At 33.4% G+C, this 113497-nt stretch overlaps 1 protein-coding gene and 2 long non-coding RNA genes across 5 annotated transcripts; all 3 read right to left on the bottom strand.

The window, feature by feature from the left end:
• Nucleotides 1-21745: 21745 nt before the first annotated feature.
• LOC123270415 lies at nucleotides 21746-31269 on the bottom strand. Its single transcript, XR_006510595.1, has 3 exons — nucleotides 30254-31269; nucleotides 29247-29251; nucleotides 21746-21756 (listed from the first exon to the last, which is right to left on the bottom strand). It is a non-coding gene; the product is annotated as an uncharacterized LOC123270415 (long non-coding RNA).
• A 1816-nt stretch (nucleotides 31270-33085) lies between these two features.
• Nucleotides 33086-36054, bottom strand: LOC123270335. Its single transcript, XR_006510573.1, has 3 exons — nucleotides 35472-36054; nucleotides 35141-35376; nucleotides 33086-35046 (listed from the first exon to the last, which is right to left on the bottom strand). It is a non-coding gene; the product is annotated as an uncharacterized LOC123270335 (long non-coding RNA).
• Nucleotides 36055-39988: 3934 nt separating this feature from the next.
• LOC123270261 lies at nucleotides 39989-101986 on the bottom strand. 3 transcript variants are annotated; one of them, XM_044736239.1, is made up of 4 exons: nucleotides 101586-101986; nucleotides 49942-50212; nucleotides 40929-41141; nucleotides 39989-40543 (listed from the first exon to the last, which is right to left on the bottom strand). In XM_044736239.1, the coding sequence occupies exons 2-4, from the start codon at nucleotides 50200-50202 to the stop codon at nucleotides 40199-40201; spliced, it is 819 nt and encodes a 272-aa protein (XP_044592174.1). In that variant the 5' UTR covers nucleotides 50203-50212; nucleotides 101586-101986; the 3' UTR covers nucleotides 39989-40198. The 3 variants fall into 3 exon arrangements, with proteins under 3 accessions (XP_044592174.1, XP_044592176.1, XP_044592175.1); XM_044736241.1 differs by having other exon boundaries at nucleotides 101873-101958; XM_044736240.1 differs by lacking the exon at nucleotides 101586-101986 and adding an exon at nucleotides 86742-86764.
• Nucleotides 101987-113497: the final 11511 nt, after the last annotated feature.

Below are 113497 nucleotides of genomic sequence, written 5' to 3'. Positions count from 1 at the left end.
GTTTTATCCTAACTAATTCTTTTTAATTCTTAAATAATATTGAGATTCTGTTCTCGCGGAGAATTCAAAAGAATAAAAAAGAATTCAAAAAAGTTTTATGCTAACTAATTCTTTTTAATTCTTAAATATTATTAAGATTCTGTTCTCGTAGAGAATTAAAAAGAACAAAGGAGAATTCAAAAAAGTTCAAAATGCAAGCATCTTTTCCAATCCAATCTCTATTAATTTAGCATTATATTACATTTTATGTCTATTGAACTTCGAAGATATTAGGTTGCAGACATACATAATCCACAGATTCGGTAGAATCTGGCGCCAAGTTCCGTTCAAATCTGCTGTAAACGGAGCGCCAGACTACCGACTGTGTTTACTGTAAGCAGAACGGTATTTTGAGGTTGCAAAATTTTATTTAATTCTACGGTACGTTTTTTTCCTAAATTGTATATTATAACAGTAATTCATACTTTATTTGACTGTTATTAATTAATTATCTTCACTTATAACAATTAATCTACTTGAAATTATTAAATTTAATCAGCACAAACTATAGCAACGCAAAAATTTCGATCCTGACTTTTTTTCGATGGGCAAAGTGATCTGCCACAGACTAAATAATTCGAGAATGCATAGTAATCCTCCATTAGATGGGAAACTACAGTTAAAAAAAGATATTTCACAGCTTGCATCTACACCCGCCAGGGTGCGCTGGAATTATTTTTACATAAACTGTAGTTTCAAGGGGATAGTTTGCTATAAAAAAATGCAGCCAACGCGAGATTTAAGTTGGTAACAATTGTAAATTTTTATTATAATTACAAAAAATACTAAAATCCGAACAAAAACAGTTTCACTGTAAAAAAATCGCGCCAAGTCCACGTTCATAAGACTATTAAGAAAAAATTTGTTTTTCTTTACAAAAATATATAAAATAAAAAATAAAAATCCAAGTAACCGATATGATTGTTTATGATTTTGGAAATTAAAAAAATTGTGTTATAAATTTAAAAATTAAGAAAAAAATTTTGGAACGTACTTGGTGTGCGTCATTGTGTATTTAAATTTTTTTAAAGTCCTAGTAAATAGATTTTACGAATTTCATTAAAAGTAAAATATTTTGCAACCGCGCACACTAAATACGTTCCAAAATTTTTTTTCTTAATTTTTAAATTTATAACACAATTTTTTTTAATTTCCAAAAATCATAAACAATCATATCGGTTACTTGGATTTTTTTATTTTTTTATTTTATATATTTTTGTAAAGAAAAAAACAAATTTTTTTTTCTTAATAGTCTTATGAACGTGGACTTGGCGCGATTTTTTACAGTGAAACTGTTTTTGTTCGGATTCTTATCTACACTGTCACAATTCGATTCTTTTGGTTTTATGTTTATATATACATGTCAATCGGTTTATTGGTATTATTTCGAACTATTCTTTCCATTCTATTAGTTTCATCATGTGTGTTAAAACATTTAACGGTGCTACAACAGCCATATTAGCTACGATATATGCTAAATCTTGATGTGTGTAGAAGTGGTCGATTCTTGCTATTTGATTATCTTCCAAATAAACTACTGTATTATCAATCTTCTTACTTCTTGTATATTTTCTACCGTAATATATTATTACTTTAAAAATGCAGCGATTGAACTCTTCTTTTTCTCTATGCACGAAATTTATTTTTTTATCTTTTATCAATACCGCACCATCAGCTGTCCTCGTAAAATTAGTTGTAACTTCTTTTCGTTTATCCAATATGCTCTCACAGAATTGCCAGCACGTACTATCTGGAACTGTGCAAAGTTTAGATTTAAACATATTATTCCGCAATGATCGATTACAAATTTGATTCATAACGCTTCTCGGACTAGTTACAGTTTTTTTTTTAATTGTAGATATTACTTTCGAATGTAAACGCTGAATTGTTAGACAATGGCCCGTTTTTTCGAACACTTTCGACTAAGTGCCTTAAGCTATGGACATTAAACGTCATGAACGAATCACCGTAAATTTTTTGACAGTCGCATAAAAAGTACAAAATATCTATCTCGCAAGCCAATAATATTTCATCGGTTAACTTCTTGGAAAGTAATTGGTAAATCCTTTTCACTAAAAGTTTATAGGAATCCAGTAGTTCGTTATGTAATATATCAGTTAATACAGGAATACTGTAGAACATCAACCAAGATCGCCATTCCGTGGCTTTCCAAGCCTCTTGATTCTTTATCGTTCGCAGAACTCGATGAATTTCAGTAGGTGGTCTTATATTCAATAAACGATTATCGACCAGTTTTTTGTCATTTACCGATAAGTACGTATTTTTCCAAAACTTCCATAGCTGCTTACTTACTCCCATTAGTACACCATGCATGTAGTCTGGAGGAAAACCCCAAACACAATCAAAACCAGGTAAATAAGATAATACTGACTTTCCTTTGACACCTTTTACAACACAAGTTTTATCATTTTTACTTTTGGGAAGTTTTTTAAATTTTTTTTTTGCTGTTCCACATCTCGCAAGAATTTTTGATGAGTCCGTTCTTCTGGAGTGTTGTTGATAAAAATATATCTCATAGAACCGTTTTTGTATATTGATTGCTGATAACACCAACTGCAGCCATTAATGACATTGAATTGTTGACGATTCTGTAGTATAAGTCTAGCGACAGAATCTACAGGAAAAGCAAAAATTTTAACGAAATAGTGTTTTATATTACCATCCTCAGTTTTAATTTCAATACCGTTCTCCATCAAGTTAGTGATTTGTTTCAAAAGAATATTTAAGTATAAATTCATAAATGATGGTTTTGGCTCACAAGAGGTATACCAGAGAGCAGCAAGCAAAACTATTTTATGTCTGAAATAACTTGGAATTTCATTAATAATGCATTGGATGGGCCAAAAGCTATTGCGGCTGCTTTTAAACAGTGGTGCACCATCTGCATTTACATTTAATGTTAAAACAATTTCGTTTGGATTTTCTCTTGATAAATCCTCATCTGCTAAATACCTACTACTATCGCTGATGTCGTTAATTTCATTGCCACATTTTTCTTTTTGTTTTTGTAATTCATCATTAATAAGATTTCTTACTGATTCATTTTTTAATATTGTTATCAATTGGTACTCCAAATTTAATGAAACAAAAAAGTTTTTCTCACTTGCAGATATTTTGTAACGTTCTTTACATTTTTGGTACTTTTTATTTTTAATTTTTTGCATTTCATATTTCGTCAACGGGTCCATTAATGGTACACTACATGACGTGCAATAATATACAAACAACACAGCATTAGGTGGTGGATGAAACAACTTATTTATCATATACTTTGAAAAATTTAATGTCTGAAATTCCGGACCCGCAAGAATTTTTAACAGTTTCAAAATTGCTTGCTGAGTTTCGTCACTTAAATTAAAGCGAACCACAATAGCGGTAACCATATTAAGTACTTCTAACACTGATATATTCGATGATTTAAACATAATCCACTCAGCAAACACTTTTAGATCATCTGTATTAGTCGGTAAATCTCGCCATCGTGGGTAATTGTAATTCATATCAATGGAATCATTTTCACTATCATTTTCTTCAGATGTAGATTCAGAATCATCATTGTCGTCACTTTCATCCAAGTGATCATTTGTTTGAATTACATTTGTTCTTACGATTTGCCGTTTGACCGATCTATTGCGAATGTTTCTCGCAACATATCGATATCGAAATTTTTTCTTTACAGTTTCTCTCACTTCTTCATCAATGTAACTCGGTTCCTCGGAAGATGGAGAATCATATTCACTTGAAGTACCTTCGACAGCTGAAAAAAATAATATTCCGAATATGAGAGTAAGATTAAAATGTTTAGGTTTCAGAAGAATACAGATTTTAAAAATTTCTATTCATGTTACTGTTTTTTCATAAATATCAGATTTTAAAAGATGATGTCATTTGAATTAAAATAATTGAAATTTGATGTATTTTAAATCATTTGAAATACTGATAATTTTTTTTAATACTTTCGAATACTTCTCAGTCCATAAAGAAAAATTGGATTTCGGATTCTTAGCTAAGATTAAAAAGAATCCGGAAGTGTTAGAAGTTATTAGTACTTTTGAATACATCACAATCCTGAAGCAATGATCGAGTTTCAGTTCCCTTAAAAGTATTAGAAATTTTGAATACTTTATAATATTTATTAGTACTATCTTATACTTTTTAATTCTAAAATAATATTGAGATTTTGTTCTCACTGAGAATTCCAAAGAATACAGGTGAATTCAAAAAAGTTTTATACTAACTAATTCTTTTTAGATCTTAAATAATATTGTAATTTTTGTTTTCGCGGGAAACTCAAAAGAATAACGGAGGACTTAGAAAAGTTCAATATTTTTTGCTAGTAAAAATTTTTCATTATCTTGTGTTTTTAGGGTATAAGATAAATACCACAATTTTACCCTTTCCAACAGTTAACTCTAGAAATAGGTGGGAAGACACGACTTAGAAATTTGTATAAATGCAATATCAATTGAAAAGGTTGAAATGAATTTGACGGTTTACCTTTTTAATGCAGATATTTCAACGGAAAAATATAAACTTTTACTTGAAAAATGAAATGACTAACATTTAAATTTGTATGCCTTTAAATGTTATTAAGTGCTGTTATATCTTTTTGAAATGTAGTGTAACGGGGTGGTTAGCCCTGTCCAATTGGTCACCCCTTTCCTCTTTGAAAAGGGCGCCACTGGGATTTTATACTCGGTGTCCCAGAAACCGGGGAGCATGAGAAGGAAAGATCGGGTCGTGAGAAGTTGAGAAAGGCTGAAAAATTAATACTGAGAAACAATTATTAACAATTAACAATTCAATTATTTATTTAATATAAACAATTTAATTTTAACAAAATTCCTTAATAATATTACCCTTAAAATTAACTTATCAATTACTTAATTGTGAGGACCTCTCACCTACGCAGGCACTTGCCAAAACTTACAACTAAATATCCTCAAATTCTTTTAATCATAGACCATTACGCATCTAGATTCTTAATTCCTTAACCCTCGTCCAACTGACGGAATAACAAACAACATATTTTTCCCAATAAAAACTTCTTAATTATTCAATTATCTGAACTAATTTCACATAAACAACCTCGTCTACCTGACGGAATACCATATAATCTTACTAAATTCCATATAAAATCATCCACCGGACGTTAACTTCCTTTCTCAAATTTTCTTAAATAAAATTTTAACCAATTATCCTTAAATAAATTTAATCTCCAGATTAACTAAATTTACCAAATTCACCAAATTTTCTTATCAAATTTATCTAATAAATTATCCTTAAATTCAATCAATTATTTAATAATTGATTTAGCACTTTTCTAACTTAAACAATTCAATTACATTTATCCACCGGCCTAAATTTAATTTTCCAAAACTTTACAATACTATCATAATCTACTAAATTTTACGCCAACACTTGTTTACTGCAAATAAATTTTACTACATTACATAATCACTAAATTTCTGTACTAGTTCACTAACTAAATTTTCTACTAATATCTTCAATTAATAAATTCTACTGAACTCATTACAGGATTTACTAATTTTAATCTTCCTAAACAAAATTCTAAACATCAACTATTCGAATCCTAAGCGTCTCAATACAACTCTTAACTACATACATTCTAGAATGACCTTCACTGACTTAATTACGCATTTTCATTTCTTATTTAAATTTACTTTTCTTTATATCTCGAAAATTATTAACTAAATTAATTTATTATAGCCAGCAGGCCTATAATAAATTACTGATTAATTTATCTACAGTAAATTCACAAATAAACTATTAATCTCATTCTTTTAAAATAAATATCCAATAACAAAACTAGCTAAATGACCTTGGCGCATGAATTTCTAAAGTACAAAACTTGCTAATATAAAAATGACCGCTCGAGAAATTAATTTTAATTATTTCAGCCTCTTAATTAAATTAATAATCAATTTTGGCCTAAATTAATCGAAAATACCTGGAGACTCAATTATTGTTTTATCCAACGACGACTGATACTCCGGTCCAACTTGGCTGGCTCCGCCGCTTGGCATCTTGTCGTCTCAAACCACTATGTTAGCTTCCGGTCAGGGCTTGTCCAATTCCAAATACCGTAATAAACTCCTCAGTAGTTGCTTTCTATCGTCGGCGTTCAAAACTGCACTCTCTTGACTTATCTAATCTCAACAAGGTCACTGATTCACAAAAGGCAAAAGGCCACTGGCTTCCAGAAGGGAAAAATCCTCGATGTTTTTCGTGCTCGCTCTTTTATAACCCTCAGCTCAGGCTCTCGAACTTTCCTATTGTTATGCCCCGCTTCATTTTCCGGGAACAGTAGTGGGGACTCTTGATTAGCACGCCCGGTGACGAGTCGAAACTACTTGTCAAAAATCGAAAGGTAAGGGAAAGCCCTGACCTATCGTGCGTTAATTAAGTGGTCGATAATGACCCCGGGAAGTTCGATTTTCCCTGTTACAGTAGCAATGAACTCCTTAAAAAATTTTTTTATTCTACTCCTGTTTTAAAACGACTAAAGATGATAAAAATTTCGTTCCCCTGGCGGTTTTGTGGTCACGGTGAAAATACTATGGAAAGTCGGTAGTTCCCTCTATGGTCAACAGTGAGAACTTAGTATTACAGTAGTAATTTCACGGTGAAATATTGGTGACTTTGTTTCATTTCACTACTGTCAAAATATGGTATATATCAGATTATTAGACTCTGGTAAAATGGTTCAAATGACATTTTTATATGGCAACTATGGAGTGAAACCATAGTAAAAAGTTCATAAATGTATAGTTATTTGACAGTCAAAGCACTGTTGTTACACAGTAAAATAGGAGTGAATCCAAAGTCGATCCACCGTCGTTTTGTTGTCGTTTCATCGTCGTGTCACTGTCGATTTACCGTCGTTTCACGTCCCTTCTTTTGTCGAATAACGCTCCTTTGACCGCCTTTGAATAACCTACTCATAAAAAATCCCATTTGAAAATGCTAAAATTCTCCAAAATGAAAAATTTAGTATTTTTAGGGCAATAATAATTTTAAGTAGTATTTACGGATTTTATTTTTAACTTATTAATTACTAACTCATTGATACGCTACTAAGCCTGTACAGCCCGGCGTGAGTTATGAGCACACTGAAAAAAAAAATTCTTGACTGGAGTGTAAATTTTCTTGGCTCAAGAAAATATTAAGGAAGGTTGAAAATTTCTTGAATGAAGTCAAAGTTTCTTGGGCCAAGAAAATTTTCTTGAGTCAAGAAAATTTTTTCTTGCTCCAAAATAATTTTCGTTTTCCTTAAAATTTTCTTGGCGCAAGAAATTCGTTTTTTGTGTGCACTGATGATCACTGAAAATTAAATTTCAGCTTACATCGGGACTTGAACCCACGCCTCACCAGTCTCAAGCAAGCATGACAAGCGTTGTTTTTTTTTTTTTTTTTTATATAAAGTTTATTTGCATAAATGTACTACATGTTTCTTACAAGGTATATTTGGCTGCAAAAATACTTAAAAAAATGCCATATAATTCTTAGTTAATATTAATAGTTGATGTCCCTTATGGGCAGCTCACAACTGTTTCAGTCTTTAGTATATACAGCGATACTTATGTTAGTTATAGTCTAATTATCATTTAGTGAAATCACAAAAAAGAAAGAATTTAGGTGAATACAATGTTTCTGATATTAATTAAGATGTAAAAAATAAATAAAAACTTCATCTGCTTAATGTCTCTTCACTTAACAACTAAAATGTTATGTACACTATTTACAAGATGCCCTATTAAAATATGGACGTCCAACCCATATTTTGTCTGCGCTTGAGGGTCTTACGATGTGGCGATTCATCCGTTAGCCACCAATATTTGTCGCTTAGTCTGGAGAAGTCAAGTTGGTCTCTCGAAGGCAGTGCTGTTGAATGCGCGATATCAAATCTGTTTGTCGTGATGCAATCGGTAGTGTATAAAATTCTCTTGTCATTGATATTGCGTTTGTTGTGATAGATGATGGGAATATTGTTGTGATCTTGGATAAGATCAAGTCGGTCGTAGTAAATAAACATATGCGGGAAAATATAACCGGAGGCGTTATATTTTTCCCCTTTAGTAGCGTCCATGTCATTAATTTGATTCAAGTTGCTATTGTTAATGTTTTTGATCTTGCAAAAATAGTCTCTATTTAGTTTGATTATAAAGCTGTCTATTCTTGGAATGTTTGCTCTGTCGTACAGGTGTTTACAGCTGATGTACTTTTTATAATTGGAGTCTTTTGATCTATATAGACTATAACAAGCTCTGATGCATTTGCGCTCAAATATCCGTAACTTTTCCATCGTGGCCGCATTTATGTTCCACCACACTGGTGAGCCATATGTTATTATTGGTCTGACTAAAAGCTGGTAACATATAATTTTTGCCATTGGATAGAGGTTTCTGTTGTAGAAAATTCTTCTGTTTGCAAGGAATGCTTTTTTAGCTTTCTCTAACTGGATGTTGACATGAGAGTTGAGTTTCATTAGATGGTCTAAATGAAATCCAAGATATTTGACTGTATTTTTATGCGGGACATCTATTTGCTCCTTGGTATCTGGATGTTCAGTTCTGATTTGAAAATCGTTTATTTGGGCTCTTCTTTTAGAGTTTACATTTGTTAAGGGTCTTCTAAATAGAATTGTCTCACATTTATCTGGATTTATACGAAGATTCCACATCTGAAATGTTTTATTTAATGAATTTAGAAGTTCATTTAATTCATCTTTGAGCCATCTTGGGTTTGTTCCAGTTATATATACAATCAGATCATCTGCAAAAGCTTTTGCGTAACGGTTGCTTGAGTCAGCATTGAGACCAAACATTCTGAGAATTTTTGCTGTGAAGATATTAAAGAAGATGGGAGAGTTAACCCTTCCCTGTTGGACTCCTTCCTCAATAGGAAACACTTTAGTCGAGGTATTGACACCATCCCAAGTCTTGAAGGAGTTTCCGTGTACCATGTTGTGGAAAAGTAGTAGTAACCATTCACAGAAATTTGCTTTTTTTAGTACATAAATGAGTCCGGCCAGCCACACAGAATCAAATGCCTTTTCTTGATCAATAAGCACTGCAGCCACCAGCTCGTTGTGGTGTATGCTTTGGAGTATGTCCGTTATTACAACATGAGCAGCATGAGTCGTGGAGTGTTGCCTCCTAAAGCCAAACTGCTCATCTGGAATAATTTTATTTTCATCACATACTTTCATAATGATGTTGTTAATGTGAATCTCTAGTACTTTCCCAACGTTGCTGGTTAGACTGATTGGTCTGTAGCTCACTGGTTTTGATGGATCTTTGTTCTTCTTTAATATTGGGAGTACTTTAGCTACCTTCCAGGCTGATGGAAAATAGGCATTGTTTAAGGCGTTGTTGAAAATAATGGTCAGTGAATTCACTAACGGGTCTGGTAGGTGTTTTAGTACGATAGATGGAATTTCATCTGGTCCACTTGATGTTTTGTTGGGAAGTTTGTTAAGGATTTTTTTTAACGAGAATGAATTACAAAAGGTTAGTTGACTATTATCTTCATTTTTGGGAAATGTGGATCTGTTATCTGGACTGAAGGTTGTAAATGTGATGTTGTTTCGGTTGTTTTCTTCTAACTTATTTTTGATTTCGTCTGCTGCGCGATCAATAATACGCTTGAGTCCAGTTCCGTTGTTCAGGTAACGGGGTGAGTTTATTTTCTCATAGTGCTTTCCAATAATGTTTAGTTTGTCTATAGCATTAGTAATAGTCATTGTATTTTTATCAGAGTCTCTGTCCCAGTTGCTGGTTACTGTCTGATCAGATGGTATAAGATCAGAGTCAGTCTTCAGAGTCAAGCTAGCCACTTCAATGCTGTTTCTTGGTCTTAGCAACTTATTAATTTTTGGAAAGAATGCACTGGAGTCCCGGTGATTTATTTGTTGTATTTGTTTACTCCAATAACTGGTAAAAGCCTTGCTGAATTCTTTTTTGAGCTCATCTTTGATGAGGTTGATGTGGTATTTGATTTTTGGCACTTCTTCCTGAAAGTGAGGAGGTTGTAGTCTTTGGATCCTATGAAGCTTGGTGATGAGATTTGATTTATTTTTCTGGAGAGTTTTAATCCTGGAGTTTACGTATTTTAGTACACTGTTTTGTTTTTTGAAAAATGGTATTGTTGTGTTGATGGCCTCTGTTATAGATTCTGATATTTTTTGGATGTTCGTGTCAATTTCTTCGTTTGAGAGGTTTCTATCATCCGGAGGTGTTGATGAGTATTTTTTTTCAAGGCATTCAGCAAAGCGAGTCCAGTTAGTGGCTTTGTAGTTGAATTTTTTGACTTCTTGGTTGACTTGGATAGTTGATTTTAACATAATTGTGAAAACAAGCGCCCGGTGGTCACTATCATAGTCGACAGTATTAATTTTGTTGTCAGTGAGATCGGTGATATTTAGGTTAGTGATGCAGCAGTCCAGATATGAGTTATTTGACATGTGAGAGGGGCCATTAGTGGCAAATATTTTTGCTTGGTACTTCGGGGCAGATTCCTTTTCCCATTTAATTAGGTATTTACCTCGTCCATTTGTGGTTGAGTCCTCCCAGTCTCTTCTTCTAGAATTGAGATCACCTGCAATGACGAAGAATGTGTGAGGATTATCCAGTTTCAATTTGGAGCAAAGATCTTCTAGCTCAACTTGAAAGGCTTTTTTGTTATCCGGAGTTGCATATATGCTGACTAAGAAAGTTTTACAATTCCTATTGGCTGGGTCTTGGAGCTTGATAATCGTGAATTCGATTGTAGTATTTCTATCTGATGAAGGTTGTGAGACAGTTTCAAATTTTATTTCGTCTTTAATTATGATAGCTGTACCACCACCTTGTTTAATGCCTGGTCTATCAGTCCGGATTATTGTGTAATTTTTTAAAGATAGTTTGTGTTGTTTTTTTAATTTTGTTTCTGAAATGAGTATTACGTCTGGTTTGTGGTGGTTTATTCTGTCTGTAAGTTCAAGTCTTCTTTTATTTGTTTGGATGGAATTGACATTTATGGTCATTATCTTGAGTTTATTGTTAGGAGATGGTGAATCTTCCTGTATATTGGTCTCTTGGTTGATTTCTATGGGGTTAGAATGAGCCATTGGGGATGTTTAAGAAGTCAAATATGAAGTCTATCCTCTGGGAATTAAAATCTATGTTGTTTAATCTCTCATTGATGTTTCTGACCTCTTGAGCTAGATTTGCTACACAATTTCTAAGTTCAATTGCCCAGGCTGGGGGCTGAATGTTCATCTGGGGTGATGGTGGAGGTTGTTGTTGATGTTGGTTTGATATAATCGGTGTATGGAGTATTAGGCTTGGTTCCTGAGATCCTGAGATAGCTTGACTGTATTGTCTTCCTGGTTGGACGTAATTAAACTTGGGAGGACCGTTATTAAATCTCATTTGCCGTGAGTTATTCTGCTCGTGTCGTCTTTCATTATTTGCGAGTTTTAAATATGTGCAACCTTGGTAATTGGCTGGATGACCAAATTGCTTGCAGTTGGCGCATCTCAGCTTGCTTTTGTCGGCGGTATTTTGTATCTTGCATTCATCCTTAGGATGGCTTTCTCCGCACTTGACACATCTGTAATTCATCTCGCAAGTAGATGCAGTGTGCCCAACTCTTTGGCACCGTGTACATTGGATGATTTTAGGCTTTCGTAATCTTTCCCATCTGATGCCTTGACAGCATAGTCTGTTTACTTGGGTTAGATTTTTTAGTACACTTTCAGGCGTCAGTTGGACGATAAAGTGTTTCCGCTCTTGGGTCGACCTCATTGGTAATTGTTTTATTTTGATTAAACTCACTTGATTTAGTTGGAGGTCTGTGATTTCATCTGCTATGTATTTTTCTGTGAAGTTACCCGCGATATTTTTTAGTAAAATTGTGATTGGTTTGTTGTCTTTCTGTGTGTATGTATAAAACTCTGTTTTTCCTTTCAGAGTATTTTTTATCGTAGTATATGCGTTTATACATTTAGTAATGACTGTCAAGTTTGTTTTGTTTACATAGATGGTGAACAATTCTTTGTTGATCCCGTTGGCAGTGAGAATGTCAATGGTGCCTTTGATATCTGTACAATTTATAAAGATCGGAGGCGGTTTGAATTTTGACTTATTGTTTTGTGTGTTAACATTATGGCGGTCTTGTGTCTGGTCTGCGACGGTCTCCGGTGCGTTTAGCAGTGAATCGAATTGATTGTCCGTTTGCATGTCATCATCTGATTTTTTTTTATTTGCTTTGGCGGTCTTTTTTGGGTATTCCCATCCATCGTTGGTATTGTTTCCTGCATTACCATCAGTTGTTTCTTTGTTTACTTGACTGGTAGTCTCGTTTATAGATGGTGTTGCTGACGTCTGGGATGAGGATCTTGATCGAGAAATGTTAGGCCTCGTTGTCGTTTTTTCTAAATTTGATTCATTAAAAATTCTATCAATATCAAATGTAGTAAGTCGACCTCTTCTGTTAAATAAATTTTTTGTGGCTTTAGCCACTTTCACACTTTCTGCGGGTTCCTGACCTGCTTTTCTTTTCTTATTTAACGGGGGAGCCATTGTAGGCAATAACCCCAAAAAATTCACGGCGTGGTCAATACACTAAAGTTCAATAAATACCAATATAATCAAAATCAAAATTAAATCGAAAAAAGGAATTTATTGATCCACACTATCACTCTGATAAGCTTTTTGTAATTCACTTTCATAAAATTGCTGATATAGCACTAAACTAACCATCAAATACTATAGCACGATGCACTCAGTACGACGCTCATAGTCGCGCTAATCATGACAAGCGTTGTACCGCTTAGCCATGGGACTGTCTACTAAATGGTAGTGAGTTTGAATGAATATTTTTAGACAGGGGCAGGTAGTTTTTAATTAAAAGTTGATGAAATTTTCTTTTATATTTATACCATTATAATTAAGGACGTTTTTCACGGTATTTTGAAATATCCTGATTCTGTAAAAAAACATAATTAAAATTTTAATTTCATAAGCTTTCGTTCATTGGTGTTTGTCATATAAATATTGATGTAATTATTAAATTTATTAACTGTCGAATAGTGTTAAAAAATAAATATTTTTTTCCTTGGCCTTGCATTGATGATATACATGGATTATTTTGAATTTATTATCACCGTGAAAAGTGACGTGTTATTTTTTTTAATCGAGCGAAAAAATATTAATTTTTAAATGAAATTTTTTAAAACGTTTATTTAAAAAATTTTTTTATTCTGAAAATTAACTACAAACAACTAAATTTAATGTGAAATATCAATAGAGTTCAGCACTCTACACTGTTTATAAAATAATAATTGAACAGCATTTACATCATTTGTCCGGAAGAAAACGAACGAGTATATACGGTGAAAAGAAGGTGATTTTACCGTGAGTTGACGGTCGAACGATCGTCGAACCGTAGTAGGTCCACAGTGATATCACTATGAGTTTATGAGGTATTTACTTTGAAAAAATCATTTTTCTGCAGTAGAAGCATGCCATTCCGACAACAGAAATGCTAGTTTCACGAATTAGGAACGGTCTTTTCACCATAGAACTGCTGATAAGTCAAGCGGTAATTTGTGAATTTTAAAAAAGTAATACTTATTCCCACGCATAGATGTCAGTATCAATGATTACTCCGATAATTATTCCGACAAGATACTGGAGATTATTTTATTTAATTTATATGTTAGTTTATTTAATATTTGTATTCACTAACACCTGATAAATATTATTGTGATAAATAATCAACTTTATTTAATTATTTTGAATACCTGTGACTCCGTTTTCAAATTGAAGAAAAATATAAATTTTGTATTTTTAATTTTTTTTTTGTAATAGCTATAACTTTTTTAATATTCGACTTTACGGGACGTTTTTTTTTTTCAAATGTAATTTATTTACTACATTACATAAAAATTATTTAAATCTTTTTTCATTGTTTTTTATATTATTTATAAACAGTTCTGAATTAGAGAAAGTTACATAAGTATTTTAAAAAAATTTTTTTCTTATTATACATGAATAAATCCATAGAAATTCGGCCTACTTCATGCGGCATAAAAATAATTACAGAACAATCAATTTTTTGTTTAAATTTTTCAGGAAAAAAATTTTAAATGATGGATTTTCAGACAAAGACAATTTTCTTGTCAAACAACCAAAAAATTTCATCGAAACTGGCTTCTGAAATATTTTTTTCAGTCAAATGCATTTGAAAGCAAACAAAAAAAAGCAACTGCTATATAGGTAAATTTTTTGAATAATTAAGCCAAAAAAAAAGAGTGATTTTTAAATCGATTACCTCTCTTAGATTTGGTAGTAAAATTCGAATTAAAAAAAATTCGAAAAAACGCTTTTGGGAGGCTGAAAAAAATTGTAAACCGTCGGTGAAATTGAAAGAAGTCAGTTTCAAAAGTGGTTGATTCATCATGGAATGAGTCATCTATAAATTTGATTCTTGTTGATTTTTATAAATTTCTGTTTACTTAAAAAAAAATTAGGAAAACGGTTGACCCTAAAGGCCATCCCTGCAACTTCCCGCTGATTCCGTTAATACCTGGCCGCTTTTTTGAGCTCTTCGAGCTCAAAAGTACAATCTGTATGTTGTTTTAAGCTCTCCGAGCTCAAAAAGATACCTTTTCTATGCTTTTGAGCTCTTTGAGCTCAAAAGTCTGATAGAAGTTTCATGGAACACTATTTTTTGAATGTTCATACCGCAATAACTTTTGAATGAATGAACCGATTTTTACGCGGTTGGCGGCATTCTACGTAGTTTTTTAAGCCTTATAAATAATTTCTAAGTTTCAATTGGTCAAACTAGAAATTTCGGAGTAACTCTGAAAAAACACTTTTTTCGGTTTTCTTTCGTTCACGATATCTCTCGAACGAATCAACCGATTTTGACCAGCTTGGTGGCAATCGACGTGGTTTTATGATGTTAAGAGCTGATTAGTTTTTGGAATCGATCGGTAGAGCTGTTTGAAAGTTATTCCAAAAAATGTCGAAGTTATGTTGAAAAAATTCTTATTTCCAAATATTTCGTCGAGGATATCTCTCGAACTAATCAACCGATTTCCACATTTTCGGCGGCAATCGACGCGGTTTTTTAACCTCTGAAATTATTCTATATCATCAAAAACGATCCGAGAAGAAATGACGGTTATGTGAAAAAAACAGTTTTTTCGGTTTTTTTCGGTTTTATTTCGTTCACGCTATCTCTCGAACGAATCAACCGATTTTGACCGGATTAGCGCCGATCGGCGTGGTTTTTTGACGTTAAGAGCTGATTAGTTTTTGAAATTGATCGATCGAGCCGTTTAAAAGATATTCCAAAAATGATTTTTTTTGAGATTTTTCAAAATTTCTCAAAATCTATCGGTCCGAATCGGTTCAAATTCTCAGGAAATCTAAGTTTGGCGAAGCCCTTTCGAATGGCACCAACCGCGATGAAATCGGTTCAACCGTTCAAAAGTTATAAGTGATTCACATACTTACACACACACACACACACACACACTTGGGGTAGAGGAGAAACTGCTACCAGGTGCGTCTCCCCGTAGCGGATGGGAGAACGCTCGCTGTACCTGGTACAGAGGGTAGGAGCCAAATAAAATACGTTCCCGTGGACAAAACTCCCCTTTAATGGGTTGGTCACACTAACTGACCTAACAAGACGATCGTTCTCTGCTGTGACCCACTGGGAGTGACCGGAACCTCGTGTCGTAGTTTCCGACGATGCAGGCCACGGCTGATGTGAGCTTGCTCTGCCGAGGTGTAAGTTGCAGCAGTGGATCAGGAGCCAGCCACTTCGGGCCTTGATCAGGAAGTACGCAGTGAGTGTTAGAGATCGGAATCTTCACCGCTCCGAGCGAGTCTAGTCCGTCCGTGTATTCCGGGACTGGCCAAGTGTCGGCTAGGCCTCAGGGAACTGGGGTAGGAGTACTATCTCCGAGGGTACACCCGTTCCTAGTTATGACAACCCGCTCCGCTCCGTACGATGCGCTGGTAAATCACAAAAGAATGAGTAATTTAATGGAAACTAACATTAGTGAAAACGGGCCGCATGCCCAACAAGCAGCGATTGAAGCAAGCGCTGAAATGAAGAGAACGCAAGCGCTGGAACGCCTGGAAGAGTTGACAAATGAGTTAAATAATCTCGTCCAGTCAAAAGTCAATATCCACAAGGAGATCAAGACCAAGGCGACTAGTGTAACTAACGCCCTTCGAAGGTACAAAAAACTGGATGAAGAATGGCGATTAGCATCGCGACGCAGTCCTCGTGCTACACTGGGGCAAACCAAACAAGTTGTTGTTGTAACTGACGAGACAATGGATACCGGAGCCGAAGGTGACGGTGAGTCGGTCATTGAAGACGAACGAGAAACTGCCACGAAGACTGGAAAGAGGAAAGATCGGACCTCTCCAGACCCAACGTGCAGCCAAGCCACCAAGAGGAAGGACCTGAGAAAAGCCCTCCGCAAAGAGCAATAATGCAAAGTGACGAACGGACAAAAGCGTCTGCTTGGCAGAAAGTCCAGTCCAAGAGAGAGCAACGAAGGCAAAGGTCAGAGCAGCTCCCAAATCAACTGCCCAAGGAGCCCCGTCCTGAACCTAAACGGAAGAAACCGCGACAGTGGATCAGGCCAGACGCACTGATCATCCGCCCAGTTGAGCCGGCGAAGTACGCTGAGATTTTGCGTAAAATAAAGAAGGATGTCCCTGAAGAGCAGGTCCGTACTACGGTGGATAAGATCCACAAAACTAGGGCCGGAAACATGCTGATTACGCTCTCTAGGAAGAGCTCCGATAAAGGCCAAGCCCTACAGAAAACCATCGAGGGCATCCTACAAGAAGAGGCCAAAGTGATCTGCAAAGGTCCACAGGAAGACGTCGAAATCCGGGACCTTGATGATACTACAACCAGGGAGGACATTCAAGCCGCCTTGCATATGGCAACCGGAGAATCTTGCGAGGTATCGCTAGAGGCAATTAAGATCCGTAAGGCCTACAGAGGTACTCAGACTGCCGTAGTGACTCTACCAGCAGCTGCAGCGCGGAAGATATTGGAAGGAAGCGGTAAAATCCGGATCGGCTGGGTCAACTGCCGAATTAGAGCCACGAGAAGACCAACCCAATGTTTCAAGTGCTGGCACTTCGGGCATCATGGATCTCAGTGCAAAAGTAGCGTAGACCGATCCAAGCTTTGCATCAGGTGCGGACAAGAAGGGCACAAAATCGCGGACTGTAAGAACCCAGCCAAATGTGCACTATGCGCTGAAAATCCAAGTGCAAAGGACTCCGCCCACTGTGCCGGCAATCACAAATGCCCGGTATTCCAAGAGGCGCTTCAGAGGATGACAAACCAAAGAACATGAAGATACTACAGCTCAACCTCAACCATTGTGAGGATGCGCAAGACCTGCTCATGCAGACTGTGCGCGATCATGAGCTAGACTTAGTACTAATAGCAGAGCCATACAGGCACCTGAGTACCCAACCATGGGAAACCGACTGCACCACAAAAGCTGTCATATGGTCCTGCGGCAAGCTCCCCTTCCAGAGTATCGTTAACAATGGCAGCGCCGGCTTTGTAGCAGCATCGGTAGATGGCATCCGTTCTTACAGCTGCTACGCACCACCTAGCCTCACTATTGTTGAATTCATGGATTTTCTGGATCGACTGACGGAGGACGCGAAGCAGTACTACCCAGTGGCAATAGCTGGGGACTTCAACGCCTGGGCAGTGGATTGGGGCAGCAAACACACCAACGCTCGGGGTAAAGAACTACTAGAAGCTTTTTCTACGTTAGACGTAGTGTTGTTGAACAGTGGCGATGCGCCGACGTACACCAAAGGCGACGCAAGTTCTATTGTGGATCTTACTTTTGTCAGCAGCAGCCTCATCAGAGGAAACTACGACTGGAAAGTGATGGAGACCTACACGGCCAGCGATCACAACGCGATTCTCTGGGAAGTATCAAAGGACCCGAATCCTAGAAGACCGGCTAAGAAACTTGACATCGTTGGGTGGAAGCTGAAATCCTTTGACCCAAGTGCACCAGCAGCTGCCCTAAATAGTGAACCGCTTACTACTGGATCTGCAGAAGAAATGACCAAGGAGTTGATAAAGAGAGTGTCCCAGGCTTGTGACACCTGCATGCCCCGTAAACGGGGCATGAACCAAAGACCTTCGGTGCACTGGTGGAACGACCACATCAGCTTCCTACGGAAAGAGTGTTTCAAGAAAAGAAGAATATCTCAGCGTGGTTATCGGCGGCATGACTCAGCGGAACTAGTCGCAGAATACAAGAAAGCTCGTCGAGACTTAAACAAAGCCATCAAGGATAGCAAGAAGAACTGCTGGAAAGAGCTAATCAACGAGGTGGACAAAGACTTGTGGGGCAGACCTTACAAGGTAGTCATGGCAAACTTGAAATACCAGCCAATGCCGTCTCCTACGTGTCCTCAACTCCTACAGAAGATCGTGACTGCACTGTTTCCACGACAGCGCGTTTTCAACTACCTGTTGACACAAGACGAACTGAATGATATCCCACCTGTGACGAAAGAAGAACTGATGGAAGCTTGTAACCGCGTCGGGAATAATAAAGCGCCGGGATTGGACGGAATCCCTAATATTGCCTTGAAAACATCTATTAAAGCAGCGCCAGCGTTATTCCTCGATGTCTACAACATCTGCTTGAAGGAAGGGATTTTTCCTCGGAAGTGGAAACAACAACGGCTGGTACTACTTCCTAAAGGAAAAAAGCCACCGGAAGAACCGTCATCTTATCGTCCACTCTGCATGTTGGATACAGCCGGTAAGATACTCGAACGTATAATCCACCAAAGGATAGAAGCAGTTGTCGATCCACTATTAGCAGACAATCAGTACGGATTTCGAAAAGGACGATCAACCCTAGACGCAATCAACCTGGTTGTCGGTATAGCCAAAGACGCAATCGCCGGTACCAGATGGAAGGGTGGAACGAGGAAATATTGTCTGGTGGCAACCCTAGACATCAAAAATGCCTTCAACTCCGCCAACTGGGATCGCATCATGCAAGCTCTTCAAGAGATGAACGTACCAGGATATCTACGAAGGATAGTCGCTAGCTACTTCACGAATAGAGTCCTTAGATATGACACGAAGAATGGTCCAAAGGAGTATGATGTTACTGGAGGCGTCCCGCAGGGTTCTGTTCTCGGTCCACTTCTCTGGAATATCATGTACAACGGATTGCTGAGACTGAAACTACCAAGAAATGTCAAACTGGTAGCGTACGCGGACGACGTAGCCGTAGTAATCGTCGCCAAGCATATTGATGAGATAAATCATATGTTCACGATCACCTTTGAGCGAATTAACCAGTGGATGGACACAGTAAACCTACAACTGGCTAAACAGAAGACCGAGGCTGTACTTATCACTAGCAGAAAAGTGGTGGAAACGATCAATTTAAACGTCGGAGACCAAGAAATCACATCCCAACCATTCATTCGATATCTGGGAGTGATGCTCGATTCCCGACTTAACTTCAAACAACAAGTTGAACACGTGACCGCCAAAGCATCAGCAGTAGTGGCTAACCTAGTACGATTGATGCCCAACATCGGTGGCCCGAAGCAGACAAGGAGGTTATTGCTATCATCAGTAGTTACATCGGTCCTCACGTATGGTATATCCATTTGGTCCGACGCACTTGAGACCCAAGAATCATGGAGGAAAGCATGTCCGGTTTACCGACTGAGCGCGCTAAGAGTAGCCAGCGCCTTCCGAACAATATCAGAGGAAGCAGTGTGCGTCATTTCTGGAACTCTGCCGCTTAGAGTCTTAGCTAAAGAAAGACGGGCCCTTTACCATCGAAAGAGGTCAACTACACTGAGCGCTGAAGAACTAAGAACAGAAGAACGGCAGCACAGCATCTCGCGATGGCAACTTGAGTGGGACGCCGCAGCAAAAGGAAGATGGACACACCGCCTCATACCAAAGATCGACGTTTGGCTGAGCCGAAACCATGGTGAAGTCAACTATTACCTAACGCAGATGTTGTCAGGACATGGGTGCTTTCGAGAGTATCTGCACCGCTTTAAGCACGACGATTCTCCGGAGTGCCCGTCTTGTCCAGGGGTTATTGAGGACGCAAGGCACGTTTTCTTTGTGTGTCCACGTTTCGATCCTCAGCGTGAGGAGTTAGAGAGGATCCTGAACTGGAGAATCCAACCAGAGACAATAGTAGATGCAATGTTGTCGAATCAAACTGCTTGGAACGCTACAAGCACTTTTGCCACAGAAGTGCTTACAGAGCTGCGTTCCATTGAAAGAAAAAGAGCAAATGACAGAAACTAGAAGGAAGGAAAAATAACACCTTAGCCACCAGAAGGAATAGCGGTAGCTGGATCCTCCCCTCATGAAGTAATGCCTGACGGCGGTTTCCATGAGGGATTAGAGGAAAGAAGAAAAGGGGTTTAGGGTTTAGTGGGTAGGGGCGTTAGGGTCGAGTTTTAGTATGACACTGCGTCGAGTCGCCACATATCCAGGCCAAACAACTATGCCTGGAATCCGTAAAGGGATTCCCCCCCCCCCTAAGAGAGAAAAAAAAAAAAAACACACACACACACACACACACACATACATACAGACATAGTGACAACCTCGCGGGGATAGTCAGGGAAGCTTCCTGTGACCTTCAAACGTCGAGATCTGATGAAAACTCGATTTTTGCAAAACGGGGTGAAAACAATAACTTCCCGATTTTTGAAAATCTGAGATTTTTAGCGGGAAGTTAAAAATTTTTTTCACAGAACGGATGAAATTATTTTAAGAAATACTTCATGACGGATATTCTTCTTTGAAAATCGTATTGAGGTATTTGATATACAGCATTATTACATCTGGTAATAATCTTCTCAAGCAATCAGAGTGAAGATGAATGTTTCATCAATCAGGAAGAAAGAAAGCCAAATAAATTCTTCGAAGGATCAGCGATTTGATTGTACGTTTTTTGAAGAACAGCAAAGATTAAATTTTACGATTTATTTGAGGTCGGAGAGCTCAAACTTATACGAAAATTATATTTTTGACTTCGAAGAGCTTAAAAAATAAGTGAATTGTTGAGCACTTAGGTATGGAGGTAGCGGGAAGTTGCAGGGATGGCCTTTCGGGTCAACCGTTTTCCTAATTTTTTTATTCAGGGCCTACAGTTTTGGCTTTATTTATGGATATATAATTCACCATTGCAGTTTATTTAAATATTTGGTTCTCTGATGGGTGCCGAGTTAAAAATTTTATTCGATTTCTGGAGCTCCCATTCATTCCTTTTTCCGTTCGTAGGAAGCGTGAAAGTGAGTCTAGGGACAGCGTGTATGCGACAGAGATTTGATTCCTTGTATTGTGTTTCTGGCATAATTTTTAATTTAAAAAATATTTTTAAATTTTATTCCTCAAGGTGATAAATATATATCTTCAGTTGCTCGCGAAGAAATCAAATCTATCGGTACACATCTACGACACACAATTTTTCACCAAGTTGAGCATGGAGTCCTACAAAGGTGTAGCTCATTGGATCAAAAAGGTATTAATTATTTATGTACCTCGGATGAGCCACTTGCAAATACAGTCGAGGTGATAAATGTTTTCAGCAGGAATAGTATAAGGCTGAGACCTGATAGGTCGTTAGACCGAGGTTTCATATCCCTGCTGCAAATAATTATCATCTCGACCGTATTTGCGCGTGGCTTGTCCATTCCTTATTGAAAAAAAAGATTTGAAACGATTCAACCCATGCAAAATGTATTTCTATATGTTTGTCACGTTGAATCGTTTTTAATCGCTTCGAGGCATTTCGAATCGTTTTAAATCTTTTCTTTTAATCCGGGATGGCGCTTAAAAAATTTTTCGTTCTGCGGCGGACGTATGCGGGTTTTTACGTGCAGGGAATGCTCAATTTATGAATAAATATGTAGCGTACGATGTCATAACCTTCTACTCTTCTAAATAAAAATACATGAAAGACTTGAAGTTAGTCATAAGCGCGCTGTTTGATTAAAATGACAGTTAGAACGTAAGCTATCCCGCTGTTTAGAGATTGATGGCGTAAAGTAAAGGGCCCAGTTTTTTACACTCTAATAGTGACGGCAGAGGTTATAACACAATAATTATTACAATATTTAATTGGGGTATATAAATGATTTTTGCATCATAAAAAAATTTAGAATTTTTTGAAAAGATTATCGACGCGAAAGAATGATATGGGATCAGTTTATAATTTAAATTAATGTTTTAAACAGTAACGTTGTAAGACCTAGTTTCTGACACTCAAAATTTCTTGTGTTGTAGTTTCTGACACTGACGTCGGCCTAAATTCTGACACTCATTTATAAAAATAATTCATTATTGGTTAGGTTTACATTATTTAATTAAAATAAAATAAAATCATTCAATAAAAGATAAATTAAACTTGTATTATAATTAAAACAATTTTTTTATGTAAAAAAAAATGTTTAATGTTAATTTAACTCTACGATTATAAATAAAAGCATATTATCTATATATACAGAGTGTCCCAGAAGTAACCGGACGCCATTGTAGCATCTGGTAACCAAAATAATTCTGAGACGAAAAGTCATTAGCCATTTTTTAATCAGACGCATAGATAATCAATTATTCAACGAAGACGCTTGCACGTGTAAATGTGTAAGTAAATATGTGTGACTACGTTAGCTATAGAAACTAGTTAGTCATACAGTTAGTTGTGTCTTTGTTTGGCACATACTTTACTGGACATTGGCGCTCTCTTTCTCTAACAAATAAAGAGACGTTATTTTTAATTAATAATTAATTATCTATGCGATTAATTGAAAAATGGCTAAGGGCTTTTCGTCTCAGAATTATTTTTTTCATCAGATGCTACAATGGCGTCCGTGACTTTTGGGACACCCTGTATATATAAGAGATTTCCACCTATACATTGGCTCATCACGATATCTCCGGAACCATAAGGCGTAGAGACTTGAAATTTGGTAGGAATATTCCTTTCGCCGAGTAGAGGTTAGCTAAGAACGGATTTTACGAAATTCCACCCACAAGGGGTGTTGCAGGGGCGTCAACAATGAAAAATTCCCGTTGTTAAACTATAGCTCCTACACGCTCCAAATTTGGTAGGAATCTCCTATATGTGATGAAGAAATTATCTATGAGCGGATTTTATGATAACTCATCCCCAATAAGGATTGCGGCGGTGGGTGTTAACAATGAAAATTAAAAATTTCTAAACTGTAGCTACTATAGGTTCCAAATTTGGTTGGAATCATTTATATGTGATCCAGAAATGATCTAAGAGTGGATTTTATGACAACCTACTTCAAACATGGATTACGGGGATGGGTGTTAACGATGAAAATTTTAAATTTCTAAGCTTAAGCTCCCATAAGCTCCAAATTTAGTAAGTCTTCTATATATAATATAGAAATTATTTAAGAACGGACTTTACAAAGAATTACCTCCAATAAGGATCGCGGGGGTGGGTGTTAACAATAAAAAATTCCTGTTTGTAAACTACAGCTCCCATAGACTCCAAATTGGGTAAGAATTTTCTGAAAGAGATGTAGAAATAATATACGAACGAATTTTACGATGGCTTACCTCACAGGAGTTTGTGGAGGTGGGTGTTAACAAATAAAATTTTTATTTTCCAAGCTATAGCTCCTACAGACTCCAAATTTAGTAAGAGTCTTCTATATATAATATAGAAATTATTTAAGAACGGACTTTACAACGAGTTACCTCCAATAAGGATCGCGGGGGTGGGTGTTAACAATAAAAAATCTTAATTTCCAAAATATAGCTTCTACAGACTCTAAATTTGGTGAGAATCTTCGTGTATGATGTCAAGTTGAGCTAAAATGGATTTTCTCGAATTCTAACCCTAAAAGGGATTGCGGGGGTGTTAACAATGAAAATCTCTCATTACCAAATAAAAGTTTCTATGGACTCGAAGTTTTGTTGAAACCTATTGTTTATAATGTAGAAATTTTTTCGAATAGGATCTTACGAAATTCCTCCCCCATGTAGGAGTGGATTTGATCATGGAGATTGCTTTTCATTTCTTTTGTATTAATCACGGCGGATTTTTTTTCTTGCACAATAAAAAAATACATAGATAAACAAACAAAATATGTAAAAAAATTTTTTTTTAAGTAAACAGAAATTTATAAAAATCAACAAGAATCAAATTTATAGATGACTCATTCCATGATGAATCAACCACTTTTGAAACTGACTTCTTTCAATTTCACCGACGGTTTACAATTTTTTTCAGCCTCCCAAAAGCGTTTTTTCGAATTTTTTTTAATTCGAATTTTACTACCAAATCTAAGAGAGGTAATCGATTTAAAAATCACTCTTTTTTTTGGCTTAATTATTCAAAAAATTTACCTATATAGCAGTTGCTTTTTTTTGTTTGCTTTCAAATGCATTTGACTGAAAAAAATATTTCAGAAGCCAGTTTCGATGAAATTTTTTGGTTGTTTGACAAGAAAATTGTCTTTGTCTGAAAATCCATCATTTAAAATTTTTTTCCTGAAAAATTTAAACAAAAAATTGATTGTTCTGTAATTATTTTTATGCCGCATGAAGTAGGCCGAATTTCTATGGATTTATTCATGTATAATAAGAAAAAAATTTTTTTAAAATACTTATGTAACTTTCTCTAATTCAGAACTGTTTATAAATAATATAAAACAATGAAAAAAAGGTTTAAATAATTTTTATGTAATGTAGTAAATAAATTACATTTGAAAAAAAAAAAAACGTTCCGTAAAGTCGAATATTAAAAAAGTTATAGCTATTACAAAAAAAAAATTAAAAATACAAAATTTATATTTTTCTTCAATTTGAAAACGGAGTCACAGGTATTCAAAATAATTAAATAAAGTTGATTATTTATCACAATAATATTTATCAGGTGTTAGTGAATACAAATATTAAATAAACTAACATATAAATTAAATAAAATAATCTCCAGTATCTTGTCGGAATAATTATCGGAGTAATCATTGATACTGACATCTATGCGTGGGAATAAGTATTACTTTTTTAAAATTCACAAATTACCGACTGTTACATTGAATAATAACTGTCCCTGCTCTATATCATCAAATCCACCGTGACTGCAGACGGCGTTTCTAAAATCCCGCATGGTTAGCTAAGAGGGGGCAAAATTGAGGGAGTGGGGGAAAAAACCCGAAAGTACCCGACGGCGACTTACTGGACGGGACGACTTTATTGTTACGTGTGAGCCTACACCTGGTTATTTACCTGTCACGTAAACAGACCTCCGGACTAGCTCAGCGTCTCACTGAAAAATATTTAGATGTTGATAAGGGGGTGGGTCGCTCAGTGAATGAAGAATACTTGTGAATTACGGTACTAATTGTTTATTGGGCGTCCCCAAAGCATGGGAGTTGCCCGAAATGGCCCTGAGAGTCTCTTTTACAAATACAAACTAATTCTATTTATGAAAGCAAATCTAATCCGGTACAATAATCCATTTGATGCAATACTTTTGATTCTATAACTGAGAGAGAGAGCGATGGGACAGCAACGAGAATGAGAGTCTTAGGAGACAATTAATCACGATGCAAGACAGCTCGGACTCGACATAGATTCGGACAGACTAAACGACTGACTGATTACAAGTGGCCGCTCCTCCTGGAGGTCCCAGGTTTATGTAACCTCGGTCGCGGATGCCGCCAAATACCTGTATCACTGCGCGGAACTTGTATTATTCCGCGGTTGAATTCAGATTATTCCGCCCTTAGGAACTAGGTGGTTATTGTCAAGTTCCCTAGTCAGCAGAAAATGGTATCAAGGCGCCGAAAGCGGTTCCTTGTGCTAGAGTACCTGTTCGCTCGGTTCCCATGAGAAAGCATCTCCTCAGCAACACGTGCAAGCAGCGATTCTCGGTAACCAGAGTCAGGCTAGAAATACAACGGAAATTCGGTGTCCAATTCAGGTGGGCAAGTTGGCCCATCGATTTATAGAAAACATATATAGAATATCATAATATTGACGGGAGGGTAGGCCCACCCGTCACATTATATATTCTATTTTTTGTATAGTTATATATATAATTCTTACAACCTGTTTTCTTGTTATTTTTTAAATAAAAAAAAAAATAAATAAGGCTGTTTTTTTAAACTTTGAAATTAGCACAGGCTAAATTATTTTATGCGTATTTAGAAATAAAAAGTGCTTTAAATATAGCTTTATAATTTTTCAAAAGCAATCAACTTTTTAACAACCTATGTACTGCTAGAAAACCTGACAAGTTTTTCGATTTTTGATAACCTCCAATTTAACAGTATGATTATTGATAATTCTTATTTTGTATAATTACAGAAAATTACGATACTTCCTGGGCAGGTATTGTAATTGATAAAAATACTAAAGTTGCGGTGCCTGTAAAGGATATTCATAAGTTTCAGCCAAAAAGATATGATAAGATGAAATATTACCATTTTAATTATGAGGGTTTTCTTAAGAAAGGATTAGTCATTGGAATTGAAGGTAAATATTTTAATTACAAAATTTTAGGTTTGTAGAAAAAAAATTTTCTTTTTCCGTTATTTTTTATGAAAACTTATAGATAGTAAGAAAGCAGTCGAGACGACTTTATTTACAAAAAGAAGTAAAATACCTCCTAAAGATATCACTCGAAGTGCATCGGAGTTGAGTGATAACATCTGATACACCAGAAGTCGTAAAAAAAAGTAATAATGAAGTTCTAGCAAAATCCCTTGAAAAGCAAGTAAATCATCTCCTGGGTTCAACTAGAAAGGTTACTGTTTCATACATTACGTTTTTGTATGATTGAATTTTAGAAACTTTTATTAATTTTTTTCAATTTAAGAATTACTATGTTACAAATATATTGTTGATCTATTTCAGCGAGAATTGGAAAGAAAAGAAAAAGCAACTGCAGTTGAAACATTAAAACATGATGACAAGAATAAGCCTTCAAGTTCATCATTGGTAAGTTAAATTTACACTGCTATTAGTATTCAACCAAATAATCGATAAAAAAAACCTTAAAAAGCTTAGTCAAATTTTAAAATTTTGCATATTAAAAATAATTTTAATTTGTATCTCTTAATCCACAGATTCGGTAGAATCTGGCGCCAAGTTCCGTTCAAATCCGTTGTAAACGGAGCGCCAGACTACCGAGTGTGTTTACTGTAAGCAGAACGGTATTTCGAGGTTGCAAAATTTTATTTAATTCTACGGTACTTCTTGTTCTTAAATTTTATATTATAACAGTAATTCATACTTTATTTTACTGATACCAATTAATTATATTCAATTATAACAATTAATCTACTTGAAATTATTAAATTTTATCAGCACAAACTATAGCAAGCTCAAAAATTTCGATCCTGACTTTTTTTCGATGTAAAAAGTGACATGCCACAGACTAAGTAATTCGACAATGCATGGTAATCCTCCAATAGATGGGAAACTACAGTTAAAAAAATAAATTTCACAGCTTGCATCTACACCCGCCAGGGTGCGCTGCAATTATTTTTACATAAACTGTAGCTTCAAGGGGATAGTTTGCTATAAAAAATGCAGCTAACTTGAGATTTAAGTTGGTACCAATTGCAAATTTTTATTATAATTACAAAAAATACTGAAATCCGAACAAAAACAGTTTCACTGTAAAAAAATCGCGCCAAGTCCACGTTCATAAGACTATTAAGAAAAAAAAAAATTTTTTTTTCTTTACAAAAAGATATAAAATAGAAAAATTAAAAAATCCAAGTAACCGATATGATTGTATATGATTTTCGGAAATTAAAAAAAATTTTGTTGTAAATTTAAAAATTAAGAAATAAATTTTGGAATGTACTTGGTGTGCGTCATTGTGTATTTCAATTTTTTTAAAGTCCTAGTAAATAGATTTTACGAATTTCATGAAAAGTAAAATATTTTGCAACCACGCACACTAAGTACGTTCCAAAATTTTTTTCTTAATTTTTAAATTTACAACAAAATTTTTTTTAATTTCCAAAAATCATATACAATCATATCGGTTACTTGGATTTTTTAATTTTTCTATTTTATATCTTTTTGTAAAGAAAAAAAAAATTTTTTTTTTTCTTAATAGTCTTATGAACGTGGACTTGGCGCGATTTTTTTACAGTGAAACTGTTTTTGTTCGGTTCTTATTGTCACTTACTTTATGCACAGTAAAAAATTTTCCGTCATCGCGTCAAAAAAGTTTTGTGTTGAATATTTTTGGGTCAAATATTCGACACATCTTAGTGTCAATTTAACATATCTCACTTGTGACATTTATTTTTAACACAAAAAAGTGTTATTTCTCATAAAAGTAACATTTTAAATATATGTTACTACAATTATTTTAACATATATTTGTGTAACTTGTAACATAAAACTGTGTCATTTGTTTAACACAAAATTGTGTGTTAAAATGACTGAAAAATTTGTGTCAAATTGTTCTTTTACACAAAATTTGTGTTAAAAATTACACAAAGTTTTTAACTGTGTGGTTGAATATTGTTTTCAACGATTCTTAATGCTAGAAAAGAATTAATAAAAATATTTGACAGTTTTCTTAGTAGGAAAAAAATACTTATTTTTTTTTTTGACCGGAAATAAACATTACTAAGATATAGAGTTGATATTTCATTTTATGTCTTGAACTTTAAACAATTAATGAATCTCTCATAATCAAGTTATGAAAGTACTGTTGTTATTTAATTTTATATAATTTATCCGCCAATCAAAATAATAAAGTCTCAATAGAATTAGTTAAGTGACAAAAAGAAGGTATATCAATTTATTCGGTCTTTCGGCACATAACTATATGAAACAGCTGCAATATGCTCTTTTGGCGTTCGAAACCTAATATTTATTTCGCTTATCATTTACCACGTAATCAGATAATTTTTAGATATCTCTAATGGAGGAACTACAGTCAATAGATTTGACATTTTAATGCAATCAGTAAGTTTTTAATGAAGTTGACAAAATATTTATTACGCATCTTAGTGTTTAAGCCTTGGAGAATTGTGGCTTTACTTGCTAGTAATCTTTACTATCTAACAATACTTTCATCTTATAACGGAAACTATTCATTGATCAAATTGCAATATATATAAACAATGCAATTATTTCTTATTGAAAGCATGCTCTGACGTAAATATGAAATTTCGTACAATTTTTTTTCTCTAACAAATTTTATAAATCTAAGAAAGGTAAACGACACATTACCCGCTTGGTTTTCATGGGTGTCAAATTAAATCACTATAATTAAATGGAAGAAAAAAGTAGAAGAAATTCTTTCTTTCTTGTACAATAAATTATTTTAAGAAGGAATAAATATTTATTTAATACTAAAGAAGTAATCTCTCATAAATATGAATTTTTGTATTTATACAATTAAAATCATTGAAAGTGAGTAAAACGTCGTGAAAATTTTCTCATTATTTTGTGATTTTTTTGTGACACCATTAAGGCTAGGATAAAATAAATGAATAATAATCTGATAAATGTAGAAAAAATTCTTAATATTATGAAAAATGCTTTTAATAGCTTATAAATCGAATTGCTAACACTATCGTTGCACTATCATTGCTGTTATTAAGATCATTACTTAATTTATTGGTCAATGTTGAATAATATTTAAATTATTTAATGGTATTAAGAACCAAGTCGTTTTACTTAATTATTCGCACTTACTGAAAGAAACCGTCCTATCTTCGTTGAAGCACGCAAATAAATAGTCATTTTTTCTTTTAAATGGCGGGAATGATAACGATTTCTCATTTGAAATTATGAAAAATGCTACCTACAATCGACAAGCAAACAAACAGCTAGTTAATATAATAATTAAATTGTTTAGAGTGAAGCCTTTCAATCGGAAATTTTTATAAAAAAGCTAAAAATCAAAAACCAGGAATTAAAAGACCAGATTGCCATCAGTGAAAAAACCGTGAAAGATTTAAAAGCAAATCTCATAAGAAAAGAGAATAAAATAAAAAATATAGAACAGTTAAACTATAATCTTCAGCACAAAGTAATAGAGGGACAGAATGAAGTAAAAGGTATTTAAATATTTTTTTTTGATAACAATTTATCAACGTGGATATTGATAAATGGTTATCATACAGAATCACTTAAATAAACGGTTCATTCAAATAATGAGCCAACTGCAGTTTTACAATGTTTGATGATACTACGATATGAAAAAAAATTTTTTATTTAATAGACTTGTTGGAACATATCAACGTTTCCGGTACTTTGGAGGGTGAAAGAAGGGAGCGGGTTGGGGACGAAAACAGCGAAAAAAATGAAGTAAGTTATATTGTTTATTTAAGTAATGCTAGCTACTAACAAAATTAAACTTATTCAAAAATACCTTCAAATATGTACAACCACTTTCATTTGTCACGTCATTCGCCTACAAATCATTCTTGGAACCTCCCGCTATGTTTGAGCTAAAAAGGCTTGAAAAATTTTCAATTATCATCATGATTTCAGCTTGTCAAGCTAAGAGACGCTACTTTTATATATTTTCGAGGCCCGAAAATTGAGTAGTTGTTAAGAAGACACTTTAGAAAATATTGAACTGAAATATCCCCCGAACAAATGTACCATTTTTCATTTGGTTTGCGATGTTCATGGCAGTTTCTTGAGCACTGATAAATATTTCTTTAGTTGTGAGATTATTCGACAATAAATTTAATGGTTATGGAAGAAAAACACTCTTACACATTTTTTGATAACGATTACGCTTGAACAAATTGTTCAATTTTCATTCTGTTTATGGCAATCGACGCAGTTTTTCAAACTTAAGAATATTATTCCCTAGGTCCTGATAGACCTAATAAAGAGATTTGGAGGCATGTACGAATGACACTTTCCTTTCAAATTTTTTGACAATGGTTGTTCTGGTACAAATAAATCGATATACAACATTTTCAGATGTACGCTGGAAATAATCGGTTGATCCCAAAGATGGTTTTCACTCAATTAATGGGAGAAACGAAACCATCCTTGTTTATCAACCGGGCAGCTGATTTCTTTTTTCCACGCTTTATATTAGCTTCACTTGTATGTCAGTTTGTCAGTATGTCAGTAACTCTCCGTGGGTAATTTGCGCGCCTGAATATTTTTGATAATCAACAAATAATAGTTTAAAAAAACTAAAAAATCACGCTTTTATAAATAAACCAAACTAAAAAGTAAAAAATAAATAATAGTTTAAAAAAACTAAAAACACGCTTTTTATAGAAAACCAAACTAAAAAATAGAAAATAAATTTAAATTAAGAATAGTGTTAAAAATTTCAATAAATATAAATTAATAATAGTGTAAATAAAAAAAATGTATTTTATTTTAAAAAAAGCGTGGGGTGCTTTTTAAGATATTATCAAAATGATAATCACTCTACTCATATCTGTCAATAAAATATTTATGACTATTGACACCATGCACCTCACGCTTTTTTAAAATAAAATACATTTTTTTTATTTACACTATTATTAATTTATATTTATTGAAATTTTTAACACTATTCTTAATTTAAATTTATTTTCTATTTTTTAGTTTGGTTTTCTATAAAAAGCGTGTTTTTAGTTTTTTTAAACTATTATTTTTAGCAAAGAGACGCTTCTAGAAAGTTCTGTAACTGGCCAGTCATCCCACCGATCGAAAGATAAAAATGATGGAGCTCATAAACAATTAGATCAAAACACTCTACTTACTATGTCAGGTAAGCCAATACTTTGTACGTCTAAAACTGCAAAATAATAAAGGCCATGCTCTACTCTCGACACGTCATAGTTAAACAATTTTGCACGTTCTACAACGCGAAGCTTTTGAGGTAGTGCTTTATACTCGACATCTCAAAAGCAAACAATTTTTTACTCCTCCACTGTCTCTATGACAATAATTTTTCGACTTTTTTCATAATATGAGTTAATGTATATTAAAGTAACCTCTCAAATAATCTGTTTCACATTATCAAAAAACCCATTTTATTTTTCAACGAAATTAAAAACTCGTATGAAAAAAGATTTCACGTGAATTTCCAGGTATCTTTATTCTTTATGTCGATGTAACTACGATAACTCTCGAATAAACAAACATAATAAAATAAGATTTCGTTGTTTGTCTTCAGGATTTTATCAACTAGTAACCAATTTCGTATTAATAGAGTATTATCGGTAGTTGGTCAATCTAATAATTTTGAAAAGATAAAAATCTTTTTTTTTAATATTTTCGGTTGTATCTAAATATATTATAATTTATAACTCTTATTTTAAAAAAAAAAAAAATCTTCAATTTTTATTGCAGGTCTGTTTCAATATTACTTGTGTAACTCATTGTATACCAAATCATTAGGGCAGATCGACAGGAATCACGAAATGGGCAAATTAAAGCAGTACCTAACCAAGTATATTGGCAATTTGAAAGAAAAAAGCAAACCCAGAGCAGAGAAGCTAAATATAAAAGTTAATAATAGTAAAAAAAAAACTTGGATCATGATTTAGGAGAGAACGACAACGAAGGAGACAACAATTCAGAAACCGCCAGTCTCGAAGATCGGAGTGACGAAGAAGATAGGGAAAAAAATAAATTACAAAAAAATTATAAAAATATTTTGAACCGCGATAAAGAGACCGACAATGAAAGTGACGACGATTGATAATAAAAATAGAAGACTCAGAAGTTTAATTTGATAAGAAGATTTATAAAACTAATTAAAACATATTTAAATAAATAAATTTTGACATTGATTTTTTATTTTCAATGCTACCAGTCTTTTATTTTCTCGGGTATTATGGCTTATTAATTTTCCATGGTAAATACTATTAACTATCCCTGATTAAAAAAATTGATTGAAAAAAATTCACTTTTATGGGATTTGAATTTTTTTTAATAAATTTAATTTGTCTGTTTTCATATATAGATATACAATTTGCATGGAGCGAATTTTTTCAATTCTTTTCAATGAATATTTTTAATCTGGGGTGAGTCTTTTATTTCAAACGCTGTTTAAAACGACTTAATTCTCCCTGCAGTACAAAATAGAATGAAAAGCTTATGACCCTCAATTCTAATTAATTCTCTGTAAAAAAATCAAAAGTCTTGAATTTCTCTACTTTTAAATGCTATTAAATCCTTTTTAATTCTCCATGTAGGATTAAATAGGATAAAAAGCTTGTAATGGTGAATTCTATTGAATTCTCTGCAGAGAATTCAGAAGCATTAAAAATTTCATCATATGAATTCTTTCCAATACTATTCAATTCTCTACGGAGAATTCAAAAGTATTAAAAATTTCATCATGTAAATTCTTTTTACTACTATTTAATTCTCTAAGGAGAATTTAAAAGTATTAAAAATTTCAAAATGTAAATTCTTTTTGCTACTATTTAATTCTCTGCGGAGAAATCGAAAGTATTGAAAATTTGTGTAGGTGAATTCTTTCCAATACTATTTAATTCTCTGCGGAGAATTCAAAAGTATTAAAAATTTCATCATGTGAATTCTTTTTGATACTATTTAATTCTCCAAGGAGAATTCAAAAGTATTAAAAATTTTAAAATGTGAATTCTTTTTTCTACTATTTAATTCTCTAAGGAGAATTTAAAAGTATTAAGAATTTCAAAATGTGAATTCTTTTTGGTACTATTTAATTCTCTGCGGAGAAATCGAAAGTATTGGAAATTTGTGTAGGTGAATTCTTTCCAATACTATTTAATTCTCTGCGGAGAATTCAAAAGTATTAAAAATTTCATCGTGTGAATTCTTTTTGATACTATTTAATTCTCCAAGGAGAATTTAAAAGTATTAAAAATTTCAAAATGTGAATTCTTTTTACTACTATTTAATTCTCTGCGGAGAATTCAAAAGTATTAAAAATTTCAAAATGTGAATACTTTTTACTGCTATTTAATTCTCTAAGGAGAATTTAAAAGTATGAAGAATTTCAAAACGTGAATTCTTTTTGGTACTATTTAATTCTCTGCGGAGAAATCGAAAGTATTGGAAATTTGTGTAAGTGAATTCTTTCCAATACTATTTAATTCTCTGCGGAGAATTCAAAAGTATTAAAAATTTCATCATGTGAATTCTTTTTGATACTATTTAATTCTCCAAGGAGAATTCAAAAGTATTAAAAGTTTCAAAATGTGAATTCTTTTTACTACTATTTAATTCTCTGCGAGGAAATCGAAAGTATTGAAAATTTGTGTAGGTGAATTCTTTCCAATACTATTTAATTCTCTGCGGAGAATTTAAAAGTATTAAAAATTTCATCATGTGAATTCTTTTTGATACTATTTAATTCTCCAAGGAGAATTTAAAAGTATGAAAAATCTCAAAATGTGAATTCTTTTTGATTCTATTTAATTCTCTGCGGAGAGTTTGAAAGTATTGAATTTCTCTTATTTGACATGCTATTGAATTCTACTTAATTCTTCATGGAGGATTAAGTAGAATAAGAAACTTATAATTCTGAATTCTTTTTAATTCCATTTAATTCTCCACGGAGAATTAAAAAGGATGCATTCAATTTTTAATCCTTATTAATTTTCTTTTTTAACCAGGGAAAGGCGGAGATTCGATCAAAGGCTCTTCATCCGATGTAAGTATGGAACTCGTTTCGTTAGCTGGAGAAATGGAAGGAAGCTTTGGAAAGCTTTTTGTTATTTTGTCGGTCCAGCGCTTCTTTGAAGGACCAGCAGAATTATCTGGAGTAGTCGGTGGATGCTGCGATGAATTAGCTATAGCCAATAATGATGAAGACACATTTTCGCAATTGTGGTTGTCGTTCCATTTGTAGATTCATAATTTATCTTCATTGTAGATGTTCATACGGAAGAATATGCTTCACACTTAGTCTTGATGACAGGGCTATAAAAGTAACATGGTAATGAATATCCAAATTACTTGTTATAGAACGATATCCAACTTATTTTTAAACAAATAAAGATAATAAGATACTTACTTACGCACGCGTTTTTTTAGAACTTTAGGTTCGCGGTGATGAATGCATCTCGTCAAGCAGTGGTAGATTTCGAGGTTACGATTTTTTATGACTTTCTTTAAATTTCTCGTGTCAATGTAATTAGTCGAAAAAGTAAACTTTCTTCCAGTTTCTTGGTAATATTTATTACATGCATCGTCAAACTCTGCTTTAGAGTTGAATTCTCTACCAAGACATAAACTCATGTCTATAGATTTCTATAGAAAAAATAAAAATTTTAGTTTAGTGCTTGATATAATTGACAATTATTTAAAATTAGAGTTATTGGAATAATAAATAATACAATAATTACCTTGTTAGTGGTTATATGAATATTATTGCAGATTAATTAATACTATAATCTATTAACGGCACCCAACAAAGTACTCGAACAGTAGCAAGATTCAACAATACTTTAGAATACGCATTGGGGAAGAACGGACTAGTATGAATAAAGAGATTGGAAAAAGAGGGAGTATCATGTGTATGCTAGCTGAAAGTATTAAAGAGACGTATAAATGATATAAACCAGTCAGATATGAGTAAAATAACGGCAAGTAAAGAGTGCTTATCGATTATCCCTCTTCAAAGCCTTAAAAAATTTATTTAGTCGTATATGTACGGCTCAGTATGTGTACGACTCCGTACATGTGCAGCTCCGCAAACGTGCGACTTTTTCAAATTCAAAATATGAATTCCCCGCTACTTTCATTTAAGACCGTAAGTTTACGGATCCGTATGCTTACGACTCCGCATGTACACGGCTCCGTATACGTGTGACGATTTTTAAATAAAATTTGAATTTCCCGGCGGTCTGTGGCGCTCCGTACGCATACGGAGCCGTATGTGTACGGAGCCGTATGTGTACGGAGCCGTATGTGTACGGAGCCGTATCTATCTTTTTCCGTACCTTTAGCCACATCCATTAAAATTATAAATAATGGAGATAGAGTTCCGGGAGTAAGGAGTTTTTTATTGGAAATTTCCTCCTTCTTCAGAATCTTTTTTTGAAATTCCTTAAATATTAATAGTTTATGAAATATTGGCAAAAAACGAAATGCCATTTTTTTTTTCATCTTTAATTGTTTATAACTTTTGCGATTTTTTCATATGCTAATACACGCTTTTGGCACATTTTTCTAGGCGTCATTCCGGATCCATTGAGCTATCGCACATAATTTTAAGAGAAGTATCTCTATTTTAGACCATTTTCAAATAGTCGACTAGACTATTAGTAAAAATTCACTAGTGTTATTATTTCGAGTAGTGGTGCCACCATTGCCACTCAATATTTCTTTTTATTTTTAAGCTTTTTGTTGTGGTAGGCGTTTGGTATAAGTTGTCAATTAAGAAAGTGGAGGGGGTAAAGAGTGGCAAGCCGCTGGTCACAATGAATCTTCCAAATTTCGTCGGTGCGTTTCTTTCTTCCTCTGCTCTCCCCACTCTCACTACGCCAACACCTCCATCTTGGGGACTCACTTACTACTCTCAAACTATGACTACGAGGGCTTCAGATCACAGCGCTCTGTGATCCGTAGATAACTTAACCCTCTCACGGTCGATTCGGACTGTGTAGTACTTTTTCTCCCGGAGTAGGGATAGCCAGTCGCGTGAGCGGACTAACTCCCGCCAGTCCCGCCACCAGATTTTCATGCCCACCGCGTGTTCACTCAGGGCCGTATTTATTATTTTTATGGCTTAACCATGCAAAACTTTAACATGTAAACTTTTACTATACGTCCCTGCGCTCCGCTCACCGGATTACGTTCAGTCCCCTTGCCCCGCGAGTGGGAAAAGAGTGGGAGAAACGCCCAAAACCGTGAAAGGGTTAATGAGTGCGGGTAAAAGGGCTTTTAAAAGGTAACGATCACTCCGTTACAATGAATTAATTATTAAAACAAAAAAATTATTGGTAATAAATTTAATCATACAAAAATGATAATATCCGTATGAATATACTCATTTAAAAAAAAATCTTGGCAACAAATCGATTCTTGTAAACAAAATTATTAAAGCTCAAAAAACTACGTCGATCACTGCCAAGAACGTGGAAATCGGTTGATTGGTTTGTGAGTTATCGTTGTCGAAAAAATTCGGAAAAGTGAATTTTTCAAATTTTTCTAAACTTTTCGGTTTGATCAGTTTGTGTTCAAAAGTATATCATAGAATTTGAAAAACTAAGTGGAATGCTGCCTATCGCGTATAAATCGGTTCATTCATTCAGAAGTAATTGCGGTTTGAAAATTTAAATAATACTGTTATATTAAACTTCTATCAGACTTTTGAGCTCGAAGAGATCAAAAGCATAGAAAAGCTATCTTATGTCTTTGAGCTCAGAGAACTCAAAATAATACGTAAATTATATTTTTGAGCTCGAAAACTCAAAGTCATCATTGCAATTTTAAGCGCTTAGGTATGAAATTAACGGGATGTTGCAGGGATAGCCTTTAGGGTCAACCATTTTCCTAATTTTTTTTTTTTTACTAATATATTTATTGATTACATACTTCGAAAGATTAACAGTAAAGTTACATCGTAATAATTAAATTAATTCATCAAACAACTACAATCTACAGATAATAATACATCATTATTATTATCAATAATTTTATATTTCTAAGTATAACTTCATACAGAATATAAAGAAAAAAATATATTCATATCACAGTCATAGATGAACAAATTACTCAACAATAATCTACTATGAAGAAGAGAAACTTGTTAATCTTTAAAATTTTCATCATCAATCTAACATTTATTATTTATAATTCAATACTTTAATTTATGTATCATGTAAGTGTACATAATTACTAATAACATTCATTCATATCAAATGGATGGAAGATTTTATTTTGACACGATCAATTCTTGTGCATCGAAAAAAAATATACATGCAGCTTATTCTCCACATAAATCTTATTTCTTCTACGTAGATATAATTTTTTTAATGATCAACGGATTATAATGATTATCAATTATTATCATTAGTCATGATTCATTGTATTATAATTATACACTGATAAAAAATTTAACTTGGCTCAAGAGCAAGAATCTTGAACCAAGAACAGCAATTTGAAGAAAATAAATTTCTTGAGCCAAGAGGAAAAATTCTTGAGTCAAGATATATTTTCATGAACCAAGAATTATATCTTGACTCAAGAATTTTAGCCCTAGGCTCAAGAAATTCATTTTCTTCAAATTGGTGTTCTTGGTTCAAGATTCTTACTCTTGAGTCAAGTTAAATTTTTTATCAGTGTAATAATTAATTATATTCAAAATTTATTATAATTTATAATATAGACGTATCAGTCTGCTGTAATGAAATTGAACATTAAACAGCTCAAGTGTGTCTATACGGTAATAAATATGAGACCCAGATACGTTCAATTAGCTTATTGTAAAACGTATGGATAAACTTTAGTTATCTCAACACGTTCATATATTTTGCACCATATTTTTTGTAAGTAGTCTTCATTGTGTTGCGCATAATTATTATCATTATTCGTTAATTATAATTATTAGTTATAAGTATGTGTAATAACTACAAACAGTTGAGACTGCTAATATTTGTCGCAAAGCTTATATAAACGACTCATGCTAATATTGTAAATTCTAAGAGATAACACCGGAGCAAACGTAAAATACAAAGAATTTATTATTTATAGATTATATTAATTAAATTTAAATATCTATCTTTCATTCGTTGAAACCCTGATTTTGGGTTTGTTATTCTTTATGCTAAATTATTCTAAGTTTAAATATTAGAACGACAATATGTAAAATTTTGTTAGTAGTCTCGATTTTTATTAATGTTATTTGATTTTCGATTGACGGTCATAAATGTCCCTGTCAAGTTATACTTCCAGATTCAAATTTTACATCAGCAGAAATCATAAATTACAAGATTCAACATTTTTTATCAAATTTTATAGTGACTCGAAATTATTCTTTTTCGTGCTCAGTTTAAATTCAATTAACTGAAAGTACGAATCAGAAATTTTTTTATTATTTATTATTCTAATTAAAACTCGATCGAGTAAAAATTTCATGAAATTAAAAATTTTTTTTGTAGCGAAAAAAATAGTAAATTTCAAACATATTTATCGATTTTTTTTCTTTTTAATATTACGGGATTATGTTTAGTATACAATTTTATGAAAACAATTTTTCCTTTAGAAATGAAACTATATTAACGATATATTCCTTCATAATTCTTTTTTTTTTGAAAATTATATGTGACAATTTTGAACCAAGAAGAAATTTGGACAAGACTTCTTTTTTGAAAAAGATAAAAATGTAAAAAAAAATATCCTGGTACAAATTTATCCTGATGAATTAGCCCTTTAAAAAATATCTTAAGCTAAAAAAAAATTCAGCGGAGTATCTATTTTCTAATAAAAAAGTCATTAATAAATGAACCTTTCGTACATATATATTTTTCTAACAAGACATTTTGAAAAAACCTACACAATTATTATAAAAGTTTTTATTTTTACGTCTTAAAATTGATGATAGTCATGAACATCAACGTTATGAAAATAACAAAATTTCTCGGTGTTTTATAAATAACTTTTTTATAATTTTTATTTATCGCCGTTAGAAAATTAATTCCATAAAATGAACATAAATTTTGTCACTTTTTAGAAAATAATTGACATTTTCAAATATTTTGTTTGTTTTCTCTTTTGTGAAATATTTCACATATTTTGCGACTATCGATTTGTGGATCAAATTTAAAGTATAAATATTTTGATTTGAAACTAAAGTTTCTATATTTCTATTATTGCTATCAACAGAATGCTCAACAAAATTAAGTCCTTACAATGAAAATCTAAAAATTAAAGACTGTATTTCAAAATAAAGAACATAAAAAAAGAAAAATGATTTCTTAAAGCATAAAATCTGTTTATAATTTAGTGGTAGATAGTTAATTAACTTAATAGACTGTAAAGTAATTTTTCTTAGATTATGGAGCTTGGTATTAGAATTTGTCAGTGATTACGATCATTAATAATTAATAATAGATAAATAAAGAATAAATTAAATAGAAGGTTGAATAGAATGTTCGATATGATTCAACTTAGGAACGAGGGTCTGTAGAGAAAAATATCGCGATCGGTCGGTGGCGTCGACACTGGTAATATGTTGAAACTGACAAGGCTGACTGATGTTATTCTTCGTGGGTAAAACAAATTTCTTCTGCGGAGGCTGTTTCTTCTTTTTCTTCTTGCCGGGCACTGAGAGGCTTATGTTTTCCGGACAAGAAATGAGACGTTCAATATGCTGCCAGAGATCATTAGCGGCTTTTGAGTTGTCGAAACTTAATCCCGCTAAGCGTGTGTGATCGGATGATAAACACATTGTGTGGAAAGCTGGTCCAGATACCTGTCAAATAGCTTTATTTATTAAATATGCTAATGTAAACTATTGTTAACAATCGGTTTTTTATTTTATCCATTTATATGTTCTTGTATCGACATTACGTGACATTTGTTAGTTGTATACACTGATAAAAAAATTAACTTGACTCAAGAGCCAAACTCTTGAACCAAGAATACCATTTTGAAGAAAATGATTTTCTTGAGTCAAGAGAATAAATTCTTGAGCTAAGAAATTATTCTTGGTCTAAGAAAATTTTCTTGAGTCAAGAATTTATTCTCTTGATTCAAGAAAATCATTTTCTTCAAAATGGAATTCTTGGTTCAAGAGTTTGGCTCTTAAGTCAAGTCAATTTTTTTATCAGTGTAGAGAAGTTAAGAAAAGTATTTACCTTGTAAGACGATAAATTGTCGATAGTTTCACGCCATAAAGTGAAACAAGTACCCCTTTCAGCAAGTAAGATTTGTATACGTCGTTTCGATCGAGATCGTGTTTCACCTAGATCTAAAACCACCACTGGAATACCGGTAAATCGAAGATCCCAGTGTTCACTTTGCGCTGCATTACCCAGATATAAATTTGCCAGAGATTCACAAACGAATACCTACAAAATTTAATGTCTATGTTTAGTTTTTGTATACATACTTCTCCGTGCAAAAAAAAAATTATCTCATGATGAATTGAATTCTTTAATTTATATTTTGAAAATAATTAATTTATTAAAAAAATCAATTAAATTTTTTTATGATAATATATAAAATGTTCTTCGCAAGTAAACATTTTTTTGCAATAATAATATCACAAAGAAGAAATTTCGGCAAAAAAAAAATTGACTACTCGATGATTTTCGTATATATCATCGCTAGTTCAATAAAAGTTTATAAATTTTGCACTGTTTTGATAATAATCTCTATCAAACTTATTTTGCATTCCGTCTTTTCATTGTCTTAAGTCATATCGTATAGAAAAGCTAAAAATGATTTTCAGTATTTTTAACTTCCCGCTAAGAAAATTGAAAATTTTCAAAAATCGGGAAGTTATTGTTTTTACCCCGTTTTTCGAAAATCGAGTTTTCATCAGATCTCGACGTTTTGAGGTCCTAGGAAGCTTCCCTGACTATTCCGACGATGGTGTCTTGTCTGTATGTCTGTATGTGTGTGTGTGTGTGTGTGTGTGTGTGTGTGTGTGTGTGTGTGTGTGTGTGTGTGTAAGCCTCTCATAACTTTTGAACGGTTTGACCGATTTGATCGCAGTTAGTGCCATTTGAAAGGGTTCGACTCAACTTAGATTTTGAATACAAGTTGGACCGATTCGGACCGATAGATTTTGAGAAATCTTAAAAAAACTGCGAAAAAAAATTTTTTCAAATGTGGTTTTTTTCGAATAACTTTCAAACGGCTAGACCGATCAATTCCAAAAACTAATCAGCTTTTAACATCGGAAAACCACGTCGATCGCCACCAAGCTGGTCAAAATCGGTTGATTCTTTCGTGAGTTATCATTGACGAAAGAAATCGAAAAAAGTGTTTTTTTCGAATTACACCGAAATTTTAGGTCTGATCAATTTGGATTTGAAAATATATTATAGAATTTGAAAAATTGCGTCCATTGCCGCTAACCGCGTGAAAATCGGTACATTGATTCAAAAGTTATTGCGGTTTGAAAATTCAAAAAATAGTGTTTTATTAAACTTCTATCAGACTTTTGAGCTCAGAGAGCTCAAAACTACACGAAAATTATATTTTTGAGCTCTTTATTACGAAAGTAGCGGGAAGTTGCAGGGATGGCCTTCAGGGTAACCGTTTTACTAATTTTTTTTCCTCGAATCCATTTTTGTAAAAAAATTTTAATTTAGACCTTGAACTACTTAATGAGGATTTTGAGGACCAAAGTTAAATTTTTTTCTGTAAGGCAAATGAAAGATAAAAAAATTGAGGCTCTTGAAGCACAAAATAGAATTTGCATTTTTACTCGGGGAATTCATCATCCTTTATTAAAATGTTGATGTGACGTTTTCATTGTTGTCGCTTTTCGTTGCTATGGTAACCACTTTGGCAACGGTTATCATGGCACCAGTTACTATGGCAACGGTTAAATATTAATGAATATAATTTGTAAAAATAGTGATTAATAAAATTGACTACTACAATAAACATTTTAACAGAAGCGCGCAAAGCGCACTCGATTTTCTAGTGAGATAAATTTTTTTTTGCGCGGACGTAAACATAATTGCTAATAAACAATGTCATTAATCGACATTATTCTTTATTTATTAGGTTTGTGTTTTCGAAAAGAAAGAAAGTTTTTAAAGTTACTACCTTTATTTTTCTCAATCGATTGTAATTGACAGATCAATGTTAAGATAAAGTTGAAAATGATTAACCTCGTTATTTATATTGAATATGTCTTGTTTAATTATTCAATTAGAGAAGTTATTTCAATCATGCAATCAACGTTTGCAAGCTAACTAATTACATCAACCACAATTGATAGTCATACTTCTGTGGGAGTACTTTTCCACTCTCGAAAATTTTGCGTCAACCACCGTACTCTTTGGGCCATAAAATCCCTTTCCCGGCATTCAAGCGGCTCATGACGTCACGGGACCCCAAGAACAACGCTAACTCGACTAGAATTTTAGTGAGGCATGTCGAAAAATCAGTTCCGGGCGAAGTTGGCTTTCCGAACTTAGGCTAGCCCAATTCGGATCTTATTTGTTTTAAAATAGGCAAGCCGAACATTGGTATGCCAAAAGAATTCCACATTCGATGTAATCTCGTAATAGTTTGGCATTGCCTAAGTTCGGCATATCATGGATTGCCTAATTAGTACGAAATAACGGTAACCAAAGGTTTACCGAAGTTTGGTTCACCAAGCTCGGGCTCACTTACAAGGAAACTCTCTTCGGTGTCCCCCTCCGATTTTGATGTAACTGAGATATGTTATTCTCCGTCGAAATCTAAGAGACACATATTTTTTTTTATCTGTGGAAAAACATTTCTAGGGGGTGAAACTACCCCTCAAAAGTTAGCCTCCAAAGGGGTGTTTTTCAAGTTTCGCATACTTGCAGTTTAAATAATCGAATGGGACCAATTGCATGATTTTTAGGGTAGAAAATCATGAAAAATGCTTTTGGTTTTATGATAAAACTATGGATAGAACAAAAGTTATGAGGGTTGAAAATCACAAAACTTTTATAAAAAAAAAACTATTCGATGGATTTCAACGAAACCAACGGCAATCGGAAGAGGAAAAAAAAGTAGAGAATACGTCTTTCGGGGTTTTTCCGAAAAATTAAGTTTAGGGGGTGAACATCCCTTAAGCATATCTACAGTGACCACCAAGAAAATATCGTTTTTTATATTAATTTTGATATGAATTCATCAATAATAATTTTTTCGTACATTTCTAGCATTTAGAAAATAATAATAATATTATATCTTAATATTTTACTTACTTGTTTACTTCGCATCCCAAACTTTATTTTGTGTATCGGGACATCAAATATTACAAATGTCATTTAATGTGAATCTGCTTTGGAAAAAAAAAAAAAAAAGAAAAAATGCTTATAATGATTTATTATAATCATAATAATCATTCATCGTTATCTCATACAAAAAAAGAGATAATTATATTTTTAGTATATATGAGTCAGTATTGTGAAAAACAACATAGTATAAATAAATGTATCATTTCGAGATTAGTTTAGTTACTGCGATGTACTTCATCTTTTATAATTCAATATTATAATCGTGTTTTTTTTTTTTTTTTTTAATAAGTGAATAATTTAAAATTGTACGAAAATCTTTATTTTAGTACATAGAGCAAAATGAATGTCAATCCTATAAATATTATAAGACTACTCTTAACAACATTTCAAGTCATGAACATTCCAGAATCGCCAGTAAATGACGAAGAAATACAAATCAAAGAAAGTTTTGAAAATATTTTACTCAATGCTATGAACGAATACTCCGGAGTCGAAATGGTCGAAGAAAGTTCTTTGCATTTCCAAGAACCGTATAAAGATTGGACGATGGAAGTCGTGGAAGATAAAGAGTGGGCAAATGCACTAGTTGATCAAGAAACACCTATCGACGAATGCACTAAGGATGTTGAAGATTTATCTTATGAATATAAATTGAAAGCCGTCGAGTACTGGCGTAGTGGCAAAAAAAGAAATTTAAGTTTAGACAGTGTTAGACAAAAATTTAGAAAGGTACAATCTGTGCGACAGTTACGAAGATGGGCTCATACTTTAAATCAGGGAGGGACTTATAAGGAAAAATTAGCAAGAATTTGTGAATATACATTACAAAATTTCAAAGCAGCTATAGATGCAGGTTTAATCGTACATGATTGTGACATAAAGATAGGCCTTACAAGCTCAAAAAGAAATTGGTGCGGAAGATTTCCGTTTTAAAGCATCAACAAAGTGGATCGCGTCATTCAAAAGAGCACATCGCATCGTATCAAGAAAAATAAATAAGTTTATCACGTCCAAAACCATTGAAAATAGTAAATCATTAAAACAGCAAGCTGAGGAATTCGTCAATAATGTAAAACAAAAAATTAAAATTTATGAATTAGCAAACGTATATAATTCAGATCAAAGTGGTTTTCAGTTGGAAATGCATTCCGGTCGAACTTTAGCTGTTGAAGGAGAGAAGCAAGTAGAATGTCTTGTACAATCTGTTACTTCTACTACTCATAGTTACACAGTTAAACCAACTGTATCCGCTGATGGAAAGCTTTTATCCCCACTTTTTTTGGTTCTAAAAGAACCAAGTGGTAAATTTGGACCAATAGTTGAAACAACACTTTTTAGACCTCATAATGTATACATAGAAGCATCAAAATCAGGAAAACTTACATCAGGTACGAATTATTCTTAATTTTTTTTTCTGGTTTGCGCATAAGTTATTGTTGATACAAATAGTTCATATTCTTTAATTTTCAGATCATTTCAAAATTTGGTTGGAGAGGGTGTTTTTTCCAAATGTGGGCCCAAAATCTTTATTACTAATTGAATCATGGACTGGGCATTGTCCTCAAGTTGTACAAAGCGTTAAACCAACAAATAAAGATACTGAAGTAATGATCTTACCAAAAGGTACAACTGGGAAAATTCAACCGCTTGATGTTTTTGGATTCCGAGTATGGAAAAATTTTGTTCGATATTTTTCGGATCGTACAGTTTTGATGAATTTGGACATAAACTTGCATTTACGAAATAATATTATAAAATTACAATCACTTACACATATCCAGTTGTCATCTCCTCGGTACATAAATTTATTCAAGTACTCGTGGTACAAAAGTGGCTACACAGAAGTAAAACCAGATGAGTTTGAAAATCCTGTGGATTTTGCATTTCACGGATCATGCAATTCTCATTGTGAGGTTCCTGGTTGTCAAAATATAGCAATTATCCGCTGTTCATGGTGCAAAAAGTCGTTGTGTTTTCAACATTTTTTTCATGAACATCACGATTGCAAAACATATATTGAATAGATCTGCATATGACAAAATGATGAATTTAAGTATTAAATTTCATAAACATCAGAAATATTAAATATTTTTGTAAAAAATCATTTGTAAATTATTTTTAAATTTAATTTGATTATAGTAAAGCATATATTGTAAGCATTTTTTCTTTTTTCTTTTTTTTCCAAAACAGATTCACATTACATGACATTTATAATATTTGATGTCCCGATACACAAAATAAAGTTTGGGATGAGAAGTAAACAAGTAAGTAAAATATTAAGATATAATATTATTATTTTCTAAATGCTAGAAATGTACGAACAAATTATTATTGATGAATTCATATCGAAATTAATATAAAAAACGATATTTTCTTGGTGGTCAATGTAGATATGTTTAAGGGATGTTCACCCCCTAAACTTAATTTTTCGGAAAAACCACGAAAGACGTATTCTCTACTTTTTTTTCCTCTTCCGATTGCCGTTGGTTTCATTGAAATCCATCGAATAGTTTTTTTTTTATAAAAGTTTTGTGATTTTCAACCCTCATAACTTTTGTTCTATCCATTGTTTTATTATAAAACCAAAAGCATTTTTCATGATTTTCCACCCTGAAAATTATGCAATTGGTCCCATTCGATTATTTAAACTGCAAGTATGCGAAACTTGAAAAACACCCCTTTGGAGGCTAAACTTTGAGGGGTAGTTTCACCCCCTAGAAATGTTTTTCCGCAGATAAAAAAAAATACGTGTCTCTTAGATTTCGACGGAGAATAACATATCTCAGTTTCATCAAAATCGGAGGGGGACACCGGAGAGAGTTTCCTTGTTAGGCAAACCTGCGGCAATACCTAAGTTCGGTATAACATGGATTGCCAAACTGTTATGAAATAACAGTAACCAAAGGCTTACCGAAGTTTGGTTCACCAAGTTCGGGCTCACTTCCGAAAACCTATGGTAATGCCTAAGTTCGGCATTTCATGGGTTGCCAAACTGTTATGAAATAACGGTAACCAAAGGTTTACCGAAACTTGGCATACGACGATCGAGCTTCTTTAGGCAAAACTGTGGAAATGCCTAAGTTCGGTATGTTATGGATTGCCAAACTGTTATGAAATAACGGCAACCTGTATTCTGAAGCTTGGTCTATCAAAATGAAACTTGACTAGGTAAGTCTGTGGCAGGTCCTCACTTAGGTATAATATCGGAATTCCTAACTCGACCGTTGCAACGGTAACCGAATGTTTGCCGAAGTGTCGGGCTTATAAGTATCTTGAGGCAAGAGGTCGCTCATCATCGGCGTAGCGTCGCGGTATGGTATAGGGCTCTCGTGCGTCGGGTCCAGTGTTCGAGTCTCGCGTTCGACATGTAAAATTTTTAATAATTAATAATTATTAATTATAATTATTCTTAAGGCGAGTGTGAGGTAAATTTAAGTGTTGTGTGTGACTAATGTATCTAACTCCATCATCTCCTCCCCCCTTGACCCATAAAATCGACCAATCAAAAAAAACTTCTTCATAGTAAGAAAAACCCTAAAAGCGAAAAAATGACCGAAAATATAAAAAAAAATAATACTAAATAAAAAAAAAAAAATTTTTTTTGTTTACTTAATATTTAAAAAATTTTGTCCTAAAGTCGATATTTATATTTAAAATTTAAAAAGTAAATTAAAAAAAATAAGCATTAATTATTATTAATTTTTGCTTTATAATAAAAATAGCTAAAAACAAAAAAAGGATTCAATTTGGATTCTTCCGTGCGAATTTAGTTTCTGAATTGCTGCCTAGTTAGGTAGCCAAATTCGGACCGAATGAAGCTTAGATAGTCACCAGCAAGTGTGGTTTCCAAACCACCGCCTAAGTCGGAAGCCAAGTTAGGCCCAAACTCGCGACTGCGTTACTTCCGGGACGTGGGCCAACTTTGGCTTCCTGGTTCGGCGCGAACTTGGAATTCGGCATGCCTAATTCGAAACGAACCACCGCCGAACTTAAATTTCTGGTCGGGTAAGTGTTAGCAAAGGCTAACACCCTCAAGAGTCAAGGGGCACGAGGCAGACTTTCCTCAGCCTCTGAGATACACACATCTACGGGTTACTACACTTATCATATTTTCCTTTACTTAACGTATCGTATTATTGTAACCGCGGAGTACCATCTTGACATTAATACTTATACACGAACTTAATCTATTGTATCGTTTTACTGATAACTATATTCTACGGGATTGATTAATTATTGTGAAACTTTATTAACTTCATTCGAATATTGTAAATAGTATAGTTATAACTTGAATAAATTATTAAATTAAAGAAATAGATTACTACACTTCTTAATTTTTAAATGGAAAAATTTCATCAAAAACAATTTTGTTCTCCTGAATTTTTTTTTTGGTCCAAATATATTTTTTCCGTGCATATATGACAACAAAATTTTTTATTTTTTTTTTCTGTTCTGCATATCGTAAACGCACTAAAAATTATTTTTATTATTCTTATATATTCTCTCAGCGCTAATCCCGTGAAACATAAACACCAAGCATTTCTTGTTTTGAGTATTTATTTTATTACGTCTTTCTCAGTACTCATACTCTCAAAGTACTTATCATATGTATCTTTTTTTTTCAATTTCAAGTAATTTAATACTGCATGTAATATAAAGATGTTCGATAAGTACGACGTTGAAAAATATTAAATAGAAAAAACAATAATAAAAATGTTATCTCTGCGGGATAAATAAATGAATTTCGGACAGAAAAATCTTTCTAAGAATTAGAAAAAAAATCACTTTTAACTTCCCAGAAAGTTTAGAACATTAAATCGAAAGAGAAATTTTCGTAGTTTAATTTAAAAAACTCAAATTTTTAGTTGATCAATTTGAAATTCTAATAAATTTGTTTTATTTTGTAATTATGTGAAGGTGTGAAAATGTTTCAAAAGATTCGAACAAATCCATAAAAATAATTCTTGCATTACACATTAATTTTCACTGAATTTAAATATTTTTTGACCCTAATCATTCTGATAACATATACAAATTTTTCTTTACTTATTGAGATAAAAGATAATAACCTAAAAACTTTCGATCTTTTTCTTAAATAAATTTTAAAGTTCGAAATAGGTTGTGACAAATTCACTTTTTAAATCCCTTTTTATTCTTTGTTCACTGAAAGTTCTCAAGTCTTAAGTCTTCTTACTGTAGTTCTCTAAAACTAAGATTTATTAGCTAAGTATAATAACAATTATAATGAGATCACTATTATATATATATATATCGTATCCATTCTCAATTTAATGAAACAGAAAAATATTTACACTACATAGTAAATAATATATATTTGATAATGATATTAAGTGTTTTTTTAGTGTGATATTAATCTGGATTTTCCAAGTATAAAGCTTATAGCTTGAGTGATGAGTTTTTGATAAAAATCGTAACGCGTAATGAAAACTGATAGTGTATTTAACTTTAACAGATGAATAAATATTGATCGAACTATTTTAATAATGAATAAAAATTGATGATTTTTTTTAGAAATATTGAAGGTTACAAAGTTACCAAGTGACAATATATTAAATTATGTACTGAATAAATAAAATATAGTAATAATGTAGAACAAGATAAGATAGTGGACGTACCAGATTAGCAAAAAATGTAATTTATTTAATGAAAATGTAATTTAGTTTACTGGAATTACATGAATCATTCGTAAACTTTAATAAGTAAGCAAAAAATATTTCTGCTATGATTTATTAACCGTATAATTTTTGAATTGTTTTGAAAATCCTAGTCTGCAGAGAAAAAAAATTTTTTTTTGTGAACGTTACTTCTTTTCGGTAAAAAATATTTAGTAGAACGATTAATTCAACTCATCTCAAAAGAAGAATGATAAGCAAATAAAAAAGTAAATAATTACCTGTGATTTTAATCCACGAAAGAAAGTTTCGAGCTGTTCTCGTTCAAGCTGTGTGACTGGTTCCAACCGATTTTCATCGTTATTCTCTGAACTGCCTTCACTTCCTTCGTAACTCGACGTGGCTGACGTGTCTGCTTCACCTGTTGATGACAATCGTCTTCTTTGACTTGTATTACCGTACTCACTGTAGTAAGACGAACTGTGAAGGGACAGATTTGACTGTAATGTTGGACAGGAAGAAGCGTACGCTGCTCCGTTCATTGTATGTTAACTGGAAAAAGTAAACAAATAAATAAATGAACTATTTTCAATAAATTAATAGTTAAAAAAAATTATTAATTGTAGTAGTTTATTTCTTTAGTTCAACAATTTTTTTTAAGCTATAACTATACTCTTTACAGTATCCGAATGAAGTTAATTAAGTTTTAGAATAATTAATCAAGCCCGCAGAATATAGTTATCAGTAAAGTGATACAATCAATTAAATTTGTGCATAAATATAAATATCAAGATGGTATTCCGCGATTACAATCATGCGATAGTTAAGTAAAGAAAATAGGTTGAAAAAATTTTCTTGTAATAAAGTAAGAGTAATCATTTGGTAAATAAATTTTTATCTTTACAAGTCTTAATTTTTATGAACTAATTTATTGTATTATATTTACTCAATTTTTTGCTTGTATTAAGTATATTGATCTAATAAAGGAGATTAAATAAATTGACAGTCGGTCTGGTCTGTTGATATTTCAAATGATTTGTAAATATTTATTTAATTTTTTAGATTTAGTGTTTCCATATTATTATACGAATAATTTCATGAAAATTAATTTCATGGTCAAAGAATGATTCCATAGAATAGAAGTGAAGAAAACAAGAAATAATTGGCAAAAAATCCTAGTTGTCGCTTGTTCGGAATTTTAAAATCGCTTTTACTTGAACATTGATAGAAAAGTCTTGACTCAAGAATTTTTTTCCCTTGACTAAAGAAACATATTTTTTTTTAAAACGGTGTTCTTGGTTCAAGATTTTTTTTCTTAAATCGAGTTAACTTTTCTATCAGTGTAGTAAAAATCCATTATTCGAGTCAATTTTTAACTTCCCGCTAAGAAAATCGAAGATTTTCAAAAATCGGAAAGTTATTGTTTTCACCCCGTTTTACGAAAATCGTGTTTTCATCGAATCTCGACGTTTCAAGGTCCTAAGAAGCTTCCCTGACAATTCCCGCGGTGGTGTCAGTATGTCTGTATGTCTGTATGTATGTATGGGTATGTGTGTGTGTCTGTGTGTGTGTGTGTTCGTGTGTGTGTGTGTGTGTGTGTGTGTGTGTGTGTGTGTGTGTGTGTGTGTGTGTGTGTGTGTGTGTGTGTGTGTGTGTGTGTGTGTGTGTGTGTGTGTGTGTGTGTGTGTGTGTGTGTGTGTGTGTGTGTGTGTGTGTGTGTAAGTATGTAAACCTCTCATAACTTTTGAACGGCGCGACCGATTTGATCACGGTTGGTGCCATTCGAAAGGGCTTATTTTATTTTATTATTTTCCTTCTATACATCCCAGCAGCCTAAGGGCCATTAACAGGGTTACAAAAAGATACACAAGTCAATCTGAATGGTGCATGCAGCCAACAGTCTTGTAGACATCATATTTATCTAAACATCAAATCCTTACTTACAACTTATAACAATGTTATAACATTATTTAGGCGATAAATCAACTAGAAGATTAACTAAAAAATTCGGCAATATTACTAGGTGTTAGGCAGATTATACCCCACATAGATTCCACCAATTATTAGTTAGTTAATAATATATTTGTTTACCAATTAGTTAACAGGGTCATAAGCAATACAATATAATATCATATAAAGTTTGGTATATCGGAGTAGTTTACAGAAACCAATTGATACACTGTAAATCCAAGTGTTTTAAAAGTGACTACAAATGGGTACTTAACATAGGAAATTAAAACACGTGGAAGTGTTTTAAAAGTGACTACATGCTTCAAGATAGGAACAAAACACTTGATGTGTGTTTTGTTAAAACACTTGGATTTACAGTGTATGTGTCAACTAATATTACATACTTTAAATTTTAAAATATTACAAGTAATATAACACGCGTTAAATTTTTATACTACCAGTCCTGTACGAGTATCAAAATATATAAAGAGCAAAATAATTTCCAATCCGTGGTGGATACAAAGGCTGACCAGAGCACAATATTGTTAGAGGCAATAATACAAAACAAGGATCCGTGATAAAGATAGGGGACAATTCAATGCCACGACCGAAAACACCTGAAAACAGGTATACTAAGGCACAGATCATTCTCTTATTAACCAAGGACAACAAACCATCTATAGATTAGCATCAATGTCCTGTCCATCGGCAACAACAAAAGTCTTACTCGGTTACATAATTTTTATAGAAGATATTGCCTATTTTAGAGTATAAACATTAAACAGTTTGAAAATTCAACGTGAGAAGAGATGTGTTGGAGTTAAGCTTAAGAATCCATCGGAGTTAATGCTGTAATAGTCCGTTTATCTTTGACTATTATTGGTACTCCAGTTCGAGTAACGATCCTCAAGTTTGTCTCCCCAGATGCTATCCTTTCTTGAAGTTTCTGCCGTACTTTCTTCTGCTCCTTCCTCTGCAATTCAGTCTAATCGTGCACTATCGATAGGTTGTTAATAAGTAAGGGAAAATTTTTCTTCCGCTTCGCTTTTAATAGACCCGTGATTATTTGGTCAACAGAGAGATGGTCAGCAAAAGTAACCTTAATAGGTCTAGGATGGACCGACAAAGAAGAAAATTTGCCAATATGAGAGCAAGAAGATATCATTGTATTATTAGCAAGTGAGTCACAAATGCCTTAAACTATATTGAAGTCTTGTATATGACGTTCAGTGGAAAAGGCATTGGGAAGTTCATCTATGCCAAAAAATAGAGCATTGTTTCTTCTTGCAAGTCTATCCCCAACTTCACGCAATAATTCACTATTATCAGTTGTTACCTGGATATCAGAGATTTTGTCACTAAGATCCGTAATTTTTTCTACGTTTGATGTTATAGCATTATCATTCACAGCAATACAAGCTTCAATATGGGATATTTTATCTTCAACTGCGCTTATTCTAAAGTGAAACTGTTCTGTAAAAGCTTTAACAGTAGATTTAAGTTCGTTAACACTGGAAGAGACAGATGCAAGTTCATTCTTGATATCATTCTTAAAATCATTCCGTAATGATAGTATTTCTTGCTTAAACATATCACTTAATAAGAGTATTTCTTGTTTAAACGAATCCCGAATTTCATCAGCTAGTGTAGATCCACGACTGCCGCAACATCTTTGGAAAAGTCCACCAGGTAGTGGTACAGCAAGTTTGGCACAACTGAGATGGTAATATGCTAAACAGTTCGTACATTGTACTTGCTTTTTGGCTATAATTTTGGAGCACACATGACATTTGGTGCCTTGTGGAAAATTGGCGGTTTTTAGCACTTTCGTTGCTGACATTTATTGATTTGATAATTACGCCACTGAACCTTGTTTACAACGGTGAAAATTTTATGATACGTCACTGGCACTCAAAAAAAAGTCTATTATGTCAGGTAAATTTATATACCAGCAAGCGGCGAATGTATACGGCACTGGGTTTCTTTAATTGACTATTGCAACGTCACTAGTAAATATCACAGATGAGATATTAATACTTATGTTTAGATAGGTTTAATAGCTGCACTAATATATAATAATACTAAAAAAAGGGTATAAGTTCTAAATTATGTAGGTATTGTAAATAAATACCCTCATTGTACTAGTCAGAGCAAATTTGTGAGTAGAGCCACGTGCAGCAATGACTAAAGTAACTCACTACATGCGGTACTCAGAAATACTTTAATTTAGTCATATAAACCACTAAGATTGTTGACACTTATATTATCTTACAATATTAATAGAGTGCTTAAACACAATGGGTTCGTAATTGTAAAATTATTCAGAATTATTTACACTGATAACTGATAGATATTTACGGAGCACTTTTGGATAGCGTGTATGCAAGGTTGAAACATGCGCGGTTTTTCTGGGGCTTGACTAAACTTAGATTTTGAATATACTTTGGAACGATTCGGACCGGTAGATTTTGAAAAATCGCAAAAAAAGTACAAAAAAAAATTTTTTCAAGTAGGGTTTTTTAGGAATAACTTTTAAACGGCTTTACCGATCAATTTCAAAAACTAATCAGCTCTTAATATAAAAAAACCACGTCGATCGCCGCCAGTCTGGTCAAAATCGGTTGATTCGTTCGTAAGTTATCGTTGACGAAAAAAAAAACCGAAAAAAGTGTTTTTTCAGAATTACTCCGAAATTTTTCATTCTATCAATTAAAACTTGAAGATTCTCCATGAAGCTTAAAAAACTGCGTCGAATGCCATCAACCGCGTGAAAATCGGTTCATTTATTCAAAAGTTATTGCGATTTGAAAATTCAAAAAATAGTGTTTTATCAAACTTCTATCAAACTTTTGAGCTCAAAGAGCTCAAAAGCATACAAAAGCTATTTTTTTGAGTTCGGAGAGCTCAAAATAACAGACAAATTGTATTTATGAGCTTGAAGAGCTCAAAAACGTCATAAGTGCAATTTCAAGCGTTTAGGTATAAGATTGGCGGGAAGTTGCAAGGATGGCCTTCAGGGTCAACTGTTTTTCTATTTTTTTACTTTTTAAGATTTATTTCGTTAATATGACGATTTAGTGTCCCTTGATTGTAATTAATATCAAAAGAAGTATGAAAAAAAAAGTTTATCTGTAAAAGAAAAACTAGATTATCAGATTTTCAATCATAACAAAAAGCATATTACTTTTTAATAAAATACTCTAATTAAAATTTTAGTCTAGCAAAATAGAATTAAAATCACGACGACTAAAAACTTGAAAAATCGTATTGAATTTCAAAAATTAATCGTCGGTATTGCTTTTAATATCGATACCTGAGAGTGGGAAGGGGGGGAGGGCTTTGCCCGCCATCCCCTACTGAGGTTTCGTCCCTGGACCTAAACCAGGAATTCTTCCTTATAGGACCCTATATTTAGATGCTTATTTTTAACTTCCCGCTAAGAAAATCGAGGATTTTCAAAAATCGGGAAGTTATTGTTTTCACCCCGTTTTGCAAAAATCGAGTTTTCATCAGATCTCGACGTTTAAAGGTCACAGGAAGCTTCCCTGACTATCCCCGCGAGGTTATCACTATGTCTGTATGTGTGTGTGTGTGTGTGTGTGTGTGTGTGTGTGTATATATATGCGTGTGTGTATGTGTGTGTGTATGTGTGTGTGTATGTGTGTGTGTATCTATGCGTGTGTGTGTGTGTGTGTGTGTGTGTGTGTGTGTGTGTGTGTGTGTGTGTGTGTGTGTGTGTGTGTGCAAGTATGTGAATTGCTTATAACTTTTGAACGATTGAACCGATCGGAATCTACCAAACGGCGTTCTAAAGAGTTTCCTCAAACTTAGATTTCCTATGAACTTGAATCGATTCGGACCGATAGATTTTGAGAAATTTAAAAAAAAATCGGAAAACAATTTTTTTTGAAAGTGATTGTTTTGGAATAACTTTTAAACGGCTTTATCGATCAACTCCAAAAACTAATCCGCTCTTGAGCTTGAAAAACCACGTCGATCACCGCTAATCCGGTCAAAATCGGTTAATTCGTTCGAGAAATAGCGTGAACGAAAGAAAACCGAAAAAAGTGTTTTTTTCACATAACTTCGATACAGTAAAACCTCGTTAACACGAACCCTTATAACACAAATTTCGCTTTAGCACGAATAAAAGTTTTGGTCCCTTAAAAATAACATGGGCTTGTGTTAAAGGATAACACGAATTTCGTTATAACGAGAACAAATTCTCTAGTCCCGGCGAATTCGTGTTAACGAGGTTTTACTGTATTTCTTTTCGGATAGTTTTTGGTGAAATAGAATAATTTTTAGAGCTCAAAAAACCGCGTCGATCGCCACCAAGAACGTAATAATCGGGTGATTGGTTCGAGAGATATCCTCGACGAAATATTTGGAAACAAGGATTTTTTTAACATAACTCCGACATTTTTTGGAATAATTTTCAAACAGCTCTACCGATCGATTCCAAAAACTAATCAGCTCTTAACATAAAAAAACCACGTCAATCGCCGCCAGTCCGGTCGAAATCGGTTCATTCGTTCGTGAGTTATCGTTGACGAAAGAAAACCGAAAAAAGTGTTTTTTCAGAATTACTCCGAAATTTCTGGTTCTATCAAACTAAACTTACAGATTCTTCATGGGGCTTAAAAAATTGCGTCGAATGCTGCCAACCACGTAAAAATCGATTCATTTATTCAAAAGTTATTGCAGTTTGAAAATTTGAAAAATTGTGTTTTATCAAACTTCTATCAGACTTTTGAGCTCGAAGAGCTCAAAAGCATAGAAAAGCTATCCCTATAAGCTCAGAGAGCTCAAAACAACACATAAATTGTATTTTTGAGCTCGGAGAGCTCAAAAACATCATTAGTGCAATTTTAAGCATTCCCATACAGGAAGCCCCAAAGTTGAACGACGGGGCCATGCCTGGGACATTATTGGGAAGCCCATCTTGGCAAACCTATATTGTCCCATGTCCGGGTCATAACTGGGCAATCAGCCTTAGCCATTTCAATGATTACCCAGGCTTGGGCCAAGACTGAATAATCTAGCCTTGGCCAAGCCTAGAGTTACCCTAACTTGGGCCAAGTTTGTGTAACCTAACCTCGGCCGTTGGATGGTAACCCTAACATGGGCCAAGACTGGATAACCTAGCCTTGGTCAAGCCTAGAGTCACCCTAACTTGGGCCAAGTTTGTGTAATCTAACCTCGGCCGTTGGATGGTAGCCCTAACATGGGCCAAGACTGAATGACCTAGCCTTGGCCAATGAATGGTAAACCTAACTTGGGCCAAGATTGTGTAACCTAACCTCGATCGTTGGATGGTAACCCTAACATGGGCCAAGACTGAATAACCTAGCCTTGGCCAAGCGTAGAGTCACCCTAACTTGGGCCAGGACTGGGCAATCTAGCCTTGGTCAACCCAATAATTACCCGAGCTTGGACTAGAACTGGGTCCCCCAGCCATGGCCATTCAATGGCGATCCAGGCTTGGGCCAGGACTGAGCAACCTAGCTTTGGCTGACTCAATGATTACCCGAGCGTTAGCCAAGACTGGGATGCCTAGCCTTGGCCGTTGAATGGCAACCCATACTTGAGCCAGAATTGGGCAACCTAACTTTGGCCATTCAATGGGAAATCCAAATTTAATTAATCATTAAGTAATAGAATTTGGAACAGTAAATATTTATTACTTAACGAATATTTGATAGCAAATGCTAAAATTGAAAATTTATTATTTCGACAAAACAATTGTATATCATCAAAATTGATACGGTCTTAAAAAAAAAAATTAAAATATTATAATATGATATTAAAAATATACAAAACGATTTAAAAAATCTAAAGTTAATGTAAAAACTTGACTTTTGATTTTTGTTTTAAATTAATAAACATTTGTAAAAAATATATAATTTTCATCAAAACACAATTTTAAATAACATAAATTATATAAATAATAAACCGTCACACTCTGTCACCATATAGATTTAGCTTATAAGAATGGTGAGATGTGCGTTAACTTATCGGTCGTACGGCGTAGGGGTTAGTGGTCGGTCTGGCAAGCACGCGGCTTGGGTTCGAATCTCGGTTAGGGTAAATGCGATTTTCACTTTATATCTATAATTAGCGAAAGTTAGGTCTAAATTAAGAGTTAAGCCGTCTAAACTTGCATTAGCTCTACATCAAAATTGAAATAAATTATTGACAATTAAAAAATTCCTTTTTTATAATTTCAACCAACAACTACTCATTTTATACAAAATAATTTAACCGTTTCGTAGAATTTTACTATTTTATTTCAGAGAATTTGATTTATTCGAAATTGGGTTCTTAATACTAATTTGGTTTCACATTAAACAATTAAATTCTAAATATATTTTGTAATCTACTTCTTTTAGTAAAGTCTATAGTGGTGAATAAGCCTGAGCTTGATTTGGCTTAAAAACTTGGGCCAGTCTTGGTTAACATACTTGGGCCAGTCTTGATTAACAATCTTGGGCCAGTCTTGGTTATCATGCTTGGGCCAGTCTAAGCAACCAAGCTTGGCACCCTGTTATCACTCCAGACTTCTACCAAGGCTGGGCCAAAGCGGGTCTACAAGCATGGGCCAGAGATAGACAGCATTGCGCCAAGCATGGCCCATATCTGGCCCCGTCGTATTGTCCTGTATGGGTCTAGGTATGAAATTAGCGGGAAGTTGCACGGATGGCCTTCAGGGTCTACCGTTTTTCTAATTTTTTTTCTTAGCAATATTAATATTTGAGTTTTATACCGAGCAGTTATTATCGAAGTTATTTTTGTACCGAGTTTTTTTTACGTGAGTTGTAATGACCGAGTATTGGCTAGGTGCAAGATGGTGCTGCCCTAATTTTTCATGCTTTTCCTATGTTAAATCAAACGGAGTAATTTAGTTCCAGTGGCCACCATTAGCGTTAAATCATGCTGTTCCCATAAGATTTACACGTAAAAGTGGTAATCAACGCCAGCCCTCCCCACCATATACTTCGCACCCTGCCAATAGTTTTGACCAGAATTATAAAATACCGAGTTATTCATGTCGGTTCTCATTTTTCCACGGATAATATTTGTGCATATAAACTGAATGCCCTCTTTCGTTCTGACGTGTAAATCATAAAAAAATAACCAATTCAAAACTATTACTGGCGGTCTACCAGCTACACAATTGAATATAATATCAGCTATCTTCAAGCTGTATTTAGAAATAAATTCTAATAAATGGCTGCTGAATGGGCGGATAATTTCTCCAGCTACCAGCCGAAAAAAACTTTCATAATAATGAAACAAAACAATATTATTCTAAAATTTACTACACACAAGTTCCTGTAAGTAAGATGAGGAGATTAAAAAATAAATTAAATTAAAAAATTGACTTTTTCAGAAGTTATCTTGTTTAACCCTCAATATAAGGTATTAAAACCATTTTTTATTTGTAAATATAGTAATTAGTTAATAAAAAAAACTTCATAAGTTCAGCGATGACTTTTATTTTGAATAGTGTACTTTTTGTATCATTTATATGTACATTATGACTGTTAGGTACAATTTAATGTGACATAATGTGATCTTGATTTTTATGTGACAGAGTATATCTTCGCGCTCACGCTTAAGGCATGCAATTGATTATAATTCAAAATTCAAGTCCGAAAACTAAATGTTTTAACGTTGTATTAAAACCTGGCCCAAATAAAAAAAAACTTTCCCGGCCTGTGGAGGTATGATTGAGAAAATTTAAGATACCATTTCTACTGAAAAAATATTCATAGTATTCAAAAAAATAATTTATTGCATTAAGCAAGAATATTTTAGTAATAGCTTTTCAAGTTTATGCAAAATATTTTTAGTTAATAAGAAAAGTTTATGAACATGAACGAAAAACACTTAATAACATAAAAATTCTGACAGCGCGATCTAAATTTAATCTTATCTCATATTTTGTAGTTTCCCATTAACATTTCTTTTCTTGTTAAAACAGAAAATACTTCAATTTATAAAATAATATTGATACTATAATTAAATTGATATTTACTGATGATTTATTAATTAAACGGTGAGATAAAGTAGTTCCGAGTAGAGGTTAACTCCCAACAAAATAAATACAGTTAAGTAATCGAATATACGAACGGAGTAAAATAAAATTTCAAGGTGGAGCCGTTACATCCACTCAAACGGTTGAATAGTCACGTACCAGATTATTAATAAGAGTAACTATAAACACGATATTATAAAAATTTATAATAATGGAGATAAATTTTCGAATTCTTAGCAAAGTGATCTACATTATATTACGATAAAAAGAAATAAACTAAGCGTGGGAAGACTATGTCTAGTCTGATTGCCTGAGAAACAGTCCAAGATCTCCTAGTTATATTTATATATATATCTTTCTATGGATGTATATGTGTATGTATATGCATAAAAAGAGGGCTTAACAACAATAATGTAGGATACATATGAAAATATATAGAAAATAGAGGAACCTTATCGTACTTGGAAACAATGCCCAACAACGACTACCACTCGACGGGTATTTCATGACGGAGAATGGACTTCCGGTGATGTATGAATGTATATCGTATCATGCGATTATGTACTTTCCTCTGTACGTCTCTAGTTACATTCATTACGATCCAAACTGAGTTATCTATCGTTATACACACACCGACATCCATCAAACGATGTTTTTTTATAAGAAAAAACAATAATGCTTTCCAAATTATGGAAGCTGTATGCCTCCTAAAATGTAAGCTTTAAATGTTAATCTAAATTGTAGATGTTATAACATTTCTCCCAATACAAAGTGAAATTTTTTTTTTGCACTTTAAAAGGAATTTTAATATAAATTATAGTGATGTTTTGTAGTCTTACTTGAACCACTATCATTTAATTACTCATTTTTCGGATAAATTAAAAAGAAATTGTGGTAAAACTTTTACTCATAGATTATAATGTTGTAACTACTTGGGTGATCTGAAAAACTATTTCGGTCGAGAAGAATAATTATTTTTCAATAATTTAAATTAAATTCTGTACTATAAATTTAGTTATTATAATTATGAGCGTGAACAAAACAATGTTGTGAGGTTTGACCTAGTAAACTTTTGAAAATTAAATTTGCTTGCTTACTAGTTTAGATACTTCAACTGGAAATTATAGACGCTAATTTGAACTTGGGTAATTTCAATTTTTGTTAACTAAAACTGTTGTTCATTAACTATACAACTTCAGTTATTAAGTCTGAAACAGTGAAAATGACTGAAAAATAGTGAATAATCAGTGTTTCAGATTTAAAAAGCAGGTGAACATTTTTTTGAATTAAGCTGAAATATACTTCGTTGATAGTTGATAGAAAAACTATCTCAATTCAAGAGAAATATTCTTTCCGAAAAATACATTTTAAAGACATCTCGAGTCAAAATTCGAGTCCCCGTTTTGACCGTAAAATGTGCCAACTCTTTGAAGTCTAATATGCCGCTGAAAATCGAGTCTGTTTTGACCGTACAAGACGGTATCGGAGAATAAATACGGTTAAAACAGGCGTACGCACGTCTGTTTTGACCGTAAAAATTTCCAGGAGTATAATATTATCATTATTAATATTATTACTATATTTGTCATCTTGTTGATTATTATTATTTCTCTTGCCATCTTGTAGTTCTTAGGCGCGAAAATTCAAATTAATAAAAAACATGAAAAGTTGACATTTAAAAATTAAAAATGAAATAATAATAATAATAATAATAATCTCAGAGAAGGGTTTTTTTACAAAAATTTGAATTTTGGAAAAAAAATATCATTCTTTTCTAAATTCAGCTTAGTTCACATATTTTCACTGCAAAATATTTTAAAATATATAAGAATCGCAGGTAATTGTTTAATTTCACGTTTTTTAAAAGTAATTAATTTTTTGATATTTTTTCATAGTTATTTTTAATCCAACAATTGACGTTTTTCATATTTTTTTTTATTCTAAAATTCAAATTTTTTAAAAAATTAAAAAAAAATTTTTCTATTTTAGATTTACTCTGATAAAAAAAAATATTTTACAAGTAGAAAAAAAAAATTTTTTAAATTATCAATTTTTCGATATTTTGCTAAAACTTTTTTTAACCCAAAATTTGAAATTTTTCATAATTTGTTTTTGAAAACATTTTTGAAAAAAATTTTTCTATTTTAGATTTACTCTAAAAAAAAAAAAAAATATCTATTAAATAGAAAATAATCTAATCATGTTGATTTCACACCCCGTGAAAATAAGCAATTACCGAATCTTACAATTGAAATTAGAAGTATAAGATAAATAATTGAGAATGGGAAACTAAATTTCAATTTTGAATGTCTATAAATAATAATAATAAAAAATAAAAATAATAATAAAATTATTATTATTCATTTAATTAATTTCCCCGTAAAGTTCTTTTTCAGATTCCACCCAGAACTTAGTCATTTCAAGACGCATCATTTAAAAAGTTTATGATACTACTGAGATTCGCTTTTTACCAATCGGACGTGTAGTGATGCGGGTAGCGCGTAAGTCTTGGCGAGCGATAGGTTCCGAGTTCGGTTCTCGATTAGGGCAAAGCGATTTTTATTTATTTCTTTATTTACGAAGCGTATTAGGTTAAATTATCATAAGTAATCCTTTCCTCCTATCTCCTTACTCCTTAATCTGTACAAACTGGACAATAAATAACCCCTGTTCATAAAAAAAAACTCTCCCAAATTTAGGAAATCTTTCATTTTTGTTTTTTTTATTACAAAATTAATTTATATATTTTTTTGTGCTCATAAACGATTTTGATAGTAGTAATTGTAATAATTGTTAGTTACAAATTTTTATGTTAATGACAGTTATTATTAATTACTACTACTTATTTTTTATAACAATAATAATTATTATTCATAATAATTATTATTATTGCAGTGATTAAAACAAAAAAAAAATAAATAAATGGGATTTCAGTTGGATTTGAACCCGTACCCCTAAGTATTTTAAAATTTAATTTATTATTTATTATTATTATTATTTCAAGCCTGGTTTGACCGTAATCGTGGTACAATGGGACAAAACTCCACTAGTTACGGTGAAACCAGGCTCAGTTTAAATGAGATATCAATACAGCGCCAAGTCTGTTTTGACCGTAAAATTGAGATGGGAAAAAATTACGGTTAAAACGGAACTGGAATTTCGACTCGGGGACGCACGAGGGTCCGATACCATACCGCGACGCTACGCCGATGATGAGCGACCTCTTACTTCAAGATACTTATAAGCACAACCAATGTTTGGCTTGCCTAATTTAAAACAAATAAGATTCGAATTGGGCTAGCCTAAGTTCGGAAAGCCAAGTTCGCTCCAAACTAGCAAAACTCAGGTTATCGTTACTTGAAACCAGTTCGGCGTTCCCATATGATATATCAGACTTAAGGGATCCATGAAACTTTCCTAGTTACGTTCAAATATGGCAAGCCAAACATTTTGTTCTGCCTACCTTGGTTTTTATGAGGTACAACCTAGGCAAGCCTAAGTTAGACAAGCCAAACTTGCCCCGAATTGGTTCTTCGGCATATGCCTCACTGAAATTTCTAGTCGGGTACATGAGACACCATGTTTATATGTACAATACACAAATACTTTCATGAATACACACTTTTATATGTATAGAACTAAAAGGCTTAACCTTGGAAAGACTTAAAGCCAAATATCTTCTCCCACTCCGTTTTAGAGTACTTTGGCAAGAAACGCCGAAGTTCGTCAAACGTTTGGAATGCCTAACTTGCAGGAAATTATAAAATCCAAAGGTCTACGGAAGTTCGGTTTGCCAAACTTAAAAGTAATTGGGGCCATCTATGGTAAGACGAAGTTTGGCGAATGTTTGGAATGCCTAACTTGCAGGAAATTATAAAATCCAAAGGTCTACGGAAGTTCGATTTGCCAAACTTGAAAGTAATTGGGGCCATCTATGGTAAGACGAAGTTTGGCGAATGTTTGGAATACCTAACTTGCAGGAAATTATAAAATCCAAAGGCTTACGAAAGTTCGGTTTACCAAACTTAAAGGTAATTAGGGACATTTATGGCAATCCAAACTTCGGCAAATCTTTGGTTATCGTTACTTCTAGCTAGTCAGGCATTCCAAAGATTCGCCGAAGTTCGGCTTGCCATAGATGTCCCAAATTACATGCAAATTTGGCATGCCAATCTTCGTTTTGCCTAACGTGGATTTAAGAAGGCGCAAATTAGGCTTGCCTAACTTAGGAAAGCCAAACTTGCCCCTCACTAATTCTTCGGCATTCCTCACTACAATTTCTAGTCGGGTATCTTTCTACGGTGTTGTGTATTTTTTTTTTGTTAATAATTATGATATAATCAGAGTTTGAAATGATTGTTTTTTGTTGGTACAGTTGAATTTCAGATCGTTAATCATTTTTTTTATACTAGTGAAAATAAATTATTAAAATTTATTAACTTTTTACAATTATTGGAGAATTTTAGATTACCCTCTCAACATTGAATTTTTCACGCAATAATTAAAGTTTGTGAATAACTTTATTGGAATATTAAATTATAATACTGCGGGTATTGAAAAAAGTTCGTGCTGACATTGAGTATTGAATAATTCATCAAATTGCTAGGGTTTTATTTATAATAAGTAAACATATCGAACTTTTTTTTGTGTTCTATATTTTCAAGTTATATAAAAAATTTTGTGGTTCAATTTTTGCACACTGATAAAAAAAATATCTTCATTCAAGAAAAATATTCTTGCTTCAAGAAAATTATTTTGAAGAGAACTGGTTGTCTTATTTCAAGAAATTCTTATCTTGATTTCATGTTTTTTAGAGTGAGAGATCTAATCATTCCGATCGACAACATTTTTACTTGATTCAAAACTATGTTAACTTCGATCGATATAAGTGAATTGTTTGTTAAAAAACGATTCTCTTCAATAAAAAATAATTTTATTTCATTTTAAGAATTATTGATTGTTGATTCAAGAACAAATTTTTTTATTTATAATGTAATAAGTTTAAGTCAGAAAAAAACTTTGAAGTAAGAAAATTTGTATTTCTCTATATGCCGAAAAATATTTATTAATCCAGAGAATAGCAAAAATACAAAAATTTATATGCTTAAAACAAGTAAACTAATATCTTAACTCAAGAGTCGCGCCATACTTGAAACAATAAGTCGGTAATATCTTGAACCAATGTTACCGCCTATCTTAATCCAACCCTCGCGGTTTCGGAATCACTGTTAAATCACAGTGAAATTTTAGTGAGATTGTAGTGAAAAGACAGTGAGATCATGATGAATTTACGGTGAAATCACTATGACATAGGGACATTAGGTGACTGTGGTTTTATGGTGATCTCAGAGTGGTTCGATAGTAAGTTCACCGTAGTCTTATCATTTTATCACAGTCGTTTCATAGTTATCTTACAACAGTTTCACCATAAATTCATAGTAATTTGATAGTAATTCCATAGTGATACTGCAGTCAGCTTAGAGTGACACCACTGTGAATTTTACAAGGGAGGATGGGGAATTATTGTCTCTCCACAATATAATTATGCATCTCTCAACCACGAACTCTCAATCATTTTTCTCGCCCCCACCCCCCTGCATGTCAGGATTTTTTCTTTCATGCCCGACACACATCCGTTGCGACTGTGGCCGACTTACGCGTTATAATCAGTACCTGCATTTGCATTACGGCCTTAAATAGTATGGAAGGTACTTCTATAATAACATTTTTACCTTCCATAACTATATGGGAAAACCATAGAAAACCCGGCTGGTACAGAGGCCTGGCAATGAAGCGCACATATCTTTTTTTTTTTTTTATTTATAATCACTGAAAAATATTTGTGCGTGCCGGGATCGAACTCGGGTCCCACTCTTTCGAAATGTGGGCACCGAGCCGACTCGGCTATTGCCAGCCTAACTTATATATTATAATATTAATCTGTTAAAAAATAGGTTTTTAAAAATCGGAGTAAGACAAAAAAAAGTTGCCCATTTTTAGTAAATTTCACAGAAATACAAATAAACTATTGCTTTGATCCTCATGACAGAACATTCGAAATTTTGCCAGTTTCCCACTCAGTTTATAGCTTCAAAATAGTCCAGTCGGCCTGGAAAAAGAAGTTGTTTGTTGGCAACTTTTTGACAAATGGTCCGAATTTGGATTTTTATTTCTTTCAAAATACGCAGAAAAATATTCTAAACATTTGTATGTATGTGGAAAGTGTTGCTTTTTTTTGTTTAAAATATTGCGTTTTAGCGTTGAGCTTCAAGTTAAAAATCACAGAAACTCAAGTGGTCGAGACATGCTGCGTATAAAATGTAGAGAATTAAATAAGGAACAAAATGATCCAAACCCGATGTCTATACGACCAATATTTCACGTAATATTAATTTTTTAATGAAAAAAAAAATAAATGCGGTTCCGCTTTTCAACAAGTACCTATAACTCCGCGAAAATCATTCAATTTGCTTTTTTTTTTTTTTTTAAACTATAGCTATTGTTGTTTTCTATAAGCAAAAAAATCAGCTAAACTTAAAAAATTTTTTTTGAATTCACTGGAATTATTCTCAGTTTTTCGAAATTCTGCATTAAAAAATAGTTAAAATTAGAAAAAAATTATTTTTTTTTTTCATATAAATTGTCGAAAAGTGGCCAACGAACTGCTTTTTTTCTCAGGCTGACTGGATTTAACACGGTGTTATAACTATCTGATCATCATGAAGTCACAGTGAAATCATAGTGAAATCACAGTGAAATTACTAAAAATTCACTGTGGAACTATTATAAACTCATGGTGTTATAATCATCAAGTCATTATGAAGTCACAATAAAATAACAGTGAAATTAGTATGAATTTATTGTGAAACTATTATGAAACCACAGTGTTATCTTTATGAGACTACCATTAATCTACAGTGATATCACTACTAAACCATAGTGACAAAATTTCCCAAAGTCACTGTGAATTCACCAAAAAATTACCGTAAACTCACCGTGGATTTATGGTGGAGATGATTTCACTGTGATTTCACTGTCATTTCACAGTAATTCCGAAACCGCGAGGGAAGAGAAAGAAATTCTTGGGCGATGTTATATATATCTTATTTTAAAACAACCAAGTTTCTTGATTCGAAAATCAATTTCTTAAGTTAAGAAAATTGAATTACTTAAAACAAAAATTTGAAGAAAAGTTGACATTTTGAAGAAAAGTTTTTCTTGAATCAAGTCATTTTTTTTTATCAGTGCATCAACTATTATTATTTTTTCAGTGATTTATCAGAATTTTATATAATATTGCGTATAATTATATAATTGTGTATTTTTGAAACAAAAAACAAGTTATATTTTACTATACGGAGCTTAGTTTCCGACTTTTTGAAAGTCTCTGTAGATGGTAGTTTAAAACAGTTATGATCAAACTTTACTTTGAATAAATTTATTATTTCACCTGCAAGTCTAGAATGTTCTAAACAAAATCTTCTTAATTAATCATTTATTTTAATTACTATTAAAAGTGAAAAATCAGAAACTAAGCCACGATAAATAATCCCTTTTTTTTTTCTTAATGAAAACAATAATTTTTAGGATGACGGATATTAAATCATTCAATTATTTTTTTGATTTCTAATTTTTATTAAATCAATAAATTATTTTTAATTAAAATATTTTAATTTTAGCCCGATCAAGTTGTTTTTATCAAATTTTTTTATTCTGTTTATTATTTTTGTCAAATATGGTTCAAGAACATTGACTAATTGCTCCCATTGTTTAATAACGTGCTAAAAATTTTTACATTCAGATACTTTTATATTTCGATAACCTTGAACTTCTAAACATTTTTAAATAATTTCAGTTTTTTATTACAAATGATAAAAAAAAGTAACTTTAACATTTAATGACATCATCCATTGACATTTCAAATTCATTGACTCGAATATAAGTACGGAGACTGACATGGTCAATTAGTTTCATTGCACCCATGTTATCGTTAATGATACCATTAAGATCTGACAGTTGGAGTTGAAACCGAGAACGGACGTATACTTGATTACTCATTTAATTAAACTCGAGGACAAAAAAACGATTTTTGTCACTTTAGCTCGGATGACTGTTCATTGTTAATTATATATTTTAGTAGATAATGATAATTTCACTTTACTATTATTATTCTTCCTATACTGTTGTAATTATATATTATCTCACTTTAAATTAAAAAATAATTTAAGCATTCCACGAAACCAGGTAATAGCTGATAAAAAAAATTCTTCCGATGCCTCAGGTCAGGAAAGTCTAATTAACTCTCAGCTCCTAGAATTTAATAGCGTATAGTATAATATGAGTTTTATCTCTATATAACTGAGTGAAAAAAAAATTATGAGATCTTAAGGGGTTAGGGGTAGTCAGAATTTTCAAAAAATCAATTATTTTTTTTTGCATTTTCGTTATGTGTAATATCTTAAAAATATTCTCTGAAAATTTCAAGTCGATCCGATAATTAGTTTTTGAGTTATTCGACAAATAATAAAGAGAGCTCGGGTACTTCAAAGCGCTCGGGAGCAGATAGCTAGCGGCAGCTTCAAGAAACCCCCTTTTAGGGTTCTATTGTCATCCTATTCTGGAATTATAAAAGCAGATCCTTACAAAAATACAACCATAAATAAAAAGGAATGTATAGGCCATGTTCAGAAGCGGATGGGGACTCGACTGCGTACTCTGAAAACTAAACAAAAAGGTCTTGGTGGTAGAGGTAGGTTTACAGGAAAAGTAATAGACAAACTAACTGTGTACTATGGTTTATCAATACGTCGTCATTGCGATTCTATTGAAGATATGAAATCTGCTAATATGGCAACTTTTTACCTCTACGGTTCGACTGATGAAAATCCGAATCATGATATGTGTCCCAAAAGCGAAGATTCTTGGTGCTCTTACCAGCGCGCTGAAGCAAGTGGAGAGCTTGATACTTATACTCAAGATTATTCTCCCTTACCTCCTGATGTTTTAAAAGCTATTAAACCGATTTACGACGATCTCAGTAATGATAATTTACTTTCAAGATGTGTAGGTGGATTTAATCAGAATAATAATGAGAGCTTCAACCAACTAGTGTGGAAAATATGCCCAAAAACCGTGAATACTAGTTCTACTATAGTACAAATTGCTGCATACATAGCTACTTGTATATTTAATGAAGGTACAAATTCATTATTAATGATTATGGATACCCTAGGACTTAATTGTGGGTCTAATTCCAATCGGTATGCTGAAAAATTGGATGCTGCACGTGTGAAAGTGGCAGATCAGCGCGCCAACGACAACACTCGGAAAGGCAGAATGCTTCGTAAGCAACAGCAAATTGATGTTTTGGAAACTTCTACAATGGCTGAAGAACTATTATATGGCCCAGGAATAGATGACTCGATGTAAGTAATTTAATAATTCGTATTTCTGTACGTGAATCTAGTGTGAAACTTTAAACGCGTTTTTCTCAAAACTATGTTTTTTGAACTGGTGACAACTGTAACTCGAAAACCGCTCAGTAGATTTCAATAAAATTCATACAGCTTTTAGAATACATAATAAACTCGGGCCTGATCGAAGGATTTTTTTTTTTTCAAAAATTTCGATTTTTTAAGACCAATTATTACACTCTGCTCGCTGTGAACCAGGTTGTGTATGGTGCAGCAGTTTCGGCTTTTCCGAGAGAGAGACATTGTCTCTCGATCGAGGCAAGGTTGAGACAGCGCATCTCACAACTTGGACTCAAAATTGACAGATCCCGGAAACAGGTCTCCCGCATTCAGTGTGTGATTGAGTTCGAAACAACCCAACGAGCATACACGCCCCGAATTCGGCGCATTGCTGCTGAACTTCGGTGGCGTCATCACACATTGAATAAAAGTACTCTTCTTGTCATCAAAGAAGAGTCGCTTAATAAATTGCGAGCTCTAGTGACTGCCAAAAAGTCACTAGAGAAAAGGCTGAAACGGCTGGTCGACAATTCGTTGTTTCGATCTAGCCCTTCACGCTTTCTGACACCAAAGACTGTTGTTACCGGGAATTATCCAGCACCTGAGCGGGTGGAAGCTTTTTGGACTGAGTTGTATGGAGATCAACCAAACGTGAACGCCAATACTCCAGCTCTGCACGACTTTAAAGCATTCTGTCGGGAACACCGTAGACAGAATGCTGATGAAGAGAGCCCTGCAGTCAGTGTGAATGAAGTTCGTTCAGCTCTAGATGGCAGCAGAAATTGGGCTGCCCCGGGACCAGATGGCATTAATGTCTTCTGGTGGAAGAAGTTTACTTCTACCCACCTCCATTTGGCCCGTATATTTACATCGTACATCAGAGCTGACGAACCGATTCCAGACTGGTTCGTGGAAGGGCGAACCGTACTGATACCAAAAAAAGGTGACTTGTCTGACCCAAAAAATTACAGGCCTATCACCTGCCTGAATGCGGTTTATAAAATTTTTACAAAAATTTTGAATAACCGTATCTTGCAGGAGATAGGACCTATATGGCAACAGATATATGAACAGCGTGGCAACAAAAGAGGCCTGTCAGGTTGCAAAGAGAACCTGATAGTTGATCGATGTGTCATACAAGATGCGATCTACTATCAACGCAACCTGTCAATGGCCTGGATCGACTATCGCAAGGCATTTGACTCAACTTCTCATGAGTTGATTTTATACCTCCTCAAGTGCCTGGGGGTCAATCCTGAAATAGTGGAATGCATTCGGCGTACAATGCAGCTCTGGCGAACGCGTTTTCACATTGGAAGTGGAAACGCACTGCACGTAACCGGAGTTGTAGAGTACAAACGAGGGGTCTTCCAAGGCGATTCCTTGAGCCCTCTGCTGTTTTGCATCTCACTGCTGCCTAAAGTCGTCCCGTCCAGTAAGTCGCCGTCGGGTACTTTCGGGTTTTTTCCCCCACTCCCTCAATTTTGCCCCCTCTTAACTAATCATGCGGGATTTTAGAAACGCCGTCTGCAGTCACGGTGGATTTGATGATATAGAGCAGGGACAGTTATTATTCAATGTAACAGTCGGTAATTTGTGAATTTTAAAAAAGTAATACTTATTCCCACGCATAGATGTCAGTATCAATGATTACTCCGATAATTATTCCGACAAGATACTGGAGATTATTTTATTTAATTTATATGTTAGTTTATTTAATATTTGTATTCACTAACACCTGATAAATATTATTGTGATAAATAATCAACTTTATTTAATTATTTTGAATACCTGTGACTCCGTTTTCAAATTGAAGAAAAATATAAATTTTGTATTTTTAATTTTTTTTTTGTAATAGCTATAACTTTTTTAATATTCGACTTTACGGAACGTTTTTTTTTTTTCAAATGTAATTTATTTACTACATTACATAAAAATTATTTAAATCTTTTTTCATTGTTTTTTATATTATTTATAAACAGTTCTGAATTAGAGAAAGTTACATAAGTATTTTAAAAAAATTTTTTTCCTATTATACATGAATAAATCCATAGAAATTCGGCCTACTTCATGCGGCATAAAAATAATTACAGAACAATCAATTTTTTATTTAAATTTTTCAGGAAAAAAATTTTAAATGATGGATTTTCAGACAAAGACAATTTTCTTGTCAAACAACCAAAAAATTTCATCGAAACATTTGAAAGCAAACAAAAAAAATCAACTGCTGGATAGGTAAATTTTTTGAATAATTAAGCCAAAAAAAAGAGTGATTTTTAAATCGATTACCTCTCTTAGATTTGGTAGTAAAATTCGAATTAAAAAAAATTCGAAAAAACGCTTTTGGGAGGCTGAAAAAAATTGTAAACCGTCGGTGAAATTGAAAGAAGTCAGTTTCAAAAGTGGTTGATTCATCATGGAATGAGTCATCTATAAATTTGATTCTTGTTGATTTTTATAAATTTCTGTTTACTTAAAAAAAAATTAGGAAAACGGTTGACCCTAAAGGCCATCCCTGCAACTTCCCGCTAATTCCGTTAATACCTGGCCGCTTTTTCGAGCTCTTCGAGCTCAAAAGTACAATCTGTATGTTGTTTTAAGCTCTCCGAGCTCAAAAAGATACCTTTTCTATGCTTTTGAGCTCTTTGAGCTCAAAAGTCTGATAGAAGTTTCATGGAACACTATTTTTTGAATGTTCATACCGCAATAACTTTTGAATGAATGAACCGATTTTTACGCGGTTGGCGGCATTCTACGTAGTTTTTTAAGCCTTATAAATAATTTCTAAGTTTCAATTGGTCAAACTAGAAATTTCGGAGTAACTCTGAAAAACACTTTTTCGGTTTTCTTTCGTTCACGATATCTCTCGAACGAATCAACCGATTTTGACCAGCTTGGTGGCAATCGACGTGGTTTTATGATGTTAAGAGCTGATTAGTTTTTGGAATCGATCGGTAGAGCTGTTTGAAAGTTATTCCAAAAAATGTCGAAGTTATGTTGAAAAAATTCTTATTTCCAAATATTTCGTCGAGGATATCTCTCGAACTAATCAACCGATTTCCACATTTTCGGCGGCAATCGACGCGGTTTTTTAACCTCTGAAATTATTCTATATCATCAAAAACGATCCGAGAAGAAATGACGGTTATGTGAAAAACAGTTTTTCGGTTTTTTCGGTTTTATTTCGTTCACGCTATCTCTCGAACGAATCAACCGATTTTGACCGGATTAGCGCCGATCGGCGTGGTTTTTTGACGTTAAGAGCTGATTAGTTTTTGAAATTGATCGATCGAGCCGTTTAAAAGATATTCCAAAAATGATTTTTTTTGAGATTTTTCAAAATTTCTCAAAATCTATCGGTCCGAATCGGTTCAAATTCTCAGGAAATCTAAGTTTGGCGAAGCCCTTTCGAATGGCACCAACCGCGATGAAATCGGTTCAACCGTTCAAAAGTTATAAGTGATTCACATACTTACACACACACACACACACACACACACACACACACACACACACACACACACACACACACACACACACACACACACACACACACACACACACACACACACACACACACACACACATACAGACATAGTGACAACCTCGCGGGGATAGTCAGGGAAGCTTCCTGTGACCTTCAAACGTCGAGATCTGATGAAAACTCGATTTTTGCAAAACGGGGTGAAAACAATAACTTCCCGATTTTTGAAAATCTGAGATTTTTAGCGGGAAGTTAAAAATTTTTTTCACAGAACGGATGAAATTATTTTAAGAAATACTTCATGACGGATATTCTTCTTTGAAAATCGTATTGAGGTATTTGATATACAGCATTATCACATCTGGTAATAATCTTCTCAAGCAATCAGAGTGAAGATGAATGTTTCATCAATCAGGAAGAAAGAAAGCCAAATAAATTCTTCGAAGGATCAGCGATTTGATTGTACGTTTTTTGAAGAACAGCAAAGATTAAATTTTACGATTTATTTGAGGTCGGAGAGCTCAAACTTATACGAAAATTATATTTTTGACTTCGAAGAGCTTAAAAAATAAGTGAATTGTTGAGCACTTAGGTATGGAGGTAGCGGGAAGTTGCAGGGATGGCCTTTCGGGTCAACCGTTTTCCTAATTTTTTCATTCAGGGCCTACAGTTTTGGCTTTATTTATGGATATATAATTCACCATTGCAGTTTATTTAAATATTTGGTTCTCTGATGGGTGCCGAGTTAAAAATTTTATTCGATTTCTGGAGCTCCCATTCATTCCTTTTTCCGTTCGTAGGAAGCGTGAAAGTGAGTCTAGGGACAGCGTGTATGCGACAGAGATTTGATTCCTTGTATTGTGTTTCTGGCATAATTTTTAATTTAAAAAATATTTTTAAATTTTATTCCTCAAGGTGATAAATATATATCTTCAGTTGCTCGCGAGGAAATCAAATCTATCGGTACACATCTACGACACACAATTTTTCACCAAGTTGAGCATGGAGTCCTACAAAGGTGTAGCTCATTGGATCAAAAAGGTATTAATTATTTATGTACCTCGGATGAGCCACTTGCAAATACAGTCGAGGTGATAAATGTTTTCAGCAGGAATAGTATAAGGCTGAGACCTGATAGGTCGTTAGACCGAGGTTTCATATCCCTGCTGCAAATAATTATCATCTCGACCGTATTTGCGCGTGGCTTGTCCATTCCTTATTGAAAAAAAAGATTTGAAACGATTCAACCCATGCAAAATGTATTTCTATATGTTTGTCACGTTGAATCGTTTTTAATCGCTTCGAGGCATTTCGAATCGTTTTAAATCTTTTCTTTTAATCCGGGATGGCGCTTAAAAATTTTTCGTTCTGCGGCGGACGTATGCGGGTTTTTACGTGCAGGGAATGCTCAATTTATGAATAAATATGTAGCGTACGATGTCATAACCTTCTACTCTTCTAAATAAAAATACATGAAAGACTTGAAGTTAGTCATAAGCGCGCTGTTTGATTAAAATGACAGTTAGAACGTAAGCTATCCCGCTGTTTAGAGATTGATGGCGTAAAGTAAAGGGCCCAGTTTTTTACACTCTAATAGTGACGGCAGAGGTTATAACACAATAATTATTACAATATTTAATTGGGGTATATAAATGATTTTTGCATCATAAAAAAATTTAGAATTTTTTGAAAAGATTATCGACGCGAAAGAATGATATGGGATCAGTTTATAATTTAAATTAATGTTTTAAACAGTAACGTTGTAAGACCTAGTTTCTGACACTCAAAATTTCTTGTGTTGTAGTTTCTGACACTGACGTCGGCCTAAATTCTGACACTCATTTATAAAAATAATTCATTATTGGTTAGGTTTACATTATTTAATTAAAATAAAATAAAATCATTCAATAAAAGATAAATTAAACTTGTATTATAATTAAAACAATTTTTTTATGTAAAAAAAAATGTTTAATGTTAATTTAACTCTACGATTATAAATAAAAGCATATTATCTATATATACAGAGTGTCCCAGAAGTAACCGGACGCCATTGTAGCATCTGGTAACCAAAATAATTCTGAGACGAAAAGTCATTAGCCATTTTTTAATCAGACGCATAGATAATCAATTATTCAACGAAGACGCTTGCACGTGTAAATGTGTAAGTAAATATGTGTGACTACGTTAGCTATAGAAACTAGTTAGTCATACAGTTAGTTGTGTCTTTGTTTGGCACATACTTTACTGGACATTGGCGCTCTCTTTCTCTAACAAATAAAGAGACGTTATTTTTAATTAATAATTAATTATCTATGCGATTAATTGAAAAATGGCTAAGGGCTTTTCGTCTCAGAATTATTTTTTTCATCAGATGCTACAATGGCGTCCGTGACTTTTGGGACACCCTGTATATATAAGAGATTTCCACCTATACATTGGCTCATCACGATATCTCCGGAACCATAAGGCGTAGAGACTTGAAATTTGGTAGGAATATTCCTTTCGCCGAGTAGAGGTTAGCTAAGAACGGATTTTACGAAATTCCACCCACAAGGGGTGTTGCAGGGGCGTCAACAATGAAAAATTCCCGTTGTTAAACTATAGCTCCTACACGCTCCAAATTTGGTAGGAATCTCCTATATGTGATGAAGAAATTATCTATGAGCGGATTTTATGATAACTCATCCCCAATAAGGATTGCGGCGGTGGGTGTTAACAATGAAAATTAAAAATTTCTAAACTGTAGCTACTATAGGTTCCAAATTTGGTTGGAATCATTTATATGTGATCCAGAAATGATCTAAGAGTGGATTTTATGACAACCTACTTCAAACATGGATTACGGGGATGGGTGTTAACGATGAAAATTTTAAATTTCTAAGCTTAAGCTCCCATAAGCTCCAAATTTAGTAAGTCTTCTATATATAATATAGAAATTATTTAAGAACGGACTTTACAAAGAATTACCTCCAATAAGGATCGCGGGGGTGGGTGTTAACAATAAAAAATTCCTGTTTGTAAACTACAGCTCCCATAGACTCCAAATTGGGTAAGAATTTTCTGAAAGAGATGTAGAAATAATATACGAACGAATTTTACGATGGCTTACCTCACAGGAGTTTGTGGAGGTGGGTGTTAACAAATAAAATTTTTATTTTCCAAGCTATAGCTCCTACAGACTCCAAATTTAGTAAGAGTCTTCTATATATAATATAGAAATTATTTAAGAACGGACTTTACAACGAGTTACCTCCAATAAGGATCGCGGGGGTGGGTGTTAACAATAAAAAATCTTAATTTCCAAAATATAGCTTCTACAGACTCTAAATTTGGTGAGAATCTTCGTGTATGATGTCAAGTTGAGCTAAAAATGGATTTTCTCGAATTCTAACCCTAAAAGGGATTGCGGGGGTGTTAACAATGAAAATCTCTCATTACCAAATAAAAGTTTCTATGGACTCGAAGTTTTGTTGAAACCTATTGTTTATAATGTAGAAATTTTTTCGAATAGGATCTTACGAAATTCCTCCCCCATGTAGGAGTGGATTTGATCATGGAGATTGCTTTTCATTTCTTTTTGTATTAATCACGGCGGATTTTTTTTCTTGCACAATAAAAAAAATACATAGATAAACAAACAAAATATGTAAAAAAATTTTTTTTTAAGTAAACAGAAATTTATAAAAATCAACAAGAATCAAATTTATAGATGACTCATTCCATGATGAATCAACCACTTTTGAAACTGACTTCTTTCAATTTCACCGACGGTTTACAATTTTTTTCAGCCTCCCAAAAGCGTTTTTTCGAATTTTTTTTAATTCGAATTTTACTACCAAATCTAAGAGAGGTAATCGATTTAAAAATCACTCTTTTTTTTTGGCTTAATTATTCAAAAAATTTACCTATATAGCAGTTGCTTTTTTTTGTTTGCTTTCAAATGCATATGACTGAAAAAAATATTTCAGAAGCCAATTTCGATGAAATTTTTTGGTTGTTTGACAAGAAAATTGTCTTTGTCTGAAAATCCATCATTTAAAATTTTTTTCCTGAAAAATTTAAATAAAAAATTGATTGTTCTGTAATTATTTTTATGCCGCATGAAGTAGGCCGAATTTCTATGGATTTATTCATGTATAATAGGAAAAAAATTTTTTTAAAATACTTATGTAACTTTCTCTAATTCAGAACTGTTTATAAATAATATAAAAAACAATGAAAAAAGATTTAAATAATTTTTATGTAATGTAGTAAATAAATTACATTTGAAAAAAAAAAACGTTCCGTAAAGTCGAATATTAAAAAAGTTATAGCTATTACAAAAAAAAAATTAAAAATACAAAATTTATATTTTTCTTCAATTTGAAAACGGAGTCACAGGTATTCAAAATAATTAAATAAAGTTGATTATTTATCACAATAATATTTATCAGGTGTTAGTGAATACAAATATTAAATAAACTAACATATAAATTAAATAAAATAATCTCCAGTATCTTGTCGGAATAATTATCGGAGTAATCATTGATACTGACATCTATGCGTGGGAATAAGTATTACTTTTTTAAAATTCACAAATTACCGACTGTTACATTGAATAATAACTGTCCCTGCTCTATATCATCAAATCCACCGTGACTGCAGACGGCGTTTCTAAAATCCCGCATGGTTAGCTAAGAGGGGGAAAAATTGAGGGAGTGGGGGAAAAAACCCGAAAGTACCCGACGGCGACTTACTGGACGGGACGACTTTATATCTGTTGCTCTCCGTAAAACCCATGGGTACTCTGTGGGGCCTCCGGGTGATCGAAAATACTCGATCACCCATCTGCTTTACATAGATGATCTGAAGCTATATAGTGCTAATGAAGATCATCTACAGGCAGCCCTGAACATCGTAGCAGAGTACACACGAGATGTCGGAATGTCTTTTGGGTTGGACAAGTGTGCGGTCGTACATCTGGCGAGGGGTAAGTGCTCTGTTACGGGTGATGATGTCGAGTTGGTAGATGGGAGCGTTTTAAGACAATTAGACGCCGGAGAGTTGTATAGATACCTAGGAATGGAAGAGCACCGCATGCATGCGGTCTCCGAAGTCCGAGCAACTCTCCGTAGCGAGTATGTTAGGAGACTCCGGAAAATTTGGTCTTCCGAACTTTCCGGCAAAAATAAAGTCTCCGCCACTAACACGCTCGCTGTCCCAGTCTTACTATACTCTTTCGGTGTCTTAAAATGGGCCCGAAAGGATCTGCGAGATCTCGACATCAGAACCCGTAAGACTATCAACATGAACCGGAGCATGCACCCCAATTCATCAGTCGCCAGATTATACCTCTCCCGGTCGATTCACGATCGTTTAGTCCTGGGTTTAACACACGAAGTTGTCAATTTCACTGCAGATGAGGATGACTTTCTTATGCAAATTGTTCATAAACATGAGAATGCGCATAAGGGGTCGTTCTTATATAAGGCAGCAATATATGCGGCAAGAACCCTTGGTCTTGGAGAAATAAACGCTCTTATGGAACTCCGAAAGGAGGAATTCAAGAGCACCATCAGGAACGCCGAGGAAAAACTACTCCTAGGCAAACTGATGGACAAGTCTATGCACAGCGTGTTCTTCAAACACGTGCGTGATCATGGCTTGTCCACCCAGCTGACGTTTTCCTTCTTAAAGTCAGCTGGCCTGATGTCCGAGACTGAAGGGTTCATATTTGCTTGCCAAGATGGTGTCATTAACACTCTAGAGTACCGTAGCAAGGTGCTCCAGGTGCAGCTCCCGGACACGACCTGCAGGGCGTGTAAACAACATCCGGAGACGCTTATGCACATTTTGTCAGCATGTCCTGTGCTGGCGAGAGGTGCATACATCCAGCGTCACAATGCTGCCCTGAGAGTACTGTACTACTATCTTCGTCACCGCTACGGTATTGACGTGACACCGGTGCTGCCTTATCTGCCAGGAGATATTCCCCAGGTTGTTGAGAATGACAGTTGCAAAATTTATTGGAACATGCCGTTTGCAACAACTCGGCGGATAGATCACAACAAACCTGATATTGTGCTCTTCGACAAGGCCACTCGTGACATTTATGTCATTGAGTTCTCGGCCCCGGCTGAACACAACATCTCAGCCAAAGAAGAGCACAAAAGACAGATATATCAGGATCTCCTGTTTGAAATTGGCAAACTTTACCCAGGTTACCGTGTCAAGCTCGTCGTCCTGATTGTTGGCGTCCTCGGAGGGATGAAACAGTCTTTTGTATCCTCACTTGCCAGAGTTCCAGCTTGCTCATCAAAAGCTGAATTCTTGGCGGTCAGGATGCAGAAGGCTGTCATACTAGGTTCCCTCCGTCTACTTAGGAAAATGACTTTGGCCTGCTGTGATCACTAACCGCCTTGTTGTGCGGAGTGGTACAGCAGTAATGGATGGAGCTCAGGCTGGGCCCTCGGAGAATCGGACTCCGGGGACAACCCCCCTGAGCATTTAATAACATAATAATAATAATAATAATAATAATAATAATAATAAGCGGGCTTGTTACGTGGCCTCCAAGTGGCGCACCGCGGGAAACGCAGACCAGAACACCAGGTCTGTAGGCAAACGACGTAACAGGTGCAGTGGGCCAACTACCCACTGCATTGAAACTCTGAGTTACAACGAGACATAATCTCAGAAGTGCTCCCCACAACCGGTCCTTTTCGGATGAGGACCATTTATCAGGTGGGAGGAGCACACCGGACCCGATAAATGATGATGACACTGGCGCTTTAAGGACTAACTTTAAGTGGACGGAAGAACTGCGAGTCGATCTCTTGGCGTGTTACCAGCGCAGCGATCCGGGGATGATCGGTTACATAGCCCGGATGCACACTCTTTGGAGTGACATGCATCCAGAGCTAGCACATTTTACGCCGAAACACCTGCGTAACTATGCCGCTCATCTCCGGCGTAACAGACGATCGCTTGTGCCGGATAGAAGGCAGTCTAATAGACTTTCCTTTCCGGCGCAATTACACCAAGAGCGACGCCGTTCCTCCTTGGATAACAACAATCCCTTTATAGGACGGCAAGTAAGTATATCTAAAAAGATAACTTACTCCCAACAACAACTTGACAAGGTCAATGAAGATCTCCTTACACAGATCCAGGAGGATTCCACTCTGCTCGCTGTGAACCAGGTTGTGTATGGTGCAGCAGTTTCGGCTTTTCCGAGAGAGAGACATCGTCTCTCAATCGAGGCAAGGTTAAGACAGCGCATCACACAACTTGGCGACAAAATTGACAGATCCCGGAAACATGTCTTTCGCATCCAATGTGTGATTGAGTTCGAAACAACCCAACGAGCATACACGCCCCGAGTACGTCGCATTGCTGCTGAACTTCGATGGCGTCATCACACATTGAATGAAAGTACTCTTCCTGTCATCAAAGAAGAGTCGCTTAATAAATTGCGAGCTCTAGTGACTGCCAAAAAGTCACTAGAGAAAAGGCTGAAACGGCTGGTCAACAATTCGTTGTTTCGATCTAGCCCTTCACGCTTTCTGACACCAAAGACTGTTGTTACCGGGAATTATCCAGCACCTGAGCGGGTGGAAGCCTTTTGGACTGAGTTGTATGGAGATCAACCAAACGTAAACGCCAACACTCCAGCTCTGCATGACTTCAAAGCATTTTGTCGGAAACACCGTCGAGAGAATGCTGATGAAGAGAGCCCTGCAGTCAGTGTAAATGAAGTTCGTTTAGCTCTAGATGGCAGCAGAAATTGGGCTGCCCCGGGACCAGATGGCATTAATGTCTTCTGGTGGAAGAAGTTTACTTCTACCCACCTCCATTTGGCCCGTATATTTACATCCTACATCAGAGCTGACGAACCGATTCCAGACTGGCTCGTAGAAGGGCGAACCGTACTGATACCCAAAAAAGGTGACTTGTCTGACCCAAAAAATTACAGGCCTATCACCTGCCTGAATGCGGTTTATAAAATTTTTACAAAAATTTTGAATAACCGTATCTTGCAGGAGATAGGACCTATATGGCAACAGATATATGAACAGCGTGGCAACAAAAAAGGCCTGTCAGGTTGCAAAGAGAACCTGATAGTTGATCGATGTGTCATACAAGATGCGATCTACTATCAACGCAACCTGTCAATGGCCTGGATTGACTATCGCAAGGCATTTGACTCAACTCCTCATGAGTTGATTTTATACCTCCTCAAATGCCTGGGGGTCAATCCCGAAACGGTGGAATGTATTCGGCGTACAATGCAGCTCTGGCGAACGCGTTTCCATATAGGAAATGGAAACGCACTGCACGTAACCGGAGTTGTAGAGTACAAACGAGGGGTCTTCCAAGGCGATTCCTTGAGCCCTCTGCTGTTTTGCATCTCACTGCTGCCTATATCTGTTGCTCTCCGTAAAACCCATGGGTACTCTGTGGGGCCTCCGGGTGATCGAAAATACTCGATCACCCATCTGCTTTACATAGATGATCTGAAGCTATATAGTGCTAATGAAGATCATCTACAGGCAGCCCTGAACATCGTAGCAGAGTACACACGAGATGTCGGAATGTCTTTTGGGTTGGACAAGTGTGCGGTCATACATCTGGCGAGGGGTAAGTGCTCTGATACGGGTGATGATGTTGAGTTAGTAGATGGGAGCATCTTAAGACAATTAGGCGCCGGAGAGTTGTATAGATACCTAGGAATGGAAGAGCACCGCATGCATGCGGTCTCTGAAGTTCGAGCAACTCTCCGTAGTGAGTATGTTAGGAGACTCCGGAAAATTTGGTCCTCCGAACTTTCCGGCAAAAATAAAGTCTCCGCCACTAACATGCTCGCTGTCCCAGTCTTACTATACTCTTTCGGTGTCCTGAAATGGGCCCGAAAGGATTTACGAGATCTCGACATCAAAACCCGTAAGGTTATCAATATGAATCGGAGCATGCACCCCAATTCATCAGTCGCCAGATTATACCTCTCCCGGTCCATCGGTGGGAGAGGTCTGCAGAGTTTGGAGCGGCTGCATGATCGTTTGGTCCTGGGCTTAACATTCGAGGTTGTCAATTTCACTGCAGACGAGGATGACTTCCTTATGCAAATCGTACATAAACATGAAAATGCGCATAAGGGGTCGTTCTTGTATAAGGCAGCTATATATGCAGCAAGAACCCTTGGTCTTGGAGAGATAAACGCTCTTATGGAACTCCGAAAGGAAGAATTTAAGAGCGTCATCAGGAACGCCGAGGAAAAACAACTCCTAGGCGAACTGATGGACAAGTCCATGCACAGCGTGTACTTCAAACACGTGCGTGATCATGGCTTGTCCACCCAGCTGACCTTTTCCTTCTTAAAGTCAGCTGGCCTGATGTCCGAGACTAAAGGGTTCATATTTGCCTGCCAAGATGGTGTCATTAACACTCTAGAACACCGTAGCAAGGTGCTCCAGGTGCAGCTTCTGGACACGTCATGTAGGATGTGTAAACAACACCCGGAGACGCTTATGCACATTTTGTCAGCATGTCCTGTGCTGGCGAGAGGTGCATACATCCAGCGTCACAATGCTGCCCTGAGAGTACTGTACTACTATCTTCGTCACCGCTACGGTATTGACGTGACACCGGTGCTGCCTTATCTGCCAGGAGATATTCCCCAGGTTGTTGAGAATGACAGTTGCAAAATTTATTGGAACATGCCGTTTGCAACAACTCGGCGGATAGATCACAACAAACCTGATATTGTGCTCTTCGACAAGGCCACTCGTGACATTTATGTCATTGAGTTCTCGGCCCCGGCTGAACACAACATCTCAGCCAAAGAAGAGCACAAAAGAAAAATATATCAGGATCTCCTATTTGAAATTGGCAAACTTTACCCAGGTTACCGTGTCAAACTAGTCGTCCTAATCGTTGGCGTCCTTGGAGGGATGAAACAGTCTTTTGTATCCTCACTTGCCAAAGTTCCAGCTTGCACGTCAAAATCTGAGTTCTTGGCTGTCAGGATGCAGAAGGCTGTAATATTAGGTTCCCTCCGTCTACTTAGGGAAATGACTTTGGCCTGCTGTGGCCGCTAACCGCCTTGTTGTGCGGAGTGGTCCAGCAGTAATGGATGGAGCTCAGGCTGGGCCCTCGGAGAGTCGGACTTCGGGGACAACCCCCCTGAGCATTTAATAATAATAATAATAATAATAATAATAATAATAATAATAATAATAATAATAAGAAAGTAAGTGGAGAATGACCCGGTAGCTTAACTGGTAAAAGCATCCTGACATGTAATCGGGGAGATCCAGGTTCGATTCCTGGCTTGGTTAATTTTTCATGGATTTTTTTCAAAAAGTTGCCCTTTATTCTCAGTAGCTTTCCATCGTTAATACTTAACATATAGTCGAACAGATACTAGCATTCACTAGCTAACTAGTGTTCAAGTTCGATGGTTACCCATCGACCTAACTATCCGAAGACGAATTGTCTCAAATCGTTAGTGAAGATGGAAATTTCCATCCACTTTAAATTAGATTTATACTAGCATAAAAATGACCGAATAGGTGATAACGGGTTAGAAGAATTATAATAAATCACGGTTGATAAAATCCGAACAAAAACAGTTTCACTGTAAAAAAGTCGCGCCAAGTCCACGTTCATAAGACTATTAGGAAAAAAAATTTTTTTTTTCCTTACAAAAAGATACAAAATAAAAAAATTAAAAAATCCGAGTAACCGATATGATTGTTTATGATTTTCGGAAATTAAAAAAAATTTTATTGTACATTTAAAAATTAAAAAAAAAATTTTAGAACGTATTTAGTGTGCGCGGTTGCAAAATATTTTACTTTTAATGAAATTCGTAAAATCTATTTACGAGGACTTTAAAAAAATTGAAATACACAATGACGCACACCAAGTACGTTCTAAATTTTTTTTTTTAATTTTTAAATTTACAATAAAATTTTTTTTAATTTCCGAAAATCATAAACAATCATATCGGTTACTCGGATTTTTAATTTTTTATTTTGTATCTTTTGTAAGGAAAAAAATTTTTTTCCTAATAGTCTTATGAACGTGGACTTGGCGCGACTTTTTTACAGTGAAACTGTTTTTGTTCGGATTTTAGTATTTTTTGTAATTATAATGAAAATTTACAATTGATAACAACTTAAATCTCGTGTTGACTGCATTTTTTACTGCAAACTATCCCCTTGAAGCTACAGTTTACGTAGATGTAATTCCAGTGCACCCTGGCGGCCATAGATGCAAGCTATGAATCACTTTTTTTTACTGTAGTTGCGTGTCTATAGGAAGGATTACTACACATTTTTATTTTATCTAGTCTGTGGTGCTGATATTCCCCATCGAAAAAAAGTCAGGATCGAAATTTCTGGGCTTACTATAGTTTGTGCTGATAAAATTTAATAATTTTAAGTGAATTAAGTGTTATAATTGATTATAATTAATAAATATCAGTAAAATAAAGTATAAATTACTTTTATAATATATCATTTTGGGAAAAGGAGAACCATATAATTAAATAAAATTTTGCAACCTCGAAATACCGTTCTGATTACAGTAAACTCAGTCGGTAGTCTGGCGCTCCGTTTACAACGGATTTGAACGGAACTTGGCGCCAGATTCTACCGAATCTGTGGATTAATAAAAAGTTTAAAAAATAATAATAATAATAATAATAATAATAATCTCAGAAAAGAAATTTAAATTTTGAAAAAAAAAATTATTCTTTTCTAAATTCAGCTTTTAGTTCACATATTTTCACTGCAAAACGTTTTAAAATATATAAGAATCGCAGGTGATTGTTTAACTAGTCGCAATTAAAATGTTAACTTAAATTTTGCTGATTGAAAATCGTCAATAAAATTCATTCACTTGATTTATCAATTTTTAGTGATTTGTTTCGTATTCTATGGATGAAAATAAACAAATACAAAAAAAAAATTTTCGAAAATATTAATTTTTTGATATTTTTTCAAAGTTTTTTTTTTAATCCAACAATCGACGTTTGTTATATTTTTTTTTTATTCTAAAATTGAAATTTTTCACAATTGTTTTTAATCCAAAAATTAAAATTTTTCAAAAAATTTTTCTATTTTAGATTTACTCTTATAAAAAAAAAAAAAATATTTTACAAGTAGAAAAAAAAATTTTTCAAAAATATTAATTTTTGGATTTTTGGGATTTTTTCTTATCCCAAAATTACCATTTTTGAAAAAAATTTTGAAAAATTTTTCTATTTTAGATTTATTCTAAAAAAAAAAAAAATATTTATTAAGTAGAAAATAATCTAATCATGTTGATTTCACACGCCGTGAAAATAAAAATTACCGAATTTTACAATTGAAAATAGAAGTATAAGATAAATAATTGAGAATGGGAAACTAAATTTTAATTTTGAATGTCTCTGGATATAATTATTATTATTCATTTAATTTCTTCGTAAAGTTCCTTTTCAGATTCCACTTAGAACTTAGTCATTTGAAGACTGGTCATTTAAAAAGTTTAAAAATTATTATTAGTTACTACAACTTATTTTTTAAAACAATAATAATTATAATTCATAATAACAATTATTATTGCAGCGATTAAAACAAAAAAAAATAAATGGGATTTTAATTGGATTTGAACCCGGATCCCTAAGAATTTTAAAATTTAATTTATTATGTTTGACATTATTATTATTATTATTATTATTATTATTATTATTATTATTATTATTATTATTATTATTATTATTATTATTATTATTATTATTATTATTATTATTATTATTATTATTATTATTATTATTATTATTATTATTATTATTATTATTATTATTATTATTATTATTATTATTATTGTTATCATTATTATTATTATTATTATTATTATTATTATTATTATTATTATTATTATTATTATTTCAAGCCTGGTTTGACCGTAATCGTGGTAGAATGAGACAAAACTCCACTAGTTACGGTGAGACCAGGCCTCAGTTTAAATGAGCTATTAATGCAGCGCCAAGTCTGTTTTGACCGTAATATTGAGATGGGAAAAAATTACGGTTAAAACGGACCTCGAATTTCGATTCGGGTCGGGTACCGTGTTCGAGTCTCACGTTCAACATGTACGATTTTGAATAATTAATAATTACTAATTATAATTACTATTAAGGCGAATGTGAAGTAAAGTTAAGTGTTATGTGTGATTAGTGTATCTAACTCCTCCATCATCTCCTTCCCCCTTGACTTATCAAATCTACCAATCAAAAAAACCTCTTCACATTAAAAAACCCTCCATAAAAACAAAAAAAATTACAGAAAAAATAAAATTAAATAATAAAAATAATATTAAATAAAAGCAACAAAGAATTTGTTTTTTTTTTTATTCATGAAATAATTAAAAAAATTTAGTCCTAAATTTAATATTTATACTTAAAATAGTAAAAGAAGATAAAAAAATAAGCATTTATTATTATTAATTTTTGCTTGATAATAAAAAAGCTAAAAATCAAGAAAGAATTAGATTTGGATTTTTCGTTGCGAATTTGGTTTCCAAACTGCAACCTAATCAGGAAGCCAAGTTAGGCTGAGCCTCGCAACTGCGTTACGTCCCAAACTTCGGCCTGGTTTGGATGCCTCACTTACTGCAAGTTTGGAATTCGGCATGCCTTACTTGCGCCAAATCACTGCCTCACTGAAATTTCTAGTCGGGTAAAACCTCTTGTACTTACAGAATAGGGAAGGGAAAACAAACATCAAATATTGGCATTATTTAACCGTCACTTGAAGCATAAAAAAAACGTTTTCAAGTGTCTCTGACGTAATGCTGTGTATCTTTGCATAATTATTTTTCTTCACAAGTATTTGCGTCGTATTCTCGCTTATTTATGCTCAAATGGTGAATGAAGATAACTATTTCTTTTTCTTCATTGCTCTGTCACTTTGATAAAATTAACGCGTTTCCTCTTATAAAATAATTGCTTAATAAATTTTCTATCTTTCATTATCATTATCAAAAAAAAATTAAGATCACTTAATTAAAATTTGATTGCATCAAATTAATTTATAACGTTAAAAAAAAACTACTAAATATTCTAATGAAAGTGCAAGCGGCTTTATAAGTATCGTGTGTTATTACCCGATTTATTTAATTCTCCATTACTTTCTTCCGCGTGAACTTGTTTATTCGCATGACGCGAGACACTGGATATGAGACATTAAACCGGATATAGAATAGCCCCCTACTCTCCCCCCTTGTACTTGTGTACTCAAGTATGGTCTTTACACAATACATAGAGGTTTTATTAATTGGAAGAGACTCAATGACTCATCATCATCATCATCTTCGTCGTTGTCGTCGTCATCATTATTATTATCATCCGAAATGCATATGATCAAACAATGTTTGTGAGAAAATTCTTGTTCAACATCTTGCAGATTGTAGATGCTATGATGCACATCTATGCACGCTATGATCTGCACATCTGTATTAGTTTATGCACTTAACTTATATATGTGTCTAACTGAAAACATCGTTCCGATCTAGTGAAAAAATTTTCCATGCCATTGAACGTTTTGCTTCAAGTAAAACCCGGAATGCATAATGGAAATATATATATATATATATATATATATATATATATATATATATATATATATATATATATATATATATATATATATATGTATATTTAACTTAACTTAACTTATTTTGGTGTTTATATTCAAGTGAGGATATTTACTTAAATATTTATTAACTCTGGTTATAGTTGGTAATTTATGATTATGGTTATCATTATGATTGTTGAGGTAAAATGAATCAGGTTTGTGTGTATGGAAGATAAGGAGTGTGCAAAGAAAAAAAAAAATGTCCTATAATACAACACTAGCTGTAATGACAACTGACGCATACTTCGATAAGGAAAATGTTTAAGACATGTGTCAATGTAAGTAGTTATGGCTTTCTAGTAGTGAAAATAATGGTAATAATAATAATGATAGTAACATATGATAGAATAATGTTAAAATGTTTTTTAATCAACATGGACACTTACTTGTCGGAATATCGTAATTTTTAAATGTGACCACAATTTTTTAGCTACACGGGAAAAAATTTCTGGGAAAATTTACGATACAACTATTGTAAAGCTGGACTATACTTTTATTACTGTTAATTGTCAAATATTTTAGAAGAAAAAATACTATTTATTAGTGTAAGTGATGGCCGTGCACAGCGCTAGACTCCGAGTTTACGTAAATGTTAAAGTATATGAGTCTTAGTTTACCTTGGATAGCGTAAAGGGAGAGTCTCTGGCTGCCAACACAGAGTTCTGGGTTCGATTCCCAGATAGCACGAAAATTGTCGGTCTCTGTTTTCGATTACTGTGCAGGTACCAATTAGTCCAATCTTCTATCTCTCTCCCTCCCTTATATTTCTTTTAAAAATACCAACTGTGAATTTTTACAATAGTTGAATTGTAAAGTTCTCAAACACATATTGTATAATTTGCTCTATAGTATTCGACTTTTTAAGACTCTTGCTAGTCTTATTTGTTGGATAAAATTTACAATAGTAGATCGTTAAAATTACTAAATGAGAAGTATAGTCCACCGTTACTATTTTATTTAGTAAAAATTACAATAGTAAAATAGTAAAAACTCCTTGAATTTTCTTTCCGTGTATGAATAATTGAAAAATTAATTTAATTATATTTTTTTTTCATTTATCAAGATTTTAAAATTTTCTAAAATTTCATAAAAATTGTTTTTTAATTTTTCATACTTAATTTTTATTAGTTCTTTTCCATTCGATTCAATTATTCAAATCTTGATGTTAATTTGTATACTTTGACAAGCCTTGAAAATTTACAAAACTTAGAATCATGTGTTGATTCAATTAGCAAAATTATAAATTTTCAGAAAAAAAAAACAGTTCTTGTAGATATTAAAGAATATGAATAATTTTTAACTTCCCGCTAAGAAAATTGAAAATTTTCAAAAATCGGGAAGTTATTGTTTTTACCTCGTTTTTCGAAAATCGAGTTTTTATCAGATCTCGACGTTTTGAGGTCCTAGGAAGCTTCCCTGACTATTCCCCTTGTGTGTGTGTGTGTGTGTGTGTGTGTGTGTGTGTGTGTGTTTGTGTGTGTGTGTGTGTGTGTGTGTGTGTGTGTGTGTGTGTGTGTGTGTGTGTGTGTGTGTGTGTGTGTGTGTGTGTGTATGTGTGTATGTATGTAAACCTCTCATAACTTTTGAACGGCTTGACCGATTTGATCGCGGTTGGCGCAATTTGAAAGGGTTTAACTAAACTTAGATTTTGAATACAAGTTGGACCGATTTGGACCGATAGATTTTGAGAAATCTTAAAAAAACTGCGAAAAAAAATTTTTTCAAATGTGGTTTTTTTTAATAACTTTCAATCGGCTTAACCGATCAATTCCAAAAACTAATCAGCTCTTAACATAAAAAAACCACGTCGATCGCCACCAAGCCGGTCAAAATCGGTTGATTCGTTCGTGAGTTATCGTTGACGAAAGAAATCGAAAAAAGTGTTTTTTTCGAATTACACCGAAATTTCCGGTCTGATCAATTTGTGCTTAAAAACATATCATAGATCATAAAATTTAAAAAACTGCGTCGAATGCCGCTAACCGCGTGAAAATCGGTTCATTTATTAAAAAGTTATTGCGGTTTGAAAATTCAAAAAATAGTGTTTTATTAAACTTCCATCAGACTTTCCCATGCAGGAGACCCCCAGAGTTGACAAAGGGGCCAGGCTTGGGCCAGTACTGGGAAACCTAGCTTCGGCGTACCTGTATTGGCCCATGCGTGAGCCAGGCTGTTTAACCAGCCTTGGCCATGCCAATGATTACCCAACCTTCGGCCAAGACTGGCTAACCCAGCCTTGGCCATTCATTGGCAACCCAAGCGTGGACCGAGACTGGTTAACTCAGCCTCGACCATGCCAATGATTATCCAACCTTGGGCCAAGACTGGCTAACCTAGCCTTGGCCATTCATTGGCGACCAAAACGTGGGCCAAGACTGGTTAACCCAGCCTCGACCATGCCAATGATTATCCAACCTTGTGCCAAGACTGGCTAACCTAGCCTTGGCGATTCATTGGCGACCTAAGCTTGGGCCAAGACTGGGCAACCAAGCCTTGGTCGGCCCAATTATTACCCGAGCCTGGGCCAGAACTGGGTCACTCAGTCACGGCCACAATGATTACCCAAGAGTTAGCCAAGATTGGGAAACCTACACTGAAAAAAAATTAACTTGATTCAAGAAAAAAATTCTTGAACCAAGAAAATAACTTTGAAGAGTTTAATTGTCTTCAATCAAAACGAAAAATTCTTTAATTAAATAAAATTTACTTAAATCGAGAAAAATTTCTTAGTTTAAGAATTTTTCTACTCAAATTAAGAAGATGAAATTCTTAAAAATTATTTACTTGATTTAAGTAAATTTTTTTTTCTTTGAAGCCATGGGCGTTGAATGGCAACCCAGACTTGAGCCAGAATTGGGTAACCTAGCCTTAGCCATTCAATGGGAAATTCAAATTTAATAAATCATTAAGTAATAGAAGTTTATACAGTAAATATTTATTGTTTAACGAATATTTGCTAACAAATTCTAAAATTTAAAATTTATTATTTAACCAAGACAATTGCATATCGTCAAAATTGATATAGTCTTAAAAAAATTAAAATATAATAATTTACAGTTGAATTTTTAATATTGATAATTTTAAACATAACAATTTATCATAAGATATTAAAAATATACAGAACGATGTACAAAGTTTAAAGTAATATAAGAACTTGACTCTTGCATTTTTTTAACTATAATAAACATTTGTAAAAAATAGTTAATTTTCATCGAAACATAATATTAAATAACATAAATTATATAAATAATAAACCGCCACACTTAGTCACCATATAGATTTAGCTTATCAGAATAATGAGATGTGCATCAACTTATCGGTTGGACGGTGTAAGGGTTAGTTATCAGTCTGGCAAGCGCGCGGCTCGGGTTCGAATCTCGGTTAAAACCGATACGATTTTCACTTTATTTCTATAATTAGCAACAGTTAGGTTCGAATTTACTTTACTTAAAAAATAAAATAAAAAAATAACATCCCAATAATTTTTTTTTATCATTTTTTATCAAATGGCATGGGCCAGACTTGAAAATTAACTATGGCTCAGCCCTGGTAACCAGGCATGGGCCAGTCCTGGTAATCAGGCGTGGGCCAGTCCTGGTAACCAGGCTTGGCCCATCGTTATCATCCCAGACTTCAACCAAGACTGAGCCAAGCCTGGCTTACAAGCTTGGCCCAGACTTTTACATAGTTGGGCCAAGCTTGGGCCAAGCTAGGCCCCGTGGTACTTTCCGCTATGGGTTTGAGCTCGCAGAGCTCAAAACTACACGAAAATTATATTTTTGAGTTCGAAGATCTCAAAAACATACTAAGTGCGATTTTGAGCGCTTAATTACGAAAGTAGCGGGAAGTTGCAGGGATGGCCTTCAGTGTCAACCGTTTTCCTAATTTTTTTTTTTTTTACATAAAATTTATAATATCGTATTTATAATACATGGTGCTCATTTGTAATGAAATACATTTTTCGACAAATAACTTATTTAAAAATAACACTTTAATAGAAAACCAAACTAAAAAGTACATGATACTTTTCAATAAGTTTAAAATGAAAATAGAGTGGTCAGCAAAAATTCATTCTATCGTAAAAAACGCAAAAATGTTTGATATTAGTTGTTATAAATATTTCATTGACAAATATTGGTAAAAGTAGAGTTACTAGAAAATATCTTAAAAAGTAACCCGCGCTTTACTACAATAAAATGCGATACTAATACAAGCATGTTGAAAACATGAATCATCTAATGAAAAAAATTAAAAATCAATCATCAATTTGAACATAATTTCGATTAGCATAATAGAACCATAACAAAAAAGAATGTACTTAAAAAATCTACATTGTAAACGCGAATTAAGTACGAAGTAAATGCGCAAAAAGCTTTTTGTTTATTTAATCTCGACATAGATTTCATTTTGATTATAAGTTTTATTATTTTATTGTTCTCATAAATAGCAGCTGTCCTTCAGTATCTACGCGGAAATGTTTTAGATCGATTTAATACGAATGAAAATAAAATCCATAACGACTCCGGGATTAGCTCTCTAAAAAAAGCTATTGTGTCTCATAAACCAAAGCAATTGGGGAAGTGCTTTAATTTCGACAAATTACTGACATATAACAATCGTTGTTCATTTAATTTTATAAATGATACTCTACCAAAAGTATTCATAAATGTTAAAAAAATTATAGTCAAAGAAGTAACTCTGTCATTGACTGACTTTCAGCTAACATTGGTTAAAAAAAAATTGATAAAAAATTTGGCATTGACGTCTGTTAATCCATAGCATGCATCAAAACAACATATCAGCCATTTCACAATTGTTACTATGGCAAACCTTATAAGTAATAGAAAAATTTAGATTTTATTCAAATATTTTTCTAACAAAAAACCAAAAGTTTTAATCCTTGAATAAATATAAATACAAACTATGTTTATACTATCATTTTTTTTTAATTCTAAAGTAACTACCGAAAACAATCCTCAAAACAAAATTAGTAAATGATAAACTATAGAAGTAATTTATTTAAAATATAATGAATCACTTCTTACTTTGAAGCAATATTTACAGAATGTTAAAATAAAAAGTATTTTTGTAAGATTAGAGTTCCAATGTTCCAGAAATTGCAGGGAGAATTTGACAGGAATCTGATTATCAAACCATACTTTGATGTTAATGTTAAAAATTTTAAATATTCTTTTTACTAGTAAAAAGATAAAAATGTTTTATTTCAATTAAGAGTTGAGGGTATGGCATTAACTTTGAAAACAATATTAAATTTTTACTAGTAATTTATGATGCGATAAATTTTTTATTTATTAATATTTTTAATTATATGACTGCTTAAGACTTTTCCATGATGAAATAAACTTTTAAAAACAATTTACTTATTTTTCAGTCTAATATGCACTATATTTATTCCAATAAGAATCTTGATAAAATAATTAGATGCACATAAAAATGTGTTGATAAAAACTTATGTACAAGAACTTTTTTATCAAATCCGCGCGGAAACTTTTAATATAAATACTGTTCTGTTTACCGGGAAGGAAATTACAATTTCATCTAATAGGAAATATGTAAACTGATTTGACGCAAAGACCGACATATTTTCATGCAATCGCAAAAATATGATCTCTAGTAGGCACAGTGAATAATATTACTAGCACGTCAGAGAGTAATAAGACGTTGTAATTCGCGTGTTTGTCACCTTCGCCTTCGGCTTAGTTCACATTAGACTCATGGGATGGAATGTCCTACTTGACGTGCAGTTTACTATTAAATGCAAATTTAATAATATATCTCGTGAAAAAATATTTTTTAAAAATTGAATTGACTAACTGGAAATAAAAATAAAAAAAAAAACGTACTTAGTAAATAGTTTAAGTAGTCATACATAATTAATTTTAATTAATCACGTGTAATTAGAAGCTTATGAAGTAAATTATAACTTTTACAAAAAATACTTTGACACAACATGCATAAAATCCTTTATTTATGATACAGTTATGAAAGTATTATTTCCATAATATGACTCAAGTAAATTACTACTCGCCTTCACCGAAATACGTCTTACACTAAGAAAAACATATATCATTTCAAGGAAAACTATTCGAATGAAGTATTTTATTTTTGTAAGTGCCGGAAAAGAATTTTTTTTTTTTTTTTTTGTAGTAAAAATAAATGAATATTAATACTTCGAATTTAGTAATTGAGATTGCTAATATTCAACAAATTTAAATTCAAGTTGAGTAAGAATATTTTTGAGTTCTGTACTGTTTAGACGTATTTATATTGTAAAAAGTAGTTGACAGTAAGATTTATAAATCTTTTGCATCAAATCGACGTGTTAAGTGTTCGAAGATCTGCCTGAGATGAAAAAATGAACTTAGATGAGCTTAAATCAATTGTTTTAGTATGGCAGTTAAGTTCTTTTAAATTAATTTTTTCAAATCGGGTGTCAAGTGAAAAAAGTATCGAAATGACCTATTGAATAGTAAAATATTCTATGTATTCTGCTCTACATAAAAGAATTTTAGACTACCTCTCGCCACTTATCTACTAAAATGGAATTATTTAATGTTAATAAAATTTATTTCACGAAAATTAAGAAGATATAAAATCAAATCAAGAATAATGTAAGATTTACTATTCCATCAATTTGCTTAAAAAAAAAATCTTTTCTTGTACAACAAATATATGAGACAAATTTATTTTTGCATTTCTTGCAATTTTTTCTTGTATTTAATGACATTGTTTTTTTTATTAAAGCAAAAGTTACAATGAATGAGAGAATGTTTTTATAAAATTGATGAAGCTATTGCTCGTTACAAGCAAATTTAGCCTGAAAAAAATAAAATGCTTATGAAAAGTAATTACATTTTTTAAAGTAAGCAATCTAATAATTTAGTTTTGAAAAATGTTCATAAAAATAAATGAATATTATATCGAAGAATATTTACAATGTGGGTTACCGCGCAGCTAATTCATTTTTGGTTCAGGTTGCAGACATTTGAAAGGTAAAAAAAGTCTCGATGCCGTATATCTTTTGAAGATGGTAAAAACAGGTAAGCGAGAGACGAAGAGGCACAAATGTTAGGGGAAAAAAGAAAGAAAATGAGTAATATAGGAGAAGTAAAGAGTAAATATTAAGATACGGTCAACGAACCAACTTCTTCAAGCCTCCAGGCATTTTATCCTCGTAATTTTTACATACGAAAGACCCATACCGGTCATATAATGTAATGGAAAAATTAAACATACTGAGTCCGATCTCAGATCTTTGGTTCTCTTCTCTCGCATGGTACTCTATTCAAGTTTGTTGCACCTGATCTGAGAGCCAGGTCCAAAACCTTGGACGTCCCGCGGCTTAAACTTTTAATTCTCAACTGACCTTGTGCCCCGCACATGTGATGCCGAGAAAGTTATTTCATTCCTCTTTTCTTTACAGTTGTATATTATATGTAGACCTAAGCTGCGCTACTAATAACCACGGCATCGTTTTTTAAAGAATAAAAAGTATAACAATAAAAAAATTGAGTCGAGGTGAGTCAACAATGACTAACTTCCATTGTAGAGTCAAGGGAATGAGAATATCATTTCGAAAAAATAAATGTGATATAGTAACCACACCCGTTATTTGTATAAAATATAATGATAATAAAAATAATAATAAGAAATAACAAGATGTCAAATATTGACTTGAGTAATGAATGATTGAAGGTTAGAAATGATATTTCATTAGTATATTAACTATACTGTTTCAAAAAAAATCGTTATTTCATAAAACTATCGTACAAATTAACTCTACCAGTTTATTTAACAAAACTATTGTTATCATTTTATTCAAATTCAAAATATTCGTAAGGAAAGAGAAAAAACTTTGAAACTTTTTGTAAGTTCAACTTTGACCTCAGATAACGTTTGAAGGAGTAGATTTATCAAAAAAAGACTAAAGACCTTTTTTATGAAACGTTCTATTTCCTATCAGAATATGACCTGTTCTTATCACCAGGACGATCCATTAATCAATTACAGAAGTTAGAAAAAAATATTTCTCATGATAAACAAATGGTTGAGAGCTGCAACTCTCATCGTATTTTTTCTGTCATTTCTAACAATATTTGAGAAGGTTAGAAAATTCGATTTTTTTTTAATTGTAATAAACATTTATATTTATTATTCGTTCATTAGATTTAGCTTGTAATTTATTAACACTACACTGAAAAAAAATTAACTTGAATGAAAGAAAATATTCTAAAACCAAGAAAATTATTTTAAAGAGTTTCATTGTCTTGAAACAAGGCGAAAAATTCTTGAGGTAAGTAAAATTTTTTTAAACCAAGAAAAATTTCTCAGTTCAAGAATTTTTCTGCTTAAATCAAGGTGATGACGCTCTTCAAAAAGAATTTTCTTGGTTGAAGAATTTTACTCATGAGTAATGTTAGTTTATTTATTTATTTTTTTTTTTTTTTTCAGTGTACATATACAAGTTACCAAACATATTTTGATGTTTAACATATTTTTAAGCTTTAAATTTTGGGCCGTACTTAATCTTCTTTTATTTAAACACTCAAGGTGATTTTTGTGCTGTCGGCAAGTGTCAGAAAATTGTAAATTCTTGTGTTGTTATTGAGAATATCAAAATGCAAGTACTATTCAAACACTAAACTTGAGATAATTACAGTTAAAAGAGAAAACCAAAAATTTTCATAGTTTTGCATTGAAGAGATAATCAGATTTTTGTGAAAAATTGATTTTCATTAGAATACTACACTTATAATTGACTTAAAAAATTTGAAAATTATTGATATTTTTTTTTATTGATTATCATAAACTAATCAAGCAAGCAAAAATAATCATGAGTTGAAGTGAATAAGCGATGGTCTGTGAGAGAAGCAGAACTAGCGAGTGAGAAAGAAAGCAATAGCGTAAACTATACATCGCACAACATTGCTTTAATTTAATTAATTTAGTATTATAGCTAGATTTGTAAGCTATTTATTAGTTCAGGTCGATTAAAATATTAAAATATTGTTTTCGTGCTATGAATGATAAGTGTGCACTAAAAATTATTATCATTCAGTTTTGATGGCTGTGTATGTGACACACTGATCCAGTTGCCACATATGTTCGCTAAAACGCCTCCTGATTATTTTGTCTCATATCAAGGTTCATATTTTATTATAAAGAAAAATGAAAAGATAATAACAATAGAAAGAATGAATCATTCATACGAAAAAGTGTAAGTGGTGAAAAATAATAAATGCGGAAAAGTTAATCTTCAATTGTTCAGCAGAAAAAATTGTTGAAAATATTAATTTCAAATAAAATATAAAAATTTAAATATTTATATGAGAAAAAATTCTAAAACATAAATTATGCGCGTGCTTCGAGCTATGAGTTCCACCGAGGTGTGGGTTCGAATCCAACTGTGGTCGAATGATATCGTTTTATTATACGCCCGGTGAAAAAGTTCTCGAATTTCTCCGAGCAGAGGAGATTTGTTCTTTGTCAAATAAACAATGGCCAGCTGAAGGGAAATCAGCAATAGACAACTTATTCGTCGGAAATTTGTGGCAATTTTCAACGTTAATTACTTTATTTTGTTCGTAAAAAGTTGATTTCTAGTATAATTTTTATTTCTAATCATTAAGAATACTTAAACAACCAGAAATCAATAATTTTTTTATTATTTAAAAAAAAATTATCTGAAAGAAAAACTTGCTGCGAATGTTGAGGAGTCTAAAAAATCGGTCTAAATTCTATAAATATTGTTTTAAATTCAGTATAATTTTTAACTTTTATTGATTATTCAAATCGTTCTAATTTTAGAGCTTTCAAGTTATACTGATAATAATATGTAAACAATTGATTACATCTTTAAAACGAACTAAAGAAACGGCATGAACATATTTTAACTTAATTATATCTGATAATATATAATTAGTTTACATAACTCAAATGAACTCTTATCTCCTATCTTTGATACCGACTATTTTTCAAGTTTAGAAAATTCCAAAGTAATTTCATTTGCCAGATCTCTTTTTAATAAAATTATCCAATCTTTTTCTTTATAATGTTTTCAAGTTTTTCTTCAATCTTAAAACCTAGTTCAATACCAAGTTATTAACTATAATTTCGGAGTCAAATAAAGAGCAAACCAAAAACCAAGTCTTAATTATTTTCACAGCTTCTGCTCGAAATATCAAAATTTTTTTTAATTTTACAATTCACTATAACATTAACTATTTATAATATTTTCACAGAAGGAAAGAAAATTGGTTAAAGAAAAATATATAGCGTGTTAGGATCTATTTCTTCAACTCATCCTGTGTGTACTCAAGATATCTCACGATCGTATACGAGGATATAATATGGTATGATTTCATAGCGTCCGGTTCTCGAGTAGAGAGCCCGCATGTATTTTATATGAAAAATCCATTTTTATTCCCGCCAAAGTATCGCTATAAACTTAATTATAACTCTTCGTGTTACGAAAATAAAAATGAACAGATAAATTTAAATACAAATACATTCATTAGTAATTAGCATTAATGTAATGTTTGTTTAATTTAACAATGACTTAATTCATTATAATTAACATTACATATCAAATATTATTCTGTTTTATATTGCTACAGTAATTATTTTTAAAACCAAAGAACAAAATATTTTATAAAAATTTCTAACTGAAATTTTTTGTTAAAAAAAAAAATTATGAAGTAATTTATTATTTTTTCAACAAGCAAATTATTTTAAAAATTTCACCAATAAAAATTTCAAAAAAATATGAACATCATTTTTTAAAAACATTTTCTTGATAACGATTTTTATGACTTAAATATAAAAACTTTTAAGTTGTAATAAATGAATATTTTTATTATTACAAAAATATCAATACAAAAAATGTACTAAGCATTTTGCAAAATTTTTAACTTCCCGCTAAGAAAATCTCAGATTTTCAAAAATCGGGAAGTTATTGGTTTTACCCCGTTTTACAAAAATCGAGTTTTCATCAGATCTCGGCGTTTGAGGGTCACAGGAAGCTTCCCTGACTATCCCCGTGAGGGTGTCATTATGTCTGTATGTATGTGTGTGTGTGTTTTTTTTTTTTTTTTTTTTCTTTAGGGGGGGGGGAATCCCTTTACGGATTCCAGGCATAGCTGTTTGGCCTGGATATGTGGCGACTCGACGCAGCGTCATACTAAAACTCGACGGTAGCGCCCCTACCCACTAAACCCTAAACCCCTTTTCTTCTTTCCTCTAATCCCTCATAGAAACCGCCGTCAGGCATTACTTCGTGAGGGGAGGATCTAGCTACTGCTATTCCTTCTGATGACTAAGGTGTTATTTTTCCTTCCTTCTAGTTTCTGTCATTTGCTCTTCTTCTTTCGATGGAACGCAGGTCTGTAAGGACCTCTGTTGCAAACGTGCTTACGGCGTTCCATGCGGCTTTTGACGACAACATTGTTTCTACTAGTGTCTCTGGTTGGATACTCTGGTGTAAGATATTTTCAAGTTGATCACGCTGTGAATAAAATCGTGGGCAAACAAAGAAAACATGCTCCGCATCTTCATTAACTCCTGGACAGGACGGACACTCCGGAGAATTATCGTGCTTGAAACGGTGTAAGTATTCTCGAAAGCAGCCATGTCCTGATAGCATCTGCGTTAGATAGTAGTTGACCTCACCGTGATTACGATTCAGCCAAACGTCAATCCATGGTATGAGACGGTACGTCCACCTGCCCTTCACTGCGGCATCCCACTGAAATTGCCATCGTACGATGCTTTTCTGTCGCTCTTCTATTTTCAGTTCTTCAGCACTTAGTGTGGTTGACGTCTTCCGATGGTAAAGGTTACGTCTTTCTTTAGCTAGAACTCTAAGAGGCAGAGTTCCGGAAATGACACACACTGCTTCCTCAGATACTGTGCAAAAGGCGCTTGCAACTCGTAGGGCACTCATACGATATATTGGTCCAGCTTTTCTCCATGAATCTTGCACCTCTAGTGCGTCAGCCCAAATGGATATTCCGTAGGTGAGCACCGATGTGACTACTGATGACAATATTAGCCTCCTGCTCTGCTTTGGGCCTCCGACGTTCGGCATCAATCGTGCGAGACTAGCTCTCACTACTGACGCTTTCGTACAGACGTGTTCCACTTGTTGCTTGAAGTTGAGTCGGGCATCAAGCATCACTCCCAGATATCATATATGAGGTTGTGATGTGATTTCTCGGTCACCGACTTTTAGCTTAATTGTTTCAACTTCTTTTCGGCTGGTAATAAGCACTGCTTCGGTCTTCTGCTTGGCCAGTTGTAGGTTCACTGTATCCATCCACTGGTTGATCTTCTCAAAAGTGATGTCAAACAGATGTTGAATCTCGTCGAGGTGTTTGGCGACGATCACTGCGGCAACATCATCCGCATACGCTACCAGTTTGACACATCTTGGAAGCTTCAGTCTCAGAAGCCCGTCATACATGATATTCCACAGAAGTGGACCAAGAACAGAGCCCTGTGGCACACCACCGGTTATATCATACTCTTTCGGACCATTCTTTGTATCGTATTTCAGCACTCTATCTGTAAAATAGCTAATCACTAGTCTGCGAAGATATGTTGGCACGTTCTTCTCGTCGAGAGCTTGCATGATGCAGTCCCAATTAGCGGAATTAAAAGCATTTTTGATGTCCAAGGCAGCCACCAGGCAGTACTTCTTCGTTCCACCCTTCCATCTAGTTCCTGCGATTGCCTCTTTGGCCGTATTAACAACCAGGTTGATCGCGTCCAGGGTTGATCGTCCTTTCCGGAATCCATACTGGTTGTCTGCCAAGAGTGGGTCGACTACTGCATCTATTCGTTGATGGATGATACGCTCAAATATCTTACCCGCCGTATCTAGCATGCAGAGTGGTCGGTAAGATGACGGTTCTTCTGGCGGTTTCTTTCCTTTAGGTAAAAGTACTAACCGTTGCTGTTTCCACTTACGAGAAAAAGTCCCCTCCTTGAGGCATGCGTTGTAAGCGTCTAGAAATAATGTTGGTTGTGTGTGTGCGTGTGTGTGTGTGTGTGTGTGTGTGTGTGTGTGTGTGTGTGTGTGTGTGTGTGTGTGTGTGTGTGTGTGTGTGTGTGTGTGTGTGTGTGTGTGTGTGTGTGTGTGTGTGTGTGTGTGTGTGTGTGTAAGTATGTAAACCTCTCATAAATATTGAATGGCTCCACCGATTCGATTGCGGTTGGCGCCATTCGAAAGGGCTTGTCCAAACTTAGATTTTGGATACAATTTGGATTGATTCGGACAGATAGATTTCGTAAAATCTAAAAAAAACTGAAAAAAAAATTTTTTTCAAAAGTGGTTTTCTTGGAATAAATTTCGAACGGCTTTATAGATCAACTCTAAAAACTAATCAGCTCTTAATCTTAAAAAACCACGTCGATCGCCGCTAATCCAGTCAAAATCGGTCAATTCGTTCGAGAGATATCGTGCAGGAAAGAAAACCCAAAAAAGTGTTTTTTCGGAACTACTCCGAAATTTCTAGTTTGATCAATATGAACTTAAAAATTTTTTATAAGACTTAAAAAACTACGTCGGATGCCGCCAACCGCGTGAAAATCGGTTTATTCATTCAAAAGTTATTGCCGTTTGAAAACTCAAAAAATAGTGTTTTATCAACCTTCTATATCAAACTTTTGAGCTTGAAAAGCTCAAAAGCATAGAAAAGTTATCTTTTTGAGCTCGAAGAGCTTAAAACAACATATAAATTGTATTTTTGAGCTCGAAGAGCTCAAAAACGTCGTAAATGCAATTTTAAGCGCTCAGGTATGGAATTAGCGGGAAGTTGCAGGGATGGCCTTCAGGGTCAACCGTTTTCCTAATTTTTTTTCCTGTGAAATTTCCAGGTTTTTATTTCCAATCATCGAATATGAATTTAGTCAAAATTTTTAAAAAACTCGTCGACTTATTTCATGATCATATCAACAAATACCTTATCAATGTTTAGTTTCAAGTTAAAAAATATAAATAAAAAATTAAAAATATTTACTCTTACAGATTTATAATGTTTCTACATGCGGAATTGTAAAAAAAAATTTTTCTATAATAGTTTAGGTTGAAAAAATTCTAAAAACTTTTGATCTTTGAGTTTCAATTTCATAAAAATTAATATTAAACTTATCCTCAAAAATTACTATTTATATACTTCTGTAATTAATACATTTTTTTTTTATCTAGAACAAATTTAAACTCTTAACATAAATAAAGAATTCAATGTCGCAATAATTCAAGCATTGAATGAAGAAAACATAAAAAAAAATTTACCTTCGAACAGAATAATTGTGTATAAAATTTTTGATTTATGCCTTTGATATGTACATTGCAAATTAATAACCAAATAATTAATCACTTCACTAAGATAAATGCCATTTGACAATTCACTCAATAAATAATAATTTAACTAACCAACTAAAAAATGTATAGAAAAAATAATAGTTGTAATCACTGACCGATAATGGTATTGATTTAGCAAATTATTAGCGAGTGAAAACAGTTATTAGTTATTAGATAGTATAGTATTAATATTTGAGTTTCAGTCGAAACAACAATACCAGATAGAAGAGAGGAAAACGCGCAGGTCTTCATTCAACGGTGAATGGCGTTGGACTGAGGACTGAGGCAACTCAGCGTTTGTGCGTCACGATTCAGCCGCGAGCTACTAGCTGGAACGACCCTCTACTCCTTACCTCAGCTACGAGTTATATTATATAGATATATAGATATGGTAGTTAAGTATAGTAGTGTAGGCTTGGTAAAATCCAGAGCATGCTCTTGCGCACTAGAGATGACACTCTCGGTCTCAACTCATGCCTGAGTCCCTTGGAAATACCAAAAAAATTCACCTGACATTTACGATATAATACCTTTGAAGTATGTTCTGTTATTACTAACTATAGTGCTATTGTTACGAGACAACGACTACTTAACATAACTATTTCGATTGATATTGTACGTAATATATAATATATATTTTACTATTCCGTTATATTATAAGTTATAACACCTATAATAAGTTATGTTATGTTATATGTATTGATATAATGCGGAAAAGACACTTGACAGTAGGATAATTGGGTGCACGGAAACAATTGACGTTGACACCAGACTTTATTATTATGGGTTGATGGGAATCGGAGACAAGACTATGCTTTACGAGCATTAGTTTACTAGCGTTATAATTTGTGAGGAGAATTTTTACGGTAAAATGTCTCAGGAGTTGTAAACAAGTAGGCAGAAGAGTTCTGTAATAATTATAATTGTAAATATAATTGAAACGAAGATAAGCAATGGACACGTTTTTGTTTGATTGTTCTGTGAGGAAAGGGTTTTATTTCCTTTGTATTATTTATAATTTGCTTTTATTCTTCTTTTCGACAGTGTGATAAGATTTTTAGAAAAAGGCTCTGCTTACCCATAAAAAAATTTACCGACATGATCGGATAAGACCATATTAGATCTAAGACGGTCACATATGCCCATTCGTAATTGTTTGACCAACTAGAAATTAATATGCGCACGCAAGCGCGCGCCTGAATATAGAGTTTGCATATATTTTCATGCTTATGATATATTCGACCAATCACATCGCGAATAAATTGATGCCACATACATTTCACCTCAATTTTATTATAGGAAAACGCAGTACTAAAAGTCTCCAACAGAGGTCGTATAACCGATAAATCTTCTCTTTACAAGACAATTAAGTTTGAGGTCTTAACTTCTACAATAAAAACTGAATTTTCATCATCCTAAAAAATGATGATTATTCAAGTATTTACCGAAAAATCTTATTTTAAGAACATGAAATTGACGTACACATTGCAATAAAAATTGAAACATTTCAATAATTTTTTTAAGCTATTGCATAGCTTCTATCGCGGGCCTTGAGCGTGGGGACCGAATCCAGAAATTCCGTAACGAAAAAAACCTAACACCCCCCACTCCGACCGGCACAGCGGTGATACTTTTTAGTTTTTCCATCTATCGATAAATACCAAAACTTTTAATGACTTTTTGAAATATCACGCTTGTCTCTTTAGTTCAGCAACCCGCCTTTAGGTGGTATTGGTTGTATAGGAAAACTACCGTAATCAGCTGTTTGTGAGAAAGTATACAGGTGTATAGGTATTTATCATCTATGTACAACAGTAAATATCTGTACTCGTATAATTTGTGTACAAAGTGTTTTAAATATGAATAAACAAAGTGCATTTATTAATGAAGAAAGTCACGAAAAAATAGTGAAATAAAATGAGTTAGTACTCTATATACATTCATTTTATTATTATTATCACAAATGCAGTATTATTTTTTGTTTTGTTAATTTATATATAATACTGCTATAAAGATAACCAAAATTTTTGATATTAAAATAAGCGATATTAAAAGTAGCCCTCTTTTATATATATATATACACACACATACACACACACACACACACACACACACACACACACACACACACACACACACACACACACACACACACACACACACACACACACACACACACACATATAGTTTAAATTCTCAATTTAGATTCTCAATATGTATGTATATATTTATGTGTGTAAATTCATTCTTCATTATGTATATAACAGAAACCATTAAACCAAGCACGTGTACTATTTAGTACCTTTGTTTTTTTTAACTTCCCGCTAAGAAAATCGAAGATTTTCAAAAATCGGGAAGTTATTGTTTTCACCCCGTTTTGCAAAAATCGAGTTTTCATCAGATCTCGACGTTTGAAGATCACAGGAAGCTTCCCTGACTATCCCCGCGAGGTTGTCACGGTGTCTGTATGTATGTATGTGTGTGTGTGTGTGTGTGTGTGTGTGAAAGTATGTGAACCGCTTATAACTTTTGAACGGCTTGACCGATTTCATCGCGGTTGGTGCCATTCGAAAGGGCTTGACCAAACTTAGATTTTAAAAACTATTTGGACCGATTCAAATCAATAGATTTTGAGAAATCTTAAAAAAACTGAAAAAAAAATTTTTTTCAAATGTGGTTTTTTTGGAATTACTTTTAAACGGCTTGATGGTTCAATTCCAAAAACTAATCAGCTCTTAACCTCAAAAAACCACGTCGATCGCCACCAGTCCGGTCAAAATCGGTTGATTCGTTCGAGAGATATCGTGAACGAAAGAAAACCGAAAAAAGTGTTTTTTCGGAATAACTCCGAAATTCCTAGCGCGATCAATTCAAAATTTGAGTTTGTTTGTGAGGCTTAAAAAACTGCGTTGAATGCTGCCAACCGCGTGAAAATCGATTTATTCATTCAAAAGTTATTGCGGTTTAAAAATTCAAAAAATAGTGTCTTATCAAATCTCTATCAGACTTTTGAGCTCGAAGAGCTCAAAAGCATAGGAAAGCAATCTCTGAGCTCGGAGAGCTCAAAATAACCCATCAATTGTATTTTTAAGCTCGAAGAGCTCAAAAACGTCATTGGTGCAATTTTAAGCGCCTAAGTATGGAGTTAGCGGGAAGTTGCAGGGATGGCCTTCAGAGTCAACCGTTTTCCTAATTTTTTTGAACAATATTAACTTCTCATTTATTTAATAGAAGAAAAAAATTTGTTTTCTTATCGGTCACCACGCTCAAAAAGTGTAACTTGAATTAATATCAAAGAAAAAAAAAACAAAGGAAAAAAATACTGCATCAATAAAATAAATAAATAATTACAATTACATAAGTTGATAAAAAACGCTATGCAATAGCTTTACCGCGGCAGTTTCCGAGTGCCACACGTCTTTTTTTTCTTTTTTTTCAACCTGGTCTGGTTATATATGACCGAATCAAGTCATATGTAGTCATATAACTATATGTATATGGCTCGTAGGCTCCATCAAAAAAATCTACTACTTTTTTTTAAAATATACTGAAAATATTGTTTAGGCAACCGAAAAAATTAGCCTGTTAAAAGAGCAGCTCTTAATATTAATATTAAAAGTAACCTTATTGCGATTTTCCATCTCCCATTTGATTAATACGGGAAAATTTTTCTTTCAAATTTGGAATTTTCTAACTTTTCAACAAGTTATCTGACGTTTAAGGTCAAAACACAATATCGTAGAGAATCGGACGCTCTACGAAAAAGATCTCTTATTATTTCTTGATAAATGCACTCCTTCGAAAGTTACTCGAGGTTAATGTTGAAGCTATAAAAGAAGTTAAGGTTTTTCAGATCTTTGGTGAATCCATCAGGCTCATTGTGAAATTTCGCTATGAATGATCTTCTTAGAACTATTTTGTTATCCTGAGAGTATTCCCATTACATTGTAAAAAGTTTTCGGAATAAATTAGGAATAATTTTAAAAATTGCAATTTATAAACCGTTTATCAATTATCTATATCTATCAATATCTATCAAAATTTGAATTTTAAAAATTTATATATACTATGACCCAGCTAGTGAGAAAAGGGACTGAGGCAATTTTGTTATAATTCTTTTTTTTTACTTAAATTGTTCCTAACGTGTTCAGTATTACTACTACTATTGTTGTTATTATCATTATTGTTATTCACATTGGTTTAACCCGAGTATTAATTAATGTTGTGGGTGTTTAATAATTTATTTGAGTATTATCTCCAAAAAAATATAATTTATTATCTTTTGTTTATTTATATTGATTATTATTATTGAATATAACAATAATTTCTAAGATATTGGTATTATTTAATCATTTTGACGTTTTGTTTATTAATATGTATTTATCAAAGTCTCAAACAATAATTAGAAATTATTGTGCTTAAAACTAGGATTGATTTTTGTTAAATCTTGTATTTATTCTTGTTCTTAAAATTGAGAACCATTTTATATTTTTATTTATTCGTTTAAAGCTTATGTTTATAATTTAATTAAATCAACTACGTTGAAATAAATATTAATCCTAAAAGTATTTATACGAGCGAATATTTTTTAAGTCTTTTTATAAAATTAGTATGGAATGAATTTAGCTAGCAAAAGAAATGAATTGTAAAAGAAATTAAAAGAATAACAATTATTACTCGGTGAGAAATAGTCCCGAGGACAATTTAATATGGAAAATCAACGAATGGATATATAATGAAAGAAATTGCGATTAAAATAATAAAGAATTGTGAATTTGACGAAACGAATGGATGGATAATGAAAGAAATGACGATTATTATTTTGCAAGAAATAATTTAGGTAAGCGAAGATTTTATAAGTCCCAAGCGAGATTTAGTATGGGAAATCAACGAATGGATATATAATGAAAGAAATTACGATTAAAATAATAAAGAATTGTGAATTTGACGAAACGAATGGATAGAAAATGAAGGAAATTACGATTAAAATAATAAAGAATTAGGTTTCGAAAACTAAAACTTAGAATTATTTGGCGTTTTCCGAGCTTCGAAACCCGGCGATAGATGGCGAGAAATTTTCGCTGGGAGAGAACCGTTTGGGAAATGTAATAGTCCCAAATTTATCGCAGAAAAGTCAACCAGTACCACCGAGACGATTTTCCCTGTGGAGGCTATCCAGAAGGGAAAAACGACAAGGAACTTGGTTACCCAGAGTACGGCTGTACCAAGGTAAGTGGAGCTCATCTCTTGGGGGTAATACGGACTCCCCGTACTCCGACCTTCTGTCAGGGTGCAGCAGGTGATCATATTCGAGTAGGAGGGATCGAGCAGGAGGCTATCCTCTCGATCCGGGGAGATTACGAGTAGGAGGTCGAGGAAGTTGGCTAGACACCTTGACTTCGGGGACCTGGGTGGCAGCACCGCGAGAGAAGGGAGTTGGAGGCTATCCTCTCGTTTCTCCGGGGAATCACGAGTAGGGAATTGACCTACTAATGCCGCGAACTGGAGACCGCGATTTTTGGAAATACCGGACGGCCGGTAAAGCAGAACTTAGCCCTATTGAAAGGTTAGTAAAATAGATTGTCACCTTACCAACAACCAGTAAAGTAGAAATTGACCACAATACAATATTCCTGTTTTACCGTCGGTCGGTAAAATAGAGAATTTCTAAAAAACGCGGAGAGGACGAATGAGTGTGTCTGCCATTTTGTAAATAATTACTATTAAAATAAACAATTTCTTTGTGTCTTTTATTTTTGACGTTTACTTAGACAATCCCCTTTCCAACCCTGGACATCGGCGAGCTCTAAATTCGAGCCCTAAATTCGAGCTCTAAATACCGGGGATTTATCGATATTGTTTAGTAGTGGTCCACTCAAGGATTTTCGGATCCTAGAAACTGGATTCGGGTTTAATTTAAGCTATTACGTAATAAAAGGGGCTAAACCCCTTTTCACCTAATTTTACCCGTTACAATACAAACCAAATAAAATTTTTTTTTGAAATTCAAATTTTTTCAAAAATTCTTTTTTTCTAATTTAATTTTTTTTCTTGAATTCGGATTATTAAACAAAATTTTTTTTACTGATCGAAAAAAATTTTTTTTGGAAATTAAATATGTTTTCGATTTTTTCCAGTTTTTATTCTGTTCTATTTCATATACTTCACAAACAAATATAAAATGAAAAGTCTCCGTAGGTACTCGAATGAAAGGTCTCGATGAGTGTAACATCGAAATGAGCTTATATCATAGCAAATGTCAATAATTAAGAAATTACATCGTATCTTGTATCACTCCAAAAACGCATTTGCTGGGGTTAATGACGACGCAATATTTCTCGAGCCTCTCGAAGAGTATTCTAAGATATCTCGTGTGCTCTTCAGGTGATGTCGAGGCGATCAGGATGTCGACGATGTAGGCGTAGCAAAAATCCAACCCACGAAGTACTTCATCCATAAAGCGCTGGAACGTTTACGCTGCGTTCCGAAGCCCAAAACTCACGAATGGAAACTCGTATAGGCCGAACGGTGTTGTGATGGCTATCTTTTGAATATCCTCTGGTGCTATTGGATATGATTAAATATATGAAAAATCGTGGATATGTCGAACCGCATACTTGTCCGCCTTGGTTCGGGTGTTGATACCTCTGTAATCCCCACATGGACGCCACTCGTCGCCCTTCTCGGAAACCATGTGCATTGGTGCAGTCCAAGGACTCTTCAATGGTCGTGAGAGTCCCAGGCACAGCATGGCTTTAAACTCCTTTTTGGCTGCTTTGAGCTTGTCGAGGGCTAATATTCTTGGCTTCAACGCCACCGGTGGTCCTGGAGTCGTCTCAATATAGTGCTGTGTCTGATGTCGCACTTCTCTGGGAGTTCCGCTTGGATGTGTGATCGACGGGAACTCTTCGAGCAGTTTATGATACTCAGACGAACCAGAAATAATCCTAATTTCTGGATCTTCGCATTGGACAATATCTCCTTCCAGTCACAACTTGGCGGTCGTATCCAACAACTTCCCGTGCCTGAAGTCAATCAGCAGCCCGTAGTGTGATAGGAAATCGGCACCAATGATGGGTTTCGACACATCCGGATCAGGAACCTCCACGTGAAATCTCGCCTCAGACCCAGGTTAAATGTAAGCGCCGCGACACCATATGTAGACATGGGCGTACCGTTGGCCTTGGAAAGTTCGTAGTCTGACTTTTTGCACGATCCACTGTAATATTTTCGCGGAATTACACACATATCCGCACCAGTGTCAATTAGAAAATGCATATTTGACTCACGGTCGCGGATGAACACACGGCTAGATGTCGGTATTTCCCAGAGTCCAGTTGCACGGTTGCGTACACTTATCTGCCTTCTCATTGAAAATCCAATGATAGGAGAGACTGGGGCACGACGGCCCCCTTAAGCCGATTTTTTTCTTTTTGTGGCTTTTAACCATCAAATTTATTTATTTTCCATCTATTTCGAACAAATCAGTCAAAATTTCGCAAAAAATCGAAAAAAAAATTTTTTTTTTACTAAAGTAAAGCTATTACCATCAAAATCTAGAGATTCTCCTCCCAGAAAACGGCGTCGAGGAAAAACCACGATTCTTACGAGTCTTGAGTATCGCCGAGAACTCGCAGAAAAAAAAATCAACATGAAGCAAAAAAAAAGACCTCAATTAGACAAAAAAAAAAAATAAAACAAAATCAAAATCAAAAAATAAAAAAAAAAAACACTTAAAATATAAAAATGATGATTGCCATTGTCTTTATTGCTATGGACTTTCTTCAGAGTTCTCAGAGTCATGGATTCAATGTAAAAGTTGTAATAAATGGTCTTATGATTCTTGCACAGGTATTGGCGAAAATAATTCTGACGAATATGTCTGTGATCATTACGAATAATCGTATATTCATTAAAATATCTCGATGTGATTTCCCAATCATCGAACATTTATATTTCATGTTTTTTTCAAAGTTTAATTTTTGTTAATGTCTTAAAAAATTATTATAAATTCCATTTTTAAGCTGTAAATTAGTTTTAAATAGATAATAGTTAAAAATATAATTAATTTCTTTTATTGCACTCAGAGGTTTTAAACCTACGTACAAGAAAATATGTAGATGTTATTTAGCAATGAATTGGTTACATTAGTTTACATTGATTTTGAGATTAGGTTTCTGTCTGGTGCAGAGGATAACGTGATCAATAATTGATAATATAATTATTACTGTTTTAATTCCAAAAAACTGTGTTTTCAATTTTCTATAAGCTATATAATTCAACTTTTCATTAAATTTTTCAGTTTAATTAAATTCATTCTGATTCATTGACCTGAAAAGGCCAAAAATAATGGATTCTTTAAATTTGTCGTTTTTTTTTGAGTGATCCATTATGCCCCACGTATCACAGATTGGCCCGAAATATCATAAAAACATCATAAAGATCATAACTTGACGGAAAATGGAAAAAAAAATTTTTACCTAATTTATGAGAGGGGCCGTTATGCCAGGGACTGTCGTGTACCACTCTTCCCTGTATGATTCAATTTTTTGTAAAATTTTTCAGTTCAATTAAATTTTTTCTGATTCATTTTACCACAAATTTAAAATTTAAAATTTCAGTTTATCACAATTTAAAAAAAAAAAATTAGAAAAACGGTTGACCCTGAAGGCCATCCCTGCAACTTCTCGCCAATTCCATACTTAGGCGCTTAAAATTGCACCAATGACGTTTTTGAGCTCTTCGAGCTTAAAAATACAATTTATGGGTTATTTTGAGCTCTCCGAGCTCAAAGAGATTGCTTTTCTATGCTTTTGAGCTCTTCGAGCTCAAAAGTCTGATAGAGATTTGATAAGACACTATTTTTTGAATTTTTAAACAGCAATAACTTTTGAATTAATAAACCGATTTTCACGCGGTTGGCAGCATTCGACGCAGTTTTTTAAGCCTCACGAAGAATCTTAAATTTTAAATTGATCGCGCTAGGAATTTCGGAGTTATTCCGAAAAAACACTTTTTTCGGTTTTCTTTCGTTCACGATATCTCTCGAACGAATCAACCGATTTTGACCGGACTGGTGGCGATCGACGTGGTTTTTTAAGGTTAAGAGCTGATTAGTTTTTGGAATTGAACCATCAAGCCGTTTAAAAGTAATTCCAAAAAAACCACATTTGAAAAAAATTTTTTTTTCAGTTTTTTGAAGATTTCTCAAAATCTATTGATCTGAATCGGTCCAAATAGTATTCAAAATCTAAGTTTGGTCAAGCCTTTTCGAATGGCACCAACCGCGATGAAATCAGTCAAGCCGTTCAAAAGTTATAAGCGGTTGACATACTTTCACACACACACACACACACACACACACACACACACACACACACACACACACACACACACACACACACCGTGACAACCTCGCGGAGATAGTCAGGGATGCTTCCTGTGATCTTCAAATGTTGAGATCTGATGAAAACTCGATTTTTGCAAAACGGGGTGAAAACAATAACTTCCCGATTTTTGAAAATCTTCGATTTTCTTAGCGGGAAGTTAAAAATTTTTTTTCGTTATAATTATTTTTTCTAGTGGTCCATTATGCCCCACATATCACATATTGGCCCAAAATATCATAAGAACATTATAGAGGTCATAACTTGAGGGAAATTAAAAAAAAGATTTTTACCTAATTTTTGAGGGGGGCCTTCGTGCCCCAGATTCCCCTACCAACATATTCCCTGCCCGGGAAAAAATGATTAGACCTGACCATGTCTATTCATGTATGATCAGGCCTGAAATTAGACCTGTCCATGCTTCTTCATCCTTGCTCATGTCTGAAGCGTCAAATACGCTCAGACCTGAACAGACCTGTTCATGTCTGATCAGACCTGTTCATGTCTGAAGGGTTAAATACGCTCAGGTCTGATCAGGCCTGTTCATACCTGTCATGTCTGAAGGGTTAAATACGCTCATGTCTGATCAGGCTTGTCCATGCCTGTTCATGTCTGAAGCGTGAGATACGCTCAGGCCTGTTCATGTTTGAAGCATTAAATATGCTCAAGCCTGTCCATGCCTAGAAAAGTTAATTAAATTTACCCTACGGTAGGTTTTTAATGATAATCAAAATACTTTTATTTATTGAATAATAAAATATACCGTTTATTGATAATTGACAAATTTATTAATCGAAATTAATGTACATACACTGAACATATTCAAAAATTTTTTCTTAGCATATTTGGTCCTTAGCATGAACAGGCCTGGACAGGTATGATCGGACCTGAGAAAATTTAACGCTTCAGACATAAATAGACATGGACAGTAGGGTGTTTCAAAAAAAGACGAATTTTTTTTTTTTGTTTTGGTGTCTAAAAATTGATAGTATACCTAAAAACAAAAATTTTGGCGCCCATGTGAGCTCTTAATATCAATAGTAAGATTTGCCTGTATCCATTTCTTTATTTTCCATTTAAATAACACGGGAAAAATTTTTTTTTAATTTTTAATTTTTATTACTTTGGAACGGTTCATCGTAACAACAATCTGAAAAATGATATTTGTAGGAAATTTTACGCTCTACAAAAAACGTCTAAAGACCAAAGTTCCTCAGATTAACGGCTTCAAAGATATCCGCGGTCAAAGATAACACTAATAAAAAATTTATAATATTTTCCAATAAAACTACAAAAAAAATATCATATGCTATATTTTTATTATTTTTTATGTTAAATTACTTCAATTCCGTTAACCTGAGACTGTAAACTTTTTTTTTACTAATTAATTCAATACTTAACTCACGAAATGCACTAATATATAAATATAAACGTTAAAAATATCTTATAAATGATTTTTTGGTCTCTTTTATAACAAATTTATTTTTTTTTTACTAAATATTAAGAAATTTAATTGAACAATTAATTCTTTATAACAAAAAACTATATTTACAACTTGTTACAACAATTTTTCAACTTGAAAATATTACAGTTTTATAAAATTACTTTTATTGCAATTAGGATATTGTTTTCTATGTTCTGTCACTACTTGCAACAAATATTGAAGCTGTTCTTCATCTTTCGTTAAGCATCGATTATACTGCTCTATCAATGCCACGCCGCGTTCTGCTACATCATTCACAACTTGAAGTTTCCCGAAATACTCCAAGTTTTCTAAGAAATTCGGATTCTGAGGCCACAAAGTAACATCCTCATCAATTAACTCATACGACAAATCAAACGATTCAAATATATTAATCGATCTCATAGACATAAATTGACTAAGATCTTTATTTAATAATGACTCTAAATTTTTCTTATCTATTATAAAGCGATTTGTTGTAGTTTCATTGGCTTTACAGTTTTTAAGAGCATGAACTATTCTTTTTTTTGTTCCAACTGAAACATTTTTATCAAAGAGAGATAAAACAGATAGCTCGTTGTTTAAATACCACAAGTGATCGGCTAATTTTTGTGAGCATGTCTGTGAAAGACTATTATTAAATTTTTCATATGAAATTAATTCTTTAATCAAAGTTAAATCATTATTAGGTGCTGTTATAGCACACGGCGCAGTGAACCAAGCTTTTAAATAGAATATTATGATAAATAAACAAAGTTCTCGTAATCCATCTATTTCCGATTTAGTAAGATGAAATTCATTTCTGAATAAAAAATTTTTAAACTATATATTGCTTTAGCCATCCACCTTGCATGATGGACCGCTCCAGGATGCTTAAATGTAATATTTGTGGTAGTAGTACCCAAAAATATTAATGATAATTCCAGAAGTTCACGGTAATCGTCTCGACAATGATCCATCTACAAAAAGTTATAAGTCAAAATGAAATTGATTAT

The sequence above is a fragment of the Cotesia glomerata genome, linkage group LG8 (genome assembly GCF_020080835.1).
Source record: "Cotesia glomerata isolate CgM1 linkage group LG8, MPM_Cglom_v2.3, whole genome shotgun sequence".
NCBI classification, from domain to species: Eukaryota; Metazoa; Arthropoda; class Insecta; order Hymenoptera; family Braconidae; genus Cotesia; species Cotesia glomerata.
This window is presented reverse-complemented; position numbering and strand designations above follow the sequence as displayed.

Coding starts and splice junctions, on each gene's coding strand:
- LOC123270261 (XM_044736239.1), bottom strand. CDS start 50,202: ATGAACGGAGCAGCGTACGCTTCTTCCTGTCCAACATTACAGTCAAAT. Junction 41,142..49,941: donor TTCGTGGATTAAAATCACAG/GTAATTATTTAC, acceptor TAAATTTTGTAG/GTATTCGTTTGTGAATCTCT. Junction 40,544..40,928: donor ACAATTTATCGTCTTACAAG/GTAAATACTTTT, acceptor GCTATTTGACAG/GTATCTGGACCAGCTTTCCA.